The 144179-nt window shown below is 44.4% G+C and overlaps 2 protein-coding genes and 2 long non-coding RNA genes across 8 annotated transcripts in view; 3 read left to right on the forward strand and 1 right to left on the reverse strand.

Annotated features, from left to right (window-relative positions):
• Positions 1 to 12724: 12724 nt before the first annotated feature.
• On the reverse strand, positions 12725 to 56615 carry SMPD4 (sphingomyelin phosphodiesterase 4). 4 transcript variants are annotated; one of them, XM_068238273.1, is made up of 20 exons: positions 56342 to 56615; positions 55933 to 56036; positions 54972 to 55058; positions 50285 to 50424; positions 43588 to 43663; positions 43374 to 43482; positions 40711 to 40763; positions 38639 to 38787; positions 38039 to 38168; positions 35132 to 35203; positions 31473 to 31556; positions 28594 to 28739; positions 27636 to 27726; positions 27447 to 27553; positions 24698 to 24861; positions 24412 to 24617; positions 22291 to 22524; positions 19398 to 19529; positions 16426 to 16554; positions 12725 to 13156 (listed from the first exon to the last, which is right to left on the reverse strand). In XM_068238273.1, the coding sequence occupies exons 2-20, from the start codon at positions 55975 to 55977 to the stop codon at positions 12836 to 12838; spliced, it is 2475 nt and encodes an 824-aa protein (XP_068094374.1). In that variant the 5' UTR covers positions 55978 to 56036; positions 56342 to 56615; the 3' UTR covers positions 12725 to 12835. The 4 variants fall into 4 exon arrangements, with proteins under 4 accessions (XP_068094374.1, XP_068094376.1, XP_068094378.1 ...); XM_068238275.1 differs by lacking the exon at positions 55933 to 56036; XM_068238277.1 differs by lacking the exon at positions 31473 to 31556.
• LOC137519337 (uncharacterized) lies at positions 36587 to 50420 on the forward strand. Its single transcript, XR_011020994.1, has 3 exons — positions 36587 to 36714; positions 40345 to 40550; positions 50196 to 50420. It is a non-coding gene; the product is annotated as an uncharacterized lncRNA (long non-coding RNA).
• Positions 56434 to 67653, forward strand: LOC137519342 (uncharacterized). Its single transcript, XR_011020995.1, has 3 exons — positions 56434 to 56700; positions 67355 to 67524; positions 67616 to 67653. It is a non-coding gene; the product is annotated as an uncharacterized lncRNA (long non-coding RNA).
• A 34480-nt stretch (positions 67654 to 102133) lies between these two features.
• The window catches only part of GGT5 (gamma-glutamyltransferase 5), a 96799-nt gene continuing 54753 nt past the window's right edge, over positions 102134 to 144179 (forward strand). Inside the window, exon 1 of one of the 2 annotated variants that reach the window (XM_068238246.1) lies at positions 102134 to 102555. In XM_068238246.1, the coding sequence (XP_068094347.1) occupies positions 102398 to 102555 (158 nt within the window). In that variant the 5' untranslated portion in view covers positions 102134 to 102397. The remainder of the gene's footprint in view (positions 102556 to 144179) is intronic. The other variant, XM_068238242.1, reaches the window with a different exon arrangement.

Raw genomic sequence — 144179 nt, forward strand, 5'->3', positions numbered from 1 at the left:
CTCGAAAGATTATTAGGAACACCATACTAATACCGCGTTTGACCCCCTTTCGCCTTCAGAACTGTCTTAATTCTACGTGGCATTGATTCAACAAGGTGCTGAAAGCATTCTTTACAAATGTTGGCCCATATTGATAGGATAGCATATTGCAGTTGATGGAGATTTGTGGGATGCACATCCAGGGCACGAAGCTCCTGTTCCATCTCATCCCAAAGATGCTCTATTGGGTTGAGATCTGGTGACTATGGGGGTTATTTTAGTACAGTGAACTCATTGTCATGTTTAAGAAACCAATTTGAAATGATTCGAGCTTTGTGACATGGGGCATTATTCTGCTGGAAGTAGCTATCAGAGAATGGTTACATGGTGGTCATGAAGGGATTGACATGGTCAGAAACAATGCTCAAGTAGCCCCTGGCATTTAAATGATGCCCAATTGGCACTAAGGGGCCTAAAGTGTGCCAAGAAAACATCCCCCACACCATTACACCACCAACCTGCACAGTGGTAACAAGGCATGATGGATCCATGTTCTCATTCTGTTTATGCCAAAGTCTGACTATCGAGACTCATCAGACCAGGCAACATTTTTCCAGTCTTTTGGTGAGCTCGTGCAAATTGTAGCCTCTTTTTCCTATTTGTGGTGGAGAGGAGTGGTACCCGGTGGGGTCTTCTGCTGTTGTAGCCCATCCGACTCAAGGTTGTGCATATTGTGGCTTCACTAATGCTTTGAAATAGCCACTTGTTACAACCGAGGTATGCAGCAGTCAGTTGCTCTTTTATCAGCTTGAATCAGTCGGTCTATTCTCTGACCTCTAGCATCAACAAGGCATTTTCACCCACAGGACTGCCACATACTGGATGTTTTTCCTTTTTCACACCATTCTTTGAAAACCCTACAAATGGTTGTGCGTGAAAATCCCAGTAACTGAGCAGATTGTGAAATACTCAGACCGGCCCCCTGGCACCAACAACCATGTCACGCTCAAAATTGCTTAAAGGGAAGGTTCAAGCAAAATAAAAAAAGAGTTTCACTTACCTGGGGCTTCTACCAGCCCCATGCAGCCATCCTGTGCCCTCGTCACTCACTGCTGCTCCAGTCCCCCGCTGGCAGCTTCCCGACCTCGGAGGTCGGCGGGCCGCATTGCATATGTTTTTACGCATTCACGCTAGTGCAGGAACATTAACACATTTTTACGAGTTACTGGTTCAATGCGTAAATTTGTACGCATTGAAGCAGTAATGCGTAAAAATGTATGTGTTAATGTTCCTGCACTAGTGGGAATGCGTAAAAACGTACGCAATGCGGCCCGCCGACCTGCGAGGTCGGAAAGCTGCCAGTGGGGGACTGGAGCAGTAGTGAGTGACTACGAGGGCACAGGATGGCTGCATGGGGCTGGTAGAAGCCCCAGGTAAGTGAAACTCATTTTTTTATTTTGCTTGGACCTTCCCTTTAAATCGCCTAGGCTCTTTTTTGCTCAGCTGGGCAGTGCAGTTTTTTCAGCCTCCTGCACAGCCCAGCTATGGAGCCAAGTGATCGGAGTCTTTTTTTTTTTGGTCCCTAAAGGCACATGCCGCCTGAGGTGTCCGATCGCTGTGGCAGGGTTTTTTTTTTTTTTTTTTTTTCAGCCTGTATCAGGCTGTTTCTCCCTCCCTCCCCTCAGTGTACTGCATTAAACAGGAGGGCAATCAGTCCTGTTCCGCCTCTCATAGGCATCATTCTGTGAGAGGACATTGATCGATCCCTAGCCAAACAGGCCGGGGATTGCTGATCTTGTACAGTGCTGCCGGAGACTGCATCACTGTACGGATGTAAACAAAGGGGATTTCTTTCCCCTTTCGTTTACAAACAGCCTGTTAGCCGTGTGTGCGCTCCACTACACCAAGCGTCACGTTAATCATGTGACGCTTGGTGTAGTGGAGAGCACACACAGCCTAGAGGAGACAGAGGGATCAGCGTGCTTCTGAGCCGCTCGTTATGCTCCAGCCAAAAGTGAAGAGGGGAGGACATACTGCGCACACAGGGCGCAGTATGTCCGGGTGGGGGGTCAATCAAGTCGCCGGTCCCGGCATCACTATTACACTAACGGCGGCAGACGAAGGGGGCAGGAGGAGCCAATGGTATGTACTTTTAACCCCCCCCCTCCCCCCCACACACTGCAGCAATATTTTTCAGTTGTTGTATCCTTTAATAAAGAGGGGAATTTTTTTTGATATTGACACTACGGTCAGTGAGTCTCTATAAATTAGCATTGGTTCTATTTAAAAAGACATCCGAGGTGAAAAAGTGATGAGATAAACAATTGTACCAATCCTCATCCTAAAAATGACTTTAAATATGTTATTTTATATTAACTTTTTTTTTTATGGTTTAATTGTCTCTACTCAATGTCACATTCATTAAAGTATCCCTGAACATAAATCTATGAATTACCCCTTTATCTCTTTCCTGATTTCAGAAGCCATTTACTGACAACGTATTTTAGGACTGTAGTTACTTATCAGTGAGGATTATGCGACAGTCTGACCCAGGTAGAAACTGTCACTTGCATACCTAATGTTTAACTTTTTCAGGCAGAGAAAGTAAAAAGGAACACAGCCTAGCAATTTGTGTGCTTGGCACTGTACATACACATGTCTACCTCATGTCACCTTGAGTGTCCTTTACCACTTTGACAACCTGACTTATAAAATCGTCCTGCTAGAGCATCTTAATGGCTCCAGGACGTTTTTATAAGTCAGTGCTGCTGTGTGCATGCGCATGCTCCCGTGTGTGCTTGTGCATGTGAAAATAGTGGAAAAAAAAAAATACACCTATATTTCCACATATATTGTCACCATACTTCACTAGGGACATAATTAAAATTGTGATAACCAGAACAAATAGGCAGATAAAATATGTGGGTTTTATGCACGGTAGCAGTGTTGATATTAAAACTATAGGGGATGAAAATGCATAGAAAATAAAGTAATTACTGAAAACAAATATCAACCCCAATTAGTGCTGAAAAAACAAGATAGGCCTAGTGCACACCAGAGCGGTTCGGCTGCGGTTTGCGATTCGCTTGCGGGTGCGGATCCGCTAGGGTAATGTATTTCAATAGGCTGGTGCATACTCCCAGGCTGCTGCAGATTTTGGATTGCGTTTCTGCCTCAATGTTAAGTATAGGAAAAACGCTCTGAAAAACGGCAGTTCAGAGCGGTTTGCCAGGTGGTTTTTGTTACAGAAGCTGTTCAGTAACAGCTTTACTGTAACAATACATGAAATCTACCACACCAAAAATGCTTCACAAAACCGTAAAATGCTAGCTGAAACGCTACAGAAAAAGAAAAAGCGTTTCAAAATCTGCTAGCATTTTGCAGATCTGCTAGCGGTTTTTGGTGTGCACCAGGCCATACAGATCATTTAATTGTGATAAGTAGTGATTAAGCTATTGGCAAAATGAAAGGGATGTGCATGGAAAGGGGAAAATCACTCTTGTCCGTTAGGGTAAAAACGTCTTTGGGGTGAAGTGGCTAAATTAGTAATTCTGAGGTTTGGGTATGTAGGGAAAACAATGCTATCTGCCATTGCTTGACCAAAGTGATCTACCAGAATGAATAGCTGGCCTAGCAGTCGGGGCTGCTATACACATGCTGGATTGTGCATGCATGAATCATTAGCTCACTGCTAAGTTGTATCTTAACATACAATGGCTATCATTCATAAAGCATTTCCGCATGCGGAAATGCTAAAAACAGCTGACTTTACCGACCACTCGGCAAAGTCAGCATTCATAAAGGCTCTTTCCGCATGAAAAAATGACACTAACGAGCAGAGTGATAAATCACCGCCTTGTGCGGTGATTATCGGAACAAATGTAGCAAAATGTTCATTCATGAAGAACACCGCAAGCGGTGTCAGGTCGGGAAGTCCCGCTCCCTCTGATGTGGCGATACCAATGCAAGTGAATGGAGACACACAGACCTCCCAGGCAGCTGCAGCAGAGCGGAACACGGAGAAATGTATCAACTCTGCAGCTTCCGTGTCTCCACCTGCCTACCGCCTGCCTATCGCCAGCCTAGTTCGGGGAATCTCCGCAGTGCTACCGCACATGGATACTTTTCTGTGAATGCCCACCCAGAAGTCTAAAATACCGCCAGCGGTGTTTTCCCGCACTGATTCCCCTTACCGACAGCCTCTTTATGAATGATAGCCATTGTAGCTGTGTGCACTATTGTATATTCACTTACCCTACCCCCCCCCCCCCCCCCCCCCCATAGAACAGAACACATCACTTGCTTGCAGGCAATTGATGCATCTGCAAAGCCCTGGCCCCACCCCTCCAGAATAAAAGATATCACTTGCTTGCAAGCAATTGACACGTCTGCACAGCCTCTGCCCTGCATTCTCACCTGTAGCATTATACATTGATTGATGCTTTTACTACTACAGGGTCTAGCCAATGGTTTTTCCTCTGTAATAATCCTTTATAAGGACAGTCTTCACTTATCAGTTTTTCTGCCTAAGTTGTCTGACAGTTTTGCAGTGCTGTAATTTTTTCTGCATGTGAAAAACGCATTTAGGTGTTTACTACCACATTGATTAACATTGGTTCTCAGTTTTCTTGTGCAGAAAATGCAAAGGAAAAACTGACGAGTGGAGATGAGCCCTAAAACTTTTGTGGCTTACTGTTATCACCACCCATGCAATCTACTTTATATTGGTATGCATACGATGGATAACCAACGTATGTTGTAGGTTCTAAGTATGAGGGGCGGGCTGTTCTGCAAACTCAGCCACCAATATAGTCATGCGCAGTTGCAAGTGATAAATGCACTGCCTGTCAGCTGCTCATGTGTGCCCCCCCCGGTGCTGGAAGTGCTCAGTATGGGCAGTTGGAAGCATCTAATTCATGGACACAATTCTGAGCACAGCCACATGCAAATGTGACGAGTCAGTTCTTTGCTGCCATGCAACTGCACCATGTGTTATATGCTGATATGTTTGCCATTATAAACAAGGATGGTTGACAAGATGTGAATTCTGGGTTTATGGAAGATTATGCAAATTCATACAGTATGAAAATGGACCAATTGAATTCTACCTTGGACAGGTTTGATTAGTCTATTTTCAAGCTGCATACATTTGCATTATCCTACATTAACTCAGAATTAGGGCTGGTGCACACAGTGTGCTTCTGAGCGCTTTTAAAAATGCTAGTGTTTTGAAAAGCATTTGGATAATGTATTTGAATGGGATGGATCATACCAAAGCGATTTTTCTTCCTAAATGTAAATGGCATTGAGGCAATTCAGCCTCAATTTTAAGTATAGGAAAGTGGAAAATGGCTCTAAAAAGCGCTTTAACAGCGATTTTAAGTGTTTTTGTTTTTACAAACTGTTCAATTCCAGCTCTACTGTACGAAACCCTAAGCTAGCTAACGGGTAGATATATTTTAGGTAACCCTCCAGGACAGGTGAACTACGAGATTTGACCCCTCCCAGGAAACAGGAAACATCCACTTGGTCTCTCTATAAGTTTAGACCCACCGCAGGTGTCCGGCAGTATGTATACAAGAAACCCTGAACATGGTCTATACTCCAGACTACCCTTAACATACATTGCATCTATACATATATACAGTATATAATAATTTTTAGAAATGGGTGGGTTCCCAACCTGCCCTGGAGGGTTACCTAAAATATATCTACCCGTTAGCTAGCTTAGGGTTTTTCCAGTAACCCTCCAGGACAGGTGAACTACGAGATGATGAGCAAGAAATAACATCACCAACCTTAGGGCGGGCTGACCGCTTGCAGGACTTTCCTTCCAAATTCCTGATCTTTTGCAGTCATCTGATCCAACTTGTAGTGGCGAATTAAAGTGTTGATGTTCTTCCATGTCGCCGCTTTGCATATTTCCCAGGCAGACACTCCAGCTCTAAAAGCCCAAGTCGTAGCCGTTGCCCTAGTAGAATGAGCTTTGAGTTCATCTGGTAATTGTAAGTTCATGTTTTTGTAAGCCTCCACTATACATAGATTAATCCATCTAGCAATAGACTTCTTTGAAGCTTTCTGACCTATCATTTTGCCTGAAAAATTAACAAACAAACTTTCTGATTTCCTGATATCTTTTACTTTCTTCAGATATTGAATCAGATTTTTCCTGACATCCAATGTGCTCCATTTCTCTTCTTTTTCATTCCCAGGATTCATATAAAAGGAGTAGGCCTATGCAGGTCAGACTATGTATTTACACACATGTGATGGGACAATAAATTGATGGAAATTGCTCCGTGAAGTCTGTGTGCGGACTCCTTCATGACTACTGTGACTTATGGCCTTGGGGCCCGGCACCAGCATACCCTCTGACGTGAGTGCGGTCCTTTGATTGAATCATATAAAAGGAGGGTAATATAATTTCTTCACATCTATGAAACCGATCACTCACTTTTGGCAGAAATTCCTCACTTGTTCTGAGTACTACTCTATCATCATGTATTGTACAGAAAGGTTCTCTACATGATAAAGCCTCTAGTTCGCTTATCCTTCTTGCAGACGTTATGGCTATCAAGAATACTGTTCTGATTGTAATCAGTCTTAAGTCTAAGTCTTCTAATGGCACAAACGGAACAACTGTTAATGCTTTCAGCACCGTTGATAAATCCCATTTGGGAAAGGATCTCACCCGGACCGGTCTTTTCCGCTCGACCGACTTCAAAAATCTTATCACCAACGGATGATTCGCCTACCGTTTAAAAAAACCGATAATGCCGACACCTGAACCCTAATCGTACTTATGGCTAGGCCATTGTCCACACCATTTTGTAAAAATTCTAATACCGTACCAATTTCAGAAGAGTTAAACTTAGACTGTTGCAACCACTGATTATACGTCTTCCAATATTTTTCATAAATTTTCCGTGTATTTAATTTCCGACTGTCCAACAGAGTTTCTATCACTCTATTTGACAGTCCTTTTGACCTGAGAATTGCCCTCTCACTAACCAAGCCGAGAGATTCCAGGTTATTCCCTGTGGAACATTCTCGCCTTGAACTGTAATTAGATTGTCCATCATCGGTAACTGTATCGGTCCTGCCGTTTTTATCTTCAACAGCAGAGGAAACCAGGACCGTTTTTCCCAATGTGGTGCTATTAGTATAATTGAAACTTTTGAATTCATTATCTTCCTGAGAACCAGAGGCAGAATGTTCAGGGGAGGAAAGGCGTACGCAAGTCTGAACTCCCATGTCTGCGCCAGAGCATCCACCGCTGCTGGATGATCCAACGCATTCAGTGAGAAGAACACTTCGCACTTCGCATTTCCTCTGTTTGCAAACAGGTCTACCTCTGGGACTCCCCAGATCTGTGTCAGCCATCTGAATACCTCTATATTCAATGTCCACTCCACATTTGACATTTGATTTCGACTGAGAAAATCCGCAAGATTGTTCAATGAGCCCTTCAAGTGAAGTGCTGTGAATGATTTCAAATTGCTCTCCGCCAATTCCAGAATCTCTATTGACAGATGCAGTAACTTTAACGATTTCGTTCCTCCTTGTCGATTCATATAAGCTACCACTGTAGCATTGTCCGTTCTCAGCTGTACATGCTGATTCTTTATTAGATGCATTGCTGCAATCATTGCCAGTTTTACTGCCAGCATTTCTCTGTAATTTGAAGATTGAGTTTTTGTATGCTGATTCCAGAGACCCTGCACTTTGAACTCTTCTACGTGGGCCCCCCAACCCAACATGCTTGCATCCGTTGTCAGCGTTATTTCTTTCGGGAACTGCCACGGTCTTCCCTGTGCTAGTCTCTGTCTGCTCAACCACCATTGTAGTGACACTTTTACTTCGTCTGTTATCTCTACCACTCGATCTAGTGTCTGTACAGTTCTGCCCCATCTTTTTAACATCCACATTTGTAAGTGTCTCGTGTGTAAAATGGCCCACTGTACTGCTGGTGCAGAGGACGTCAGCAGTCCCAGCAGCCTCATCACATCTCTGATCGAAATTAATACTAGAGATCTGAATTTTTCTACTTCCTGAACTATCTTTTCTATCTTTTGTTCTGGTAGAAATATCTTTTGCTCTACTGAATTTATTACAAATCCCAAGAATTGAATTATCTGAGCCGGATTCATCTGGGATTTTTCTACGCTGATTATCCATCCCGCTTTTCTTAATTCTGTAATCACTATTTGTTTGTGTAGTAATAATTCCTGTATTGAATCTGCTTGCACCAATAAATCGTCCAAATACGGAATCAGAATGACACCTTTTCTGTGAAGTTCGGCCACAACTTCCGCCATGACTTTTGTAAAAATTCTCGGGGCCGATTTTATTCCAAAGGGGAGGCAGCGGAATTGATAATGCTGCATTCCGCTTGAACTTCTTACCGCGAATCTCAGAAACGCCTGAGATTTGGTTTCGATTGGTACATGCCAATAAGCATCTTTGAGGTCTATGCTTATCATGTACCCCCCAGGAATCAGAAGATTCCGAACCGAATATATTGACTCCATTCTGAACTTCACATGCTTTATGAACGGATTTATTGGTTTCAGATTCAATATTAGTCGGAACTTTCCCGTTGGTTTCTTGACCAGGAAAATTTTCGAGTAAAACCCCTTTTTTTCTTTGCGTACGGGTACCACAGTTATTACCTGCCTCTCTAGCATATCCTGCAGAATCACCTGCAAATCCTGCATATTTTCTGCAATCTTTAATGGATTCGTCATCACATAGCGTTTTGGAGGTCTTTCCTGAAATACTATGTGATACCCGTTTTCGATGAGATCTATTATAAATGGGCTTTTTGCAAATAGTTTCCAGTGTGGGAGAAAATGCCCAAGCCTTCCCCCCACCTGGTTCTCGTCGTCACTTCTGTTTTGGCTGAGTGTCTGTGCTTTTGAACAAAGCGTTTGGTCTATTTTGCTCTTTATTAAAGGACCACTGTCTCCGCTTAACCTGCGGGTTTGGTTTAATATTTTGCTTGTCTTTACGAAAAAATTTCTTCGCCTGCTGAAAAACTTTTCTTTGGAAATGACTTCTTTTTATCCGACGTGCGCTCAAGAATCTGCTCCAATTCCGGCCCAAATAATAGATCTCCTGAAAACGGGATTGTACAAATTTTGTTTTTGGATAAAGCACTTCCCTCCCAGGTTTTTATCCAGAGATTTCTCCTGGCTACATTAGCCAGTGCTGCAGCTCTTGCGGTCAATCTAATTGACTCAGAAGCTGCATCTATGATGAAATGAACAGCCTTAAACATTACCATAAAGGAATTTAATATAATCTCCTTACTGGACCCAATTTTTATGTGCCTTTCAACCTGCCGCATCCACAAATTAAGCGTACGAGCAACCACAGTAGTTGCTGCAGCAGGCCGAAAATTTGCACCAATTGCAGTCCAAGTCTTTTTTAAAGCAAACTCTGTTTTTTTATCGGAAGGCTCCTTTAAATTTCCAATATCCTCAAATGCTAGCTCATTCTCACGATTAACCTGCGAAAAAGCTGCATCCAGCTTAGGACATTTGTCCCAATGTTTGCTATCCTCCTCAGAGAAAGGGAACCTGTGTTTAAACCCCCTAGAAAGAAATAATTTCCTATCAGGATTCTTCCATTGATTATTAATCATATTTTTGGTTGATGTATGTACAGGAAATACAAGCGGTTGCTCTCCCTCCATTCCCGCATACAGTTCATCATGTATAGAATTCGTTTGAGGCTTATTAACTTCTAAGTCTAAAGCATCATATATTGCTTTCAGCAACTCTTCGGTTTCATTAGATGCAAATTTAAATCTCGTCAGCTTATCTGAGTCCAAATCTGCATCCCCATCTTCCTCCTCCTCTGAAACTGACATATCGTCCATTTCAATCTCTTCAGGTTCTGAATCAGACAACACCTGCCTATTAGTCTTAGTAGAAGCTTTCTTATGCACCATAATAGGCTCCTCTAACACCTTAGCGCCTGCTTCCTCCCTAAACTCAGGCACCTCATTAGACCCTGCGGCATTTGTAAGAACCACTGCTGGTGCTGAAATATTGGTTTCCACATTAACTGGTACAGGTGTATTATCTTGAACCACATTCACAACAGGTGCTTGCGTAACAGATACAGCCATTGCCTCTCTAAAAGCCTTAATAGATTCAGCCATTTCAGTCCTCATTGTACTCATTAAATATTTGTATGAAGTGGCAGACTCTTGATTCAATACAGTAATTATGCATGCCTGACATAAGGTTTTTGTCCATGTCTGGGACAATTTAACATTACATGTAGGGCAACGTTTAGACCTGGGCCTGTCAGATTTATCAGTAGCATTACTCTGAAATAAAGCAGACAACAGAAAAAAACCCAGTCAAACAAAAACAGACACTTTTTTGCAACAGCAATACATTGTCACAACAGCTAATACAAGCTGTAACAGTTCCACCAAACCAGCATGAATCTCACCGCTCCTGCGTCAGTTTTGGCCTGGTCTGCCTCAGGTTTGTCAGCCTTAGCGTCCCTCTTGGCCTCCTGCCTTGGTTCGCTGGCCTCCTGAGCGGCGTCCATCTCTCACAGTATCCCCGCGTTTGTGAGAGTGAGACGCCGAGACGCTGTAGCTCTTCCTTCCTGGCGGGCGGAAGTGACGTCGCGGCGGCGGAAGTACCCGCGCCGCCATCTTGGTTGAGGGAAGCATGCGCACAGCCTCTGCCTACCGCTCCGCCTCCCTCTACGTCCAGCAACCGTGCCAGTAGCCTCTGCCAAAGAGCGTCTTCGCTACAGCCTTCCCCCTGACGCCATTAAGCACGCATCCTGAGCGTGTGAGGGAGGTAAGCCGCTGGACTCCATTCGCTGTTTAGTATACAGCAGCAGCATCTCAGCAGCATGCCCAAAAGCCCTTAGCCACCCAGGCTCTCCAGGACTCGGACACCTACAGAGAGACCTGTTCCAGGGAACAGGAAACATCCATACTGCCGGACACCTGCGGTGGGTCTAAACTTATAGAGAGACCAAGTGGATGTTTCCTGTTTCCTGGGAGGGGTCAAATCTCGTAGTTCACCTGTCCTGGAGGGTTACTGGAAAAAAATAAATATCGCTAGGCATAACTAGAAAATCATTAGGAACATGCCTAGAAAAAAATACTTCTAAACGCTTAGCAGTTGCAATTACGCTAGTGCATTTAGGTGTGCACTGGCTCTTACTTGCAGTCTCATTGACCATCCCTAAATACTGAACACTGCCATTTGGCTACCTGAAATTGCAGTTGGGAAGTGATCAGTAATATGGATGGTCAATAAAAAGATGAAAATAATTCTGAGTTGATGCAATAATTGTCAGAAGGTCTTATGCTAGGTACACACCATACAATTTTCTGTTAGATTTTCTCTTAGATTTACCTGCCAGATAGATTTACCTGCAACATGGAAAAAAGCTAACAGAAGAATCTAACAGAAATTGTATGGTGTGTACCTAGCATAACAGTTATTCACAGCATGCTGCAACAGAATGAAGTAAAGCATATTCAATTAATGGGCCTATAGGAAAGAGCATTAGCATCCGACATGTTGGGAAGAATTTGAATGCGTTTGTAAAGCATTACCGACTAAATGTATTGTCAACAGGAGAAAGACTTTCATGAGAGAAGAAAAGACTTTCAGAAGAAGAAAAAAAAAAAAATAATAATTCTTCAGGCTGTTGTCTTTCCTAAAGATTGGTGATTTCTTATTGTCACTAACAGCAATTTAAATAGTTGGATACACAGCCCTATTCAGCTACACTGAAAGGGGCTGTAGAAAAGTGCTCAGCATAAAGGCAGGTGCGTGTTGGGGTGGTGCCAAGCATTGCTTCCTGTGTAAACAGGGCTCAAGCCCTACTCTACACTGTAGTGTTATCTGTACAATACAGCAGTTAAACAAACTTGCTTATAAAATGTGCTATTAGCTTAATATAATTGCGATACGTTTTCTCAAGGAAAAATATCTATGCAAATATTTTTAGGGGCCATACATCTATCAATTTTGAGGCAGATCGAGTATTTGATTCAATAATTTTATCAGATAAAAATTGGTGCTGCAACATGCATGTCCAATCGAAGATACGGAAGATTGAGATGAAATCAGTCAAATGAATTGATCGAGCATGCTGGGAAATCTCTGGCTGATGTGGTGGTGGATCAGGTGCACGGCAGTATCAGCATGTGATGTCACAAACACCAATGAATGCGACGGAATCCTGGCCACTGTCTTCCCAAATGTAAATGTGTTCCTACGCTGCCCGTGCATTCACATCTCAGCTGCTGTGACGGTCCAGCTTTTAGTTTTGTTCACTGACAGGCGTGTGTGTGTGTTGTAGTACTCATGACATGCTATATGCAGCAACCACGTGCCGCTCATGGAGAAGCAGTTAGGGAAACCTGGAGTAAGTGATATTTAAATGGGGAAACCTGGAGTAAGTGATATTTAAATGCACAAAGCTGTTACTTATGCAATGTTATGGAACATTTTCATAAAATCACACTGCTCAAGTGAGACCATGCACATAGCATTACATTAGCAAGAGCTTTTAAAATCACACCGCTTAGAAAAAGCTCTTGCAGTGTGAACCAGCCCTAAGAGGGAGAGCTCTGGGTCTTAGTCAATCTACCCATACGTTGCTAGATGTATGGAAAACTTAATAGTAATAACACAAAATGACGATACAATCCCCCAAATTCAATAATTACATAATAGAGCATTCCAAGCAAGTATAAAGCACTGTACAGAAGATATTTTAATTCTGACCATTACATAGAAAACTAGGAATTTTTTGCTTTAAAATAAACAGTATCCACAGAATAAAAACTAAAAATAAGTCTGTATCAGTTCTGGTGCGGTTTCCACTTGTCAGTCAGTACAGTCTTGGTAGCAGCATAGAGCAGGTAGCCAATCAGAAGTAAGAACGTTGCAGCTACTGCTCCCACAGACATTCGGTCAAACAAAAAGTAGTAGATGAACAAATAGAACAAGATGCGGTAGCTGGCAAGAAAGCGAAGCCGGATCCGGGGCTCTGTCAGCTGCACGGCACTGCGGGAGGGGGCCGGGCTCATTCTACGTGAAGAAGGGTTGCTGATCAAATGGTAACAACAAAACTTCCCCAGAAAGTCCTCTCTTCTGCACAGTGAATCCATTGTGTCTGCAAACTGGAAAGAACACACAACTCAAAATGTAGCAGGAGTAAAAATAAAAAGTATATTTTCTGATATATACACAGCTGCTGCCACACTGGCACTGAAATCAACACAGGCACAGAGGAGTAGCTTTACTAAGGCTGAAGAACTAGAGTTCTCCGACAAATTGCATCTTTTAAAAATGTAAACCTGTAGTCTTCAGCTGGACCATATCAGCGCTGTGAATAGAGTTTAACCTATTACAGTCATACATACATAGGAATTGAAAAACTCTGCTCAAGACGGTAGCCACACAAGTACTAACAAGCTTTCACTGTGTTCTGATATGGCTCAGACAGGCATTATACTCATCTAATAGCCCCCATTTTCTAAAAACTGCAGCCATGGTTTGCTGGAAGAATATATACTGTATAAAATGGGTATGATCAGAAATGGCTTGCGCCATGACATACAGTAACTTTATAGACGTTGCAGTGTACAAAGTCCAGCCCACTTGGCAAAACCCGGCCGGCTGAGCCTTCTCCATACTATTAAAGTACTTGTGGCCCGCTGGCCATTGCTGTAGAAAGCACAGAGGGGTACAGAAATGGCACAAGGTGAGAGGTAGCACCAGATAGAGAGTAGAAAGGCTGGAGAGGAGACAGAAGGCATAGGACACGATGTGGCATAGGGGGCAGGAGGTTGCAAAGAAGATAGGAGAATAAAGAGGGACAAAGGGGACATGGCAAGACAGGAGCACAGAGTGACAAGAGAGGGCACAGGAAACGGCACATGGGGCATAGATGGACAGGGGGAAACAGGATGAGGCACAGTGAGACTGGGGAAGGCACAGAGAGCACAGATAGAGAGTATGGGACACTAAGACGGGAGAGGGGATACTGGTGGCAAAGAGGAGGGGGGGGGGGGGGGGGGGGGCAGTGAAGAGTAAATAAAGCACGGGAGTCCCGTAAAAAAAAATAAAAAAAAAAATATCAGCTCTAGAACAAACCCGAAGTCCCTATCCTGTTCCATAATCAGGGACTACCTGTACAAGATGCATGGTGTACCTGCGGCAATCGGCAAACATTGCGTTTTTACCAGTTCAAAAATGGTGATATGGTCCTTTAAAGAGGAACTGTCGCCAAAATCTTAAAATTCAAAACACATACAAATAAGTACATTTCTTCCAGAGTAAAATGAGCTATAAATTCCTTTTCTCTTAAAGGGAACCAGAGATGAATGTTTCACACAAAATAAACATATCAGTTGATAGCTTGTAAAGAATAAATGCTCTACCTGATAATTTTGCCGCTCTGGTGTGCCTTTAGTGTTTTTTATTCATTATTGCTCCAGGAAAAATCAAATATGGCCGCCAGCTCATATCCCTTCTGCTTATGTGTTGTTCTGGATGTGCTGTCTAGGCTATATGAGACTAGGCTGCTATCTAGGCTATATGAGAACGGCTGCTGCAGCCTTTCATCTGTGTGCTTTCATTTTGGTATGATGTGCAGCTGCCTGTAGGAAGTGTCTCGCATAGGAATGAAACTGCAGTCATCATTATTTATGCAGAGGCACACAGAGCACACAGATCATATTGCAATTTGCAGACACACTTGTCTGTTTCAGAGCTTCTCTCTCAGCAGGAGCAGCCCCTCCCATGTCATCACAGCTCTCAGTATGCAAAGCAGGAAATTTGATTCAGGAGGTGGCAGGCTTGGGCTTGAAAAGACTGCACAGAAGAGTGACTCAGCTATAATGATTCCAGGTCAAACCTAGACTGAGCCAGTCGGGGATTCTTATCACAGCTGACTGAGCCAGTCGGGGATTCTTATCACAGCTGCTAATAGACTAATTAAGCAGATAAGAATGAAACTAAAAGCAGAGTAGGTGTTTACTGTCATGTTCCCACTGCTAAATGTAATAAAATACATGAGGGTGCTTAGTCTCTGGTTCTCTTTAAGTTGCTGTCACTTAGTAGGTAGTAGAAACCTGACACTACTGACAGGTTTTGGGTTAGTCCATCGCTTCATGGGGGATTCTCAGCATGGCCTTTATTCTATATAAAGACATTCCCTGATAAAGATTTATAAAATGTCGCTGGCCAGCCTCCCTGCTCACCGTACTCTTCTTTGGCAGTTGGATGCAGCAACTGCCATTCACTAATTGCTTTTAAAAATAAAGAAAACCCTGAGAACCCCCCCCCCCCCCCCCCCCCCCCCCCCCCCATGTGAAGATGGGCTAGTTCAAAATCTGTCAGTAATGTTAGATTTTTACTACTTACTGTAAATGACAGCAACATAGAAGAAAAGTAATTTATGGCTCATTCCACTCTGGAAGAAACGTACTTCTTATTTGTATAGGTTTACATGCATTTTAAAGTGTGTGTGTGTGTGTGTGTGTGTGTGTGTGTGTGTGTGTGTGTGTGTGTGTGTGTGTGTGTGTGTGTGTGTGTGTGTGTGTGTGTGTGTGTGTGTGTGTGTGTGTGTGTGTGTGTGTGTGTGTGTGTGTGTGTGTGTGTGTGTGTGTGTGTGTGTGTGTGTGTGTGTGTGTGTAAAAGGAGTTGAACCTACCCGGGGCTTCTAATGGTCCCCCGCAGACATCCTGTGCCCGTGCAGCCACTCACAGATGCTCCAGTCCCGCTTCAATTCTGGAATTTCAGACTTTAAGGTCTGAAAAACATTGCACTTGCGTTGCCGTGTCCTTGCTCCCCCTGATGTCACCAGGAGTGTACGGCGCAGGCACAGACCATACTGGGACGGTGCAGTATGCTCCTGGTGACATCAGCGGGAGGGAGGACACGGCAATGCAGGCGCAGTGGTTTTCAGACTTTAAAGTCTGAAATTCCAGAAGTGAACCAGAGGCGGGGCCGGAGCATTGGGGAGTGGCTGCGCGGGCACAGTGTGGGGGACCATTAGAAGCCCCGGGTAAGTTCAACTCATTTTCCCCCGACCCCTCTACAGTATCCCTTTAAAATTTTACGACATGGCCTTTAAACCCCTGCTTTAAAGCATATAATTAGTGTCAGCACATTTTCAGTACTCTACCACTACAACAAGCGAATGGTATTTCCAGGGCATGGACAAAAGGAACAAACCGCTAGTAAACTTTGCTTATACAAAAAAAAAAAAAAAAACCTGTTTATACATTGCATTTTTACACTAATGTTACAAAACAAATTTGTCGTAAGGTCAGGATTAAACTGGGAAACAAAACAAATTTGTCGTAAGGTCAGGATTAAACTGGGAAACAGGATAAACCATTAAGTTCTTCTGGCCACACTTTGCAGTGGAAGCGTAGCTTACCCTAGCGTTTAAAGCTTGTGACACTTGATACAGTAAACGCACAAGGGTAGCGTTCTCATAACTGCGGATTGGTTGCAGTTCCGGGTCTCCTTGGTACTGAACGTCAAACTTGCGCAATCCATTTATTATCTGAAATAAAAATGGCATAATATCAGAGAGAAATAAGACAGTAAGTGCTAGCAGTTTTTAATTTTATCCTCTAACATTCACAGGCGTTCTGATAAATCAGATACACGTGGGAATTCAGCTATAACAGACCAGACCAGCCTACCAAAATTGAAACATCCATGATGAGAGGAATTTGACAGACAGACTGAATCTAAAGCCTGGTACACACTTTCAATTATGATTGGCCAATCACTGACCAATTTGACCACCTCCATGTAGTACGAGAGCTTAGCTACACTGCTCATAGTCAATATCTGTTGACCCTCATACTACATGAAGATGGTACAACTGGCCAGTGATTGGCCAATCATAATTAAAAGTGTGTACCAGGCTTACAGGTGCATACACATCAGATTTTGATTGTGCAATGATTGGCCAATTGTACCTCTTCCATGTAGTATGAAGGACAACAGATATTGAACACACATTCTGCTCATATTATTAAAAATCTGGTGGCCCTTACACTACATGAAGTGGTAAAATTGGCCTAATTATTGGCCAAACAAAATTGGATGTGTGTATTCACCATTAGGCTTCTTATCTCTCAATGACTTCATGACTTGAGATCCCCCCCCCCCCAAACCATGATTTCAGCTCTGTCGTATCATGGAACCTTACAGCTGCTACAATGGAGAGATGTTCCTATTCACAATGTTGCATCTTCCATGTATTGAGAATGAGACTGACTTCCACTTGCTGTGCCAGGTGGGCAAAACTAAAAAGGTAATCGACAAATACACAGAGTCAAATGTTTATGCGATTTTGTTCCATGGTATATAACAAAAACTGAAATATCACCTTCTAAAGAGAATCTGCAGGTTACACTTTTTTACTTGTCATACTAGACAATTGACACAAGCAACTGAGCAATTATACACCTCGTTAGTTCCTATAGAGGGCAAAATAAATTCAAATCACAAAAAAAGAAAGGTAATTTTCCTTTTCGTGTACATATCTTTATATATTTATTTTTATGGCACTCAGCACTTTTTTTCTGCTACCTTGTATCCATGTTTGATATAATATCTAGATTGGTGAAATTTTTCATATGCAATTAGTGTTTTTGGGAATCTGATTAAAATCACAGTGTTCTCCCCAGAATCAAATAGCCGGGCGGCCCGCCCACCTGGAATTAAACACCGCCCAGCTGCCGACATGAGCCGACTCTCTTGCACATTACAGAAGCCAGCGCTGTTCTAAGGTCCTCTCTGTACAAGTTTTCGCACTTCCCGTCAGGCGTGTAATGTCATTAGCTGGCATGATAGGCGTCCCGCCCATCTACAGCACACTGAAGTTCAGAGTGCTCCTCCAGGAACTAGGTGTGTGCAATCTACCTGTCCGATCCCAGAGCAGGGATGCTGGAGCCTGTGCAGCTAGGTGCGGACTGGCAAGGGGGAGATTTCCCTCAGCCACATTCCCCTGGTACGAAATGTAAATGCCATCTGCAGCCCCGCCCCACGATTCTTAACCCCACCTCCAGCACAGTATTCAACTGCGTGATCATCAGCTGCTGCCGAAGGAGATTCTTCCCCTGCAGATTTGCAGGGCAGTGGGTGGAGAAGCAGCCAGCAGGAAAGCACAGGTGGTACTCGGTGAGTCCGTTCTCAATGACCTGTGCGCTTCCTGCTGGTTTATGGCCAGCCACAGTCCTCCCTAAAGTTTCAGTCTCCTGTATGATGTGTCAGATCGTCTGGACTGGAGACCTGACAAAAGTCACTTTTGCTGTGCAATAAAGTTGGCTGAGAAGAGTGAGGCTGACAAGCTGCAGTTTGATTGCCATCAGGGTAGTACAGACTCAGGAGGAGATCAGGTTACATGTCTTTCACACATACAGCTTTTGCAGTCTTGCAAAGCAGGGCTACCAGGATGGGTTCCAGATTGGTTTAGAACTATGCATTGGTGGTGTGAAATGCCACCACACATGTGACACGGCTGTCCCCTCCTGTGTCTCGGCAGTGATCGGCTGTCATAGGCTGAAGCCTATGACAGCTGATCACATGGATTGGCTGGCAGGGGGAGCGGGTGGATTGGCTGGTGGGGGGAGGGAGTAATGTATAAAAATTAAAAAATAGCAACATTTATTTAAAAACAAACAAAAACATCGGGGGGCAATCTGACCCCACCAACAGAGAGCTCTGTCGGTGGGGAGAAAAGGAGGGAGGAATCGCTTGTTTGCTGTGCAGCCCCGCAGCTTGGCCTTAAAGCTGCAGTGGCCATTTTCACAAAAAATAGTCTGGTCTTTAGGGGGGGGGGTGGGGGGTTCCACTGTGGTCCTCAAGTAGTTAATGTAAATAATGATTTTATGTTCAAGCCATCCTGAAAGCAGTGTTTGAACTAACATGGTCAGCTACTCAAGCACCATTTCTGATATACACATACTGGGTCCTGAAGGCTGGCCAAAGTCAGATTCTTTCTCTTGTCCTGTTCAACATAAGGCTGGAGTGTTCATAAAAGATGCAGGTAATGCTGAACCAAGAGAACTTCAGATACTGCACCTCTCCTTACCAAACCTATTGAGTTCTACCTAAGAAAAACAGCATACAGAGATAGCTGGGAGACCAATGTACCTACCAAACACTGGTACTTTTTTTACCGTCTGAGTAAAGCTTTTGCAGCAGGCTAGCACACCCAGTTAACAATTTCTATTTGGAGCACTTTGAAGCTGTCTGCGCATATAAACACAAGGTACAAAAGGTGTGATAAGGTTTTAAAGAACGGTGTAGCTTACACAGCTGACTTAGACAGGTACTCTTTATTTTCTAAAACAAAGTGGAGTTTAAAGCTTGCACTGTGGATATGCTTACCTGCTTCCTGCCCAAGTTAGTCAGGAAGACCCCGTTCTCATTCTGTATAAAGTCTGGCAATTGATTCCTCCCGTTCTCATCCTGCATGGTCCCCTGGCTCACTGAAAGCTGGCCGAGCTGTGCCGTATGCAGCTGAAATCAAGCAAATCCCCATTATTTATGGCAGTGAAAAGCAGTCTTGTAGTCAATATATTTTGTACATTTTATGCTTGATGTTTATACCATACACAGGTAACTACACATAAAGCATATTTCAAAAATCTAGAATGATTGAAAGATGCTTTATAGATAATAAATGCAATAAAGGTGCGAACACATGCAAGATTTTTTGTTATGTTTTCAACAATTTTTTTAATGTCAAAATGAAAAAGTGAACAATAATGCAGTAAATGCAAGGAGTTAGATCAACTGCATTGAATCGGCTTCTCCTGATCTAGATATCAATCCTAACATTCTGGACTTTCTGTAGTCACTCTATAATTTTGTGGGATTAGACCCCTGTTGGGATGGTTTTTAATACTGCGCCATTCATACCTATCATTTCATAGTCTCTCAGACCATGTATCTGTTATTGAAGAATTTAACCTGGAAATTTGTCTCCAAATGTATTATTCTTATATTAGTCCTGTTATATGGATGATTGCACTCTATCTAACAATGCTGGATTTTATACTAACGTTACTGATTTCTAGTAATTGATATTACTTGACATTGTCATGTGTCTATGTTATTGTTTGTATTCTTTCTTTGTTTAAATAATAATAAAAAGAATTTGAAAAAAAAATGCAAGGAGTTAGACAATAGCAGGCTAATGTATGATTAAAAAAACAAAAAAAACACAAAAAAAAACGGAACCGACATGAATGACTCCTTGTCATCACACTTATCTGGCCGACATCCTTCCCATCTTTGTAATCATTGTCATAGGACCAGGCAGCCATTAGGCCTCCAACAACAAAAAGGTCACAAAGCAAGGGACTTAAAGATCACTGAATACTTAGCCAGATCTATAGCATTGTTGCATCTTTATTGAGAGAAATCAACACAGGACCAATGGGTCCTCAGAGCGATATCTTTAGGGCTCCTGGGAAGGAACTAAGCAAAACAAGTTTATCCTAGATTACAGGCCTAATAGGATAACCGTATCCAAATATGAGAAGGGACTGGTCTAAAGGATATTTTAATTCACACTAAGACAATATGAGCCACGAATATGGACTACAAACTTCCATGAGAAATATTAATGTACCTTAGCCAGGGGGATGTGGCAGGAACACCAGGGGAGATACAAGGAGAAGAGCTCACCATTGGAGGGGGGGAATTAGGCTACTAATTGCTAGACGCTGGCTATCCTCTCGTGTGCCCAAGTTGCAGGAATGGCTAGAGCTGGTGGAAAAAGAACTCCCATAAAAAAATCTAATCTATGTGCTCAGAGTTAGACCTGGGAGCTTCCGAAAGGTTTGGGATTGTTCGGTTAAGAGGGACTGCTAAGCTGGTTGGTGACTCACCAACCAGCTTAGCAGTCCCTCTTAACCGAACAATCCCAAACCTTTCGGAAGCTCCCAGGTCTAACTCTGAGCACATAGATTTTTTTATGGGAGTTCTTTTTCCACCAGCTCTAGCCATTCCTGCAACTTGGGCACACGAGAGGATAGCCAGCGTCTAGCAATTAGTAGCCTAGCAAAGTACAAAGTTTCAGAGATGAAAGTCTTGCCAGCAGAGGGCATATCCTTATCTGTCAAGATACACATGCAAGATTAATGTCACCCGGTAGGGATCAGTACTCAATCCCTTGGGGGGACATTGCAGTGATGAGGCTGACAGACACCTCACTAGCCTTCAGGCTAGTGATGTTTACTATTGCTATGTGGTGGTTCAACAGAGCAGCCAGGGTGTGGCATCGCACAGGAGCCTGGTGAGTAGGGAGAACAATGCTCATGGCCATAGCATGACTGAAGCAATCTTCCACGACGGATTGCTGGCTGAGCTGTCGAGAGGGGTCAGGGGCTGCAGTTATCGGCCACCTCAGCAGAGTTTCATCTGGCATGTATATGGAACTTAATAATTTTAGCCATTTGGACATATCTACTACGACCAAAAGGCTGCTGCAGCGCGCTCCCGTGCTGCAGCTTGTTAGCCCGGAGATCAATGAATGGGAATGCAGACTTTATAGCTCACTCTATAACTGCTGTTTAACAACATGCTCGGCCAGTGTTGGCTTTAGTCCTGGAGTTTCTATAGACTAATCACTGAACCTCTGTATTGCCATTTGCTCCTTACGTGATCCCTCTGAGCAATTTATGTTTACATGTAACATGCTGCTATTCCCTTCTGCAAGTCTCTTCTAATATGAACTGTGTCTCAGCTAATCAGCATGTGAGTTCTCTTTATTTTTATGCCCAATACTAGTAAACCATACTTTACTCTTTCCTTCAGACTACCCCCACTGACTATGAAACAAGCTGATTAAAGGGAGTCTTAAAGGGAATCAGAAATGAGAGGGCTATGGAGAATACCGTATTTATTTCCTTTTAAACAATGCAAATTGCCTGGTCGTCCTGCTAATCCTCTGCCTCTAATACTTTTAGCCATAGACCCCAAAACAAGCATGCAGATCATATTTCCTGACCCGATTAGCCACATGCTCATTTCAGGTGTGTGATTCAGACACTACCACAGCCGAGTAGACCTGCAGTATTGCCAGGCAACTGGTATAGTTTCAAATGAAATAAATATGTCAGCATCAATATCCCTCTCATTTCAGGTTCCCTTGAAATGGAAGCTTCCATAGTGAAGGAGCAGAAAACATACAGTCCCATAGGAAGACACGGACTAAAGTATGCAGAAGCCATTTCATAAATATGTTTTGCTGCCTTTCTAGCATATAACTTACCCTAAAGATTTGACAAAGATATTCCAGAGATTTTTCCAAATGTTCATCAGTCTTCTTAATGCTGTCATACCCAACATCATCAATGTCATTCCCTGGGTAAGAGTTGTTCAGATCCATGGAGCTCAACCCAAACCAGGATAGGAAAGACTGGTTCCCTGTGGGGTCCGGGGATTGGTCTGACAACGACCTGGCAGTCTGCTTGGCATGCATGATCATCTGTGAGAGCCGTAAAACCTGTCCATAGAAATATTGCTTGTGGTAAGTTATACAGATTGAGACAAAAGGCTTCTCAGAGAGGCATACAAGGCTACTTACCATAATATCAACACATTGTTTAATATTTAAAGGGAATCGGAAGTAAAAATAAAAACTTATGATAAGGAAGAGTTAAGAAACTTCAGTTATCTATGCAAAATAGCTTCTCTGAGCCATTTGACTAATTTAGTCAGAGAGCAATGCTATTTTCTGAAGCGATTATCTCAAACGGTCTCTTGCTGTTTAAGTTTTTTTTCTGCCAGGAAGTTCAAAGGGTGATTAGCTCTGCTCGGTTTCATCATTTAAAATAAAAACGTGTAATCTGTAAACTGCAAATATTAGAGAATGATGCAATGTTATATAAATACAGCTACATAACTGAAAATCAAAATATGAGACTTTTCTTTGCTACTGATGTTCTAATAATTATCTGTACTACACATACAATTCATTATATTATAAGTTGTTGGTTTTTTTTGCTTCAGTGTCAATTTAATGATCACATTTGCAAGCATTTCATGGTCTTACCAGGAAGGAACACACTTTAAATGGGATGTGCTTTAGTGTCTATGTGTTAACTACCAGGGATGAGAAAAACTAGTTAACCATATTCATTAGTGTAAGAATCAGTTTAAAGATGTAGCCCTAAAATAGTAAATATTAAAGGGATACTGTAGGGGGGTCGGGGGAAAATGAGCTGAACTTACCCGGGGCTTCTAATGATCCCCCGCAGACATCCTGTGTTGGTGCAGCCACTCCCCGATGCTCCGGCCCCGCCTCCGGTTCACTTCTAGAATTTCTGACTTTAAAGTCAGAAAACCACTCCGCCTGCGTTGCCGTATCCTCGATCCCGCTGATGGCACCAGGAGCGTACTGCGCAGGCCCAGTATGGTCTGTGTCTGCGCAGTACACTCCTGGTGACATCAGCGGGAGCGAGGACACGGCAATGTAGGCGCAGTGGTTTTCTGACTTTAAAATCAGAAATTCCAGAAGTTAACTGGAGGCGGGGCCGGAGCATCGGTGAGTGGCTGCACCAACACAGGATGTCTGCGGGGGACCATTAGAAGCCCCGGGTAAGTTCAGCTCATTTTCCCCCGACCCCCCTACAGTATCCCTTTAAAGAAAAAAAAAAGGATCCGTTTTTATGGCTGGTCTGCAAGTGCAAAATTGCAAATGCAAAAATTCCTGCCCTCCACTCTCCTCTTCAGACTAAATGTAAAGCACTGGGAAATCCTACCCACCTCATGGCAGCAGAAAAAGGTGAAACATTACAAACTCCACACAACTACTAACAGAGAAGTGCCACTAACTACTGAATTTCTGCATCAGTCAAAAATGTACATTTTTATATGAAGGGGCCTCGAGAAAAAAAAGAAACCCCTGTGCTGTTTATGGTGGAGCTAATGATATTCCAGAGTGTTCAATCTAACAGTATTGCTAGCAATCTCAGCAACTGAGCTACTTCTAAGTGCAGCTTTTCCTTACAAGAGAGCGCACTTACTCTTATGCCATCTACCAGCAGCAGAAGTAACAAGTAGCACAGCAAAACTGTTTGGCAAGGTTGTTTGGAATTCACTGTTCAGTGGCACAGATGGCACTTGGGAACAAAGACTGATGTTGGCAAATAACTGAGAAAGGTTTCGGAAATGCCAAGATATTGTACAAGAACTTGTGTCCATCAATTCATACTAAGATGTATGGTATGTGAAATTTTAACATACGCTGCAAAATGTGGCTCATCTCTGGTATCTAGTATTCTAGCGCTGGAGGGAACATGCAGGAACTCGCAGCAGACATGGCTGTTAGAAGCATTTTGTGGATGATCCTTAGGGCTACTGTTTCTAGGGGACTGTGAAATAATCTTACCAGACTTCGTGCCTCAGTGCCAAACATTTGTGTGTACTGGAAATCCTGTCCTTCTAGGCTGTACACATGACTCTTCACCTTCAAAGCAGCATCTGTGATTGATGGTTGCCAGGTTGAAAGATAGCTGCCACCGAGACTTGGTGACATGAGGAGTCTGTGCTGGCGATGAGGAAGAACATGTTCTGGTTCCAGAAACAACTGTTCACCTGCATGAAGACAAGAAGCCTACTGGGGTACACATTCAAAACACCCAGACTTGTTAAGAAATGGTAAACGAGGCACTTACCTTTCTGGATCATCTCTGCTAGATTAGGTTGGGAGAAAACTTTAGCTACCCTGAAGAGCATAAAAGCATTCTTCTGATTGGCCAGGTCGCTGCGAATGGCGCGGTTTACAAAGCGAAGGAACAGCTTTGTGTAAATAAGCAGATTGTCCTGAACAAATAGAGCCCTTTGAAGGAAGAGACATTTTTGATTATGTTAAAAAAAAGTCTAGTAATAGCTAGGAAAAAGAGTAATCTATTATTGAATGATTAACCACTTCAGATTCAAGGACGTCAGTCTCATGTCCTAATTAGCTATCCTTAATATCCCTGGGCATAAGACTTATGTATAGCACTAAAAGCAGCCGCTCCTGAGCGTGTGCCCCCACCACTTGTGCACCCATTCAGTAGTGAGTGATTGTTGTCATAACAGCAATCATGCATGAAGTAAAAAAAAATAAAAAAAAAATAATATCTTAAAAAGGGGTTTGTGAATTAAAGTGAGTATCACATTAAAAAAGTGTTTTTTTTCTTGTAGTGGAGTGTTAAAGTGGTCTGAAAGCCAGCATTTCTACTTAGCTCTAAGAGATTCCTCACAGCTTGAAAGCTACTATCCCAGAATAAAATTCTAGAAGAACATCACTGAAATGGTTAAACAATGTATTTTCTCCTGCCAGTATCTGTTTTTACTTGTTAACCTATTGGGGACCGCCGCAGGTTGAATCAACGTCCGGCAGGTGGTGGTACCCTTCTGACCGGACGTTCATTCAACGTCCGCACTAAACCACCGCTCCCGACGCGATCGTGCACACCCGGAGGGGGAGATTAAGCTGTCATATGACAGCTGGCATCTCCCCCTAGTGATCAGCAGCCATCGCGTATGGCTGCTGATCACTACGATCGTCGTCGGATCGTAGTGATCACTGACAGTGGCGGTGGCAGGGGAGAAAAGAAGAGGATCCACTCACCTCCCTGCCGTTCCAGCGACGATCGGCGCCCCCTCTGCTCTGGCCAGCATCTCTGCTCCGTCTGACGTCAGCGCCGGGTCCCGGTTTGATGACGTCATCAAGCCGCAACCCGACCTGAGCGTCATTTGGAGCGGAGATGCCGGCCAGAGAAGAGGTGGCTTCTGCGGCTCATCGCTGGAGCCTGGAAGGTAAGTGATGGCTGCCAGCTACAGGGAAGACACTTGCCACCATTGGGAGGGACACTGCCCAGCCAGCCACAGAGGGGATCCGGCCACCCGACCCCCCCCCCCCCAAACGCGCGCACCCCCCTCCACCGCAAAATGCCCTGGTCCTTAAGGGGGGTTAGGTGGCCGGTCCCGAAGTGGTTAAACACAAATGTATCAACACTGGAATGTAAACAAACACTTTCTGAGAAACTGTCTCTGCTTCAGTCACACACAGTGTTCAGAATAGCTTATTAGAAGATTGTTTTTCTGGAAAGTGTATGGGTTAAAGGCACCACCTTTGACATGGGAGACCAGGGTTCGAATTCTGGTTAGGGTCAGTACCTATTCAGTAAGGAGTTCAAGGCTAGACTCCCTAACACTGCAGGGTGGCCTCTTGAGCGCGTCCCAGTGGCTGCAGCTCTTGAGCGCTTTGAGTCCAACTGGAGAAAAGCGCTATACAAATGTTCGGGTTATTATTATTATTTTTTGAATATACATTAAACAGTTATAATAGAAAAAGAACAAAATGCAACGCCAGCTTTCAGGGTAAGAAAAAAGTACACTTTGGAAGCTTGTCATTTGTAAACTGACAATATTACGTGTGCACAAAAGCAAATATGATAACTGTATGAGTAATAAAAAGTGGGTAAACACATTTTTATTGAAGGTTATGTCAGAGTTTCAGACCACTTTAACCCCTAATATCACGTATACTTGGCTTTAAGATTCGTGGACACCTGTAATGGCTGCCGTCGGTGGTTGGATGCGATTGCTCAGGGACCCAATGCTGTATAGGTGCATTGCCATGTTGTTGCCAAGCAACGCACCTTTACAGCACTGGGGTCCACAATATTTGCACCCTAGCATTAGCAAGCAATCGCTAGACGCACATGCTGGTGATAATGGCACACGCCCAACTAGTGTTGAAATATGGCATGTATGGAATAATTTTAACTGGGATGAGCCAAATATATTTTGAGGTGTTTTACAACTGTGGATTTGTCATGTGAAAAGTAGGAAGGGTGAAACATGAAAAAAATGCATAGTTTTTGCATTTATGCCAATTTTTCCCCCAATAACATGCCTATAAAATTACTGGAAAAAGAATTATTATGTTTATGTTTAATTTTCGTGGCATAAGTAATAAAAGTTATTGCTATTAAGTGACAGTTGAAATGCCAAAAGTGTCCATTGGTGTAAATCAAGCAAACTTAGTGTTATTTTCATTTTTGTAAACTGCTGCCCCAGACATACATTCATCTATGGAAATACATGTACTTATGCTTATTAGGAAGATTTCTGCTGATGGCCACAACTCACTTAGCTTGAAATACACATCCACCACTGCTCTCCAAGCCTATCATATTTTATTGAGTGGAGTTCTTCTTTAAACATACCCAGTCCCCTCAATTATAATACCATTGTAGCAGGTAGTACAGCACATTTAAAAATATTGGTCTCAGTTTATTCTTGTATTGTGTACAGTGAATAATATTTAGCGCGTCCACATAACAAGTATATCTTGATCATTTCCCACATAATTGTTTCCTCAGGACAAGCTGTAATGTGTGGGAATGTACTCTTTATTGTTCTGCTTACCACTTGTCCGCAATGCTGCGAAGCTGCGGCTCACTGCTGATTGGCGAGCCTGCTCTCTCCAGAACATATCTCCACGGCTGCAAATAACTCAGCCACAGCTCCAGTACCTGAAAGAGTAAAGCGCATGTCAGTCTCCATGCTCAGTAGATGCACCAGAAATTTTATAAAGAGAGTGTGGCAAACACATACCACTCTGAAAGATGCATCAAGAGGCCAGTGTGCAAAGCAGTTCTGCAAGAAGACGTACAACTTCTGCTGGATGAATCGTGGGATAACAACCCTGGCAATGACATAAGCACCACACACGAGTTACAGTCTTACTGCATAAAATTAATATTGTAAACAATTAATGGAAAATCCATTAAAAAGGATAATACACATTACGGACTGGGAGTCAATCAGTGACATGTAAAGGTTTAAAAGGCTTTACTTATGCAGTTGGTAGTAGCAGTAGGGTATTGTACCGTGTTAGCCATCAGTATAAGCAAGAAGTTTTAAATCAAGATGATACCATTTATTGGCTAACTAAAAAGAATAAGAATAAGCAAGCTTGTGGCTTTGCAAAGCCGAAAGCTTGCTTATTCTTATTCTTTTTAGTTAGCCAAAAAATGGCATCATCCAGATTTAAAACGTCTTGCTTATGCAGTTGGTGCCATCTTAGATTTTTATTATAATGTATTGTTTTTATAAAGCGCCAACATATTACGCAGCGCTGCACAATACATAGGGATTCATACAATGTAAACAAGGGGTGACAGACAGAGAGGTAGCAAAGGGTTATACAACATAGCACAAGGTTGTCCATGAAAATAGGCTATAAGATGCATGGTCATGAGATTATGACATTTGGGTTCTACGGCGATTAAAACAAGAACATAAATGTCTTATGTACAATATACAGAATTTATAATTACTGTATATAGAATTATCCATAATTACCCATTTAGGCCAATGTCTGCTTGGCAACAAAGTTGCTGGTAAAGACCTGCCCACCTGAACCAAATTATGCAGTCTACATTAGTTGTGGAAAGTACTGCCCCATTTGGGACCTGTATACTGTGGGCTATGTACAAAAATCAAATACATTTTATTTAAGGACACATGTGAGATCTGAACTATGCCAATGGAAAATGAATGGATATATCACCTTTTCAGCTCCTCCAGTGGACTTGGTGTGTGAGAATGAGCAGATGGAGACATCTGCTCAGGCCTCAGACTGTTAGCAAAGGTGTGCAAATGCTTCACTAGGACTCTGACCACCAACACATGCTCATCAGTAGGCTGGAATGACTCCTAGAAGAAGGAAAAATAGTGTATACCATGATTTCATTCTGTGAGCAAAGTACAAGAGCAATACTGTACAGTGCTGCTTTAAAGTCTGAATTTCTGAAAAGCTGTCACCTAAAGCATGGTCTGTCTTTTATGCATGTGCTAAAAACTACACAATGAGAACAGATGTAAATAACATGACCACAAAACACTATGCTTGTTTATTTACATTTCTGTGTGTGGCAAGTTACCTGTATGTGAAACTTGGATTTCAGTAACCGCTGGGCGCGGCAATAGCTAACACTCACCTGCCCACCTCAGGTCAGTTAAAAACAATAAAATACCTGAAATTACAAATCTCTGCCTTCACTTTCCCTGGAGCCTTATCACATGATTAGGTGTGCTAGCACAACTCATATATACCGTATATTCCGGCGTATAAGATAACCCCCCAACTTTTCCAGTTAAAATATAGAGTTTGGGATAGTGTGAGTGAGTGAGTGAGTGAGTGTATACACATAAAAAGAGAAAGATTACTTGTACGATTTATTGTAATAACTACTGTACAATCCCTCTGCTTTGGGTGAAAGACAGGTGAGATATAGTAACTATAGTAACAATACAGTCATGACTAACCTCACTCCAATTCCCTTTTTCAAATAAAGCAATACTAGGAGGTACATTTGCCGCAGAGATTTGTACATTTCGGATAGTATTACTAAAAGAAATAATGCATAAATGGTTTGAAATCATTGGTTTGCAGTATTTGGGTTCTTATGCTCTAGTTTTAGTGACAAACAGACCATGTTTTAGATCATATTTCTACAGCTCACATACTCTAAAGCACCACTATTGTAGGTTAATAAAGCAATGGTCACAGCATATGAAAGCGGCAGATTGCAAAGACGCTGCAGTGTACTTAAGACTGCATTCACCCTTTATGAATAGGTCAAAGAATAACTGTTCCAGCAATTTTCAGGCTTGTTAAATATTACTTTTCTAAGCTTAAATTTGTATTTCCATTTCATCATATATGTCTGCTGCAAATTTACATTTATGCCCAGACAATGATCTAAGCATTTAAAAAGCACTTTTGTGTAAAAATATTAGTATTGCTACCCAGGGGCGTAGCAACAGGGGTTGCAGAGGTTGCGACCGCATCGGGGCCCTTGGGCCAGTGCACATAATCACTTCTATAGATACTTTGATTAGTGGTAATCATTAACTGTTCTCCATCCCCTTCTTGCACCTCTGACACTGTAGTTACCATTGGCAGGTTTTGGTGCACCGTATCAATTGTTATGTATAAAGTGCTAGGGTGGCCCCATTGTAAAACTTGCATCTGGGCCCACAGCTCCTTAGCTACACCACTGTTGCTACCACAGGTTACTCCCTGGAGTTATTCTCATTTTCCAGCCCAAAGCATCTAACTGGTGACCTGTGGTGTTGCTCCAAACTCTGTTACAGCTGCTCCTAAAGCAGGCATGGGCAAACTTGGCCCTCCAGCTGTTTAGGAACTACAAGTCCCACAATGCATTGCAGGAGTCTGACAGCCACAGTCATGACTCATAAAGGCAAATGCATTGTGGGATTTGTAGTTCCTTAACAGCTGGAGGGCCAAGTTTGCCCATGCCTGTCCTAAAGGAACCCTAAATGCAGAGGAAAACGTACTATTAACATTGGTAACTTCTTTTTTACATGCTTCTTCCCTGGCTGCTGTGCTTATTTACCATTCTTTACCCTTCAGAAACAGTACATGTCATTTTATCAGATCTGCCGAGTGCATGGCTGTTCTGAGTATGTGACTCCAAGTACTGAACTAAAGACTATTATAATTAGCCAGGGTTCGAATCTCAGTCTTCCTGTTCAGTAAGCCAGCACCTATTTAGTGAGGAGACCTTGAGCAAGACTCCCTAACACTGCTACTGCCTATAGAGAGCGCATCCTATTGGCTGCAGCTCTGGAGTTTGGAGTCCGGCAGGAGAAAAGTGCAATATAAGTGTTCTGTGTCTTGTCTAGTATATTGCATCTCCCATAGAGAAGAAGATGGAGATGGTAATTTATGGTTAAATGAGATCTGACTGGCTCCACAAACTGCAAGTATGCCAACACGACAAGTATAATGCACTGTGTATTGCAGAGTTTTCCTCCTATCTGTTCCTAAAGCTAATCAGGTCTATTTCTGACTATTAGCACTACAGCAATGATTGTATTGTCATCTGTTGATTGTTTTGTAGCTTTACAAATTTTGCTTGTTAAAATATATGAAACAAAACAGTGGAAAATCCCTTAAAAAGGTGGCTGGAATGCCAGTCTGCTGCGACCGCTTGGTAAGTATCTTGAAGATAACCTTCCATGCGATTTCCAGGTAGTGCAGAAAATGCTGAGGAAGTCATGAAAAGGGTGAATGCTGCTTTGCACCAATATAAATGAACACAAATTATAGTCACAGTTACAGGCTGTCAAGCCAAAGCAGTTTAGTAATTGTCATACAGAGTATCAGCCAGCTCAAACAGCAGAGGCCTGTAGAGCTTTAATAAAAGGAAAGCCTACAACGATCTGAGATGCAAAAGATCTGAAAAGTTTAGCACTGAAGCCAAAGATCTCATAGCAAAAAATAATTGTCAACAATTGTTAAAGTGCCCTTTTATGCCGCTTATGATTGCCAGTGCCCAGAGCATCCCCAAAGTGCATTAGATAGGGTGATAGGCAGGAAATGCCGCCATCTGACATTCCACATGACAAAGCTTAAAGTACTTGGTATGAATGGAGAGAGCCCGGCAAACCAGGATAAATGTACGGAGTGCTGGACACATTGAGCCTGTGGTGTAGGATTTCCAGCTGAGAGACGTGCACAGGAGCCAACAGGTGAGAAGGAACAGGGAATGGGGAGAGGTGGGGACAAAGAGAAACAAAACACAAATTATGGAATGACAGAAATACCAGAGTGGACAAAAGACTGGGCAACATGAATAAAACGTACAGACATTTCTCCTTTAAGACCGCCCAACATGCTTAACTTTTGTAGTAAATGTATTGATGTTGTTGAGCTGCTCAGTACAGCAACTGATTCAGTTCCTTCAGATTTCTGTACATGTCTGGTCACTGAAGGAGCAGCAAATAAGCAGCAGGTGGAACAGAGGACTCTAGCTCAGACCTGCTCTTCCTCTATGTGATCCCAGCCAGAAAAATGCATGTACACTGTAACCCTTCCCAATTTCTTATGGTTTTGCATGCTTGTCACACACAAAGGTTTCATCAAATTGAAATATTAGGTAAATCATTAACTATAGTGTAATTTCACTAGCCACACCCAGTGCTGATTACTGTTGAATAAAGAGACCATTCAAGGTGGCCATACATGTAGCGATTTTGGTGGCTGATCGACCAAGAGACAGATCTCTCACAGACTGGAACTGATCAGAGAGAGATCTGTGGCTGCCCTAAACCACAGGCCGATTCCCGACTGATTTCAGAAACACATTTTTCAGGAATCGGCCCAGTGACGCAGCCTCGCCGCTGTCCGCCAAGATGAAGAGGTTTCCTTCTCCCGGTGCCCGTGCATGAATACTTTACTTGTTGGGGTCTGCTGCTATCTCTGTCTCCACAACTCTTCCTCACACACACCCCACGTGGTTGCCGGCATATTGCACGTGGGCACGTGTGTGCTGGGGGCCACATTTTACACTAGGAGGGGGAGGGGGCAGTGCCGTGGCTTCGTCCCATTTGTTGCTCCTCCAAATATCGCACACCATTAGCTGTGAACCCGATCGAGCACATAGGCCATCAGCACCGTTAGTCTATAGAAGCCGCCTGGCCTGTACCCATGTACACAGTTGAGGGCACTCTTGTGGTAGATGCTGCATGCACCATTTGGGGACCAGAACATGTCCCCAACTGCTATTACATAAAGCACCTTGCTGGTGAGTAGCTGCATCGCCACTGTCTGCTAAAGATGGTCAATGAGATGCTAACAATTGAGAAGATGCAAACTTACCTTTATGCAAAGTCATGCTATTAAGGAACTGGATTTATCAAATGCTAACGATTGTTATGGGTCCAATTCCAAGCTGCATACAGTTGCATAAAACTAACAAAATTTGCATCAACTTGAAATTATTAGTAGCGCTAGCAGTAGAGTATTGTCCCATGTTAGTTACCAGTGAAAGCAGGAAGTTTCGAATCAGAATGAAAATGTATTTGTATTTGCAAAATAATCGATTTACCTCATTCTGATGTTATATGTATATAAGCTGAGCCCTCCAACATCATGTTAGCATACAGGAATAGAGTCTGAAGAAGGCCGATCAGCCGAAAGCTTAAGGTGGTCATACATCTAGCCATGTATAGGCAGATAGATCAAGAGACAGACCTCTCTTTGATCAAATCTGATAAGAGGGAGATCCGTTGGCTGCCCATACAACGCAGGCTGATTCCCGATCAATTGCAGTATGAAGTGTTTTGGGAATCCACCTTGTGATGCGTTGCCACCCCTGACCACGTCCCCCCCCAATATCGCTCGTAATATTGCACGCAGTTACCACCATGCACCCAATCGGCCAAGTCGGCTCGAGATTTCCCAGCATGTTTAACCGACACATTCGACCAATTTTAGCCCAAAATCAGTAGAATCATCAATCGGGCATGCTATTTGCAGCACAGATTTTTATCCGATTCGATAACGCTAGATCAGGGATGCCCACACTCTTTCGGCTCGCAAGCTACTTTAACCTCTTGACGACCAGCTAACGCCGATTGGCGTAAACTGGTCGTCTGCGGGTTACCATGGAAACGGCCGCTCAATCGAGCGGCCTTTCCATGTCAGTTCACGGAGGGTGTCTCCGTGAACAGCCGGAGAGCCGCCGATCGCGGCTCGCCGGCAAAATGTAAACACGCGGGGAAGAAATCCCAGCTGTTTACATCATACGGCGCTGCTGCGCAGCAGCGGCGTAGAGCAGATCGGCGATCCCCGGCCTCTGATTGGCCGGGGATCGCCGGCATCTGATAGGCGGAAGCCTATCCTTCAATGCGCAGGACGGAACTCCGTCCTGCAATGCGCAGGACGGAACTCCGTCCTGCGCATTACGGAGAGAGGGAGGGAGGAAGGTAAGGAGGCAGAGGGCGGAAATGGCTGCGGAGGGGGGCTTTGAGGAGCCCCCCCCGCAAAACGCAGATGGCCGGCGGCGATCAGACCCCCCCCCAGCAGGACATCCCCCTAGTGGGGGAAAAAAGGGGGGGGGGGGGGGGGGGGAGTCTGATTGCCCTGGCATAATACTGATCTGTGCTGCGGGCTGGAGAGCCCACGCAGCACAGATCAGGCAAATCACCCCTGGTCGGCAAGTGGTTAAAAAATCACAGAGTCCACGAGATCTACCAACCCTACTCCCCCACAGTGTCACAACCCCCCACCCCACCGTATCTTAGCCCACAAAGCATTATATGCTCAGCTCACAATAAATCAAAAGTTTTAGGTACAACACCATAGTAAACTACATTAGTTTGCACAGCATTACTTTGAAATTTACTTTTCATGTTCACCTCGGCCGCCAGCACGGTTTGTGACATGCAGCCCTGCCTGGCTGTCTGGGCTCTGTATTATGTCACACGTACTGTGTCATCCGATCCTGGTTGAAGGAAGAGGTCATCATCCAGAGCAGATGTCACAGAGTGACATCCCTTTGACCTTGCAGTGGAGGAGGAAGACAAGCATCCCGGACTGACCACAAGTGCTTCTCTCCTGCAGCTACAGCCTGGCGTGCACAGATGCCTGATAGTGAGAGAGCTGGATGAAAGTGGGGAAAAGCACAGTAAGCACTTCCTTTTCATGCTGCCTTCGGGGCTTTCTTTACAGGAGCTGTGGAGGCATGAGAGGACAGCTGCTGCTGTTCGATCCAGCGCCCCCCTAGGATGCTCCGCCTGGGGAAACACCTATGGGAGGGGAGACGCTGTGCACGTCTCACAGGCAGCCTAGAGGGGAGGAGACGCTGTCTGAGTCACACAGCCTGGAGGGGAGGAGACCAATCTCATTTGCTCCTCTCCTTTAGCCACGCCTCCCCTTCAGCCGCACCTCTCCCCTCTGATGCTGCTATGGCAGCAAATTCTGACAGCCGTGGCTGCGCGGCAGAAGAATGTGACAGGATGCGGCCAAGATCTACTCAGCAGGTGGTCGCGATCTACCAGTAGATCGCGATCGACCTATTGAGCCGCCCTGCGCTAGATGTATGGTCACCTTTACCCTTCTTAAGTTAGCCAATAAATGGTATCATACTGATTCAAAACTTCATGCTTGAAATGATTAGCATCTCAATGATCATCTCTACCACTAAACAGCAGGGTGAAATATGGCGCACGCTCGCAGTCAATGGCCTCTAAAAACGTCTGCGTAGATCTAGCTAGCACTTTAAACAAATGTGTACCTTTGCATGTGGAGACTGCATCTTAAGATACATTTCATGGGAGTAATGGTGAAGCCACATCTCTACAAAGATCTAGAAAATAAAAAGGATAAGAACAGTAACATGTTAAGCAATTCATCCTTTGAGGGTAGGTAACACACTAGGAAACACACACATTGCGGAAAACGCAGCAATAATGCAAGTCAATGGGCCGCATGGAAAAATGCATATGTTTGCTTTCTGCAATGTGCGGTTTTAAAAACGTTGGTCTTGCTGCATATTTTTCCAAACGCATCTACAATGCACATAATGAAAGTCAATAGTGACGCAGAGGTACTGCATTTTAGTGCATTTTGTATGCTTCAAACAAACAAAAAACAAGTTTGATGATTTCTGCCATTTCTGCTTCCTGTTGACTTCTTAGTGATTTGCATAAAAAGTATAATAAAAAAACAAAAACAACACGCATAAAACACATATGCGATTTAGATTTGCAAACCGCAAATGCATTAAAACGCAGGCAAAATGGAAAAAAAAAAAAAAAAAAACATACATGTGCGGAACAAAAATGCAAATGCACTTAACACACACGCTAACTTTCACGCACTGCCTAGTGTGTTCCTACCCTCAGTCATTTTTAAAGCTTTCAAAAACAAAAAATGTGGAGATTTCCAATGATACCCAAACGCAGCACACTTCCCAATGATTGTATGCGCTACACCTGGCATCAAATATTCTGGTAAATGTATTCATAAACACACTGCCAGTACAAAGAGACACTGAAGCGAAGAAAACATTATGATATAATGAATTGGTTGTGTAGTACGGATAATTACTGGAACATTAGTAGCAAAGAAAATATTCTCATTTTTATTTTCCGTTAAATAGTTTTTTTTATAACATTGCGTCATTCTCTAATATTTGCAGTTTACACACTACTCAGCTTGCTAAATGATTTACAGAGCAGACCACTGAACTATTGACCTGTCCTCTGCAAGAAAAAGAAAATACAATGACTGACAGTTGAGATAACAAGCTTCAGAAGACAGAGCTCTCTGCAAATTTGAAAGTTGTGGAGCTCAATGGCTCTTTTGCATAGATAACTGGAGTTTCTTAACTCTTCCTATATTCAAAACAATAGTAGACTTCTGTCTCTGCTGCTAATGTTTTATTTCTTGGCTGTACTACACATATAAATCATCATAATTTTTTTTCGCTTCAGTGTGTCTTTAAACACATGGGCAAATCAAATAGGTACTGTCACATACAATTAGCAGTCCTCAAAATAATGAAACTCTCCACTCTGCTTAATTGGGTAAATATTCTGACTGTGGATTGTTCTACTAGCAGGGCAAGTGTTGTGCTTATGCCCCTCCAACATGGGTGAAATTAAAAGATTCATTACTAATGGCAATATCTTTAAACTATGTAATACTAAATAAGCAAGGCTATGATAAACTGTAATTACAGGGACCAGAATTTAGTTTGGCCTGACATGTTTTGCTTTAAAGCGTGAAGTGAAAGTGAGCCACGGTGTGGGAACGAAAGATCGGTATGACCCGTTGCGGGCACAGGTTGCTGCAGGAGGCTGGCAGAAGCCCCAGGTAAGTGAAACTTTTTAAATTATTTTTTTAAAGACCTTTCAGTTCTGCTTTAAAGCACCCCTGAATTGAATATGGAGGATGACATTTATGCAAATTGCTTGACTGTCCTGTTGTTCATCCAAAATACGTTTAAATTAAGACAGGAAAATAAATTAGGTTTTGAGATAAACAGGAGAAATAGCCAAACAAAATGTATAATTTGTATCCACAGTAGCACTTTTTATTTTAAAACTGTAATGGGTGAAAACTAAAAAATTACCATATATACTAGAGTATAAGCCGACCCCCCAAACTTTTACCTAAAAAAAACAACAAAAAACACTGACTGGAGTCTAAGCCAAGGGTAGTAAAGGCAGCAGCTACTTCCAGCTCATGAAGGATCCCTTGTGTGTACAGTTCATCATTGAACAGTGTGTGGTACATAATTGCCGGTAGATGGCAACACCTACCAAACAAATGGAGGATAAAAATTGACAGTACAGTAGATTCCTTCCCATGTTTACTGTAAAAAACAAAATCATCAATCATGCACATGAAGCCAGTGTGCTACCGGTATTTACATGTATTGTCTATGACAATTCCCTCCTCTTGTGTGGGGGTGAATGTACCTTGTATTCCTATAGCTCATATGTTCTCTTGTACTATTTTAATAACAATTTTTTGAAAAGAAAAACATCAAACATGGCAGTAACAAAGAGAAGAGTGCTCAGGGCTTATTTTGATGGCCATGTGCCACCAACCGTAGGAGGAATGGAGCTGAGTAGTGACAGCTGTCATTAGAACAATGAAACAGCGACCAACAAGCTACGGAGGAATCGAAAGAAGCATATGCCAGGGGCAATTTTTTTTTTGGGGGGGGGGGGGGGGGGGTTACTTTGACAGGGAGGATGGGGAGTCAGCATAGCAATGAGTGTGCAACTAACAAGCTACAGTGAAATCCTGGCAGCGCAGTCCAGTGAGAGTGAAGCATGCATATACTAGATAATGTTGAATGTGTGCATTGTTCAGTTGCATCAATGTACAAGTGAGTGCAAGGATCCATCAGACAAATTATTTTCCCAAATGAAAGAGAGGGAATTACATAGTCATCTCTGGGCAAGGTATTGACGTATTCTGCATATAGTTATACTGCAGTAGGGAATACGCTTAAGGCCTAGTTTCTATCTGTCCGCTTTTCAGCAACATGTAACAATCTGTAACATTGATGTGCTGATAAATAACGTCCAGAAGCACACTTAGTGGAAATGAGGCTAAACTCTTTCATTTACACAAGAAAAACTGTATAATTTCAACTTATTAAACTCTGATCCAAGTTGGAACTTACTTGCAGTAAAGTCTCTGACCTCCATATCTCCTGAGCTGCTGGGTCAGCATTCACCAAGTGCTGATGAGAAATATGCCTCTTTAGGAGGCTAGGGTGAGTGCCATACGAGGTTAATGAAATTGAAGGAGATCTGAGAAAAGAGAGCACTGATTAAAGCTCGGAAACAGGTATACAATTACCGGTAACCATATCTAGCTGAAAATTATTCCATGTTTAAATGCAACTTTAGCTCCAGAAATGTGAGTCAGCAAGTGGATTCTCCCCCACAAAGCTTAATTAAATTGCGTGATTACATCCATTTGTTAGCCTGCAGGCAGAATACCATGAGGACAGCTGGATCCTGTATGCACGTCCAGCCACCCTCAGATAGCCATAGAAGGAATTGTTTGGGCAGTCAGTATAAAGAAAATACCATCTTTTAGGACAGCTTTCTCTACATATGCTCGATCCTGCCAGACAGCTGCCTACATTACTTGAGTATATCAAGCCAGCAAAAACATATTCACAGATGCCAACTGTAATGTTTTACATACATATATACTAAACATAAAGCAGTATAATTGATGGTATACAGCTGAAGATATACAGGAAGTGTGTTACCTAGGAGCTGGTGATGGTACAGCTCCGCCCGGATTGGTAAAATGGGGAGGAGGCACATTTCCCTCAATAGGAAGGAACCATTTCAGATATGTTTCCACCAGGATGAAGTAGGCATTCTGTGAAATGCTAACATGATGCTCAGACTCATTCTGTAGGGAGAGAAATTGATGTAAGCCATGTTTTCTCATCACAGAAATCACCAATATATTAAAAAACAGATTTAAGATTACTGTAACTAGCTGTTCATCTGTCATGTTCATACCCTTAAAGTGAAACCGTAACCAAGAATTGAACTTCAGCCCAATCAGTAGATGATACCCACTTTCCCATGAGAAATCTTTTCCTTTTCACAAACTGATCATCAGGGGGCTCTGTATGGCTGATATTGTGGCAAAAAACTCACACAGTGTGATGGCAAGACCATGGTTCGGACATCACACTGTGGGAGCCTTGTTGCATTGTAATAAATAACAGCCGTTTCCAACTGCCAAAAAAGCAAGCAGCATCTCCGTCCACTGACATCACCTGCCAGCAGTAAAAATGTCACCATGTGAAAAATGTCAGAATGTAAATCAGGGAGAGGAAAGATTTTACATTGGGCAAACATTAACTAAACCATTTTTACATAATTATTGTAAAAATGAAGCACTTCTATTACATTATTTTTCACTGAAGTTCCTCTAAGTGAGCCAAAAAAAAAAGAAAAAAGTTTCACTTACCTGGGGCTTTTACCAGCCCCTGCAGCTGCCCTGTGCAGTCACTCCTTAATGCTCCTGTCGCCCACAGTGCCCAAGTTTTGATTTCGGTGACAGAGCCAGTCGCCGGCCACTGCGCGGCTCTGGCTGCACGGGTCTTCAATCACGCACCCGCTTCAAGTTTCACTTTAAAGGAACCCTGGACTTTATTCATATATTGCAAATATAAATCTTATATTAAAAAAGGGCCCTGATTAGATCATTATATTTGCAGTATATAAATAATGCAACTTCTACACAAGTTTACACATATGGGAGGGCAGCAGCTGAGGATCTGTCGCATTAGTCGGACATCACAAGAATGCACGTCATTACTGCTGCGCTCCTGTTCGACCACGTCAGACCACAATTTTTCAGCTTTCGTGATCAATACATAGGTCTGATTTCGACCAGAAATCACCAACCACTTACTAGTATGCACATAAAGGCACATTAAGAATGTTTGAACCACAGATGTTATTAAAGTGGACTTCCAAGATTTTACAAAATACAACGATTAAAAAAAAAGCAGCTCAAATCACCACAACATCAGCTTGCAGCACATGTACTACAGAGCCATGTCATTCCAGTTTACAACTTGAATTACATGACTATAGATGTGCTATAAACCAGTGGTTCTGGATGCATGTCCAGCTTTTCATTGACAGCCTGATTTACATATTCAATCACTAACCTGAACAGATGCATTATGGGAGGTAATTTCTCATTCAACTGAAGCTGAATACGTGCAAATACTGTTTTAAAGTGATCCTGAGATGATAATAAATGAGATAAACAATTGTATTTATCCTCCAACTCCTAAAAATGACTTCAGATATCCCCCAGTTTTATGTTCAAAAACTTAAGTAGGTTTAGTCTTTTGTCTCTGCTCAATGACACAGTCTTTAAAAGTGTTCCAGAGCTAAAATTTATGAACTATTAACTATTTTTTTATCTACCCCCTACACACAGGAGCTGTTCTCTTCTAGGAAGGAGTTTTATGGCTGTAATGCCTTATTAGTGAGGATTACACTATGGTCCGACTAGGTACAGATTGAAAAGAAACTGTATGGCAGAAAAAGAAGAAAAGGAACACAACCTAGTTATTTTGTATATTTGCCAACATACTGTACATACACATGTATCTCATCAGGTCACCCCACGTACACTTTAAGAAGGTAAAATTGTAATTATAATGCATGAAAGCACATATTTACGGGAGCAGAAATGTTACTGTTTCCAATTCAAGAAACGCATGTTTAACAGGTTACAATGGCCTAAAAAATCTCCCAATATTAAACGTTTTCTGAATATATGAATAAGAATCACTTGACTTACCCTACGTCTGATAAGGCAAATAGCAAAGTGGAACATAAAATACTCATATGGATCTGAACAACATGCTAAGGAACTTTCCACTTGTAATTTAAAATGCACATTGTATGCTTTCCTATAGGCTGCCATGTATCATCACAAATATAGCGTTGTTGCGCACAAAACTGTTTAACTTCATTTATTAATTCAACATAAATGAGCAAGTCAGGGATCAACTGTACAAAACTATGACCATTTCCAACTAGTTCAAGAAATGTGTACTTTTACAGATTTAAAGAACCCCTGAACTGAGACCAAAATTACTGCGTGAAGCCCATGGTGGGCCAGATTACCTTCCCACAAGTGTGCTGCTGCTGATTGTCCAAGGGATCTCTCCCCCATCCATCCAAACGTAGTTGCCTTAATTTTTAACATATTCAATTGGGGGGGTTCTCCACTCCAATACTAAAACCAGGAATTTTCCACTAGCGGCAGCATGCTATTGAGAACTGTGCAAGTTGCAAATTGCGTGATCACAGCGGAAGCAATCGCTTCACAAGCACTCTTTCACAAGCACCCACAGGAGGAGGTAATATAGCGTACCATTGGCTTCAATCAATAGGTACTTTAAGGGTTAAAAGCTTAAAGGTGACCATTAACCATACAATCTGCTGAACGAACAACTGTCCGATCGTTTGGGCAGCATTAATGGTGCTGATAAACAAGATATCTTTCCATCGATATGGTTTTTGGATCAATCCCAGTGATTGGATCAGATTGAATCACATTTTTGCTTCCCGTCTGTGGACCTGAACGAACATTTCCACGCGCGATCACTGATTGGATTAGCTGGTCAATCGATTGGTAGACTGTACTGTTAATGGGCACCTTGTGTTTGACAATTAAACAGTATCACAAGCACTTTATGTTAACTCCACTCCCATAATTAGTATTAAACTTTTATCTTCCCCGGGAAGTTTTATGACCACTTACAGTCATGCCAAAAAATGTGGACACCCTATTATATATTCAGTTCTCTATTAAGAATTGTTTACATTTCCCAATCTAATCTTGTTTTTATTTATCTCTGGAAAAAAAAAAAAGTGTGATTTAATTACAGGTAAACAACAAAAATGAACCTTGGTTTACTTTATTAAACCAAAGATAACAAAAAAATGTGAATTCTGAGGAAAAAGTGAGGACAACTGAAGTGAGACACATATATGGAGGCTTCCATATGTATTTCCTTTTACAAATACTAGTTGTTTAGGCTGTGAGATGGGCCCCATTCTAACTTTTCACTCTTGTTTTTCTTTCGTTCCCTTAGTGTTTCCTTTTCTCTCCTTTCTTCCTTTCCTGTTCCTATTGCCTTATCTTTTAGCAGAGGACCTGTACACCTTTTATTGGCTGACCTCCATAGCTTTTTTTACCTACCTGCCCCTTTTTTTGGAGATGATATTTTACCTCCCCTTTGCAGCATATTCCAGATAGCTGGAAATAATCCTCTGGGGTACATTGGCCTTTCCATGGGCTATCGCCCTGTTTATCCCATTATGGTTCTCGGTTTAAATGTGCTTTACCTACGGTTTATGGATATGCATAGAACTACCTAGTCAGACCTCTTTGGGTTCTCTACGGATCCCCTATGATTAATGACCTAAACTCCAACTGCTCTAGCCACGTTAGAGCCCGCTTTTCACAAAAACAATGTGTGTATGGTTTGTTTTATTACTGTTCGCATTTATCATTTGACTTTTTACTGATACTATGCAACAATTTTATACTTATTCATTGTATCGTTTAAACAAAAAAACAAACTTTTTGAAACATAAAATACCAGTTGCCTGGCAGACCTGCTCATCTATTTGGCTGCAGTAGTGTATAAATATCACCAGTAACAAGCATGTAGCAAATCTTGTCATATCTGACAATAATTTCAGAAACACCTGATCTGCTGCATGCTTGTTTAGGGTCTATATCTAAAGTTTTAGAGGCAGAGGATCAGCAGGGCAGCCAGGCAACTGGTATTGTTTAAAAGGGCATACATGTGGTAGCCTCCATATACCTCTTGCTTCAGTTGTCCTTTAAAGAGGAACTGTAACGACAAAACGGCCCCTGGGGGGTACTCACCTCGGGTGGGGGAAGCCTCAGGATCCTAATGAGGCTTCCCACGCCGTCCTGCGTCCCTTGGGGGTCTAGCTGTAGCCCTCCGTGCAGCGGTGACGCAATATTTACCTTCCTGGCTCCTGCGCAGGCGCTCTGATGCCTCTCGGCGCCGAAGTAGGCGGAAATACCCGATCGCCGTCGGGTCTGCTCTACTGCGCAGGCGCAAGTTTCCGGCGCCTGCGCAGTAGAGCGGACCCGACGGAGATCGGGTATTTCCGTCTATTTCCGTACCGAAAGTCGCCACAGCGCCCCCCCCCCTGGAGCCAGCAAAGGTAAATATTGAACTGACAGTCGGCACAGTCGCCGGCTGTTCGGAGGGCTGCGGCGAGACCCCCGTGGGACAGAGGACGGCGTGGGAAGCCTCATTAGGATCCAGGGGCTTCCCCCACCCGAGGTGAGTACTCCCCAGGGGAGGTTTTTGTTGTTACAGAGTCTCTTTAAGACACCCTCCCACTACCACTGAATAGAACTGAGAGTTGGAAACTTGGAAAAATCCATACAACAAGAAATATAAAGGATACTCAGTGCCAGATTGAGTCCAAGCCCTCCAGAGGATGGGAACTGGATCTTATTATGATAAAGTGGACATTCAGGCAAAACTCGCTCCTGTATGGACGCACGCACTGGGCTCTGGTGGGGGGAAAAGAACAAACAAATGAGGACAATAAAAGTATGTAGTCAGTTGTATAAATATATTTTAAAGCAGACTTGGGTGCCACAAAAATAATTACTTACTGGCAGGTATGACACAGGAAAATCATATCTGTATTCTTCCGCTTGCAGCTTATAAACAAGTTTCATCATAGCACCACTGAGTTAAAAAACAAATAAAAACACACTGAACATTAATTATATTGTATAGCTTCAGTTAAAGTCAATTTATTTTTTTTCTACTGAGCAGTCTTACATGAAGCAGTGTTATCCTTTTTAAAGGGAACCTGAAGTGAGAGGCATGGTGGCTGCCATACTGATTTCCTTTAAATAAATACCAGTTGTCCGCCAATCTCTTGGGCTGCAGTATTGTCTGAATAACATACCTAAAACAAACATGAAGCTACTTTGGTCAAACTTTAGTCAGAAACACCAGATTTGCATGCTTGTTCGGAGTGTATGGATAAAAGAGGAAGAGGAGCAGCAGGACAGCCAGACTATTTGCATTGTTTTAAAGGAAATAATCACCGACAGCAGCAGAATAAATACATTTATCTAGGAGTGAAAACTGCAGTACAGTGGCAGAGGCATCTGACACAGCCTGTTATCAAAGCTGAACTTTTTACTAAGACTCTGAACTTATTTTCTAATAGAAGGAGATTATCTAGTTTTAATAAATGAACAATACTGTTTGGAGATGTTGGCAAGATTGCTTATGTGTGTTTCTGTATAGAGAACTGGGGGATTCTGCAAGGATAATAAAATCCTACCTGACCACAAATATACACTGTGTGAAATCTTAACCTTCCACTAATTCTTTATTATTCAAGAATGCAGCTGGACTACATTTCATGGATCTCTACAGCATCAGTGTCATCTCACCAAGAGAGTAAAATGAGCCTCTCTATGCTAAATTTTACAACAAACTTATTGGGCCTGATGCGGTAAACTGCAGTAAAGATGGCATGTGCAGGGGGAGCACCGGTACCATGGCAATGTGCATATTAACCCAAAACATGCTAGCAAGCTTGGTGCTAATGGGAAGTGCTCCCCCTGTGCTACTAATGGTAAAATTGCTGAGCATGGCAACTTTATCGCAGTTTACTGCATCAGGCCCACTGACCCTGGGTACATCATATTACAGCTCATACCTTTTATAGGTTTCCTTTTCATCACATTAAAATTCAACTTTTCAAAGTTGTATCAGGACTACTCCACAGCAAAAAAAAAAAAAAAAAAAAAAAAAAAGTTAACTTGAAAAGCTCCTGACTGCATGGTATAAAGAATTAACCACATTATAAATCTCCAAAGCATTGCATTTCCCTGGTCTATTTCTATAACACTGCATTCATGTCTTCATATATCAGGAGGAAAACACACTGCAGCAACAGAGCTTTGCTCAGAGGCATCTGACCGACTGATCTGTTCCCTAAGGAAATGTCTGTACTGTGTGCTTCGGTTTGTGATGCTATACTCTATCACAGTAATCTGAAGAACAGTGGCGTAGCAATATGGGGTGCAGAAGTAGCGACCGCATCGGGGCCCTCTCAAGCACAATATTGGCTTTCTTTTGGTCCTGTGCTGGTAATCACTTCTATATATGCTTTGAATAATAGGTGAAGGAGATCCGCACAATGTCTCAACAATCCATAAGTTTATTCAGGACGTATCCCATGCACATAAAAAAGAGGTACTCCGACTGACATGTTTCGAACCTACATGGTTCTTAATCATAGCCATTTTTTATGGTTCCCATTCACAAGGTTTTATAGAGGATGGTGGGCAAAACCAGGGGGAATGTCAGACTGGCCACACCCAAAATGGGTGTGACCCAAGCCTGCATCCTCTAGACTGGCTACCACATCAGCCTTTACACTATTTGCATGCAAATTTAAAACAATTATTAAAAATACCAAATAATGAATAAAAAAAACCCAAAACAACACACCACACTCAGGGTTAAAGGCAAAAGACACAGCTAGAAATAGTTGGATACTAAACCAACCTACATCCTGATGACTCCAGAGGTCAGCCGGATAACAAAACTTAAGTACAATGATAGCTATCCGGTCACCAAGGCTAAATCCCACCTGGCATTCAAACCAAGGGGAGCCCTGGTCCCCAATCGGAAAATCCACAAGGCTTCTCTCTTCCGAATCAAGGCCAGTAAATCTCCCCCCCTTTTAGGCAGGAATACCCTCTCAATGCCCTGAAAACGAAAACCGGACATGTTGCCCCCATGTGCCAGACGAAAACGTTTCGCCACATTTGAAATACTATTTGTGAGCCAACCGGCCCCCAAATAATGTTCAGCAATGCGAGCTTTAAGAGACCTGGTAGTACAGCCTACATACTGAACAGAACAGATATCACAAGTAATCAAGTATATGACATTTTTAGTATCACAATTTATGAAATGTTTGATGGGGGAAACATGTCCATTAGAGAGGGAAACTATAGTGCGGGTTTTGGTGTGCGCAAAACAATAGTGACAAGATGCCCCCCCACATCTAAAGGATCCTTTAACAGTCAGCCAAGTTGGAGGTCTCAAGGGGGATTTAAATAAGCTAGGTGACAGAAGGCTTCCCAAAGTGGGCGCCCTTCTACTTGCAAAGCTAACTCCCTCTCGGAGAAAAGGCTGTAGGTCCCCATCCCCCTCCAAAATGGGCAAGTACTTCTTCACAATATTCGTCACCTGATGAAATTCAACACTATAAGTTGTGACGAAAACGGGTTTTTCATTACCCCTCCTCCTATTGGATCCGCCCTGTCTAATGAACTGTTCCCTAGGGGTAGTATTAGCTCTAGCTCTTGCTTTATTTATATTCCATTTTGGATACCCCCTCGCCAGTAAACGCTGCTCTACTGTATCAAATTCTTGGCTCAAACTGTCTACATCCGAGCAATTCCGCCTGGCCCGAATAAATTCACCGACAGGAATTGCTCGGACCGTATGGGAGGGGTGACAACTATTGGCCCGCAAGATGGAATTGCCAGCACAAGACTTTCTGAAGGTCCTGGTGTGGCGAAACATTTTCGTCTGGCACATGGGGGCAACATGTCCGGTTTTCGTTTTCAGGGCATTGAGAGGGTATTCCTGCCTAAAAGGGGGGGGAGATTTACTGGCCTTGATTCGGAAGAGAGAAGCCTTGTGGATTTTCCGATTGGGGACCAGGGCTCCCCTTGGTTTGAATGCCAGGTGGGATTTAGCCTTGGTGACCGGATAGCTATCATTGTACTTAAGTTTTGTTATCCGGCTGACCTCTGGAGTCATCAGGATGTAGGTTGGTTTAGTATCCAACTATTTCTAGCTGTGTCTTTTGCCTTTAACCCTGAGTGTGGTGTGTTGTTTTGGGTTTTTTTATTCATTATTTGGTATTTTTAATAATTGTTTTAAATTTGCATGCAAATAGTGTAAAGGCTGATGTGGTAGCCAGTCTAGAGGATGCAGGCTTGGGTCACACCCATTTTGGGTGTGGCCAGTCTGACATTCCCCCTGGTTTTGCCCACCATCCTCTATAAAACCTTGTGAATGGGAACCATAAAAAATGGCTATGATTAAGAACCATGTAGGTTCGAAACATGTCAGTCGGAGTACCTCTTTTTTATGTGCATGGGATACGTCCTGAATAAACTTATGGATTGTTGAGACATTGTGCGGATCTCCTTCACCTATCATTGAGTCCGGGCTGGGCAGCCCTAGTTCCAGCACTGTCTCCGTTTTGTGAGTCGAGCGGTATATATTTTCTTGGTTCTCTTTAACTATTTTCCCAAGTTAAATTTTCCATGCTGGCTAGCATAGTTCCAGTGTTCCACCATCTTCCTAAGATCCATAAGCCGGGCGCTCGCCCGGAGGGCAGGCCCATTGTTGCTGGGATCGGCTCTCTGGGTGAGCGCCTGAGCGATTGGGTAGATTCTCTATTGCAGCCCCTAGTCAAGAGGTTGCCTGGATATCTTAGGGATTCTAAGCATCTGCTAGCCAGCATGGAAAATTTAACTTGGGAAAATAGTTACAGCTGGCTGACAATAGATGTCAAATCCCTCTACTCTTGTATCCCCCATCATTTGGCTCTCACGTCACTTCAATATCATCTAGAGAGATACTCGGACTATCCTTCGGATCTCCGTTTATTTCTCTGTACTGCTGTGGAATATCTCCTGGCCCACAATTACTTTATGTTTGACGGCGCCTTCTATCTCCAGAGGTGTGGGGCCTCCATGGGGGCGAAGTTCTCCCCATCCCTGGCAAATCTCTACATGGGGTGGTGGGAGGAGTTCCACATTTTTGGAGATGGGGGGCGTCCGAAGACGGGGGTTGCGTGGTACGGGAGATTTATAGACGATATTTTGATTGTCTGGGAAACTGATCGAACTGAGGCTGATGCTTTTGTTGCCCAGCTGAATAACAATAAGTGTAATCTTAAGTTTACCCATGAGTGGCAGCAGGTTAGTATAAATTATCTGGACCTGACCTTATGGGGAGATGGAAACAGTGGGGTTGTCCACACCAGGACCTTCAGAAAGTCTTGTGCTGGCAATTCCATCTTGCGGGCCAATAGTTGTCACCCCTCCCATACGGTCCGAGCAATTCCTGTCGGTGAATTTATTCGGGCCAGGCGGAATTGCTCGGATGTAGACAGTTTGAGCCAAGAATTTGATACAGTAGAGCAGCGTTTACTGGCGAGGGGGTATCCAAAATGGAATATAAATAAAGCAAGAGCTAGAGCTAATACTACCCCTAGGGAACAGTTCATTAGACAGGGCGGATCCAATAGGAGGAGGGGTAATGAAAAACCCGTTTTCGTCACAACTTATAGTGTTGAATTTCATCAGGTGACGAATATTGTGAAGAAGTACTTGCCCATTTTGGAGGGGGATGGGGACCTACAGCCTTTTCTCCGAGAGGGAGTTAGCTTTGCAAGTAGAAGGGCGCCCACTTTGGGAAGCCTTCTGTCACCTAGCTTATTTAAATCCCCCTTGAGACCTCCCAACTTGGCTGACTGTTAAAGGATCCTTTAGATGTGAGGGGGGCATCTTGTCACTATTGTTTTGCGCACACCAAAACCCGCACTATAGTTTCCCTCTCTAATGGACATGTTTCCCCCATCAAACATTTCATAAATTGTGATACTAAAAATGTCATATACTTGATTACTTGTGATATCTGTTCTGTTCAGTATGTAGGCTGTACTACCAGGTCTCTTAAAGCTCGCATTGCTGAACATTATTTGGGGGCCGGTTGGCTCACAAATAGTATTTCAAATGTGGCGAAACATTTTCGTCTGGCACATGGGGGCAACATGTCCGGTTTTCGTTTTCAGGGCATTGAGAGGGTATTCCTGCCTAAAAGGGGGGGAGATTTACTGGCCTTGATTCGGAAGAGAGAAGCCTTGTGGATTTTCCGATTGGGGACCAGGGCTCCCCTTGGTTTGAATGCCAGGTGGGATTTAGCCTTGGTGACCGGATAGCTATCATTGTACTTAAGTTTTGTTATCCGGCTGACCTCTGGAGTCATCAGGATGTAGGTTGGTTTAGTATCCAACTATTTCTAGCTGTGTCTTTTGCCTTTAACCCTGAGTGTGGTGTGTTGTTTTGGGTTTTTTTATTCATTATTTGGTATTTTTAATAATTGTTTTAAATTTGCATGCAAATAGTGTAAAGGCTGATGTGGTAGCCAGTCTAGAGGATGCAGGCTTGGGTCACACCCATTTTGGGTGTGGCCAGTCTGACATTCCCCCTGGTTTTGCCCACCATCCTCTATAAAACCTTGTGAATGGGAACCATAAAAAATGGCTATGATTAAGAACCATGTAGGTTCGAAACATGTCAGTCGGAGTACCTCTTTTTTATGTGCATGGGATACGTCCTGAATAAACTTATGGATTGTTGAGACATTGTGCGGATCTCCTTCACCTATCATTGAGTCCGGGCTGGGCAGCCCTAGTTCCAGCACTGTCTCCGTTTTGTGAGTCGAGCGGTATATATTTTCTTGGTCATATGCTTTGAATAGTAGTAATCCTTAACACATTGTTTCCCATCCCCTACTTACACCTCTGACACTGTGGTTGTCTTTGGCAGGTTTTTGTGCACCATATTGTTATATAAATAGTGCTTTGGGGGCCCCCATGTAAATTTTGCACTGGGGCCCATAGCTCTTTAGCTACACCACTACTGAAGAGTGAGTTTCTAACAGCCCAAATAGCAGAAATTCCCTAAAAAGTCCAACAGAGACAAAGCAGCAATCAGAGAGACCAGCTCTTCAGAAAGCCCTGTTCCCACTCCCAAAACGTACGGTACTCCCCCACCTCAGATCTTCATGGACTGATCTGACAACAGTGAAGATAAAAAAAAAATGTTTACAAGTGAGATCCAATATGAGAATGGGGGAAAGCTAAAGCCTTATACACATGCGCGTCATTGCTAGTTGCTTTATTAAGGAATTCTAGTCATAAATATCCCTGCTATTCCTCCAGATTTGCTAAACCATTATTAAGAGTAAAAAAAAAAAAAAAAAAGCCTGCTAAAGTGCCAGAAATAGTTAAACTCCTTTGCTTTCACTTTTCCTAGAGCCTTATCAAGTGAATACACAACAGCTCTTACTTATACACACACTTGCTGTAATAACTGACAGGCTTATGTCTCAGTCTATAAATGGTTGGCCCACTTATGTAGAGATTTTGTTTTTGCCACAGATCAACCTGGGAAATGAACGAGAGGGGAAGTCATTCAGAACATGTTAGTACCCATTCAAGAAGATAGCCATTTTGGTATATGCACTTACCTAGGATGCAGGAAATCCAACGCAGTATGAAACTCTATGGGCATCCGTTCATGCAGGTATCTCAGATTCCAGCCAACAATGCTCCCATCCAGACTGCCAAACACGAGTTCCACAAGCCATGGGAAGATTGCATGTAACTCCTATCAGTAAAAAAAAAAGCAATTAATGGAACCATGTACTTCAGCTGTTGTGTTCTTCTGAGACTATTAATCATATCATGTAAATGCAACTTGAAATTGAGAAAAAAAAAAACACCTTTTGAATCTTGACTGGAAAAATGTGTAAATACCCAAAAATATACATTACTTTTTGGCAAAGTGTATGTGCTTTACAGAGTCACACTGTCTATTTATGACCCTTTACCACCTACCATTGTTTATATGAAGCAGTCTGAACAGTAGACCAAATTCTGTACAGCAGTCACTTACCTAGAACTCTGAGCAGATGGATGCCTGCCCTCACACCCAGTGAGTACTGCTAGTATTTATTAATAATACAGTTAAATGTGGGATTATGCAAACTACGTAAAAATGTGCAGAATAGACCAATTTTCAAGATGCATAAATCTGCATATCCTGCATCAAATTATTTGCATCTCATTGCCAATCCCTATTGCTGACTACTCTTGAAAATGCAAATTAATGCTCCAACAGATCTCTTGCAATAGCGGTGCTACAGAATTCTAACTTCATGGGAAGAAGACAGAGGAGTTAAAAAGTGGTGAAACATATGCAGTGACCAGCTTAGCGAGAATGGACACTGTCTGTTCTATATGCAGTGACCAGCTTAGCGAGAATGGACACTGTCTGTTCTATATGCAGTGACCAGCTTAGCGAGAATGGACACTGTCTGTTCTCATAGGTTTCTATTGATTCCATCGGCATCTGAATTGGAATCTATACCCGTATCTGGAAAAATTGCGTACCGCACGGTCTTCAGTTCCACTCATCAAACCTGAACATATGGAGCCATACCAAACAGACAGATGTCTTTTTTTTTTTAAATCATCTTTATTTCATGATTTTTTTAATACATAAAATAAAATATTCCCATACATCAGTTTTATAACAAAAATATATCTAAAACTTGGAGACTCTCTCACGAGAAGGTGCATAAGTATATTAATGTTAAAAAGAGATACATGTTAATTAACATTTTGAGAGGGTTGACAAAAATGTCCATAATTCCCCTAAATACCCCTCCCCTCTTAAAATTTGTTGTTAGGCAATTGTCGCCTTAGGGGCTCATCGTTACCCTTCTTCCCTTATTCCTCTTCCACTCTCCCTTCCTCTTTAAACCTTTGAATAAATCCTTTGTACTTCTAATCTCTCCCCAATATCCCACCACCAACATCCCCTCATCCAACCATCCAGTCACTCTGAGGCCAGAAACCCACTAGGAACAATTTCTAATCGCTAGTGATTTTAAAAAAATCTGCTGCTAATGCGGTGTCTCAGTGTCTCCTCCAAATTGATATGTTCCGCAGCTGTATTTCCTCTCCTTACTTTGGGTTTTAGATGTGACCTGATCTTACTAACTGTCATAGGCGACATTGCATGCCTGCTGCTCCATTCCATGGTGTGGGCTTTTCATGATCCGAGTCTGGCCCGAAACGCCTGTGCATCATCTTACACATACCCACATGTGGATTCTTAAGATGTAACTGTTTTTAAGATACCTAATAAAGAATCTTTTTAGGTGGTGCGAATCGTATGGAGTGATCTACAGTGACTTGACTCCAAAGGTGATTCCGGCACATCTACCAACCATTGGTGCAGTGGCAATTGCGCTATTTAAGCTGCTCCATTCCATGGAACATTTTTTAGTCCAGTGTGAATCCAGCAATATTCTGGTTAAAAATCTCTCTCTTTTGCCTTGATTATAAAATAGTTCCTATGTATGAGCTATAGCCCAAGTAAAAAGAGATCACGATTTTTAGTTTCCAGTAGCATTGTGCATGTTTTACTTAGTTAAAGGTTGCAGACAATACAGTATTCCCATACACAATTCTGTATTTGGTCCTAGAACAGGAAAAGCCAGACACGATCTAACAAATAGATGGCGCATAATTACAAACGCACAGTAAACTTACTGGGGGAGATTTATCAACGCATTACCGACAGTTTTTTCTTCTTAATCTGTTCTAACCAGCAGGGAGAACAGTTCTGCATGATAATAAGAACATTCTTAAATCCTAGGTAATAGTGGCAATTTAGCGTGAATTTCTAGAGCTGCACAACAGTTAAGAAGAGTGCAAATCCATCCCTAAACTGGCACTGATTGAGAAGTGCTTGATAGCAGTTCTACAGATGAAGAACCGCAGGCTAGACATGATTGCAGAGTGCAGACTAGACATGATTTGTGATGTGCTCCTCCCACCTGCTGAATTCCTCCTCAGAGCCTGCTGCTATCAATACAGCAAGTGTGTTGGTTACCTCAGCAACAGTAATTCCCCTCATACACTGCACTGTCTGAGAGACCTTCCTAGCTCCTCCTATTTTACAACAGTTTTAGAAGGAATCTGCACTAATCTAATGATTTCTTAAGATGCCCGAGACAGTTCTGCATGGCCCTTAGCCTCTTGATAAATCTGGCCCACTGTTACTTACAGTAACAAGATAGCACACATTGTGCAATCAGCGTGACCTGTGTTACCTAGGTAATGCAAGCATTGCTAGGGTGATGAGCATTACGCTACTTACCTAGTAGGTGTTACTCTAATAACACTCATGTTACCTTTTTATCGGGAGTACCATATTTTTCAGAATAGAAGACGCTCCGGACCATAAGATGCACCTAGGTTTAGAGGACAAATATTGAGGGGAAAAAAAAATATACTAAACCTGGGTGCATCCATGGTGCAGGGGCACCTTGCGGAGCTTCCCCCTCCCTCCAAGCTGTCTATCAGCTACACTGCCCTACACTACACTCTAACGCCTGCTGCCCCCCCCCCCCCACCCCCCCTCCCCCACTGTTTAAACTTTCTACCGGGACAGGAAGTTCTGTGTAGGTGTAGGTGTAGGTGCAGTGGTCCGGAACCCAGCGCGGAAAGAAGACAGCGGGGACCAGGGGAGTCGCGCCGGCGGAATAGGTAATGTATACCCGCTGTATTGCGTCTGTCGTCGGGCATTCGAACGCCGCTATCGACGCACTCCTGATCCGCCGGCGATCGAGAAAAATCTTCCGCACGGACAGATTGGCTCCCCCTAAAAATTGGCCCTAGTCTACAGTACTTACACTACATAATATAGACATATGGCAATGGTAGGGATTAGATTGCGAGCTCCTTTGAGGGACAGTTAGTGACTAGAGAATATATATATATATATATATATATATATATATATATATATATATATATATATATATATATATATATATATATATATATATATATGTATATATATATATATATATATCTAGTCACTAACTGTCCCTCAAAGGAGCTTGCAATCTAATCCCTACCATTGCCATATGTCTATATTATGTAGCGTAAGTACTGTAGTCTAGGGCCAATTTTTAGGGGGAGCCAACTAACTTATCAGTATGTTTTTGGAATGTGGGAGGAAACCGGAGTGCCCGGAGGAAACCCACGCAGACACGGAGAGAACATACAAGCTCTTTGCAGATAGTGCCCTGGCTGGGATTCGAACCAGGGACCCAGCGCTGCAAGGCGAGAGAGCTAACCACTACGCCACTGTGCTGCCCCACAATCGATTGTTCTGTCAGCGGTGTGCGCAGCGATTTCACAGCCGATTCGATCACTGTGATCGGATCGGCTGTATATCGGCGGGAAAATAGTTAGGTGTATGGGCCCCTCAAAGGAATCTGCAGCACTTCAAGAGGTAAACAAACGGTTAAACAAACAGATCTCACCACATCTGCCCAGGCTGCTGTGCTCTCATAAATCATGCTCACAAGCCTGAAAGTTTCTAGCTAGTAAATCAAAGGAGGGAGCTTTTATTGTAAGCAGCTAACACTAATTGTTCAGTGCTGCTTCTTTGACACGCAGTGAAGAGTGAAGGGGGAGGAGCGCCAGGCACAGGATGGACCATTGCTGACTTAAGAGTGTCACAGAGACTTGCATCAAGAGACTCTACTTTGCCTCCTGCTCTAATGCCCCCACATAAGAGCATCTCTCAGAGCGATCTGATTATAATGCCAGTGACGATGTGGCTGCCAGGCACGTGTCCTGTCTCCATGGCAAAGCTCTGCTCTTCCACATTGGAAGATCGTTCTCTGATGGGAGTGGCTCAGAAGTCTGTTTTTAATCACACCCACTGCTGTTGTGATCGACTGGCTGCTGTACCCATTGCAGTCCACATGCCCGGCCCCCCGTGATGCACTGGCACACTGATTGGACTGCTGTGTGGGCACAGGGACTTAGCTAATCTCAGCTGAGGGTTCTGCAGTGCGTCTCATCCCTCATAATGGGGAAAGACACTCGTTTGTCTGAAGCCTTGACTGACGTAGGGGTACACCTGGCACAGGTCTGAAATGTAGCATTAGGACTATAAGACGCAGTGACTCCCCCCCTCCACACTTTTGGTGAGGAAGAGTGCGTCTTATAGTCCGAAAAACACGGTAAGTAAGAAACATCAAGTAAGAGAAAAGCACTAATGGACCACAGCATGAAAAATAAACACATTATCACACAAAGTGCAGTCAAACCTTCTATTCATTTTACCTTAGCAGGGAAATCTTCAATCACTCTAACCAGATCTTGGCACCTCTGGACAAAGGGCTTATTCACACAGTCTGCTTTCAGTGTGGCCTATTTAGTAAAAACATAAAAAACATACATACTATAACTATGTGTGGCATGACTGCAGTAATTTACTTACATCTACATCATGCCATTAACTTCTAAACATTTAAAGAGTGTCATGATCTGATACAATGAGCCAATCTATGGCTATGTAACTATGAAGAGCATGGGGTGCCCCCTGTAATGCTAGGTACACACTATGGAAAATCGATCAGAAATCAAATCGGACATGTTGGAAATAGTCGATCTGACAGTAAATCTGTCAGGAAATAGCACAGTGTGTACCTAACAGTTTATTGCGCTTAGAAGCTCAGTATGCTTTAAAGTGCACTGAGGTGGGAGTGATATGGAGGGTGCCATATTTATTTTCTTTTAAGTAATACCAGTTGCCTGCCAGACCTGCTGTTCCTCTGCATCTAATACTTTTAGCCATACACCCTAAACAGGCATGCACCAGATCTGATGTTTCTGATAATATTGTCAGAACTGACAAGATTACCTCCATGCATGTTTCTGGTGTAATTCAGACTCTACTGCCATCAAACAGACCAGCAGAGCTGCCAGGCAACTGGTAACAAATACCTCTGGAAAGTAAACCTTGATTTGGGTGAAACACGTGGACAGCTCCTAAAGGCAGCAGCTCCTAATTTTAAAGTATAGGCCGCCAATTACAATACTCAAATTTCATTTTGGTAGCCTTCATCTGTACTGTGCAGATCCAACCCAGTAAACAAACCATTTCATTACCAGTTGGAAACCATGACCTAATATTCCACAAGCCATTTTATTTTCTCTACCATAACCAGAATTACCAGAGCCTGAAACAGAACTTTGCAAAAGTATAATCAGTTTAGCAAAGGTAATGGTAATGTTCAGTTACCTGACAGCAAAGCATTAGGTTTTCGAATGTGCTTAGCTGTGGCATGCGCTCATGTATCTACGCTCCCATTTGTTTTGTACTATGCGCTATGGAAGATGTTGGAGCTATATAAATATACAAAAATAAAGCATTAATTCAGACCCACTGGGTCCAGCTCCTGTGGAACAAAGCAAAATTGTCACAGTCGAATGCTAAGCTCATCTTTCCTAGTGGCTGAATATGTAAACAAATAAGAAACTGAAAGTGCAAACTTGAGCCTTGTGCCTCTGATAGTGTCATTCCAATGCAGCACTACAGTGACAGGCATCAGCATACCGCAGATGATGGAAGGCCTGTCTAGACAGCAGTGTCAGTGCCGCAGGCATATCGCCCCCCTCCCCCAGCACACGCAGCCAGTCGGTGCTCTTACCAGCAGGTAGCTGGGCTGCGCGCTGCCCCCGGGGAGGCTCATCGTCTTCTAACTTTCCCTCCAGTTACCGATTCAACAATCGCGCCAGCGTCCAAAGGTTAGAAGAGGCGACTCAATTACGTCATCTCAGTGCGACTAGAAGCCATTCATGTACTACGAAGTATCTCCTGTTGAGGGAGAACTAGAACGCAAGGGGTAAAGGCGTGCTAACAGATGGTCTCCTTCGTGTGTCGCCATTTTCTTGAAGTCCTGCCTCTCATCCGCACCAAGGGACAGGCGAGCGTCCCCGCCCACTGCCCTCTTCATTTAGCTACCGTAGTATCATATGTTTGAAATACAGTAAAAGGAAACCTAGGGTGGTACGTATATACTAAGGTAGATATACTCGATGTGTTTAAAAAATAGTTCCTTCTCAGATCAGAATTTGGTTACAGAGGGATCTGTCTGATAAAATCCTCCCACACATTATATATTATTTTGAATGAATTTCACATACACACATGTATATATATATTTCTTATTTAAAATGTTAATATGAAGGAAAATGAACAAGGATGGAAAGGATAATTGTGGTTTGAATTATAAAACAACATATTTTTCTTATGAAATCTGTATGGTATGTCTGGCTAGAGGTGTGCTGGGGGCATGATGAGGGGTGTGGCATTGGCATGGTTTAAGTGTCCCAGACAAGTTGGCAACCTCTGTGCATGCGTGGCTGCACTCCCGTTAATGGGAGTGTTCTGTGCAGGGGTAGTACTTCTGCTCCTGCTCATAACGCTTCTGGCAACGGGAGTGTGGTCGGCACGGCTGCACATACGCAGAGGCTGCCGACCTGTCCGGGTCAGCGACTGCTGCAGAGGGGACCCATGGAGTGTACCTGAGAGCGAAGCTGTGGCAAGGGACACATGGGTTTCCAGGGGCTGGAGGAAGCCAGAAGTAAATATGATTTTTGTTAAATTGTCAGATGTATCCTTTAGGCTGGTTTCACAGTGAGACTTTAAAGTCCCACGTTACAGCAGCCAGTAACGCAGCCTAACTCACAGCACTGTAAAATCAGTTGTGCTGTTCACAGTAGTGATGGGTCGTTCGCGAACGAGCCGGCTCTAAGAGCCGGCTCTTTGCTGTGAACGACAAGAGCCGGCTCTCAGTTTTAAAAGAGCCGATGCCTCAGCCGCCCCACACAGCTCTGCTTGCTGTGTAATAAAGGGCGCTGAGGCATGCTGGGAGATGTAGTCCTGTAGTTGCAGCTTGTAGGAGTGTATTGGGCGGAGCAGAGCAGTAGCAAGAGGGATTGCCCCAATCAGCGAAGCAGTCTGGAGTTGTCATGGAGACAGGGGCGGGGCTTTTACTCCGATTCTGAGTGGTGTCCAGTGATATTTAATGAAGAGCCGATTGAGAGCCGTAAGAGCCGGCTCTTTAATGGGAGCCGATTCTGTGAGAAGAGCCGGAATTCCCATCACTAGTTCACAGTGCACACATTGTTATATAGTAACACAGCAAATTTAAACAAAGTGCTGCATGCTGTACGTTATACTGGGCTAAGCCACGTTAGACTGTTTGCACATGCTCAGTAATGTTGGAGGAGGAGGTCTCCCCTCCTCCTTCTCTGCAGCCAGCCACATGGCTAATTAATATTCACTGCACTGTGGAGACTCCTGGTGGGACTGCAGTGTTGTCCGGATCATGAATGAATCGTTCATTTGAGTCGGATCATCACAATGAAATATTCGATTCACAGTGGATGTCTGTCCGGAAGAAACAGGGATATACAGAATGTACAGTGCAGGGAAAGTCCTGTCCTGCTAGTCATTTCACCCCCAGTCTGCTTCCCTAGTAAAATGATTCAAATGATTCGGTTCAAAGATCCGGATCTTTTCAATGATCCGATTCAAATGATCCGAATCCTTAAAAAGATCTGGACTTCCTATCACTAACCTGGAGTGGCTGCTTTGAGAGCTGCATAACGCAGCTCAATCTGACGTCCAACTTCAACACCACCATGCGTTGCGTTAGGGGCATGTTATGCGACCATAACGTCCCCTAAAACGCAACGGCTTAGTGGGAAAGTAGCCTTAAAGGTTTCCGAGGCGAAGAACTAAAGCTACTGTATCTTTACTTACCTGGGGCTTCTTCCGGCCCGTAGAAGTCATTTGAGTCCCTCACCACAACTCCGGTCCTCCCCGGTGTCGCACTGGCTGCTTGTAACGATTACCGACCTATCTGCCTTTTTTTTTTATTTATTTTTTATTACGGTAATTACATCTAGCAGAGAAAAAATCCAGTATATAGCAATGTATATAGCTGATCGCTGTGACAGCCAAGCTTCTGCCTATTGGTAAGGAGCTAGTTTCATTGGCTCCTTACCAGGTGGTTAGTGTGAGCCAATTACAGTCATTAAAAACAGCAGAATAAAAAAAGGCTCTGGTTCTTAAATGACCCTGAGCACTCACTAAAAATGAAATAGTGACTTACCTGGGGGTTCCTCCAGCCCACCTTAGGCCGCAAGGTCCCCCGGTGCCGGCTGGCGGCTCCATTACGGGACTTCTGCCTGAAGTCGTCAGGGCTGCTTCCCACTTCCTCAATCTGCGACATCACGCTAGCTGACTACGCGTCACCACGCTGGCCGGCGTGAGAGTCCTGCAAATGCGCGGTTCTCTAATATTGAACCGCGCATGCGCAGGACTCTCACGCCGTCCGGCATTATTATGCATATTGGCAAAGCGTGAATCAGGCCTGACAACTTCAGGCCGAAGTCGTCCCATAACGGAGCCGGGACTGGGAGAGGGGCCAGGAGAATGCGAGGGGACCTGGCGGCCTATGGTGGGCTGGAGAAAGCCCCAAGTAAGTCACTATTTCATTTTTAGTGAGTGCTCAGGGTCCCTTTAAGGGGCGAGAACCGTGCAGTCTGAAATGGGTTAAAAAACGCAAAGGCATGAAAACCGCACATGGTGTACAACTGATGGTTTTCCGCACAGACAAGTATGCTGCCAGCCAAGGTGAAACTGAGAAAGACTGTCAGAGCCCAGCTGGAGGAATTATTATCATTATAGAATCAAAGCATTTCTGTATTTGAGAGGGAAAGTTTAATATTACACAATACATTGTAATCAGTCCACTATTAGTAACAATTTGGACAAAAAAAAACTTTAGCTTGCCAAAATTGTTTCTCAGTTTGTCTTATTTCTTGGGATCTGTATTATTCCAGACTTGGGGTATAAAAATGTAATGCAATTGATAAGACTTGAAGTATTTTCTCCCAGACAAGACCAGCTTGATTATTACATGAAGGACTTGCTGAAGCTGCACCACACCTCTCACAACCTCAGATCAGCAAGTTCTATAAACTTGGTCACTCCCAGAGTGCACCTCAAAAAATCCGGACACAGAGCCTTCTGTCATGCTGCCCCTACTCTTTGGAACTCCCTGCCACACCCAGTAAAGACAGCACCATCCCTTGAGCTATTCAAATCCAGACTGAAAAACCACCTGTTTAGCCTGGCATTTCCGGACTTATAAAATTCTTCCTCTGTACCACGATGGTCTGAGCCATGCTTATGCGCTTTGAGTCCTACGGGAGAAAAGCGCTTTACAAATGTTATTTGTTGTTGTTTGTTGTTGATTAAATATTGTAGTGGGATTAGCTCTCCCTTTGAGGACCTCATAAAGAAGAAGTTTATACTTGGTGCAAGATTCAAAACCAACATGCATGTATTGTGGTCAGTGTTTGCAATAAACCTTCTGGTAAACTAAGCAATTTAGTTACGAAGTTCTATTTCTAGATAATGAGCATAGCTAGAGCTCACCAGTTCAATGGATTATGTAGAATTTTCTTCTAGCTGAGTCAACACCCTATATATTATGAGCAGGGAGGTTTTTAGGCAAAGACATTCCAGGCCATAGCCTTGAGTGCCATTGGTCCTGGGGAGCACCATTGCCCAGGATTAAGCCATGCTGCTAAATGGAGCCCCATCTCCAAACGAAGCACCACCTCCCACGGGTGCTCAATTACCTGCTTCTGCTGCATGATTGCAGCAGCAGGAAGTTCGGTGTCTTTAAAAGCAGCAGCATTGCAGGTCCCTGGAGCAACATCGCTGGTCCCTAGTGTAAGTTGCAGGCAGCCTCCACTGTGTCCTTCTGCCACATCCCCCCCCCCCCCCCACTGTGCATCCTTCCATCCCCCAGGGCCACCTCTGCCACCCTTTGTGCCTCTCTGTCCCCATGTCTCCTTCTTTCCCCCTTTGTGTCTCTGTCTGTCTCCTTGTGCCTCCTTCAGTCCCCTTATGCCTCCTTCTTTCGCCCTTTGTGACCCCTTCTGTCCTCTTGTGCTACCTCTGTCCTCTGTGCCTCCTTCTGTTCCCCTCTGTGCCTCTTTCTGTCCCCGTTTGTGTCTCCTTCTGCCCCCTTTGTGCTGCTTTCTGTCCCCCTTTATGCCTCCTTGTGTCTTCTTCATTACCCCTGTGCTTCCTTCTGTCCCCATTTGTAACTCCTTTTGGCCCTCCTTCTGTCCCCTTTTGCCTCCCTCTATCCCCTTGTGCTACCTGTTCCCCCTGTGCATCTTTCTGTCCCCCTTTGTGCCTCTTTCTGTCCCCCTTTGTGCCCCCTTCTGTCCCCTTTTGTGTTCTGTCCCGCTCCTGCACTCCCCCATCTTAGTGTGTAAATAGCAGAAGCTGTGCTCTCACCTCCCTGCTGTAGTCCAGCGCTGTGCCTGTGCGATCATCCAAGCAGCCTACTGCTCCCTCTAGTGCTGGCACCACACTCTCCTCTTGTCATGTGTAATCACGCTATACGCGGTAGGAGATGCTGAGCACTGGACCGAACGGTGAGTGGATAGGTGGAAGCACAGCACTGGACTCTGGCAGAGAGGTGAGAGCACAGCTTCTGCTGCAGTATAAGCTTCATTTATACACTGGGCTGGGGGAGTGCAGGAAAAGGCACATGATTTTTAAATATCTAGTGTGTGCCTTTTTGTTTGTGTGTTTGTTTGTTTTTTTTGGGGGGTGACACAGGACTTCTTGTCTGGGGTGACAAAAAGGCTAGAAACGACCCTGCATATGACATCAAAACTGAGTTACTCTTTTGGAAGACTTCATGAGATTGGCTCATAGTGATCACGGGATCAGGATCCAACGAAATCGACTCCTGACCGACTCACAGAGCTCTGCCGTCATAGCAACAGCAGAGCAAGGAGCCGGCAGCGAGGGAGAGATCGGTGGTAGCGGGTCGTGTGAGGACAGTAATTAAAATCTATACCCTGGCACAGGGCTGTGGAGTCGGAGTCGTGGAGTCGGAGTCGTGGAGTCGGGCAATTTTGGGTGCCTGGAGTCGGGAAAAAAAGCACCGACTCCGACTCCGACTCCTAATGAATTTGTAACTGTAATTAAAAAAGAAAATATGATAAAATGTTCTATTTCTCAGATAATAGTCATTAAAAATAATGTATATATACAGTATATATACAGTAATAGCTGTGCTTAGTCCACAAAAATGAAATAAACCAATCAAAATTAGTTACTTGTGCTGCTTCAATAAAGCAGTCCCCGTATTTTTAAGGTCAGATATACATATCTGATTGTGACTGTATATATGATGTGTACACAGGAATCTCTTATATATACTAAATAACATCTATGCTGTAAGAATAAAGCCTGATGTGTAGCTGTGTCACTAATAGAGATGGTCAATGAGATGGAAATAATTCTGCATTGATGCTGATTTATGCAAATGTATGCACTCCCTTTGCTGATGAAATCAAATAATTTGATATGTTGTTAAAATTTGGTTTGGTGACTACAAATTAAAGGGTACCTGAGACGGATGAAAAGTAAAGTTTTATACATACCTGGGGCTTCCTCCAGCCCCCTTCAGGCTAATCAGTCCCTCGCTGTCCTCCACCACCCGGATCTTCTGCTATGAGTCCTGGTAATTCAGCCAGTCAGTGCTGTCCGGCCGCATGCCGCTCCCACAGCCAGGAACATTCTGCACCTGCGCAATAGTGCTGCACAGGTGTAGTATGCTCCTGGCGGTGGAGTGTGTGCATGCGCACTACGCCCGACTGGCTCAAGTACCTGGACTCATAGCAGAAGATCCAGGTGGTGGAGGAGGACAACGAGGGACTGATTATCCTGAAGGCGGCTGGAGGAAGCCCCAGGTATGTATAAAACTTTAATTTCATCTGTCTCAGGTTTACTTTGTTACACAGTACTATACTCTACATATGCACTCCCAACAGAGCTGCAGGGAATCCACTGAGAATGCTGTGCACATTGAACACAGAGGTGTTGTCTGTTTACAACCTCCTCATTCCCCTGCAGAGTACCTGCACATCATTCTTACATGTACCCACACTTACATTGCCTAGGGCCTGATAGATGTTCTTTGTTCCGGTTTGTACCTTTTACAAGTACTCTTACCAAGGACTAGTTTTAGTCTAAAGGGAATAAATGTAGTAGTCTACATATCCTTCTCACTTCAGTTGTCTTGTAAAATTCCTAAGCTTTGGCAGTTAAGAGATGAATTTCATGTTACATACTTTTAATCAACAAAATTGTAATATGCAAATTAGAGGAGTCGGAGTCGAGGAGTCGGAGTCGGTGGAATCCTAAACTGAGGAGTCGGAGTCGGTGGATTTTTGGACCGACTCCACAGCCCTGCCCTGGCAGGAATAAGCAGCTCCATATAAGATCTGTCCATAACATATAACTGTCAATAAGATAAAATAACTGTCCGCTCCACTCTGTGCAGTACAGATCTGACGCAAATGGTAATTGAGCCTTAAGCCTCATCTACACGCGTAGATGAGGCGGCGTTCTGGCGGCTTGATTAGCCGCCGGATCGCCTCTTCCGTGTCCCCGCTCGCTGCGCATGTGCCGGAATCAATACCCGCTCGATTCCCGCTCGTCCCTGCGCCGCTTCGCTTATCCTCCGCTCGATTCCCTGCCATTGTCCCCTCGCGGGGAACGAGCAGGGAATCGGCGGTAGCAAGATCCGACCTGTCCGATCTTATTAATCGAGTCGCATCAGCGGCTCGATTGATAAGGAACATCGCCGCCGCATCTACACGTGTAGATGCGGCTTTAGGCTACCTTTGCAGTGAAGCAATGCGGTGCAGTGTTCAATTCTACAAAGTGTGCTCCCAGCTTCAGGGTAGATATAGTGGAAGTGATGCATACCTCCCAACTTTTTGAGATAAGAAAGAGGGACACTTTAAGACATGCCTCAGCCACACCTCTAACCACACCCCCATGCATATCACAAATAATTCAGAGTCAAAATATGTAGTTTTATCATTCAGACCACACTGGTCCTTTCTATGGTCAGTAGTTTTTCTTCATTTTAACATATGAAAATAAGAAATATATCGATTTAAATAATGAGCATAAAATTTAGAGTCAGCTAAACACATTTTTCAGTAGAAAAATACATATATTAACACAGATCTGTACAGCAGTCCTGAAAGAGAGACAAATGAGGGAGAAAGAGGGACAGGGTTCCCAAAGAGAGACTGTCCCTCCAAAAGAGGGACAGTTGGGAGCTATGGTGATGTCCCATGTGTTACTGGGGAGCACTGGGCAGGCCAAGGTAACCATGTCATTCACAAAATGCCAGACCTTGCTTCAATTCACAAATAACACTTTTTATTAAACATCATTGCAAAAAAATATAGTAAATAAAACCCATTAAATAAAAACATAAGTGCATACTTGTTGATGATAACTGCACACCCAGCAGTGGAGGCACACCACACAGCTGTAACAACCTCAGTTTGACCGCATTAGATCAGACAATTTTCCCAATACTGCAATGTTGGTTTGGAGCATACTCAATAATTCATATAAGTTAATTAATCCTCCAGGCAATCTGCATAATCAAAATGTTTTAGAATCACAGTAGAATACATACATACATATAGCTATGCATGCAGACATGTGTAACGCACAGATTGCTCTCACCCTCCGCTGTGTAATCAGAACCTGTCAAGTCACTGGCCTTAAGGTGCCCATACACCTAACGATTTTCCCGCCAATATACAGCCGATTCGATCACAGTGATCGAATCGGCTGTGAAATCGCCGCATACACCGCTGACAAAACGATCGATTTCCGTCCGAAATCGATCGTTCCAGTCGATTCCCGTCGATCCGTCCGTGCGGAAGATTTTTCACGATCGCCAGCGGGTCGGGAGTGCGTCGATAGCGGCGTTCGAATGCCCGACGCAATATAGCAGGTATACATTACCTGTTCCGCCGGCGTGACTCCCCTGGTCCTCTCTGTCTTCTTTCCGCGCTGGGTTCCGGACCGCTGCAGCTACACAGAACTCCCTGTCCCGGCAGGAAGTTTAAACAGTAGAGCGCCCTCTACTGTTTAAACTTCCCCTGGACAGGAAGTTCAGTAGCTGCAGGAACGGTCCGGAGCCCAGAGCGGAGAAGAAGACAGCGGGGACCAGGGGAGTCGCGCCGGCGGAACAGGTAATGTATGAGGGGGGGGGGGGGGGTTGGGCTGCAGCGGCAGCTCCACAGATTGTGATCGGTTTCAGGCTGAAATCGATTCACAATCTGTTTGCAGTAAAGGTGGCCATGCGATCTCTCTCTGATCAGATTCGATCAGAGAGGGATCTATCTGTTGGTCGAATCTGATGGCAAATCGACCAGTGTATGGCCACCTTTAGTGTGATAATTATCCAAGATCTGTCTCTTGCGAGTAGGGGCAGTCTACATGTTTTTCAACCTACTTTTCCTGTGACTTTGTACATGCAGTCATTAGAACATTGCTGCAGACTGAGACAGTTTTTTTTTAGGAACCCTGGGGAGCTTAGGTAAGGGGGGAGGGAATGGACTGAGTAGGCCAGGGGTGTCCAAACTTTTTTAAGTGAAGGGCCATTTTTGCTGATTGCCATTAGGTACACTATGCCTGTGACATTTTCTCAAATAAAACATTTCCGCAGGAAATAACCAATGTATCGTGTGCAGTTAGCACAATGGCAGCTGCTATTCAGTGACTGTTACTGCTGCTGGCACCTACATGTGGCACCGCAGCTACTAGCTTTGGGGGCCACCAGAAATGTCTCGCTTTTGGCCCCTGGGCCAGATTTTGAACATGCCTGTAGTCGGGAGCGTTTACAAATTCTAAAGTTTGTATAATTCCTTATCTGTGTGGTGGGCACATGCAGTCATTAGAACAATGATACTGAGAGCAGACAGGTTTTTCTTACGGACCCTTAGTTTTTTATGGACCCTTATCAGTTTGCAGCCTCTTCAAAACTCTCCTGAAATATGGCTTCAGGTTGCTGTATGGTAGATCCAGCTCTGGGGATGAAACATCACAAACTTTGTCAACATCACGCTTGTTCACAATTTATCAATAATCATAATGCAAGCTTTTAGGGCACGTGTTCCTTTATTCAGCTAGCTATTAAAAGGTATATTTTTTGTGTTATTTTTTTTTTTAGTGGGAGCTAGTCTTTTCTTGAATGTTTTGCTTTGCTCTTTTACGTTCCAAAGAATCTAGACCCTTGACTTAAAAACACTCACTTGTGTGGGTGCCTTGCAGGCAAACAACAAAGTGCAGATGTGCAATAGACAAGAGGCCCAACAGGAAATGCAGTGGAATCAAGAAAATAGATGATGCCTTCTTTATTGTCTTTGGCAAAGGCAGCAGAGGAAATTTAGCTCTGTGTAAAAGAAACAATAACATGAACCCAGTAAAAAAAATATCCAGATTGTCAGAGGTAGGTAGATAGAGCTTTTAACTACATTTCTTACACTCAGAACAAGAAAGAGGGCCTGTCACATCTCAAAGCAACGTCTTGTCAATAATGACTGTTTCAAGTGTTTCTGAGTGTTTTGGAAAGTCATCTCTGACTTGATCCCTCAATACCATGATGAAAACAGAGGAAACATTTACATCTGGCACAGACAGGAAAAAGTCTTTATGGAAGGAGGTGGAAGTGGATTCTGTTGAGACGTCTGATGAGTTCAACCAAAGCCTGTTTACCACTGGCAATTATTTCCCTGCTTGTTTACAATTATTATTTTTTCTCTCTTAATGGCAGAGAGATAATATCCACCTCCACCACCTTAGGCTTGATTTACTAAGGCATCTCCAATGGGGAGTCTGGGGACAGCATACCTAATCCAGCAAAGCTGTTTGTTTTGTAAGACTGTAGACTGATAATGCTAGGTACACACAATACAATTTTCTGACAGATTTATTGTCAGATAAACTATTTCCACCAGGACCTACCAGGTCCTATCTGATTTGATTGGAAATCAGATTGAACCTGTTGGAAATAGCCGATCTGACAAGAAATCTGTCAGAAAATTGTATTGTGTGTACCTACTGTATGTACTGGAGTATAAGTTTAGAAATTTAGGTCTGATTCACTTCACAAAAGTATAGGGGTCGACTTATACACGAGTCACGGGCAACACTGAGCACACTGAGTTATGTGTGTACTAATAGGGACATTCCCATTTGCAGCAATTTAAAGAGTGGTAAGTGACACTTTGAAGAAAGGAATTGCCAAGAAAACACAGGTCTGAAAGTCCTGGCCACAATAATTAACAAGGGAAGGGGCGGGGATACTGGGCTGCAAAAAAGGGAGTGAATAATTGCAGCACTTGGGGGCCTGGAGGATGTATTGGTTGCACTTAAGGGACAGGAGGGGTTAACGGCTGCAATACTGTATGCAGAGCAGTCATTAACCCCTCCAGAGCCCCAAGTGCAGCCATTAACTTTGCTGGGTAGACTTATACTTGATTCAGTAAAAAATTACAGCTTTAGAGGGTTGAATATTGGAGTCGGCTTATACATGAGGTCGACTTGTATTCGAGTATATACGGTAGCTTAAGACACTGCAGCCCTTATTCAGTCTGGGAAAGGTCAGTAAATGAATTGTGCGCAAATAAACTGACTAAATGAGGAATTCTATCTGTAGTCCTAATCATAAATCGGATTCTCCTAGAATCTCATAGTCTTGGTTTGAAAGGTTAAAAATGTAGTTTTGACTATCTTACAGGAATAACAGCAGGGAGTGGTTATTCAGCTACCATACAGAAAAATCTTGGACTACTGTAGTGGTAGTACTCTTCACTCTTTCTAAGGTCCATACACACACTGGATTGATGTCACCCAATGGGGGAAATTGCTGGGCCGAAGCTGTACAGATTCTCAGTCAGCTGTAAACTGGTGAGACATTGGCCTCAATTCTGTTAGCTATGTGAGGTCAATATTTTTTTGTAGGTAAAATACCTCATGTGCTATTTTCCTCTTTTTTTAGAGATTCTGAAAGATTTTTCTCCATTTCCGGACATGAGGTAAATGCATAAAGTGAGGTAAAACATGAGGTATTTCAGCGGTAAGCGTGCAGTAAATAAATAATAGTAGTCTTTAATTGTCTTCCTTAAGTTAGGATAGTCTTTGGAAGATTTTATTTTTGAGGGGGAAGGTGTATTTTATTATGTAGCAACCTATGAAAAGTGTATGTATAGGCATCCCTAATAAAAAAAATCCAGTAAATATTCGGAGTTTTATTTCTACTATTCTTTTCTATTACACAGCCTGAATAGGTTCCCACTAAAAACTGCTAAATGCATACAAATTGAATTTACCTTCAGGTACAGGCAAGTCTTAAACTGATCGGTAAATTATGTGCTGACATGCCCTCTAATTTCCATGAGAATAGCTATTTTCGGCAAATTACCTCATGAATTACCCCATCATTTACCGATGATGCAAATGGAGTGGCGCAGATGTGACATCATGTGGCGGGAGGGGGCGAGCGATGAGGAGTATGCTGGTCATGGTGATTTTCAAGGAAGGACAAGCATAAGAAGTAAGGTGGAGGGGGCTATATGTGATTTTTACACTGGCAGATTCAGCGCAAGATAAGCAGACTAATTATGATGAGCATAGTAATAATATTAAATCAGTAAGCACAGTAGAATGTGGCACAGCTTTTGTTATATATCTTCCTTTTTCTTCTATATCTTCCTTAACTCTACTTACCCATTTTCATACTCCAAGAACTAAAGCTAACCTATCCCTTAATACTAGCCCTTCTAATCTATGCCTAACTCAAACTACCAACCCTGACAGCAAAATCATGCCCTGCTACCAAAAAACGTGTTCAGCTGTATAGTAGCCAAGCACCTGTGCCAAAACCACCATGTGCTGAAATGAAGCCGCGACCCAGGAAGTACACATATCAAAAAGGGGAACTAGCCACAGGCACACTAGCTGCTCTTCCTTCGGGTTAAGGTGGAAATAGCTGAACCTGATCGATCCGCTCTACTGCACAGGCAGGAGTCCTTTTGTGCCTGCTCAGTAGAGCGGATGCGATCGGGCTCAGCTATTTCCTCCTAGCGAGAATGAAGAGCCACTAGTACGCCTGTGCAGGATCGTGGAGAGCTAAATAAATTAAGCCTTGTCGGGGGAGGATTCGAGGGAGCCAGTGCTGGATTCCCTGCAGTTACAGGGATGGGGGAAGCCTCATTAGGACCCTGAGGCTTCCCCCTCCCGAGGTAAGTACCCCCCAGGGGACTTTTTTTTTTTAATACAGGGTCTCTTTAACAGTCAAGTCTGTGGAGAACAGATACTGATATCATGGTATCATGGCATATGGATTAAATGATACAGGGAGTGCAGAATTATTAGGCAAATGAGTATTTTGACCACATCGTCCTCTTTATGCATGTTGTCTTACTACCAATTAAGCATATTAGGTGATGTGCATCTCTGTAATGATAAGGGGTGTGGTCTAATGACATCAACACCCTATATCAGGTGTGCATAATTATTAGGCAACTTCCTTTCCTTTGGCAAAATGGGTCAAAAGAAGGACTTGACAGGCTCAGAAAAGTCAGAAATAGTGAGATATCTTGCAGAGGGATGCAGCACTCTTAAAATTGCAAAGCTTCTGAAGCGTGATCATCGAACAATCAAGCGTTTCATTCAAAATAGTCAACAGGGTCGCAAGAAGCGTGTGGAAAAACCAAGGCACAAAATAACTGCCCATGAACTGAGAAAAGTCAAGCGTGCAGCTGCCAAGATGCCACTTGCCACCAGTTTGGCCATTTTTCAGAGCTGCAACATCACTGGAGTGCCCAAAAGCACAAGGTGTGCAATACACAGAGACATGGCCAAGGTAAGAAAGGCTGAAAGACGACCACCACTGAACAAGACACACAAGCTGAAACGTCAAGACTGGGCCAAGAAATATCTCAAAACTGATTTTTCTAAGGTTTTATGGACTGATGAAATGAGAGTGAGTCTTGATGGGCCAGATGGATGGGCCCGTGGCTGGATTGGTAAAGGGCAGAGAGCTCCAGTCCGACTCAGACGCCAGCAAGGTGGAGAAGGAGTACTGGTTTGGGCTGGTATCATCAAAGATGAGCTTGTGGGGCCTTTTCGGGTTGAGGATGGAGTCAAGCTCAACTCCCAGTCCTACTGCCAGTTTCTGGAAGACACCCTCTTCAAGCAGTGGTACAGGAAGAAGTCTGCATCCTTCAAGAAAAACATGATTTTCATGCAGGACAATGCCCCATCACACGCGTCCAAGTACTCCAGAGCGGGGCTGGCAAGAAACGGTATAAAAGAAGAAAAACTAATGACATGGCCTCCTTGTTCACCAGATCTGAACCCCATTGAGAACCTGTGGTCCATCATAAAATGTGAGATTTACAAGGAGGGAAAACAGTACACCCCTCAGAACAGTGTCTGGGAGGCTGTGGTTGCTGCTGCACGCAATGTTGATGGTGAACAGATCAAAACACTGACAGAATCCATGGACGGCAGGCTTTCGAGTGTCCTTGCAAAGAAAGGTGGCTATATTTGTCACTGATTTGTTTTTGTTTTGTTTTTGAATGTCAGAAATGTATATTTGTGAATGTTGAGATGTTATATTGGTTTCACTGGTAAAAATAAATAATTGAAATGGGTATATATTTGTTTTTTGTTAAGTTGCCTAATAATTATGCACAGTAATAGTCACCTGCACACACAGATATCCCCCTAAAATAGCTAAAACTAAAAGCAAACTAAAAACTACTTTCAAAAATATTCAGCTTTGATATTAATGAGTTTTTTGGGTTCATTGAGAACATGGTTGTTGTTCAATAATAAAATTATTCCTCAAAAATACAACTTGCCTAATAATTCTGCACTCCCTGTAATGTAATCTTATGTCTACAATAGCTATTTATGAAAAAAACGAATGAGCTGGAACATTATGAAACATTAGAGCATAGCTTCTTGTCAGGACACATATACTATTGGGATGTTATTCAAGAACATGTTTGAAAAGTGTGAATGTGCTGTAACCTAAAATAGCAAAACAGAAAAGACCGGCACCGCTGGCTGTATTTAAAGCTCTTTTATAAAGGCCTTTTTCCACTAGCCTGCGATTTGCGATTTGCTTCTGATCGCAAATCGCAAGGTACATTAAACTAATGGAAACTGCAGCAGAATTTTCCACTAGTGCGATCCGATTGCGATGCGATTTTGGTCAAAGCGCAATCGTCATCCTGCCGCGTTTTGTATGCGATTGAGCTGGACTATAATGAATATAGTAGCTCAATCGCAATTGCATGGTGGAAATTGAAACGCGCTCGCAATCGCGATCGCAATCGCATTTCACAGTGGAAAAGAGCCCTGATGAGGGCCTTTTTCCACTAGCCTGCGATTTGCGATTTGCTTCTGATCGCAAATCGCAAGGTACATTAAACTAATGGAAACTGCAGCAGCAATTTCCATTTGTGCGATCCGATTGCGATGCGATTTTGGTCAAAGCACAATCGTCGTTCTGCCGCGTTTTGTATGCGATTGAGCTGGACTATAATGAGTATAGTAGCTCAATCGCAATGTGGAAATTGAAACGCGATTGCGATCACGATTGGAATCGCGATCGCGTTTCATAGTGGAAAAGGGCCACAATAGCACCCAGTGGCAGCAGTGACAGACTGCCGTTTTGGTTTATAAAACCTTTATCAAACTACTGATAGCTATCAGCAGTTTGATAAAGGTTTTGTGAACCGAAACAGCAGTCTGTCACTGCTGCCACTGGGTGCTATTAAAGAGCTTTAGGGAACCAGAGACGAAGGCTAGTTGAAAAATGAAAAAAGAGGTTATACATACCTGGGGCTTCCTCCAGCCCCATAAGCCTGTATCGCTCCCACGCCGCCATCCTCCGCTGCCTCTATCGCCGGTATCGGGTCCCGTACCACCGCGACCAGTTGTACGCATGCACAGGGGCTCCCTCCGGCTTTGTACACATGTGCCTGTGCAGTACAGAGGGAGCGCTTGCGTTGACTGGCCGAAATTACGGGACCCGGTACCGGTGGACAGAGGCAGCGGAGGACGACGGCGTGGGAGCGATCCAGGCTTATGGGGCTGGAGGAAGCCCCAGGTATGTATAAATTTAGTATCATCTCGTCTCTGGGTCTCTTTAAAGAGGAGCTGTCAGCCGTACTATCTCAGGAAAAAAAAAACAAATATATAAGTAGATAAATACTTGCTCTACTTACATAACATATGTATTGCACTGTCCACGTTATGATTTCTGTGAATTTTATAAAGGAAAAGTAGAGAATCCTATTCTATTATTATTATTATCAGTCGTGATGTAATATCTAGTGTTGTCCGGATCATGAACGATTCGGATCTTTGATCCGAATCTATTTTATGAGTCGATCATCCGAATCATCAAAATGAACGATTCGGATCGCAAAAGGGGCGGGGCCATGAGCGACACGCCCCCTCTCAGCGGGCAGCGGGGTCCTGGAAGCAGGGATCGCTCTGTTGGATGGGAGGCAGCCTTGCAGGGAGACAGGTAGATGAGAGAGAGGGGACATGGGTGCCACTGCCAGATATGTGTAGAGCACACATACTGGCTGCAATGTGCTGCCCATTACAGGCTGTCTGTTCCGTAGTGCTGCACAGTGAACACATTGGAAGCTTTTGGCTCAGCACAGCTCAGTAACTTTGCAGACAGTGTGATTGAAAGGCAATATAATCCTCCTGCACTCGGCACTAAACAGCTGCACTTCACTTCTGGGAATGCTTTCTTTCACTGTGCGACCTTTTCTTTCAAAGTGTACAGATGAACATATAGGTGAAATATATGTAAAGCATATGACTTCAGCATGTGGGTATTACGTGCAAACATTTCTGCTCTCTGCTCGTCCCTCCTCCCTTCTCTGTCCACTCCCTGCCCTCTGTCCATCTTCTCCCCTTCTCTGTGTGTCCACTCCCTCCCCTTCTCCTGTCCACAGACCTGTCCTGCTGTTCATTTCACCCCGAATGCTTCCGGTAGTAAAATGATCCGAGATTCGGATCAAAGATCCGGATCTCTTCAATGATCCGATTCGAATCATCCGGATCATTGAAAAGATCCGAACTTCCCATCTCTAGTAATATCCGCCCTTAGTCTCCTCTGCCTGATTTGCCCACCCTTCACTATAGAAAGTGCATTGTTTCAGCCTGAGAAGTTATGGCCAATCAGAGAGGAACAGAGGTGTGGGAGGGGAAAACAGGAGGGAAAGAGGCTTCAGCCAATCAAGCTGCATTAGTTAAGTCTGAGGGAAAGTAGGGAAACAAAAAAAGACAACCCAGCATGCCTTGCAACTTCTCTTTTGTGTAACAAATGTTCTGTGTACCAAATAAGAGTCATGTAAACTAGGGAATGATCATTTATCAACAAGAAAAGTACGATTTATTATCCGTACTAGACTCATTAATTATCTCATATGTTTATTTTTGCTTTAGATTTGCTTTAAACTAAAGTGATAATTTTGATTCCATAAATGATAGTAAAATAGAATACAGTAATGTGCCTTATAGAAGCAATGTGTGCACTGTATACATATTGTATACATATAGTTGCATAAACACAGGAAAAATTGATATATGTGCACTGCAATTTTACCATCAACCCCATAGTTATTATGGACAGCATGGTGGCCTAGTGGTTAGCACTCTTGCCGTGCAGCACTGGGTCCTCGGTTCTAATACCAGCTAGGGCACTATGCACAGACAGGGTCGGATTTACCATAAGGCACTGTAGGCACGTGCCTACAGGCGCCTGATGATGGAAAGGTGGCTAACCCCTCTTCCCAAGTGCCTCCCTCCTGCCTTATCTTTGCAGAGTCCCAAGCGAAGAGTAAGTGTACTCACCCAGGTCTCAGCATTCCATTGATCAGATCTTCCTTCAGTCGAGGGGCAGCTCCAGCTACTTAATAATGAGGATAGCTCTTGCTACCTAATACCAAGGGACACCTGTAGCTACCTGTGATGGGCAAAGGAGCTAAGAGAGAAGTGACAGCCGTGCCAGCCAGCCCACTTGCAGTGCAGTTCAGCAGGTGTTTGTAGATTCATGGAGGATGAAGGCATCTGTGCCTATAGGCTCCTGTGAGGTAAATCCGGGCCTGTCACAGAGTTTGTATGTTCTCCCTGTGTCTGCGTGGGTTTCCTCCCACATCCCAAAAACATACTTATAAAGTTAATTGGCTTCCCTCTAAATTGGCCCTAGACTACGATACATACATATGACTATTAGATTGTAAACTCCTCTGAGGGACAGTCAAGGGACAAGACAATATACTCTGTACAGTGTTTTGGGTTTTTTTTTAAATACGGTACAGTGACCAGATTTTTCTGGGTCCAACCTGGGACGGGGGAGGGGGCGCCGAAAAATGGGCGTTCACGGTGCACTACCGTGGGGGGGATTGGGGGGCGTTCGCTGCGCCAAAAATGGGTTTGGCCATGACATTGTATGGGCGGAGCATAACTGTAACCCCAAAGCAGCAAATATAGCCAACTATGACCATTAAATAATAAATGCAGCAACAGTTACCCCAGACACGAGAAAATAAATGCAATGTGGGCAACATTTGACCAGAAAAAAAACGCAATTTGGGCAACATTTCAGCAGACAACAAACGCAATTTGGACAACATTTCAGCAGAAAACAAACACAATTTGGGCAACATTTCACCAGAAAATAAACGCAATGTGGGCAGCATTTCAGCAGAAAATAAACGCAATTTGTGCATCATTTCAGCAGACAACAAACGCAATTTGAGCAACATTTCACCAGAAAATAAACTGCATTTCAGCAGAAAACAAACACAGTGGGCAACCTTTCACCTGCAAAAAAAGGAATTTACTCTCCCAGACGGCCTTTGGCGCACAGCTCCCCGGATGATCCTCCTGCAGTCTCCTGCACTGAATAGAATAGCAGGGCTACGGGAAGATGGCGCCCGAAGCCCTGTACTGGAGACACAAATAGTCTCCAATACAGGGCTTCGGACGCCATCTTCCCGTAGCCCTGCTCTGCCTGCCAGAAGACTATGCAGGCTGGAGTGGGGCTACGGCTATGAACTGGCGCGGCGTCTATTAGACACCGCGGCCAGTTCATGCAATGGACGGTGGCCAGAGTCCCGAGGCCGGGACGTCCCACGGCTAAAAGCGGGACGTTTCCCGGGACCTCATGCAGCCTGGGACAGGGGACCCCGAATTCGGGACCTGTCCCAGGTAAAGCAGGACGTATGGTCAGCGTAAATAAAGTGTTTTTTTAACCACTTCACCCCCCAGTGCTAAATTTCTCCATCCCTCTGCGCACCGCTTAACCCCCAGGGACGGAGAAAGGCGCACTTGTTTGTTTACTGGCTGGGAGTGGGCGGGGAACTCTCGCTCACACTCCAGCCAGCCCGCACAGCAGGTGACTAATTGGATGTTAGGAACAAGCGTTCCTAAATCCAATTAGCCTCGCCGATTGCGAGTAGAATGAAGACGGCTTCAAACAAAAGCCGTCTTCATTCAAAACAATGTAGGTAAACAAACGTGCAGCGCGCGATCGCGCGCCCCCGCGACCCGCGCGCGGGCACACCCCGGCTCTGCGGTACTATGATTGGTTATGGGGACTCTCCAGTCCCCAATAACCAATCATAGTACATAAATTCTAGAATGCAAGCAGGGTGCCCCCTGCTGGTCATATAGCCATTGTCTATATGCAACTGAAGCCCTCTCCAACGACCGGCTGACTTGCTCAGCTTCTGTTTGATTAATCACTGCAAGCTAAGTGTAACATATGTGTGCACTTCTCATTGGCTTATAAGCAGCCTGCAGGCTTTATAAAGCAGCAGAGAACTGTTTGGGAGTGAGTTTCTCCATTTGTGTGTTTGGTTATGGGGACTCTCCAGTCCCCAATAACCAATCATAGTACATAAATTCTAGAATGCAAGCAGCGCTGAAAGGTAAACAAATCACGCTGGTGTTTCAGGGGTAAAACCCCTCAGTTGTGAAATGGTTAAAATAAGGTCTTTTTTATATTAATAAAAAATAAATAAAAAAAACACAGCAGCAATCAAATAGCTCCAAAAGAAAGCCCTATTTGTGAGAAGGGATAAAATGTATTTGGATGCTAAGTTGTATGACCGAGCAATAAACCATTGAAGTGCTGAATTGTAAACAATGGCCTGTTCACTATGGGATATAAGCATCTGGTCCTCAAGTGGTTATGGTGCATTTAACAATTTACAGTGATTTGGGGATTTGATATGTTATGGTTTTCTGGTGTTTCTTTGGGCCAAATCCTTTCCAGAGGCTTTGGAGGTGTCATTCTCTATTGCATTCCTTTGCAACTAAATATTAATATTGCCTTGTTGGCACTTCTATGTATTCAGATGCTATAACCTATAACATAGTACTGGAGGAGCAATTGTTAATTTTACCTTAATTACTAGGTCTCCCAGTGAAATAAAGTTGCTTAACTACTTTTGGACCGAGCGAGTGCGAATCTACGTCGGGCAGGGGGCGCTGCGGTCCTGACAGGACGTAAACTCTACGTCCCATTGACCGCGCGCCCTGCCCGTCTCCGCCGCTCGGTCCGCTCTGCCCCCGCCGCTCGTTGCTGCCCTGCCGCCTCTATGACGGCAGAGCACTGTGAGCCGGGCAGGAGCCATTTTCATTGGCTCCTGGCCCTGTCATTCATGTAAGCCGCTCTCATTGGCTTACATGGAGTGACAGGGTCAGGAGCCAATGAAAGCGGCTCCTGACCGGCGCACAGCGCTCTGCCATCATAGCGACGGCAGAGAGAGCAGCCTGCAGCGGGGACAGAGCGGCGTGTTCGTCGGGAGCGGCGGATCATTGCGGCGATTCGTCTGGAAGCGGCGATTTATGGGACCAGCACCCTCTGGTCCTCTGGTCCAAATCCATGCAATTTGACAGAGGTTCCTCCAAAATACAGATAATATGGCAGTCGTTCCCCCAAAATAGACGTTATCTGGCAGCAGCGGTTCCCCCAAATACACATAATTTGGCAGCGGCTCCCCAAAATATGCGTAATCTGGCAGCGGATCACCAAAAATACATGTAGCAGCAGTGGTTCCCCAAAATACACAGAATCTAAAAGCAGCGGTTCCCCCATTATACACAATCTGGTAGCGGTTCCCCAAAATTACACATAATCTAGCAGCCGTTTCCCAAAATACACTTAATCTGGCAGCAGCAGTTTCCCAAAAATAGTTAATCTGGCAGCAGTTTCCCCGAAATAGGTGCCCCCAGTATAGGTAACCAGGTCAAAAGGTATCCCCAGTGGAAGTAACCAGGTCTATAGGTTTTCCCAGTGCAGGTATCCAGGTCTATAGGTGTCCCCAGTATAAGTAGCCAGGTCTATAGGTGTCCCCAGAATAGGTAGCCAGGACTATACGTGTCCCCAGAATAGGTATCCAGGTCTATGGGTGTCCCCAGAATAGGTAGCCAGGTCTACAGGTGTCTCCAGAATAGGTAGCTAGGCCTATAGGTGTCCCCAGTACAGATAGCCAGATCTTTAGGTGTCCCCAGTATATGTAGCCAGGTGTATAGGTGTTCCCAGTATAGCCAGGTCTATAGGTGTCCCCAGTATATGTAGCCAGGTGGATAGATGTCCCCAATATATGTAGCCAGGTCTATAGGTGTCCTCAGTATATGTATCCAAAGATAAAAATAATCCACTGCGCGCTTCCAGCCTAAAAGCAAATAGCATACATAGTGTAATCCTGTTTCAACTGTAATTACAGATATCACACATCCACTGTGTAAGTGACCACTCGTGATCCCACCACCTCTATTATAAGAGCGGCTCACCAGATTGTAGCCACCAGATCAGGGTGGGGTACTCGCTCAATATATGGTACATTGGGAACATCAATGATCCATAGCCAATTTCCCATAGGGTTAATTTCTTTTAATCCTCAATAAAACACATAAAAACTCTCATTGCGCAATATATAAAGACAAGATAAAATCATACTGCGCTTCTCGCGCCCTCCATACACTTACAAGCTCCCCTTAGGGATTGGTAGCATATCACAGCGGCAAGTCTCCTGGGCCTGGTGTGCCTCTCTGAGTCCGTACGCGGCGTCCCGCTTGGTCCCCTCACGGCGTTCACCTCACCCGAACTTCCGCATACAGCGTCAGACGTACTGGCTCCGCCCTACGCGTTTCGTCACAATGACTCATCAGGGGCTAGCGTTGCCAGTACGCCAGCCGCATAAGTAGTGTCTCGCACGTGACGTCAGCGCCTCCCTCCGTATAACGTTGCCCTGAGGCTCACCACTGTCACCTGCCATTACAGATTCACATGTATACAATACACAACAATTCCTCCCTAATCTAATACAGGACCAACTCCTAATCTACCTAAGTGTATTCCCCCACCCCAATGTATACATATATATACTTTTGAACGTCGCTAGGCCGCGCATGCTCCGTAGTGACCCGTATATATCCATAGTGCCATCTTGTGGTCATTTTACTAAGTGCTTTACCTACAACTCCCCATAATAAATGCGATAACTCTACATATATTGCCCTCAGTCATTACTAATAAAGCAATTCAAGTCAAACTCAATATTTAAACCTGTGGGAGCAAATGAGCTCAAATTAAATATCCACCTACCCTCTGCTTTAGATAAATCCCTTACCTTACTGGACCCTCTCCATTTTGGTATCCATTTTTCTATCCCCATGAATTTTAAACCAGAAGGGTCACAACTATGGAACTTTTTAAAATGACTGGACACACTATGCGTGTCCAGCCCTTTCCTAATGTTATAAATATGCTCATTAATTCTCTTGTGCAGTGCTCTAGTGGTGCGGCCCACATACTCTAGGCCACATGGGCACCAGAGGACATATACCACACCAATAGTTTTGCACGTAATGCACTGTCTGAGGGTGTAGTTGTAGCCAGTATTCCTGGCCGTGAAATTTCCCCCCCTCACAGGGCAGGTCTCACGGCATCCCCTGCAAGTTCTGCATGGAAAAAAGCCCTTTTGTCCCAATAAATCAGTGCCCTCCGTTATCGGTGGATCAATGCAACTAGTTACCATTTTGGATCTAAGATTGGGTGCCTTTCTATATACAAACTGTGGTTTTTCAGGCAAATACTTACCCAGTACATCATCCATCTTAATGATGTTCCAATGTTTTCTAACTACCCTTTCCATTTGTCTATATTGGTTACTGTATCCCAACTGTAATGCATATTCATGATTTCCTGATGAGTTACGTACTGGGTTACTGATGAGTGTTGATCTTTCCATCATCCCTACTTCCCCAGCTATCCTTTCCACCTCCCTTCTATCATATTCCTTCTCCACAAACCTTTCGACAAGGGCCTGGCTCTGTACCCTGTAATCCTCCTGGTATGTGCAATTCCTTTTGATACGCATTAATTGTCCCTTTGGGATGTTAGACAGCCATCTATCATGATGGCAACTTGATCTAGGGATGTACCCATTCCTGTCAGTGGGTTTAAAGTATGTCTTAGTGACCAGCCTTCCATTACCCTTCCATAACTCCAAATCCAGAAACTGTATTTTTTCTTGGCTGATTGTAAATGTCAAGTCCACCTCTTCCCATAGTCGGTTAATTTTATCACAAAATAGATCCAGTTCATCCCTTGGTCCCCTCCATATAAACATCAGGTCATCTATAAACCGAGTCCAAAGTATCACCCTCTGACTAGCCTCATTATCAATAACCAATTCTTCCCATCTACCCATGTATAGGTTGGCTACGCTGGGGGCATACTTCGCCCCCATAGCGCAGCCCTGTTTCTGTAGATAGTATTCACCATTATACCAAAAATAATTATGCTCTAAAGAAAACTGTAAGACCTGCCCTGTGAGGGGGGGAAATTTCACGGCCAGGAATACTGGCTACAACTACACCCTCAGACAGTGCATTACGTGCAAAACTATTGGTGTGGTATATGTCCTCTGGTGCCCATGTGGCCTAGAGTATGTGGGCCGCACCACTAGAGCACTGCACAAGAGAATTAATGAGCATATTTATAACATTAGGAAAGGGCTGGACACGCATAGTGTGTCCAGTCATTTTAAAAAGTTCCATAGTTGTGACCCTTCTGGTTTAAAATTCATGGGGATAGAAAAATGGATACCAAAATGGAGAGGGTCCAGTAAGGTAAGGGATTTATCTAAAGCAGAGGGTAGGTGGATATTTAATTTGAGCTCATTTGCTCCCACAGGTTTAAATATTGAGTTTGACTTGAATTGCTTTATTAGTAATGACTGAGGGCAATATATGTAGAGTTATCGCATTTATTATGGGGAGTTGTAGGTAAAGCACTTAGTAAAATGACCACAAGATGGCACTATGGATATATACGGGTCACTACGGAGCATGCGCGGCCTAGCGACGTTCAAAAGTATATATATGTATACATTGGGGTGGGGGAATACACTTAGGTAGATTAGGAGTTGGTCCTGTATTAGATTAGGGAGGAATTGTTGTGTATTGTATACATGTGAATCTGTAATGGCAGGTGACAGTGGTGAGCCTCAGGGCAACGTTATACGGAGGGAGGCGCTGACGTCACGTGCGAGACACTACTTATGCGGCTGGCGTACTGGCAACGCTAGCCCCTGATGAGTCATTGTGACGAAACGCGTAGGGCGGAGCCAGTACGTCTGACGCTGTATGCGGAAGTTCGGGTGAGGTGAACGCCGTGAGGGGACCAAGCGGGACGCCGCGTACGGACTCAGAGAGGCACACCAGGCCCAGGAGACTTGCCGCTGTGATATGCTACCAATCCCTAAGGGGAGCTTGTAAGTGTATGGAGGGCGCGAGAAGCGCAGTATGATTTTATCTTGTCTTTATATATTGCGCAATGAGAGTTTTTATGTGTTTTATTGAGGATTAAAAGAAATTAACCCTATGGGAAATTGGCTATGGATCATTGATGTTCCCAATGTACCATATATTGAGCGAGTACCCCACCCTGATCTGGTGGCTACAATCTGGTGAGCCGCTCTTATAATAGAGGTGGTGGGATCACGAGTGGTCACTTACACAGTGGATGTGTGATATCTGTAATTACAGTTGAAACAGGATTACACTATGTATGCTATTTGCTTTTAGGCTGGAAGCGCGCAGTGGATTATTTTTATCTTTGTTCCAATCCAGAGGATTCTCTTGCACAACGCACTGACTGTTACTCATTAAGAAACAAGGAAAAGCAAGCACCTGTTGGATTTGTGTTTATATTGTGGACTTGTGTCTTTTCCATCTATTTAGTCATATTGAATAGGGGGCGCAGCAATTTTTATATCTTATTAAGTATATGTATCCAGCTGTATAGGTGTTCTCAGTATATGTAGCCAGGTCTATAGGTGTCCCCAGTATATGTAGCCAGGTCTATAGGTGTCCCCAATATATGTAGCCAGGTCTATAGGTGTCCTCAGTATATGTATCCAGTTGTATAGGTGTTCCCAGTATATGCAGCCAGGTGTATAGGTGTCCCCAGTATATGCAGCCAGGTGTATAGGTGTCCCCAGTATATGCAGCCAGGTATATAGGTGTCCCCAGTATAGCCAGGTCTTTAGGTGCCCTCAGTATATGTATCCAGCTGTATAGGTGTCCCCAGTATATGTAGCCAAGTGGATAGGTGTCCCCAGTATATGTAGCCAGGTGGATAGGTGTCCCCAGTATATGTAGCCAGGTCTATAGGTGTCCCCAGTATATGTAGCCAGCTGTATAGGTGTTCCCAGTATATGTAGCTAGGTCTATAGGTGTCCCCAGGAGGGGAGGCAGCCAGTGAAAGAGGGAAATGGGCATAGCAGCGGAGAAGGAGGGGGGGGAAGTCTCCCCCCCCCTTCCCTCACCTTGGGCCCCCCTTCCTGGCTCTCCCCTCCGGAATGTGTAAGTGTCGCACAGCGGCTGACAGCGAGCGGGAACTTACAGTTGTTACAGCCACCGGAGGGAGCTCTGATCTGTGCGCCACTAGTCTGGTCTACTCAAGACCAGACTAGCGGCACACAGATCAGCGCCTCCTCCAGTGGCTGTAACAGTGGTAAGTCCCCGCCCACTGTCAGTCGCTGTGCGACACTTACACATTCCGGAGGGGAGAGCCAGGAAGGGGGGCCCCAAGGTGAGGAAAGGGGGGGGGGAGACTTCCCCCCTTCTCCTCTGCTATGCCCATCACCCTCTTTCACTGGCTGCCTCCCCTCCTGCTCAGGGTTCTCTGGCGGCCCCCCCCCCCCTGACCACGGGCCCTCGGTCTGTGCCCGAGTGCCCAAATGGTCAGTCCGCCCCTGCCTGGAAGCTCAAAGTTCGGGTGATTAGCAAGAGTAGGAGGCGGTTATTAAATAGTCAATGTGATAGCAAACACAGGATGCAGCTGGTGGAGAGAGTTCCATTAGAGGCCTCTGCAGGCCAGACAAAGAACTGCAAGTCCTTACAATAGCATTAACAGGCCCTCTGCTAGTGGATGGTGGAATTTCAGGACAATGCTTTTTCAAGGGATGTCTTATACATCTATCAGGCAAGGCTGGATTTATACTTTGTGTGCCCCTAGGCCAAGTATGCTTTGGCTCCCCTTTCTTGTGCAGCAGCGCCCCTCCCATTCCATGTGCAGCCCCCTCTTCCTTGTGTATTATCTATGTACAGTGTCCCTTTCTTCCATGGACAGCTCCCTTGAGCATTAGTTTCCCTTTTTCATGTATTGCTCCCCATTTTCAGACTTCTCTTTCATACGTAGCAACCAGAGTTTCATGTCCAGGTGCCCCCTTGGGGCCGGCCTTTGTGGCCTTTCCAGACATCCAGCCCTGCTATCAGGAAGTGCCTCTCAGCAGAACATTTCCTGTTCCTTTGTACTGTGCTATTCCTGTGTGTCTTCCTGCCTTCCTTACTGTGTTCCTCTGCTGGGTCCGAAGGTATGCTACTGTACTAACCAGGCTCCTGTCTTCTCATCCCTGCATCTAGCTGATAACCTTGCTGTGTGCTGGGATGACAGGACCGGTGCCCGATCGGCACTGCACTGGCTCTTCCTCCTCTTTAACTGCTGCAAGGGCTTATTTTCAGGGTAGGGCTTATTTTCGGGGAAACAGGGTATCAAAAGCATGGAACAATTGGTGACTACTCTCCCCATTGCAGTTTCAAGATCCCTGCATTCAGAACACTTCCTCTCCTGCCAGTCACGTGTTGATGTATGCCCCTACCTACACATTTCTTCAGTAAGTGCAAGAACAGATGTTCAAATATAGCAGAGTGAATTTAGCGCACCATGCAAATGAATGAGAGCATCCACATAAATAGCCACGTACAACAGTTGAATCTCATTCACTAACCATGCTGCTACTGTCTGGTTCAAATCTGTCACATGTGGCGGCTGAAGACTGGGATCAGTTGGTACAGCATTAAGAAAGCACACTGCTGTGCCAGGTAGATAACATGGGTGTTCAGAAAACTGGAATCTCTTCTAGTGAAGAGTCCCAGCAAAAAAAAAGACTGATGCTTGGATATATTGCACAAGCATTTTTCTTATAGAACATGTTTTGCCACTCAAGTATCATCCTGTACCAAACATAAATCACATACATCCTACCTAGGGATTCTAAAACAGCATGCACCTATCAAGACAAGAGATTATCCCATTAGATTAGCGGTACCAGCCTTGGCCTTGGCAGTATTTTAAACACACTATAAGCTAATACATTTAAATGTTGTAAAAACAAAACAAAATGTACGCATGCTAGCTAACCATTTAGTCAGAGTGGCTGGTAGAACCACAGGCAGCCCCATGTAACTGTCATAACACAATCATGCATAGTGAATGTTGTCAAAAGTCAGCAAAAATAACTACCACCCCCTCCCCCCCCCCCCCCACACCCAATTTTTAATACTCAACCAAAGTGTAATTTAATTCCATATCCCACCAATCCTTCCCCACTCCTTTCACCCGATATAAACGCCACATCATAAAATACTGCTTCTCTGCTGTGTCCTTACAACCCTCCCTCTCCTTATGTAACCACTCAGCATGGTAAAATACGATCTCCTCTCCAGTATCCAGACTGAAAACCCACCTGTTCAGTCTGGCATTTGCAGAAATATAACTTTTGTTGTGTGAATACTTCATCCTACTAACTACTGAATCTGAGAGAGCCTAAGCGCTTTGAGTCCTATGGGAGAAAAGCGCTATAGAAATGTTATTGTATTGTATTATTTTTCCTTCCCTACCCCACCCACACTGTAATTCCCTTAATTTTAAATACTACTCGCCCTTTTTCTCCTAGCAAACTACCATCCCATCACTGGCGAACTGAGAGGGGCTATTCCGGGTGTCTGGAACCTCCCCCCTGCACTGAGCTGTGTATTCAGCCAGGGAAGCCCGCATAATATAAACAGCCTCATTCTCCCTCCCTTCTAACTTCTGGTGCCTCCCTCCAGCTAATAGAATGAGAGAGGCAGCCCAGCTTCCCTCACAAGAAGATGCAGCCTGCAGTGAGAGAATGTTGATTATGGAGTCCTGGACTCTCCACAGCACAGAAGTGTCAGACATGATGAAATTAGAGTGCAGGCAAGCTGGTAAATATGCACAGCATGATGCAGAGCTTGCCTGGACTCAGGGTCTGTGGGCAAACATCTGTCTGGTCTCTCCCCATTGTTATAATGACTGCATGTGTGGGTAAGGTGTTTAACAAGCTGAAAAGTTTTTGACAGTCCCTTGACTCCAGGAGGGCTTCTTTCTGACTTGTGTGAGAGACTGACAGGGACAGGAGTCCGATTACAGGCAAGTAGCCTGTGTGATGTGGGACTGCAATACAGATAAGTTCTCTGCTCCATCTCAGGCTATTCTCAATTTCTCCACTCCTCTCTCTGGGCTAGTGCACGCCAAAATGACAATAGCAGTCGCTAGCAATTTGTGAGTGTGATTTTGTAAAGTGATTTTCAGAGCAATTTTTGAATGAATTGCTCAAAAACATGCTACATGCAGTATACCTGCGATTTTGAAAAAATCACAACGCTGCTGTGGGAACACCCACATAGGGTAACATTAGCCAAGCGCTTTTCAAATCACTGTTGATTTGAAAAACGCTCAGAAGCCCTCTTGGTGTGCACCAGCCTCCTTCATTCACCTTTGTTTCCCTCTTTCCCTAGAGCTGGCTGTGTGTTCTTGTCATACAGGAAAGCTAAATAAAAGTGCAATCCTGGTGAGGCAAAATATTATTATTTAGTATTTATATAGCGCCGCCATCTTCCGCAGATGCATATATCCCTGCATCATATGGGTATCGCTTGCGCTATGTGACACTATGTAGCATATTCCACTGAATTGTCCAAACTAAGTCTATCTCCTGTTCCTCTCTTGGGGAGTTGTTCCAGCGCTGTACCCCGTTCACATTTGCTGCTACCAGAAGCCCTCAGAAACACTCGTGTCCTTGAGTACTTCTAAAGATAGGCAGCTCCGTAATACGCCAGCACACTTTTGTGCATGGGCAGTATGGAGCCACCTGTATTCAGAAGCACTCGGGGACATACGTGCTTCTGGACCTTTCAGGAACCCCCCCCTTAAAAATCCTGCGTTTGCCCCTGCCCATAATGTAATCCATTACATTATAAAACATGGATTCCACCTCCATGTCCTAGGGGAAACAAGAGGCAGCTAATTTTTTGGTGACCTACTTGAATCCAAGAAACCTGGGGCACTCAATCTGGCTTCTCTTACTTTGTGCCACTTGGTGCATGTGCGATGCCAGTCCATGAATTGTAGCCTAAGCGGGGGTCATGGCAACAGAAATGTAAATCTGGTCCTGAGAAGAGATCCTACTGCAGGAATTTCAAATGACTTCACCACAAAAAGAAAGGTGGTTGAGAGAGTAAACATTTGTAAATAAATTCAGGGTGTACTAAATGTATTGAAAGTTCTTACTAACCTGGGGTCTTACGCTGGATAGTGTACTGGTAAGGCTGTTGCCTTTGATGTGGGATTTGAGCCTTTGACCAGTGTTCGATTCGTGGCTCAAGCCAGTACATAAAACAGTAAGGAGTCTTTGGGCAAGGCTCCATAATAATCTTGTTTGTTTGTGGAGGGCACCTTGAGTGGCTGCAGCTCTAGCGCTTTGAGTCCACCAGGAGAAAAATGTGTTACAAATGTTCTGTCTTGTCATAGCTCGTGCTTCCATAAGAGCAAACTGGGTACTACTGTGTGGGGCCCCCAAGCTATAGGTGGATTTCCTGAATGTGGTGCACAGTTCAGACAGCGGAGCATACTCACCTGTCCAGCTGGATCGCTCCTCCTTCTTCCTTTTTAGTGTCCTTTCTGTCTACATCGCTCCACACAACATCTCGGTCCCCCTGACCCGCCTGTATGTTTCCTAAGCTGGGGACACTCTGTTATGTACATTTTACTATCTGTGGGGAAAGAGGATAGTACAGCACCTATATTGGTATATTTTGTGGTGAGGTTGCATGGAACCTACTGGTATATTGAATGGGGTCATGGGGATGCCATGAAAAGTGCACCTCTGTGTTCAATGTGCACAGCATTCTTAGTGGATTGACAACAGCTCTGTGAGGAGTGCATATATATGTACTGTATATACAGTGGTGTGAATAACTATTTGCCCCCTTCCTGATTTCTTATTCTTTTGCATGTTTGTCACACTTAAATGTTTCTGCTCATTAAAAACCGTTAACTATTAGTCAAAGATAACATAATTGAACACAAAATGCAGTTTTAAATGATGGTTTTTATTATTTAGTGAGAAAAAAAACCTCAAAACCTACATGGCCTTGTGTGAAAAATAAATTGCCCCCTGAACCTAATAACTGGTTGGGCCACCCTTAGCAGCAATAACTGCAATCAAGCGTTTGCGATAACTTGCAACGAGTCTTTTACAGCGCTCTGGAGGAATTTTGGCCCACTCATCTTTGCAGAATTGTTGTAATTCAGCTTTATTTGAGGGTTTTCTAGCATGAACCACCTTTTTAAGGTCATGCCACAACATCTCAATAGGATTCAGGTCGGGACTTTAACTAGGCCACTCCAAAGTCTTCATTTTGTTTTTCTTCAGCCATTCAGAGGTGGATTTGCTGGTGTGTTTTGGGTCATTGTCCTGCTGCAGCACACAAGATCGCTTCAGCTTGAGTTGATGAACAGATGGCTGGACATTCTCCTTCAGGATTTTTTGGTAGGCAGTAGAATTCATGGTTCCATCTATCACAGCAAGCCTTCCAGGTCCTAATCCTAAAGCAGCAAAACAACCCCAGACCATCACACTACCACCACCATATTTTACTGTTGGTATGATGTTCTTTTGCTGAAATGCTGTGGTACTTCTACGCCAAATGTAATGGGACACGCACCTTCCAGAAAATTCAACTTTTGTCTTGTCGGTCCACAAGGTATTTTCCCAAAAGTCTTGGCAATCATTGAGATGTTTTTTTAGCAAAATTGAGACGAGTCTTAATGTTCTTTTTGCTTAAAAGTGGTTTGCTCCTTGGATATCTGCCATGCAGGCCATTTTTTCCCAGTCTCTTTCTTATGGTGGAGTCGTGAACACTGACCTTAATTGAGGCAAGTGAGGCCTACAGTTCTTTAGATGTTGTCCTGGGGTCTTTTGTGGCCTCTCGGATGAGTTTTCTCCGCGTTCTTGGGGTAATTTTGGTCGGCCGGCCACTCCTGGGAAGGTTCATCACTGTTCCATGTTTTTGCCATTTGTGGATAATGGCTCTCACTGTGGTTCGCTGGAGTCCCAAAGCTTTAGAAATGGCTTTATAGCCTTTACCAGACTGATAGATCTCAATTACAGTACTTTTGTTCGTATTTGTTCCTGAATTTCTTTAGATCTTGGCATGATGTCTAGCTTTTGAGGTGCCTTTGGTCTACTTCTCTGTGTTAGATAGCTCCTATTTAACCTCCTGAGCGGTATGGACGAGCTCAGCTCGTCCATCACTGCCGGAGGCTGCCGCTCAGGCCCTGCTGGGCCGATTTTCTTCAAATAAAAAGCAGCACACGCAGCCGGCACTTTGCCAGCCGCGTGTGCTGCCTGATCGCCGCCGCTCTGCGGCGATCCGCCGCGAGCAGCGGCGAAAGAGGGTCCCCCCAGCCGCCTGAGCCCAGCGTAGCCGGAACAAAAAGTTCCGGCAAGCGCTAAGGGCTGGATCGGAGGCGGCTGACGTCAGGACGTCGGCTGCCGTCCATGACGTCACTCCGCTCGTCGCTATGGCGACGATCTAAGCAAAACAAGGAAGGCCGCTCATTGCGGCCTTCCTTGTTTATTCTGGGCGCCGGAGGCGATCGGAAGAACGCCTCCGGAGCGCCCTCTAGTGGGCTTTCATGCAGCCAACTTTCAGTTGGCTGCATGAAATAGTTTTTTTTTAATTAAAAAAAAACCCTCCCGCAGCCTCCCTGGCGATCTCAATAGAACGCCGGGGAGGTTAAGTGATTTCTTGATTGAAACAGGTGTGGCAGTAATCAGGCCTGGGGGTGACTACAGAATTTGAACTCAGGTGTGACAAACCACAGTTAAGTTATTTTTTAACAAGGGGGGCAATCACTTTTTCACACAGGGCCATGTAGATTTGGAGTTTTTTTTCTCACTAAATAATAAAAACCATCATTTAAAACTGCATTTTGTTCAATTATGTTATCTTTGACTAATAGTTGACGGTTTTTGATGAGCAGAAACATTTAAGTGTGACAAACATGCAAAAGAATAAGAAATCAGGAAGGGGGCAAATAGTTTTTCACATCACTCTATATACATATATAGTACTAATGTGTAACTTAATTTGTAGTCACCAACCCCAAATTTATCAACATACCAAATTAATCGATTTCATGAGCAAAGGGAGTGCACACTTTTGCATACAAACATTTGCATAAACCTGCATCAACGCAGAATTATTTGCATCTCAATGACCATTCCTACTAGTGACACAACTAGACATCAGGCTTTATTCTTATAACAGAGATGTTGTTTATTATATATAAAATATTCTGTGTACACATCAGATACAGTCACAATCATATGTATATCTGATTTTAAAAATGTGGGGACTGCTTTAAAGTGGACCTCATCCCAGAACTTCCTCTGTGCTCTAAAAGATCAACAACAGCATAATAACCTTTAAAGAAAAAAAGCATTACTTTGTTACAGCTTACAGAACTCCTGCAATAAATCTGCAGTGTCTACTTCCTGGTTTAATGGGAGCACAGAAAGGGTTAACCTCCTGCATTTACATATTGGCACACAACATGGCACAGATCAGACAGATCTGACTACTCAAATTACACTGGCTCATTGCTAAGGGATAGATAAGGGAGAATTAGAAAGGCTTTTCTCTCTAAACACACACAGGGTTGATTTCTCTGTGCTTTACTTGTCTCTTATGAAAGAGTTTAGGTCAGCTTTAACCACTTAACGACCGCCTAACGCCCATAAGCGTCGGCAGGTCGTTAGTGGTATAGCATTTCCATGCTAGTTCACGGAGACTGTCTCCGTGAACAGCGTGCGAGCCGCCGATCGCGGCTCGCACGCATAATGTAAACATCTGGGGAAGAAATCCCCGCTGTTTACATCAGACGGCGCTGCTGCGCAGCAGCGTCGTGACGTAGATCGGCGATCCCCGGCCTCTGATTGGCTGGGGATCGCCGGCATCTGATAGGCAGAAGCCTGTCCTATCCGGCGCAGGACGGAACTCCGTCCTGCGCCACTCACAGGTACAGGGAGAGGGAGGGAAAGCCGGGGAGGGCGGAAAGCGCTGCGGAGGGGGGCTTTGAAGAGCCCCCCCCCCCCCCGGAAAGTGCAGGCAGCCGGCGGCGATCAGACCCCCCCAGCAGGACATCCCCCTAGTGGGGAAAAAAGGGGGGGAAGTCTGATCGCCCTGGCTATTTCCTGATCGGTGCTGCGGGCTGGAGAGTCCACGCAGCACCGATCAGAAGAAAACCCCGTGGTCCTTAAGTGCTTAATGCAACAGCACAAATAACTTGTTTTTTGGTTGGTTCACAGTATTTTATTTTTGTGGACAAAGTGAGACATATGCGAGGTCACCCTCCAGTTCCTGTTCCCTTTGCCACAGTTTACCATTCAGCCACAGACCCTGAGGGAACCCTGAAGGTATTCAGCACTGCATGCAAAGTAACCTTTTGGATTGGTTGGTGAGTCCACACACAGTCCAATTTCGATTGTATGTACAATTGATGCAATCTGTGATCTCATATAGAGACCAGGTCGCTGCCACCAATTCGCAATTTAGCATGTGAATATGCAAAGTCTAACTCTAGCTAAATCCTGTAGGAAAAAGGATAAATTCAACAACCTTTCTAGAAATAGCAAAAATAACAATATTAACCATTTCAGCCTGCGAGTTGTTTTCACCTTATGGACAAGTGGAATTTTCCCATTTCAGCGCTCTTCCCATTCATTCCCAATAACTTTATCACTACCAGGGGGGCCGCGAGGCACCAAGCAAACCAAGCGGCCCCTTGGGGCCTCAAGGTCTTAGGGGCCTCGGCGGCTCCGTGACTTCGGCGTGATGTTACTGTTTTTCCACAGCCCCGACACGGCGCTGGCAGAGCAGAGCAGGGCTACGGGAAGATGGCCGCCGCCGAAGCCCTGCTCTGGAGACTATTTATGTCTCCAGTACAGGGCTTCGGGTGGCCATCTTCCCGTAGCCCTGCATTCAATCAGCGCGGGAGATTGGAGGAGGGAGGGAGCTCCGTGGGAACTGCGCGCCTGAGGAGCCGGCCGGGAGACGGGGAGACAAGACTTCTGCCAGTGCCAGGTGAGTAAATTATTTTCTTTTTGCAGCCCTAATTGCGTTTGATATCTGCTGAAAATGTGCCCTAATTTAGAGTGACCAGAGTTTTGTGGGTCCAACCTGGGATCGGGTGGGGGGGGGGGGGTGGGCGAAAAGTGGGAAGGACTGAGGAGCGTGCAGCAACAAAGACTGGGGGGGAGGGCTGCAAAAAATAGGCGTGGCCATGAGATTGTATGGGCGGAGCTAACGTAATGATGTAACAGCGAGGCATAAGACAAACGAGACTTTGCATCATGGGTGTGCAGAAACTGTGTGATGCTAATAGTATACCGTAACCACAAAGCAGCAAACATAGCCATCTATGACCATTAAATAATAAATGCAGTAACAGTTACCCCGGACACCAGAAAATAAATGCAATGGGCAACATGTCAGTATAAAATAAATGCAATGCGGGCACCATGTCAGTACAAAATAAACGCAATGCGGGCAAACATGTCAGTACAAAATAAACGCAATGCGGGAAAACATGTCAGTACAAAATAAACGCAATGCGGGCAAACATGTCAGTACAAAATAAACGCAATGCGGGCAACATGTCAGTACAAAATAAACGCAATGCGGTCAAACATTTCACCAGAAAATAAACGCAATGCGGGCAACATGTCAGTACAAAATAAACGCAATGCGGGCAACATGTCAGTACAAAATAAACGCAATGCGGGCAAACATTTCACCAGAAAATTAACGCAATGCGGGCAAACATTTCACCAGAAAATTGATGCAATGCGGGCAAACATTTCACCATAAAAATAACGCAATGCGGGCAAACATTTCACCAGAAAAGAAACGCAATGCGGGCAAACATTTCACCAGAAAATTAACGCAATGCGGGCAAACATTTCACCAGAAAAGAAACGCAATGCGGGCAAACATTTCACCAGAAAAGAAACGCAATGCGGGCAAACATTTCACCAGAAAAGAAACGCAATGTGGGCAAACATTTCACCAGAAAAGAAACGCAATGCGGGCAAACATTTCACCAGAAAAGAAACGCAATGCGGGCAAACATTTCACCTGGAAAAGAAACGCAATGCGGGCAAACATTTCACCAGAAAAAAAAACGCAATGCGGGCAAACATTTCACCTGAAAAAGAAACGCAATGCGGGCAAACATTTCACCAGAAAAGAAACGCAATGCGGGCAAACATTTCACCTGGAAAAAAAAACGCAATGCGGGCAAACATTTCACCTGGAAAAGAAACGCAATGTGGGCAAACATATCACCAGAAAAGAAACGCAATGCGGGCAAACATTTCACCTGGAAAAAAAAACGCAATGCGGGCAAACATTTCACCTGGAAAAGAAACGCAATGCGGGCAAACATTTCACCAGAAAAGAAACGCAATGCGGGCAAACATTTCACCTGGAAAAGAAACGCAATGCGGGCAAACATTTCACCTGGAAAAGAAATGCAATGCAGGCAAACATTTCATCTGGAAAAGAAAGCATTTACTCACCTGGCAGAAGTCTCCGGCCTCTGGCGCGCTGCTCCCGGGACCATCTTGCTCCTGATCTTCTCTCCCGCGCTGACAGGGCTACGGCAAGATGGCGCCCGTAGCCCTGTACTGGAGACACAAATAGTCTCCAGCACAGGGCTCCGGCAGCCATCTTGCCGTAGCCCTGCTCGCCTGCCGGTGTCGGAACAGACACCGGAAGAAGGAGGCTGGAGCGGGGCTGCCGGCAATGAACTGGCACGGCGTCTATAGACGCCGCTGCCAGTTCATGAGTATAGAGTGGCCAGAGTCCCGAGGCCGGGACGTCCCGCTGCTGAAAGCGGGACGTTTCCCGGGACCTCATGCTGCCTGGGACAGCGGACCCTGAATCTGGGACGCGTCCCGGGCAATCCGGGACGTCTGGTCACTCTACCTAATTACACTGAACACTGAACTGTGCCCAAATTGCGTTTGATATCTGCTGAACTGTGGCACAGTTACTGTGCCCAAATTGCGTTTGATATCTGCTGAAAATGTGCCCAAATTGCGTTTGATTTCTGATGAACTGTGCCCAAATTGCGTTTGATTTCTGCTGAACTGTGCCCTAATTGCGTTTTATTTCTGCTGAAAATGTGCCCTAATTGCGTTTGATTTCTGCTGAACTGTGCCCAAATTGCGTTTGATTTCTGCTGAAAATGTGCCCTAATTGCGTTTGATATCTGCTGAAAATGTGGCCCTAATTGCATTTGATTTCTGCTGAAAATGTGCCCAAATTGCGTTTGATTTCTGCTGAAAATGTGCCCTAATTGCGTTTGATTTCTGCTGAAAATGTGCCCTAATTGCGTTTGATTTCTGCTAAACTGTGCCCTAATTGCATTTGATTTCTGCTGAAAATGTGCCCTAACTGCATTTGATATCTGCTGAACTGTGCCCTAATTACGTTTGATATCTGCTGAAAATGTGCCCTAATTGCGTTTGATATCTGCTGAACTGTGCCCAAATTGCGTTTGATTTCTGCTGAAAATGTGCCCTAATTGCGTTTGATTTCTGCGGAACTGTGCCTAAATTGCGTTTGATATCTGCTGAAAATGTGCCCTAATTGCGTTTGATTTCTGCTGAAAATGTGCCCTAATTGCGTTTGATATCTGCTGAAAATGTGGCCCTAATTGCATTTGATTTCTGCTGAAAATGTGCCCAAATTGCGTTTGATTTCTGCTGAAAATGTGCCCTAATTGCGTTTGATTTCTGCTGAAAATGTGCCCTAATTGCGTTTGATTTCTGCTAAACTGTGCCCTAATTGCATTTGATTTCTGCTGAAAATGTGCCCTAACTGCATTTGATATCTGCTGAACTGTGCCCTAATTACGTTTGATATCTGCTGAAAATGTGCCCTAATTGCGTTTGATATCTGCTGAACTGTGCCCAAATTGCGTTTGATTTCTGCTGAAAATGTGCCCTAATTGCGTTTGATTTCTGCGGAACTGTGCCTAAATTGCGTTTGATATCTGCTGAAAATGTGCCCTAATTGCGTTTGATATCTGCTGAAAATGTGCCCAAATTGTGTTTGATTTCTGCTGAAATGTTGCACAAATTGCGTTTTTATTTTCTGGTGTCTGGGGTAACTGTTGCTGCATTTATTATTTAATGGTCATAGTTGGCTATATTTGCTGTGCTATGGTTAAGCTCCGCCTATACAATGTCATGGCCACGCCCAATCACTCCCACATCAATTTTTCCCCGCAAACAGCCCCGCCTCAATCCGCCCTCCCGCTCCACACACATGTCATGGCCACGCCCACTTACGCGGGATAGCCACACCCATTTTTTGCCGGATAGGGCCTCTTCCTACAGTCCGCTTGGGGCCACAAAAACCTTAGCTGCACCCCTGATCACTACTTATCACAACAAAATGATCTATACCTTGTTTTTTTCCGTCACCAATTAGGCTTTCTTCGGGTGGTACATTATGCTAAGAATAATTGTATTCTATATGCAATTTAATGGGAATAATAAGAAAAAATGGAAACAATTCATTATTTCCCAGTTTTTGTCCATTCTACGCTGGCGGGTGGGGGACGGTAACAAGATATGGTTCCCCCACCCTTATCAATCTTACCTCAGGCTGCGGTCCAGCCCCTTTTGTCTTAGGGACCGAATTGGGTATTTTCTCCAATTATGCCATAACTCAATGGATATCCAATATATGATATAAAAACCAACATTTTACATTTAGTCATCATGCGCTGAACCCATAGATATCAAACACGATTGTTTTATCAGCCTCCTTGTCTAGGGCATTGATATCTCAGGCTGGGGAGGCTAGAGGCATCATACACCCCTTCAAAGATGTATGGCTTTTGACGTATTTCCCTCTGTGAATTAGGAATGGCTGTGCAAAAGCGGATCAAGAATATTCATCAAATTATGACACCATGTGGAAATATATCAAAGTCTAAGAGAATCTGTATTGTTAAAATCGCACAAAAGTAAACATACCAGTGCGTTAGGGGACATCTCCTATTACCCTCTGTCACAATTTCGCCGCTCCCCGCCGCATTAAAAGTGGTTAAAAACAGTTTTAAAAAGTTTGTTTATAAACGAACAAAATGGCCACCAAAACAGGAAGTAGGTTGATGTACAGTATGTCCACACATAGAAAATACATCTATACACAAGCAGGCTGTATACAGCATTCCTTTTGAATCTCAAGAGATCATTTGTGTGTTTCTTTCCCCCCTGAGGGGGGAGTGCATAGCAGAACCACAACACTGAAGAACTTGGCAGCCTTCCAGACACAGGCTGACAAGTCTGACAAGGGAAAGATACATTGATTTATTACAGAGACTGTGATAGTACAAAGTGCTGCAGTAAGCCAGAACACATTAGAATAGCTTTTGGAACTTGTAGGATGATAAAAAACAGGATGCAATTTTTGTTACGGAGTCTCTTTAATTAAGGGACATTGTCTAGGGGTTTCTGAAGGACAGGCATGGCGAATGTCTCGTTGACTTTTATAGCTTTATGTTTTTCTGACTAAGCTGTTTGTGGCTATACTAAGTGGGGGATAAATAATGTGGAGTTGGCCTGTTTTTAGCGTTTATTGCTTCTCTCAGGAAGCCCACATTATACAATGCAGGCGTTGCCAGTACATAGAATCTTACGTAATTTGCATACCATCAATTCTACTATGTAGTCGGAATAAGTAAAGCGTATGTTGTTGTGTGCTCCTTGTGCATGCCAACTTTATCAGTATTTAGTGCGGTGTTCTCCCCAAGCCTTATCAGTCGGGCACTTAGCAGGGCTGTGGAGTCGGAGTTGAGGAGTCAGAATCTGGGCAATTTTGGGTACCTGGAGTCGGAGTTGGAGCCGGTGGTTTTATAAACTGAGGAGTAGGAGTCGGGAGTCGGATTATTTTTGTACCAAATCCATCGCCCTGGAGACTAAGGAGTCGGAGTCGAGGAGTCGGACTCCCCTCCCTGGGGGAAGCTGCCTATCTAATCTATACCGGGGACAGCTGCCTATCCAATCTATACTGGAGATTGCTGCCTATCTAATCTATACTGGGGGAAGCTGCCTATCTAATCTATACTGGGGTAAGCTGCCTATCTAATCTATACTGGGGACAGCTGCCTATCTAATCTATACTGGGGACAGCTGCCTATCTAATCTATACTGGGTACAGTAGAGGGTAAAGAGGCGCCCAATGTATATAAAACACTTTAAAATCAATAAAATGAAAAAGGGTTGAGGTGGCTTACCTCACAGACGACATCACTCACTTTAGGTAAGGAAGTTTAATTGAATATTAAGCACAGGCAACTTCCTCAGGCCAAATAAAAGTGCCCTAGCAGTCTGTACTATACTGGGGGAAGCTGCCTATCTAATCTATACTGGAGACAGCTGCCTATCTAATCTATACTGGGGGAAGCTGCCTATCTAATCTATACTGGGGACAGCTGCCTATCTAATCTATACTGGGGGAAGCTGCCTATCTAATCTATACTGGGGGAAGCTGCCTATCTAACCTATACTGGGGGAAGCTGCCAATCTAACCTAAACTGGGGGAAGCTATCTATCTAACCTAAACTGGGGGAAGCTACCTATCTAATCTACACTGGGGGAAGCTACCAATTTAACCTACACTGGGGCAGCTACCTATCTAACCTACGCTGGGGACAGCTACCTATCTAACCTACGCTGGGGGCAGCTACCTATCTAATCTACGCTGGGGGAAGCTACCTATCTAACCTAAACTGGGGGAAGCTACCTATCTAACCTACACTGGGGACAGCTACCTATCTAACCTATGCTGGGGACAGCTACCTATCTAACCTACGCTGGGGGCAGCTACCTATCTAATCTACGCTGGGGGAAGCTACCTATCTAACCTAAACTGGGGGCAGCTACCTATCTAACCTACACTGGGGGCAGCTACCTATCTAACCTACGCTGGGGGAAGCTACCTAGCTACCCTAAACTGGGGGCAGCTACCTATCTAACTTACGCTGGGGGAAGCTACCTATCTAACCTACGCTGTGGGAAGCTACCTATCTAACCTATACCAGCCAGCTAAAGACAAGACAGAAGCCAAGTGAGGGGCTTATATATGTGAAATGCTGCCTATTGAATATGTTTAAGTTACACCACTGCTATGTTCATGCACATTTGGCCCCACCTTTGACCATGCCCACTTTATGCGGCATAACCACGCCCATTTTTCACCACGGCGTGGCCTTTGATCCGGGGCACCTCCCAGAACCTGTTGCCACGGTGCCCCGGATCGAATGATCGGTGAGCACTATCCAGAACATGGCGGCCGCTGTCTCGAGTGAACGGCGGAAGCACTGAGCCGCAGGAGCACCGCAAAGAAATATTTGGGCCCAGAATATATATGACGCTAGAGACGCACCAGCTGGTATCCTTTAAGAAATAATTAAGCAGCGTGTGCCTCCCGCTCCCCTGAAAAGCATTTTTAGGCAGCCTGTCCCCTCACACTTTAGAGGGAATCTTCAAGCACAATAAGTTCCCCCCCCCCCCCCTCAATTTTTTTTTTAAATACACAAACATAACTAAGCAGATTGCCTCCTTTCAATCTCAAAAAATAATTTGGCATGGCCACCCAAAATATACCTAAATAGAGTTCCATCCTCCAAATTCCCCAAGCGTAATTGAGCAGAGTCATTTTCTCCCTCACCCCCAACGGACAGTCAAACATAATTATACGCTCCCCAACCCTCCGAATGTGATTAGGGATTGTTTGCCCTAAAATATCTAAATAATTATGCAAAGTCTAAAAACTTTAGGGAAGTGTCTGCCCTAAAATTAGTGTGCCCATCAAATCCCTGGTGTCTGTGGTGGGCACCTGTAATAAAAATAAAGATCGGATACTCACCTTTCAGCCTTGCTCCTTGTGACAGGGTACATTAGTGCAGCCAGTGAATCACTCTCGCCAGTCATCAGGACTTAATATCATGAAAACCCAGGATTCAGTTGAAGCACAAATCCTTCCACATTACCTAAGACTGTCATTAGAAAGTACTGTAGATAGCCTTGGGTAGCTATGTGCGGATCATCACTCTGCTGTACTGCCAGTCTGCATTAAGAGATCCAGAGCGGGACTAGGATCAAGTGACCACTACCTGGATTTTGGGCCCCTGTCCTGAATCTCTGCCACTAGCAATGCACCTGGTCCTGACACCACCAAAGGGTGGCAAAATATAATTAACGAAACAGCTTTTTTTAAATATATATTTATTACAATATTAATTTATCAATTAGTTGAGGAGTCAGAGTCTGGGCAATTTTGGGTACCTGGAGTCGGAGTTGGAGCCAGTGGTTTTATAAACTGAGGAGTAGGAGTCGGGAGTCGGATTATTTTTGTACCAAATCCATCGCCCTGGAGACTAAGGAGTCGGAGTCGAGGAGTCGGAGCAATTTTGGGTACCTGGAGTCTGAGTTTTCATAAACTGAGGTGTCGGCGTTGGAGTTGGATGATTTTTGTACCGACTCCACAGCCCTGGTGCTCAGCCTGGCTACTTTTGCTGAGCGCCTGGCTGTCTTTCTCGCTCTTCTCCTCATTCCCCTCCTGGCCTGACAATGCTGCAAACCTGAATCTTGTAATTTAGAGGGCATCCTCTAGGTGGCAGCAGGATGTACAGAGGTACAGCAGAGCTCTTCCTCACACTCTATGCTGCTGACAAGCTGTGAGAGAGCTGCTAGCATGCCTCTCATCATCATTAATATTCACTGCAGTAGGATCTGGCCCCACCTCCTCCACGTGCTTCTGAAGTACCAGTGTAAGGTTTTACTATGCCTTTTAAAAGCCTACTGTGGTGTGTGTGTGTGTGTGTGTGTGTGTGCGTGCGTGCGTACGTGTGTGTGTGTGTGTGTGTGTGTGTGTGTGTGTGTGTCTGCTGCTGGGTGTGTGTATAGTGTGTGGTGTGTGTGTGTCTGCTGTGGGGTGTGCATAGTGTGTGGTGTGTGTGTGTCTGCTGTGGGGTGTGTGTATAGTGTGTGGTGTGTGTGCGTGTCTGCTGTGGGGTGTGTGTATAGTGTGTGGTGTGTGTCAGTGGGACTAGGATCAAGTGACCACTACCTGGATTTTGGGCCCCTGTCCTGAATCTCTGCTACTAGCAATGCACCTGGTCCTGACACCACCAAAGGGTGGCAAAATATAATTAACAAAACAGCTTTTTTTTTTTTAATTACAATATTAATTTATAAATTACAGTGGGTTGCAAAAGTATTCGGCCCCCTTGAAATTTTCCACATTTTGTCATATTACTGCCAAAAACATGAATCAATTTTATTGGAATTCCACTTGAAAGACCAACACAAAGTGGTGTACACATGAGAAGTGGAACGAAAATCATACATGATTCCAAACATTTTTTTTTTACAAATAATTAACTGCAAAGTGGTGTGTGCATAATTATTCGGCCCCCTTTGATCTGAGTGCAGTCAGTTGCCTATAGACATTGTCTGATGAGTGCTAATGACTAAATAGCATGCACCTGTATGTAATCTAATGTCAGTACAAATACAGCTGCTCTGTGAGGGCCTCAGAGGTTGTCTAAGAGAATATTGGGAGCAACAACACCATGAAGTCCAAAGAACATACAAGACAGGTCAGGGATAAAGTTATTGAGAAATGTAAAGCAGGCTTAGGCTACAAAAAGATTTCCAAAGCCTTGAACATCCCACGGAGCACTGTTCAAGCGATCATTCAAAAATGGAAGGAGTATGGCACAACTGTAAACCTACCAAGACAAGGCCGTCCACCTAAACTCACAGGCCGAACACGGAGAACGCTGATCAGAAATGCAGTCAAGAGGCCCATGGTGACTCTGGACGAGCTGCAGAGATCTAACACTGCACATCACTCTGAACACACCATCCCCACTGTCAAATATGGTGGTGGCAGCATCATGCTCGGGGGGTGCATCTCTTCAGCAGGGACAGGGAAGCTGGTCAGAAGTGATGGAAAGATGGATGGAGCCAAATACAGGGCAGACTTGGAAGAAAACTTCTTGGAGACTGCAAAAGACTTGAGACTGGGGCGGAGGTTCACCTTCCAGCAGGACAATGACCCTAAACATAAAGCCAGGGCAACACTGGAATGGTTTAAAACAAAACATATATATGTGTTAGAATGGCCCAGTCAAAGTCCAGATCTAAATCCAATCGAGAATCTGTGGCAAGATCTGAAAACTGCTGTTCACAAACGCTGTCCATCTAATCTGACTGAGCTGGAGCTGTTTTGCAAAGAAGAATGGGCAAGGATTTCAGTCTCTAGATGTGCAAAGCTGGTAGAGACATACCCTAAAAGACTGGCAGCTGTAATTGCAGCAAAAGGTGGTTCTACAAAGTATTGACTCAGGGGGCCGTATAATTACGCACACCCCACTTTGCAGTTATTTATTTGTAAAAAATGTTTGGAATCATGTATGAGTTTCGTTCCACTTCTCACGTGTACACCACTTTGTATTTGTCTTTCACGTGGAATTCCAATAAAATTGATGCATGTTTGTGGCAGTAATGTGACAAAATGTGGAAAACTTCAAGGGGGCTGAATACTTTTGCAACCCACTGTATTTAGACTGCGTTTGCACGTTGTAAAATCTTTCCTTTGCATGATTTACTTTCTGAAATGTATCACAGGCAGGTGATCTTTGCGAAATGTTCGTTTACTGAAACTTCTAAAATCAGTAGAAAAGATCTGTGGGATCCATTAATGCACTGGGGAGTGGGATCCACATTTAGCCTAGGCTAAGCCTCACTGGTAGGTCTACATACCAATACACATCAATATATAGTTATAAGAAGTGTTTCTGATGCTGGAACCAGGCTATTTAACACGTAAAATTGAGTATCCTGAATAATTTTTTTTTTTTCACAATAAAGTGGATCCTGAATAATTTAGCGCTTTCTACTTATGTCGTTACGGTTTCTCTTTAATGGTTGCTGCTATTTTATTGGAGTCTAAAAGACCACTATCATGAGACTTGCTATGACATGTAAGACAATGTTTCCTATGCAATTACACATTTTGCCAGTGCTAATTGCTGGTGAGTGTTAAAAACAGTCTTGTTCTCCATATAAATAGATATAGTAGATAGATAGATAGATAAATAGATATAGCACAAAAGTTACATATTAATATAGTTTTTTTTTATGTAATTAGATTTTTATTTTCACTTTCAAAAAAAAGAAAAAGATACAGCTTACATTTTCCACGCAGTGCGAAAAGTATACAATAGGTACCGTACATATAATTACTTGAGACTGTTCTGGTTTACAATTGCTGTCACTGCACAGATCTAGCAGAATATTTTGTCCATGAGATCCGGTGTATCTGAATGGCATAGTTTGAACCATTCCAGAGTCCCTGAGCAATATGCAGGTTATCTATTCATCTCAAGTGTATCTATTGCAAGGCCATTGAACCTCTTCCAAGTGGGCATACATTTTAATATAGGTTTAGTCTTGTGTGACCCAGGTCTTGCTGTACTGGCTGCCAAGCTGCAGTGGGCCCATTCAATTGTGAACGAGACCATTGATAAACATAAGTTCTCAGCTTAAATGCATTTGTCTGTGCAGAAAACCGTAGTCCGGAATACATGATCTGCATACATGTTCCGGGTCCATGGATAAAAATATTATGCTAAGTACACACAATGCAATTTTCTGACAGATTTACTGTTAGATCGATTATTTCCACCCTCCTGTCCCCACCACTCCTATCCCCGAGGTGGTGAGGTAAATATTTACCTACTGTGATCCTGCGCAGGCGCAGTAGCGGATTTCTGATTGGGATCAGGCAGAAAAAGCTGAGCCCAATTGGGTCCACTCTACTGTGCAGGCGCAGTAGAGTGGACCCAATCAGGCTCGGCCATTTCCACATGAGCCTATTTGAAAAGCCGATAATGTGCAGGATCACAGTAGGTAAGTAATGCAGGCACTTCAGCTGAAATCCTTGTCGGCTGTAGTTTTGGGAGAGACCGCGCTGGATCCCTGAGTCTTGGGAGGATGGGGGGAGCCTCATTAAGATCCAGAGCCTACACCCTCCCAAGGTAAATATCCCCAAAGGGTTTTTTTTTTTTTTGTTACAGAGTCTCTTTACAAATAAGTTAAAATGGCAGCCTCCATATCACTCTCGCTTTAGGCGTACTTTAAAGCATACCTTAGTCCTTAGTTTAATCTAAAAAATTACGCCCGCATTGCCTCCCATTGTCCTCTTCCTGGTCGGAGTGGTCGGCAACCTTTGCCCCTGTGCTGCGCATGCGCCTGGTGTCTCCGACCAGGAAGAGAATAACGGGAGGCAATGCAGGCAAACGAAGGCAGACGCGGGGCCACGGGAGGTGCATTAAGGCTATGCGCACCTCCCCACACACAATCATCAGCTCGTCATTTTTAGATTTTAATCTATGGTATCCTTTCAAGAATTGAATTACTAATTTAAAATTGTTTGGGGTAATGTAAGACTTTTTTGTTAAATTAAGGACAGTGGTGAATTTAATATAGCTTCCACTGTCAGTAAAATAAGAATAGACAGCTTAGTGAATACAAGACATATGCACATGAGGAAATATGCCAAGAAATGATAGAACTAGGAAAGAGGCTTTGTGTAATGACTCCATAGTATCATATTTTGCTTTGCTGCTCTGTTGATTGATGATTTTAGAACATTTTGAGGCGAGCAGCGTGCAGAGGGCGGAGAGGAACAGGGGAGGAGACTTTTCATGGAAAGAATACTGTCACTAACATCATCAGTGCAGGGGTACTCTGACTGCAAGACAGAGCAAGAAAGTCTTTCTGCTGCCAGCTGCAGGGGAGAAGGAAGACGTTTGGAAGTACAGAAGAGATGGTAACAGATACCTAGATAGATCATTAAAGCATAAAGGAAGACAGCTGACCAAGCAAACATTGAGCTAAGCTATCAAAATATAGCCCTAAGGAGTGCATAGTTGTAGCAAAATAAAAGCAATTTAGGGACAAGGTCTGTGGAACCTGGCACAATGACAACCCGTGGTGTACTGTGTTTAATCCTGCTTGCACTTTCTGTGGTGGTTGGAGTCATCACCCTTCTGGCACTCTGGAGAGAGAAGCCTTGTGATCATGGCTTCTTGCATGGAGCAGTGGCTGCTGACTCTGAGGTCTGCTCAAACATCGGCAGGTAGGTTACATTTATCTTTTTTTCCTGTAGTGCAATACTTCAGCCGCACATTAGACTTGCGGGGAATCCGCTAAAAGCAAACTGCTTGGAAGATTTTCAGAAAAAAAGAAATGACTTAAAGGGAACCTAAAGTAATTGGGAAATAAAGAGTTTCACTTACCCGGGGCTTCTACCAGCCCTCTGCAGCCGCCCTGTCCCCGCACAATTCTGGAACGATCCTCCGTTCCCCCGCAGTGGCTGAGTTTCAATTTCGGAGACAAAGGTAGTCGCCGGCCACTGCGCCTGCGTGGCCCTGGCCGTGCGCGTCCTCGATCATGCTCCCGCCATCGGGAGCGTCCTGGTGACATGGACACGCAGGTGCAGTGACCATCAACTGGCCAGTGGATTTGAATCGGACTTAGCTGCTGCGGGGGGCCGGAGGCATGATGGCGAAGGCACAGGGCGGCTGCAGGAGTCCAGTAGAAGGTAGTGAAATTTCCCCCCCCCCCATTTACATTAGGTTCCCTTTAAACGATTTGATGTGCTGATAGGCATAATCACCCAAAACATATTGTCACTAGCAATTTTTTTCCTGTGTTTTTTAAATGCACTTTTGTGCACATTTTAGTGTGCGTTTGTATGAAAATTTTCATTTTGCTATATTTTTTTTCATGCATACCCACAAAGTAAATTTACATGAAAAAGTAACTGATTCACCTAAAAATCGCATGCGATTTGTCACACAAAAATAGCATGTTTCTGTGTTGCGACTGACTTGCATTAAAGAACAAAGCACACCATATCAAATGCAACGCACTTTAATGTGCAATGTTCCACTTCAAAAGACCAGTCTTTTGATTGGTCTTTGGTTCGTTTACTGTTACCTTTGTTCTTTTACTGTTGTTTAAGTGACCCTAGCCTGGGTCAATGCATCAAGCACCCAGCACTGGATGGTGTGCCTGCGCTACTACTTTCTATTGATTGACTTGCATTAAAATGCAAATAGCACATGCAGTGCGAATTTAAAATGAAGAAGAATTGCAAAACGCAAACTGCATATAAATTCAGAAAAAAAAGCATTTCCATTGAAATACATTAGATGTGTGACAAACATGATTTCGGAAAAGCGCAAAACACAGGGGAATTCAAATAAGTGTGACCACTGGCTAAATTAATTGATTGAAACTACTATTCTGTATATACTACAAACATTATTTTACTTTGTACAATAGATAAAATAAGTTTGTGTTTATTTTATTTGGTATTTGTGTAGCTCTGTCATTTTTCACAGCTGTATTTCATTGCATAGTTTTGTCACTAGCTGTCCCTGAGGCTAGCTTCACAGTGATCAGTTGCATAACGCACGCGTTATGAGTTATAATGACTGTGAACTGCAATGGAGATTGGGTGTAGGCATCAATTCATTACCGACTTGTGCGGTAAACACCTCCAACTCATGTTAGCAAATGTCAATTCATGAAGATCAGAGCACACAGTAAAGCCCCCTAATTACCGGCAGCTCTTATCTGTCAAAAAACAGCTTCTAATTCCTTTTGTGTGGATATCCCCATGAGGATCAGAGAGCCAATAGGGACAGCCTCTCTCTCCTGCTACTCACTTTGATCTCAGGCGGAACAAGCTTTTCTACCCCAGGTAGCTGAGCAGAGAGAATGAAACAAAAGAGGTTTCCCCCGCCTCCCTTCAGATGTTTAACCTGTTAGGTTCCTGTTTGAAGATGCGGAGAAGCAAGTGGGGAAATCACATAAGCATGGCATGTGTAATGTCTTTAAGTGTTCATCTAAGCTGTGGCAATTAATAGACAGATTCAGAGCGAACATAGGTAATATAAAAAACATGTACATGTAAAGGGATGTCAGGGATGCCTTTTACTATTGCATTGTCGTCACAGCATGTAACACCACAGAGACACCTCCACACTCTTCAGCTGTTACCGAACAGGTTTTTGTAAATTGAAGCAACTTATTTTGGTAAATTACTGAACTTTTACTGCACCTGTGAAAATATTGAGGAATTAGCAAAAAAAAAGGTCTAAAATACCGAATGTGGTATTTACCGACTTTTTTTTTTTTAATCAACAAACAAACAAACAAATAACATTTTAACAATAACAATATAACAGAGGTAATATAATAACAATAAGAATAACAACTGACCCCAGGGCCTTAGAGGGACTCACTATCAAATCCCGATCAATCGTAAAGCCTTTGATGAATTGACGCCATAGACTAAACCTGAGACGCTATTCTAACTCGCTGCATGCAGGTTTTGTATTAAAGGTGCACATGAGACTAAAGTCGTCTCAGGTTTTATACTCACCTGGGGCTACCTTCAGATGCCTTGATGCCGCTGTGTCCCTAGCCTCTCCTGTCTCCCCGCTGTATGGCCCAGTATTCTTTCCTCCGTCGCGCTCCCACGGCCAGGAAGCGCTCTGCGCCTGCGCAGTAGATACTGCAGAGGTGGGAGTGTGGTGAAGGAGCACAGGGGCTGGGCCGTGCATGCGTGACAAAGTGCGACTCAGACAGAATAACGGGATGTCCAGTGGGGGACAGGAGTGGCCCAGGTAGATGGCATGGGGCCGAGCGGTCTCATGGGGGCTGGAGGAACCCCCAAGTTAGTATAACACCTGAGACGACTTTCGTATCAGGTGCAGCTTTAATACAAAGCCTGCATGCAGCAAGTTAGAATAGCGTGATCAGTTACAACGCAGTTCTGTGATCAGACCCATTAGAATGTATGGGCAGTGAGCTGACCTGCAGAATTACTCTGCAACACAACTGACCTAAGGGCCTTAGAGGGACTCACTATCAAATCCCGATTATAAGCATATATCCCTATAATAATCTAAGGCCAATTTTTGGATAAGCCAGTTAACCACATGGTAGTGTAGTGGATGGCACTCTTGCCTCTGCAGCACTGGGCCCGTGGTTTACATTTGGGCCCAGACACTATTTACAGGTTGTCCCCGACTTACGAACGCTCAACTTACAAGTGACCCACCAATACGAACGGCATGGATTCAGTGTTTCCATGGGAACAAGCCCCAAAAAATTTTCAAATTGGACTTTGTGGTTTTGAGAAAATCGATTTTAAAAATTCAAAGAAAAAATGGCTTTGAAACTTGTATAAACAGGTACAAAGGGCAGAGGTGACACAGAGGGGGCCACTGGAAGCACAGGGGGGCACAGAGGAGGTACAGGGGACAGAGATAGCACATTTTTCCGACTTAAGAACAGATTCAGGTTAAGAATGAATCTACAGTCCCTATCTCGTTCGTTAACCGAGGACTACCTGTACATGGAGTTTGCATGTTCTCTCTGTGTTTGCGGGCACTCTGGTTTTCTCCCGCATTCCTCTCACATTCCAAAAGCCTACAGACATGTAGTGGAGCCAAGTAACATATTTTTGGGGTATGTGGGAGATAACCGAAGTACCCAGAGGAGACCCACACAAACATGATGGAGTAAACTCCGGTAGTTGCCGTTTGCAGGCAGGGCTCCTGCTGTGAACCCATTAGCGTCATTGCATCACCCGGTTAATGTGCACATTGCTATGGTAACATGCAGTCTAATGTGCATTACAATAGCAGCGCACACATTACCACAGTAACACACGTGAAACTAATGTGTTAATAGCTAGTGCTCCCCCTGTGCTAGTAAATGTAAGGGCTGGTGCACACCAGAGCGGTTCTGAAGCATTTTTTAAAACGCTTGCAGGGGGAAAACCGCTTGGCTAATGAAAGAGAATGGGCTGGTGCACACCAGAGCGTCTCTGGATCGCTCAGAAACAGCCGTATCAGTCCTCCGACAGCGCGTACACACGCCGGACTGTCGTTGGAACGCCCACCCAGCGGGAGGTGACGACGGACCCGTCGTTGCCTCCAGTCCGGCGTGTGTACGGGCCTTTAGTGTGAAGGAATTCTACAGTGTCTGTTTAAAACAGTTTTTCTATTATAAAATAGCTGTGAGACAGAGAACTAAATGCCTGTACTGTGGAGTTTGGGGGCATTTCAGACGCCTTAATTACTGCTGCAAGGCAGGATTTATTTTAAGCGCTTGATCTGGTTCCAAGTTCCCAGGAGAATTCAGAATCACTTTGGAATGAGACGTCTGTTAGAAGGAAAAATGTAATTATTAGCGACTAGTAACTATGTGGGTTAATGGGAATGGGCTTCTGAAATCAGTTTGCATGGAATCTGCCACCAATTTGACATTCACACTGGGGCGATTTGCGGGTGATTTTTAAAGCACTAGTGCAATATTAACTAAATGGCAGTAATCAGTGCTGGTCGTAATGGAAAAATCTATGCTTACGGATCATTACGCGTAATTTTACGCTATTACGCATTATGCAATTACGGTTACGGTGTAGGAAATTATCTACGGTTCACGACTGTAATTACGCGTTAACTTCCGCGTAAGGATACCGTAATGTAGGCGCTTACGCTACGATGTTACGCGTAGTGCCGTAATACCCATTAATGCGTACTTTTTGACGCATGCGGACGATGTGTACGCAATAGCCGTCAAAACGTACGCTTATATACTGAAGGGCGGGAGAAGATACTATTGGTTACTTAGGATGTTGACTGATTGGCTACTCTTAGAAAATGGGAGATTTTACGTTAGTAATTACGCGTAAAATTACGCGTAAGTCTTCGTAAAATTACGCATACCTAGCAATTACGGTAGACAGCGTAATTACGATACCACTTAACTGCTTACGCGTAAATAATTACGCATAAGACCGTAAGTTACGCGTAGCGCTTACACGGAAATTTACATTGAATTACGATGCGTAACTACGCTCATGCGTAATTTCGGCCCAGCACTGGCAGTAATTTCACTGCCATGATCGCTGGCGATTCGTGATTAGAGGTGATCGCCAAAACTGATGCATGCAGCATTTTTTTTCCGTGATTCTACAGCGATTGCCATTACTCACAAATGTGTACTGTGATTTTACCGCATTAATTGGGCCTCTTGTTTCTTTCTCTTTCCACCACTGTGTGATTGTGGTGGGAGGAACAAATAAACAGGTGGGAAACATATTTGAATTGCCAGATAAAAAAAAATGCATAGCACCACTATTGCTTTGCGATTCTCCTGCACTCCTGTACCTTGTGAATAAATTGCAAGAGCAGCAGGACCGATGCCTGCGATTGCGAAAAATCATGTGACAAATGCAGTGTGCCAATGCAAACATCCCCGCTCGGCTTCCATTAGCTTCAAAGGTTTCACACTTGCTGGTTCATGGTGAAAAACAAAAATCACTTTATGAAAAGCAGAGAAATAAAAAATTGATCTCTCCTAGAAATGTGATCACAGTCACTTAACCAGTGTGGATGATATCAATCACATAAACTGATCAAGGAAACAATCCCAGATCTTGCAGGGCATTGGGAAGTTTTCAATGTGTGTGGCAACCTTAATGTCTGTCCAAACGTTCAAATCCGCTCTCTGCCCCCAACAGTAACATAGCCTAAAGCTAGAAAACACAAAAGGGTCATCAATACTATCAAAGTCATGATTAGTAGTGTGGTTACAAGACCCACACTGCTACTTGTTTTCCTCCTTTAAGGCTCGTTGACACCTAGGGCGTTTTGTGAATTTTTTCAGCACTAGTGATTTTAAAAATGGCCCTAAAAAGGCTTGTGCAATGAATCTCTATGGGATAGTTCATATCAGCGCGATTCAACGGCTTTCTGCTCAGCAAAACGCTGCATGTGCCATTTTTATGGGGTGATTTTGCTACAGTGGAAGGTATAGGAAAAACACAAAATGTTCACAAAATCGCTTTGTGAGGCAATTGCATTTGCACTTTTAAGAATTAATACTTGCGTCAGGAAGTAAAAAAAAACGAATCGCTCTGCAAAAAAGCGATTTGAAATGTGCTGTATACAAAATCGTAGCGCGCTGGTAAGCGCCGGGAGGGGGGGAAAATCACTCACAAAATCGCAATTTTGATTTTAGATGTGAACAAAGCCTTATTGGATGAGCAATGCACTCTTGCCATTTTATTAGCCAATGTTTCTTTTCTGAGAAAGGCTTTCCAACATTTAAAAACTGTTCTTCCTTTTGAGTGGAATGAGGGTTTCAGAAACACTCAGCATGTTTATAAAGTGACACATGTTACCTCAGCATACAGATTTGCCGGTTATCTTTCCATTAATCAGACCTCTTAGTTCATCTTTATTTCCTGTGATTCCCTATAAAGACTTGTTCTGATTCCCTTATTTCCATAAGATTCATATTCATATAGTATCTTCATTTGTAGTTTGATTGCAGGCAGAGTTCATCCTATTTTGACACACATGCACCAATATCACCCGGGGTGAACGACACTCACTGAGCTGGCCAGACTACTGTTACAGTAGTCTTCTGCCCACTTGGGGCATTACATAGACTCTCCACACCTCTCTGGGCTTCAGTTGTATCAAAACACTGTGTCCTTAGTTGCAGACATAATACTATACCAGGATCCAATATTAAAGCTATCACAGCAATCGGGCAGTCTTCAGCTTATCACCTCAATGTTATATAAAATACACTCATTTTGCAATATGCTGAATGAAAAATTAAACTTTATTCTAAAATGCACGTACAATCTCCTGCTGGTGTAAAGAAGCTTTTGGGTTGCTTTAGGGGACATCACACCAGACAGTCTCCAGGGCTGACCGTTGCTACCGGGGTGCTCCTGTCTCCCACACACCTACTCATCATCTCCCCTTCCCCACAACGTTCCGCTTGTTCCTGCTTCTGCAGTAGCCTCGCTGGCGTTCTATTTCCCCAGGATTTCCGTGCAAAAAGTGGTTCAATTAATTTCCAATAATTGTCAACCTTTTTTTTTTTTTTTTGCAATCATTTTTTTTTAAATATTGAATTCAATACAGGTTATTGTATTGAATTAAACTAAAAAAAAGTGTTTACTGTGAGATGTTGATGACACTGTGTGACCCTGGTGTCATCAACGCTGATCGCCGGGGGACATGAAGCAAAATCTGCCAAGGGACATGGAAGAAGGCACCGAGGAAGCTATCAGAGGTACGCAACGAGGGATCAGCACGCCAATGGTGAATATAAGACCCAGATGTGTAGCCAGGTGTATAGTTTTGCCAGATGTATAGGTAGGCAGATATTTTACCAAATGTATAGGTAGGCAGATATTTAGCCAGAAGTATAGGTAGCCAGATGTTTTACCAGATGTATAGGTAGCCAGTTATTTAGCCAGATGTATAGGTAGCCAGATGTTTTACCAGATGTATAGGTAGCCAGTTATTTAGCCAGATGTATAGGTAGCCAGATGTTTTACCAGATGTATAGGTAGCCAGTTATTTAGCCAGATGTATAGGTAGCCAGGTGTCCCCCCTCGCCCCCCCCCCCCCCCCGATCCCCCACCCCCCAGTCTCCTCCAGCCCCGATTTACTAACCCAAGGGCTGTCTCCTGCGGCGGCTTCTGTGCAGGGGAGGGGGGGGATCCCTCTTCCTTGTGGGCTGGTGGCTGGTCGGGGATTTCCCCTTCTGCGCAGGGGGGGGGGGGAGATCCCCCTTCTATGCGGGCTGGTGGCCGGGTGTCTCCTTTCTGCGCAGGGGGGAGGGGGAGATTCCCCTTCTATGTGGGCTGGTGGCCGGGTGTCTCCCTTCTGCGCAGGGGGGGGGAGATCCCCCTTCTATGTGGGCTGTTCGGGGACTCCCCCTTCTGTGTGTGGGGGGGTCCCCTTCTGTGCGGGCTGGCTCTTCCCTCTTCCTCCCTCCGGATCCCACGTGCGTCCCCCCGTACCCCCCCCCTCCTGATCTCCTACCCTCCCCGGTATCCAGCCCTACACTACTCACCCGAGGGCTGTCTCCTGCGCCGGCCGCGATTGGCACCCTCCTCCACCATCACTGAAGTCTCGGTTCTGTGTAACTACAGTACGAGGCTTGGTGACGTCACCAAGCCGCGTACTGTAATTACACAGACCGGGACTTCAGCGATGGAGGAGGAGGGTGCCAATCGCGGCCGGCACAGGAGACAGCCCTCGGGTGAGTAGTGTAGGGCTGGATACCGGGGAGGATAGGAGATCAGGAGGGGGGGGGGGTACGGGGGGACGCACGTGGGATCCGAAGAGAGGAAGAGGGAAGAGCCACCCCCAGCCAGCCCGCACAGAAGGGGACCCCCCCACACACAGAAGGTGGAGTCCCCGAACAGCCCGCATAGAAGGGGGATCTCCCCCCCCGCGCAGAAGGGAGACACCCGGCCACCAGCCCGCATAGAAGGGGGATCTCCCCCCCTGCACAGAAGGGAGACACCCGGCCACCAGCCCGCATAGAAGGGGGATCTCCCCCCCTGCACAGAAGGGAGACACCCGGCCACCCCCTCCGCACAGAAGGGGGAATCCCTGCCCGCACGCACTTTCTCTGCCCGCCGGCTGCACAGGGATTCCCCAGAGTGGCTGGATGCTAGTTCTGCACGCTGGGGGTAGCACAGATCGCTACCCACAGCGTGCTGACAGGCATCCAGCCACTCTGGGGAATCCCTCTGATGAGGGAAAAGTGGAACCGGCGGTGCAGAGAAACAGGAAATCTCCCTGGCAGTATTAACGAGCCCAGCTCGTCATTACCACTTTCAGCATGTTTCTGCTGGACGAGCCAGGCTCGTCATTACCTCCAGGGTGGTTAAAGGAGCACTGTCGCGAAAATCTTAACATTTTCAAATTGAAACATTCACATGTAAACACATACAAATAAGAAGCATGTTTCTTCCAGAGTAAAATGAGCTATAAATTACTTTTCTCCTATGTTGCTGTCACTTACAGTAAGTAGTGGAAATCTGACATTACCGACAGGTTTTGGGCTAGTCCATCTCTCCATAGGGGATTCTCAGCATGGCCTTTATTCATTATATAGACATGCTTTATAAAAAAGATGCTGGCCAGCCTCCATGCTCACTGCACACTTTTTTGGCATTTGAATGGAGCTACTGTCATTCACTAAGTGCTTTTGAAATAAAGAAAACCCTGGGAATCCCCCACGAGGAGATGGGCTATTCCAAAACCTGTCGCTTCTGTCATATTTCTACTACTTACTGTAAGTGACAGCAACATGGGAGAAAAGTAATTTATGGCTCATTTTACTCTGGAAGAAACATGCTTCTTATCTGTATAAGTTTACATATATTTTACATTTTAAGATTTTCGCTACAGTGGTCCTTTAAGCTCCTCCCTACTGGTTTAGTCACTTGCGATGATCCGGCATCTTCATTTGTATTTGCCCAAATTTACTCCTTGCAGCATTGCCTGGCTTGTTAATCAAATGCAGATGAAGTCAGGACGATGTGTGCCTGTGTGTTACCAATCTACTTAACTAAGCCCCCAAATAGTAGTATTCTCAGCCTTATAAGAATCCATTTTTTATCTATGCAAACAATCTTCTCTGAGACGGCGCTATTTTCTGAAGCACTTATACATCAAAGAAACAGTTAGAAGAAGCTTTCTGATAAGGTTTTACTGCACGGGAGTTCAAGGGGTCATTAGCTCTGCTCTGTTTCACAGAGGGCGATATGCAATTCACCTTTTCTCCTAATTTTTCTCCTAGGTGATATTTTCACAACTTGTGATAAAATGCTTTTTAAGCCATTAATTAGCAAGCAAGGAAATACTCAAAATAATTTTGATAGTACCTTTCCCCCAACTTTTAGGTACTTTTTCAATTGTAGGAGATAACTCAGGAGAAAAAGATAATGGCATATGGACCACAGTGTGGTTTGTAATTGCAAATATGACAGTATGATAAAATGTTATAAAAAAAAAACAGCTATAACAAAATAAAAATATGAGACTCTTTTCTTTGCTACTAATGCTCTATTAATTATATGTACTACACATACAATTCATTATATTATAAGTTTGTTTTCGCTTCAGTGTCACTTTAAGTCTACTCTTCCAAGCTATATAAGAAGAATGTTTTGAATAAGGGTGATCCCATATATTAACTAACTCAAAAAAAGGCAAGCTTTTGATATATTGGGGAAAAATTGAAATGCACTCAGAGCTTGGCAATATTTCCAGTGTTAACACACATAGCTCAACCTACGTTATGTACACAAGGCAAGTGTTGCTATCGTGTTAGTTACGCAAATAGCAGAACACACATGGCAGGAGCAAAGTGAGCATTGCATGCAAAATATGCAACATTTGATATGTACACAACACATGCTTCACAACTGATGTAAACAACAGTAAAATTGCTACACGCAGTCAAATGAATTTTTCGGCTGTTTAATGGATATACAGCATTAATACATATTTACCCATCTTTTATGAATAGGCTGAAGCTCATTTGGGTGAACACTTATTCTACTGTTTTTACTTATTAACCATGTAAAGAAGAGGAACAAAGATACGTTCAAACATCTTAGTGTTTTCTGAAGAAATGTGAAGTAACCATGTCAGTACAACTCTACAGTAGATAATTATTCCTTACCCTCTTCTGCTTTTGGCCTCAACCTAGGTTATCTGTACAAGCCAGCGTTTGTTACATGAGTGCTCTTTTAAGTGATAACGTGTTGTTGTACTTCTGTGTCCAAGATAGACACATGAATATGATAACCAAAATGTTCCATGCTTTTGGCAGTGTATCTTCTCTCCAGGAGCACATTATAGAAAAAGATGTCATTTTCTGTCAGCCTTTTTAATGCTCCACCCTATAATCTAGGTTCTCAGCATGTGGTACGTGTACCCCTGGGTGTATTTGTGTACTTGAACTTGTCATAGTCGATCTACTGCATTTAGGTTTTAGATTAAAACAATTAGAAATCATGTATAAATAAGCCAGAATAAGCATTTTTAGTTAAAGGTTAACTTTACTGAATGTAACTTATTGCTTAAAATTGCTTATATTTTACAATATTCATTTATAAATTAAGTCAATGTTTGCCCATTGGAAAATCTTTCCTCTCCCAAATGTAATTATTCATTTATTTATTTAGGTGAGCAGAAACAACATCTGGTCTCCCAGAGTGCTCTGGGGCAAAAGGCTGCATAACTAAATAGCCTAGGCTAAACATCACTGGGAAGGCAGGGCTACATACTAATTCATATAAAGCTATACATTACATATAGGAAGTGTTTCTGATGCTGAAACTAGGACAATTAACAAAAAACTTGGTATCCTGGATTTGGAATTACTTTCTACTATATGTCTTTGTGGTTCCACTTTAAGAATACAGCATTTATGCACAAATATTGAGTACTCCTAACAAATATATAAGTGTCTGCAGGCACTTATGATTGTACAGTTTACAATGGGGTAGTCAATAAATTCCCTCTTTCAGAACGGGGTATGTTGTAGTGATGAGAAGCACAGAGGTTGAGGAATATTTAAAATGCTTTACCACGTGCTTCAAAACTAGTTGTTAGCATAGCTTGTTTAGGACTTGTTCACCTATGAGCAATTTGGGATTTTTTTAAGCGCTGGCGATTTGAAAAAATCACTTTAAAAGTGCTTCTGCAATGTTGCTCTATGTGAGTGTTCTCACATGAGCGATGAGCTGTCTTTCTGAGCACAAACGCAGGTCCTGCACCATTTCCTGAGCGTTTGCGCTTCAATGCAAGGTATAGGAAAATTGCTAAGGGCTCTACAAAGCGCTTTGAAAAGCGATTGTGTGAGCACTTTTGCTCACAATGTATATTAGATGCATTCTGTTCCAGGTCAAAGAGTTCAAGAGAAAAACTAAAATCGCCGGACAAAAGCACTTAGAAAAGTGCTTAGAAAAGCGCTTAAAGTGCAAATTGCGCTAAAAGCGCAGTGAAAAGTGCTTTAAAAGCACTCAGCTCTTGCGATTGCGCTGGCGATTTACAATGTGAACAAGGCCTTATACAGACTTTTAAGTATGGTAAGTAGTTATAAGTAAACAAACGCAAGCTGGCTCCTCTGGCTTCTAGCCTCATATACATCTACAAGGACTATAGCATGCAGAGACTGGAACACAGTGCAGATGCCTTGCTAGCCTGGAGGCTAGCAACGCCATATGTTGCCGTGAAAAGAGGAGGAGGGATGCCAAACAGTGCATGAAGGAGTGGTTTCCTTGGGTCATTTGGGTGTCTGTGTCGAGACGTCAGGGTCTGCTGTGCACATGCTACATTCTCAGCTGAGATGGGCTGTAAAGGACACCTAAAATAAGAGAGCTATGGAGGCTGCCATATTTATTTCCTTTTAAAAAACACCTAATCTTCATGCTTGTTCAGGGTCTATGGCTAAATGTATTAGTGGCAGAGGATCAGTAGGACAGCCAGGTAATTTGTATTGTTTAAAAGGAAATACAAATGTCAGCCTCTGTATCCTTACTTCAGGTATGCTTTAACTGCCACGTTGGCCGAGTGTCATCTAACATGTGCACCTAGCTTTTTACCTCTGCAAGGAGCTCATTTCTGTCCTTCTACTGCTAAAATTGGAAGCTTTGTGGTGACCTCATGCTGCACAGTAACCTCTACTCAGTTTATGAAAAGTGGTCTAGAATGGTAGAGCATTACTAGTAATCTCTAGCCAACACCAGACTGAATCATCCCAAGAAATTGCTGACTCCTCGAAATGAGGGGAATTATGCAGCCAAATTCATGGTTTTCGTCACAAAATCTGTGCAGTATGCTACACCCTCTTGTATCAAGGACCAGACAAGCCCATTACTCATTTGCTAGTGTGTTCTGCATACTTCTGAGTCAGGGCTAGAGTTATTTAGACTGCAGACTACATTAGTTTGAGACTAAACTAGAGTTTCTATTATGTCCTTACTGTGCCCTGAGTATTTTATTCCTCTGAAAATCCATGTACAGAATGCAGTAATACCTTGTCAGTGTACATGGCTGCCATAAGATATCACCCAGTGCACAGTAGGCCTCTGGATATTGCTGCTGTGATCAGCAGCTACAGTAACTTTGCATGTGTTATGACAAGTCAGGCCAGTTGTTCAATATGAAGTCCAATGCCAATAGAAATGAACCCAGGAGCAACTCACCATACAGCCATAAACTTCACAGCTTTAATCCATCCTCGTAAGGTATAAATGCAAAAACCAAGTGATAAAAAAACATATGCTTATCCAGGGATCATGCAAGTGGAAGTGCGGAGGAGGGTCGATGATCATTTATGCCTGAAATGTTGGCTTTATCAAGTACTAAGTGGTGGCTGGTGGCAGTGGTTTCTGTAATATTAGATCAGATCTCGGCATAGATTTAATCTAATGTCAAATGGTAGAAGCTGGAAAATGATCGATGGTTTACTTTATCAAATAATGTGTGCCCAGCTGTAGGTAAATTGGAAGCTATGCAAGCTTTCAGGGAACTATTCCCCTTCTTCAGGCATATTTCTAGATGTTAGCTAAAGTAAAACATGTTGATGACCGTTGGACTGGTTACTATTTCGAAGTTAGGTGTCAATAGCTTGCTGGCTTCCAGCCTACTAGCCATCTGACACCTAGTAGGCTGGAGCCAGTAAGAGCTATTGACACCTAACTATCAAATAGTAACCAACCTGTAATCCACCGAATATCTAAAGAATTTGCTGCGCCTACCCCACATGTGTGAGTGCAACCTATTTGCACACACACATGCTCCTCTCTGTCACAGGCAGTAGTAATATGCGCGTGGAGCACTGCGTCCACGCCATGCATATTTCAACTGCCTTTTAGATATATGTAGAAACAAAATCTGTTGGTTGCTATGGGCAACAACACCACACCTTCTTCTTCGGCACCAGCCTGTTTAGCTGCAATTGTTTCGACAATCTTACAGCTGGCAGATATCTAATCTAAAATGGACTCCAGATGCCTCAAACTGTAAGGAATGTATTTGGCAAATAAAGTTATACAAGTGTGTGCGCTGCAATCTTATCTTCATTACCTCAGTGAAGCATGAATCTGAAGTCAAACTTGCGTTTTCTGGCTATTCCTTGTGAATAACTCAGGATCCTCTTAAAATCAGCTATACTACGTTGCACTAGTATAGGTACTACGGCATATAAGCCTATATACAGCATACAGATACAGGAAGTTATAGGAAGTTAGAAGTGACTAAAAGTGGACTGGAGCCCATGGGTGGCTTGTTATATACCAGCCCCAAAGAGTTAACTTTGACATCACCCGGCAGGGGCAGACCAGTCTCACATCGCATCCTAGGCCTGCATTTGGCTGATAAGAGCATGTGATATGAGACATGCCTCACGCCTGCTCAGATAGGAAGAGCCAAGTATGGCTTTTCCTTCCTTAGTACTGGGAAACAACTGTTTTCTGTTCCCTGGTCACTGTTTACCTTCAGGAAATATGAAACCACTTTATGTTTACCCCGCTTCCTCCCGGATGCTGGCAAATAGATCTGATAAATTGTTCTCTGGCTTTCTAGAATATACAGAAATTGTTCTACTGAAACCTGTGCTTCTAGAAATGTCTCTATTTCTCTCCAATGGTGCCCATACACGGTACAATAAAAACGTTCGATTTTCCCGTTTATTCAACCAAAATGATTAAATCAGGAATCAGAAATTCTTTATTTCGCCAAGCATGACTGGGTCATGCCCGGAATTGGGTTTGGCACAGTACAAATAGCTCAATAGGAGACAACGATAGGTAGCATAAAACAGCAGAACAGAGTTAACATTACACTTTTACAAGCAATTACGTTTACATTATTGCACTTAACATTTGCGTTACATGCTAGAGCAGCAATTTTACGTTACCCGTAACAGGGCTGAAATCTCATAGAATGGACTATCGTCAATTAGTTTTGCGACAATTAGTTCAATTCAATTAGTTCTTGTGTGCTGGTGGGAGTATGAGGAGGGAATTTAGAAGGCGGACGGCTGAGGGAAAGAGTTACTGTGTCTGGCAGCCCTTGTGGAGATGGCCCGAAGTCTCCATCCTAGTGGGAGCTGACAGAAGTAACGGTGGCCCGGGTGAGCCGGATCATTAGCGATCCTCAGCGGCCTCGATCTCAGCCTTCTCTTGTGTAGGAGGTCCAGTGAGGAGAGAGGTCTTCCAATGACCCTCTGCGCTGCTCTGATGACCCTCTGTAGTGTGAGCCTGTCGCTGGCGGTGGCGCCAGTGTACCAGACCAGGATGGAAGAGCAGACGATCGATTCAATGGTGGCGGAGTAGAAGCTGGTCAAAATCTCCAGGGCCATGCCAAACTTCCTTAACTGGCAGAGGAAGTAGAGTCTCTGCTGAGCTTTCCTTTGGATGGCAGTGATGTTAGGCCTCCAGCTGAGATCTTTGGAGATGGTGGTGCCTAGGAGACGGGCACAAGGCACTCTGGCCACTTCCATACCATCAATGTGAATTGGTGGTGGGGTGGGAGCATATTTCCTGAAGTCAACAATTGGCTCAACAGTTTTTGTAGCGTTGAGCACTAGTTTGTTCTCCTTGCACCATTGGGAGATTCTTTCCACCTGCTGACAATACTCCTGGATGTTGTCCTTGGTGACGAGACCGACAATGGTGGTGTCATCGGCGAACTTGATGACCTTGACTGAGTCTGCCTTGGATCTGCAATTGTTTGTGTAGAGGGAGAACAGCAGTGGAGACAAGACGCAGCCTTGAGGGGCACCTGTGTTCGGGGTCATGGTTTGTGAGTGGATGTCTTACAGCCTTACAGTTTGGGTCCTGTTGGTGAGAAAGTCTGTGATCCAGAGGCGTAGGCTTGGGTGCACACCCAGTGTGCCTAGTTCTTCTTGTAGGATGCGTGGGCAAAAAGTGTTAAATGCCAAGCAAAATTATCTAATCGAAAAAATTAAAAAATTGTACCATGTATGGGCACCATAAGAGAAATTCTCTTTAAAGAGAAACTCTGTATATAAAGTCTCCAACTAAACCATGGTTCACTAACACTAATAGGAGATTCTCTACTGCAAGAATCTGATCCATAAGATCGCTTCTTACAATATATAGATACAACTGCTATCTATGTGTTTACTATTTATACCATTTTTTTTAACTGGTATTTTTATAAAGGAACATTTCTGAAGAAATATAACACTACTGCAGTTTCAAAAAGACAAGATGATGAACACGATAATTATATCTTTCAACCAATGCTGTCCATTGTCTCTAGAGATGTCTGTGTTGCATTTAAAAATAAATAGCACATCAGAACAAACTGTAACTCACAATGGTATGTCATCACTCCATCATCAGCATAAATGCTTTCCTGTTAAGAGGGCGATATAAAACTTCCTGTTATCTGTGTTAATTCATTTAATGTCTATATGTAGTGAACATTTCCTGATTGTTCAGATACACTTATTGCCACTTATTGGCATACATATAATTTCCGTAATACTACTGCAAATGAGCCGAAGTGGCTTAATGCAAACTGCATTCAAAAACAGGCAAACTGAGGATGAGCAAAACATTATGGTCAATCATTTGTAAATCATTATTTTCAATTTTAAACACTATTTAAAAACTGCCATGGTACCGAAAGAATAGTATCAAGCTAATGTGTTACTATATTTTCCAGAAAATAAATCAAAAGAAAACAAAGGGGTAAAAAACAACAAAACACAAGACTTTGGCCTCAATTCACTAAGCTTATCTCCTGTCTTTAATAACGTTTGTAGAGTGATCACCATGGTGATGAGGCAAGTCGTATTCAGGAAACATTTTACCTCAGGCAAACCTAAAGTTAACTCTTCTGTCTTTTAAGTTAACTCCTCAATCCTTAAAATAACTCCAGAGTTAAAGACAGGCTGTTTATTAACTTTGTTTGAAAATAACTACAGAGGAGGTAAATTAACTACAGAGGAGGTAACTTAAGGAATGAAGAGATAAGATAACTCTCTCACTGTGTGGAGGTACGTTTTCTCTTGCCTTATTATCTCCAGCATGATCTTAGTGAATTGAGGCCTTTGTGATACATATAAGCGTTGCTGTTGCTTGTTCTACATATAGGCATTGCACGTACTATGCCTGGGCTTAACTTCACACTGCAGCCTATACCCCAACCAACCTCTCATAATCAACATTATCCTTAGTCAATTCTTACCTTAAACCCTTGATTAACACAATGCCCATATGCTTTCAAAGAATTCCCCACCAAGTGCCTAATGTTTACCTTTGTCCAATCCCTCATATTAACATTAACTCTAACATAAAAAGTGCTCAAGAGCATTGGGATCACTTATGAAAGTCATATATGTTTTGTGACTTCAGCACAACATACATTGCATATCACACTGGGCAGTGCCCTGGCATTCCCTCTCCTTTGCTAAACAACCTTTCCAAAATCCTAATCTAAAAAACTTGCCTAACCCCAACCTCACTCTAACAAACCCCAAAAGATACATGCTAAAATCCACTTACCCAAAGCTACCTTAGTTGCAATGTCAGAAGCTGCTCTGAAATCGATTTCAGAGAGTACAAGGAAGTGGGGGTGATGCTCACTTAGTCAGGCATGTGCTGGAGGAGGGTTCTTTTTTCAATCTGGGTCTACTGTACTAAATTATTGTTCATATTACAGTAGAGTCTCGGTTATCCAACACTGATGGGGATTGGCTGATGCTGTATAAGTGTGCTTTCTGGTTGCTTGAGTCTCAATGTTAAAAAGGGAACTTTTACCAAAAAAATAGTAGCGCTTGCTGTACTACTCTGATAAGGCATGTTAACTTTGATAAGGCGTGCTAACTTTGATAAGGCGTGTTATTTGTCTTAGTGATTCAACCCCATTACATGCAAAGCGAGATATTTCTGGCCTTTTTTGTTAATATGGCTTACAGCTTATGAGAACCTCAAAATCAAAATGTCAGACCATTAGAATATTGTGAAAATGTTCAATATTCTAGGCTCAAAGTGTCAGACTCTAATCAGCTAATTGATCCAAAACACCTGCAAAAGGTTCCTAGTTCATATATCAGTTTCACCTTTTGGCCGGTTCCCGCCCCCCTGCATCATTTTGCAATGCCAAAAAATCGATTCATATGACACTGAGGAGTGTGCTGACGGATCTTATGCATAGCGCCGCTCATCCACCCCCCTGGCACATCGTCCGCACCCCCTTTGCCGTCCCTCGCCCAGTGTTGTAACCCCTGTTGGACAGGAAATACATCACTGGGTTTCCCGTCTTGCCTGTTGTATTTGCGTTGTTCCATGCATGTGCGCCGCACAGTCGCAAACAACAAATTTAACATTTCTGCATCGCCCATTGACTTCCATGCATCCTGCCGCAGAAGTCACATGGTAACATGCTCTTGACTTTGCGTCGGGTCGGTGGAGAATCGGTAGCTTCCTGCACAATGCGACTTGGTTAGTGTACTAGGCCCCATACACTTTCTTTGCTGTTGCGTTAACCTGCGCGCAGAAGGGGAAACGCAACACAAAAAAGTGTTTAAGTGTAAAAGGAGACGTTAAGTTAAATTACTGAAATAAATGAACTTTTGCACGATATTCAAATTTTTCAAGTTTCACCTGTACACTGGTTGGTTTTCTTTGTGGGGTTTGATAGATGCTTGGATCAAGAATCTGTGTCTTTCAGTGAAATTACTGTCAGATCAAATTTGCATTGCATAACGTTTCAGACTATGCAGTCCTTAATTATGGCCATGATTAAGGACTCAATGATCAGAATCCTGCTGGATTTCCTGAGCCATGTTCTGATGTCTGTATGGTGGATTTGATCTTACAATTAAAGTTTATGCAGTCTACACAGCGAGTGCAGAGCCTCTGTTTTCTAGTGTCTGCATGCTTGAGAGTGGCAGCTCCTATCGCCTGACCATCATGGCCGGATTTCTGGCAAGGCCTCATAGGCCATGGCCTAGGGCACCAGATAAACAAGGGGCGGCCTGCAGACAGTGGGCATTATTTGCAGGGCATTATTTGCAAGTGTCCAAACAAATGAAAGTGGTCAGGATAACTGCACTATTAGTACCAGCTGGCACCTGCCTGTGCTGTGCTACAGGCAGCTGCAGTCCGTTAACCAAACGTTTGTGAACAGTGTGTGACTAGCAAAAAGCCAGACCTTGTCCAATGACATAGCAGCAGCTCCAGGCAGTTACGGAAGGCCGGGTCTCACACACTTGGTGTGGGGGATGAAAGGACCAGGGGCAGCACCAGCAAATAGTACAGAATACAGAAGGCAGCCTCTCACAGTACCCATTTCTTAATTATTGATTGGCCAGCGCTGTTAACCTGGAGACAGCAGTGGGTACAGGACTCACTTTTACGTGTTGCTGACCCCACCAAATGTCCAATTGTGAGCCACTTTTGACTATGTGTGTGTGGTGGACAGCTCCCACCACACCCATCACCTGTAGATCGCTTGATTGACCAGTTCCCCCATGTGACATGATTGGTTCACTTCACGTTGCCATGGAGACCTCGGCACTAGCCCCAATAGTGGACACCATCGGCTCAAAAACTTTTTGCATGGGTGTGTGTGGAGAGAAGTGGTAGGATACGGTTTCGGTTGGGGCGGCTGGTAATAGTTGGCCTTGGGCGGTAAGAAGTACAAATCCGGCCCTGCTGACCATTGCTGGCTTGTATTTTTGGGAGTAGAGCAGCAATTCTATCTTACCCTCCTTAAAGCATGCTTGAAGAGATTACTAAAGGAAAAAATTAAATACTTACCTCAGTAGTGGGAAGCCTTTGGATAGTCTTGGGCACATGATTCTCCTATATATGGGTACTTTTTCTGCTTTCTTCTAAAGTGTAGAAGCTCGAGTACAAAATGAAATACTTACCTAAAGAGAGGGAAGCCTCACCATCCTATTAAAGCTTCCCTCAATGCTCAGGGCAGTATAGGAACCCCACAAGTGATCCCATTTTAGAAAGAAGACACCCCAAGGTATTCCGTTAGGAGTATGGTGAGTTCATAGAAGATTTTTTTTTTTTGTCACAAGTTAGCGGAAATTGACACTTTGTGAAAAAAAACAATACAAATCAATTTCCGCTAACTTGTGACAAAAAATAAAATCTTTTATGAACTCACCATACTCCTAACGGAATACCTTGGGGTGTCTTCTTTCTAGAATGGGGTCATTTGTGGGGTTCCTATACTGCCCTGGCATTTTAGGGGCCCTAAACCGTGAGGAGTAGTCTTGAACCCAAATGTCTCAAAATGACCTGTGAAATCCTAAAGGTACTCATTGGACTTTGGGCCCCTTAGCGCAGTTAGGCTGCAAAAAAGTGCCACACATGTGGTACTGCCGTGCTCAGAAGAAGTAGTATAATGTGTTTTGTGGTGTATTTTTACACATACCCATGCTGGGTGGGAGAAATAGCTCTGTAAATGACAAATTTTTGATTTTTTTTTACACACAATTGTCCATTTACAGAGAGATTTCTCCCACCCAGCATGGGTATGTGTAAAAATACACCCCAAAACACATTATACTACTTCTCCTGAGTATGGTGATATGGCATGTGTGACACTTTTTTGCAGCCTAGGTGCGCTAAGGGGCCCAACGTCCTATTCACAGGTCATTTTGAGGCATTTGTTTTCTAGACTACTCCTCACGGTTTAGGGCCCCTAAAATGCCAGGGCAGTATAGGAACCCCACAAGTGACCTCATTTTAGAAAGCAGACACCCCAAGGTATTCCGTTAGGTGTATGGTGAGTTCATAGAAGATTTTATTTTTTGTCACAAGTTAGTGAAAAATGACACTTTGTGAAAAAACAATAAAAATCAATTTCCGCTAACTTTTGACCAAAAATAAAATCTTCTATGAACTCGTCATACACCTAACAGAATACCTTGGGGTGTCTTTTTTCTAAAAAGGGGTCACTTGTTGGGTTCCTATACTGCCCTGGCATTTTACGGGCCCAAAACCGTGAGTAGTCTGGAAACCAAATGTCTCAAAATGACTGTTCAGGGGTATAAGCATCTGCAAATTTTGATGACAGGTGGTCTATGAGGGGGCGAATTTTGTGGAACCGGTCATAAGCAGGGTGGCCTTTTAGATGACAGGTTGTATTGGGCCTGATCTGATGGATAGGAGTGCTAGGGGGGTGACAGGAGGTGATTGATGGGTGTCTCAGGAGGTGTTTAGAGGGGAAAATAGATGCAATCAATGCACTGGGGAGGTGATCGGAAGGGGGTCTGATGGGGATCTGAGGGTTTGGCTGAGTGATCAGGAGCTCACACGGGGCAAATTAGGGCCTGATCTGAGGGGTAGGTGTGCTATACGGTGACAGGTGGTGACAGGAGGTGATTGATGAGTGTCTCAAGGTGTGATTAGAGGGGGGAATAGATGCAAGCAATGCACTGGCGAGGTGATCAGGGCTGGGGTCTGAGGGCGTTCTGAGGGTTTGGGCGGGTGATTGGGTGCCCTAAGGGCAGATAGGGGTCTAATCTGATGGGTAGCGGTGACAGGGGGTGATTGATGGGTAATTAGTGGGTGTTTAGAGGAGAGAACAGATGTAAATAATGCACTTGAGAGGTGATCTGACGGCGGGTCTGCAGGCGATCTGATGGTGTGGGTGGGTGATCAGATTGCCCGCAAGGGGCAGGTTAGGGGCTGATTGATGGGTGGCAGTGACAGGGGGTGATTGATGGGTGATTGACAGGTGATTGACAGGTGATCAGGGGGATAGATGCATACAGTACACAGGGGGGGGGGGGGTCTGGGGAGAATCTGAGGGGTGGGGGGGGGGTGATCAGGAGTCCCCAGAGGGCAGTTTAGGGAATAAAAAAAAAATAGCATTGACAGATAGTGGCAGGGAGTGATTGATGGGTGATTAGGGGGTGATTGGGTGCAAACGGTCTGGGGGGTGGGCAGGAGGTGGGGTCTGAGGGGTGCTGTGGGCGATCCCGATCAGGGGGCAGGGGGGGGCAGATCAGTGTGTTTGGGTGCAGACTAGGGTGGCTGGAGCCTGCCCTGGTGGTCCCTCAGACACTGGGACCACCAGGGCAGGAGGCAGCCTGTATAATACACTTTGTATACATTACAAAGCGTATTATACTCTTCCTTTGCAGCGATCGTCGGGTTAATAACCCGCCGGCGCTTCCGATTGGCTGGCAGGTTGACGACGTTGGTGGGTGGAGCCTATTGCAGGAGGATGCGCGCTCATAACAACTCGCGCGATCCCTGGCCAGCAGCCGTTTGAGGACTCGCCGCCGATGGGCGTATTGCGGTCGTTAAGGCCCAGCCTTTGCTGCCGCCCATCATCTGTAGGCGGTCCTCAAGTGGTTAAAGTGGATCAGAGATAAACTTTTACTCATTGCATAATTGTGTTCCTTTCATATAGTTTATAGGGCATTCCTCAAGCCAAATACTTTTTTTGTTTTGTTGTAATACTCTAAATCCCTATAAACTAAAAAAGCCATGCCCACAGCTCCTTTTGTGCCTTGGCACTGTAGCAAGGTCTTATGGGAGCTCAGTCAGGCCTGGAGGTGGAGGAGGTTACTATCCAATCAGTAGAAGAAGGCACTCCACAGGCTCCAAACTTGCGTTTGACTTGTTTATTGAGCAACAGCACACACTACATGTTACGGGTACACTGACCCTTCATCAGGTGTCACCTGATGAAGGGTCAGTGTACCCGTAACATGTAGTGTGTGCTGTTGCTCAATAAACAAGTCAAACGCAAGTTTGGAGCCTGTGGAGTGCCTTCTTCTACTGATTGGATTGTACTGGTTTGCAGGAGTGGTGGACCTGCAGGAGAGGAGCACCGGCTGTTGCTACCTAGTTAAGGTTGGCAAGGTGAGACTCACAGGGGAAAAGATTGGAGGAGGTTACTAGCCTGACTTGATTTCAGAGGCAGAGGGGAGGAGGGAGGAGGAGAGGGGACTGAATTTACACACAGGCAAGCTGATAGCATCTCCAGCCCTCAGCCTGTAACAATGTGACAAACAGAACATGGCTGCCCTCATTGTATCACAGGAATAAATAATCATAAACTTTTGAAGCTGTTTGCAGCTAAATATGCTGTATAAACTATCTAAACTTTAGATAAGATATATAGACAAGTTACTTGTTATAGTTAGTTTTTCATCTCGATCCATTTTAACAAATGATTTTACAATTTATCTTTGTCTTTTATTATTACTAATACAATTTGTCCCTATCAGCAGAGCAGGATTGTCACAGAACAGCCGTGAGAAACGCAGGCGAATAGGGAAGATTCGCGCAGTCTATTTTCTGATTGCTTCCCGATTAGATTTGCGCAGTCATTTCAGCGATCAGAATGACATTTTTTCTTTTCCTGAAGTATGTTTGTTGACCAGTGAAGTTGATGTTTGTGTAATTAGCTGGTTCTAAAGAAACTTACAGCTGAGTGTGTTTCAAAACCATTTGGCCTAACCTACTTTAGAATGCAGAGAGCCCAGAAGACAGTTCACACGTACCTGTCACAACTCTGACCAGGTAATTAACCTCCTCACAGTTGCCTGTGAATGACAGCATACACAGGAATAGTCAGGAAAACCCACAGTAGGGGGCCTATTCATAACTGCAGTCCCATAGACAGAACAGCAGCAACACAGCATGACTTCGTCGTGTGGACAGCCCAAAGTGAAAATATAGGCAATCATTTTTTGGTAAGATTGTAGCAGAAGGCCACTGACTATCTCTACTAAAATAACAGATTTAGGCGCAGTTGAAATTGCACCCGTTTTAAGAGATCGTGGGAGTTCGTAGCCCATTCCTAAGCAGAGTTATTAATTTTGGTGCAACCATTTGGGCTAGACTCAGGATTCTTGGTCTCTGTATGGTTCCCCGAATCCACTGTGTATTAATCTGTTTACAGCACAAATGTGGCATTTATCAGTTTTGAATTACAGCGTTTTATAAGTTTTAAGGCCCATACACACGTCGGATTTTAGCGAACGACCCGTCGTTTGAACGTTCCGCCGTTCGGACGTTTTCGCGTCAAATCCGACGTGTGTACAGACTATCGTTCGGGTGATAAGACTGGTTACCAGCGATCCGCCCGGCGGATCGTTGGTAACCAGTCTTATCACCCGAACGATAGTCTGTACACACCTCGGATTTGACGCGAAAACGTCCGAACGACGGAACGTTCAAACGACGGGTCGTTCGCTAAAATCCGACGTGTGTATGGGCCTTAAGCCTAAATCTCTCTCCAAGGACTTGAACTGTGATTGGTTTGTCAACCAGAAGGGCGGGCTTGGTCCCACCCCAAAACTAGCTTCCATAAACCAGGATGCATACAAGGAGGGGCAGTCCTCCCCTGTGTACCTTCACCTAATCAAGCCAGCCAGAGGACCATGTGGCCGGTGGCCATTTGCCTGAACTGAAACAAAGAACTGCACGTGGTTTCCCAGAAAGGACATATTTCACCTGACCTTAAAGTGAACCAGAGAGGAATGCTTCGTTAAAATACAAAAAAGATTTTATACATACCTGGGGCTTCTTCCAGCCCCATAAGCCTGGATCGCTCCCACGCCGCCATCCTCTGCTTCCCGGATCCGCCGGTACCGGGCCCGTCACCTCCGGCGGACGCGGCCAATTGTCCGCATCACAGGGGCTCCCTCCATACCCGTACGCATGCGGCTGCGCAGTAAGCAGCCACACCCGTACCGGTATGGAGGGAGCCCCCTGTGATGTGGAGAATTGGCTGCGTCTGCCGTCCGACTGGCCGACTCGTGGCAATGACGGGACCCGGTGGCGGCGGATCTAGGCAGCGGAGGACGGCGGCGTGGCAGCGATCCAGGCGTATGGGGCTGGAGGAAGCCCCAGGTATGTATAGAAGCGTTTCTTCATCCTCTCTGGTTCCCTTTAAAGGGATACTTAAGTCTGACCAAAAAAATGAGTTTAACTCACCTGGGGCTTCCCTCAGCCCCCTGCAGCTGATTGGTGCCCTCGCAGCTCCGCTCCGATGCTCCTGGACCCGCCGGCGACGACTTCCGGTTTCGCCGTCACCGGCCGACAGGCATGGGAACGCGAGTGATTGTTCGCGTTCCCAGCCACAATAGCACCCCCTATACTACTATTGCGGCCTTCTTGCCGCAATAGTAGCCTAGAGGGTGCTATTGTGGCTGGGAACGCAAACAATCACTCGCGTTTCCATGCCTGTTGGCCGGTGACGGCAAAACCGGAAGTCGTCGCCGGCGGGTCCAGGAGCATCAGAGCGGAACTGCGAGGGCACCGATCAGCTGCAGGGGGCTGAGGGAAGCCCCAGGTGAGTTAAACTCATTTTTTTGGCCAGACTTAAGTATCCCTTTAACCATTTCAGCCCGCAGGGATTTTTCACCTTATGCATCAGAGCAATGTTCACCTCCCATTCATTAGCTAATAACTTTATCACTACTTATCACAATTTATTGATCTATATTTTGTTTTTTCCGCCACTAATTAGGCTTTCTTTTGGTGGTACATTTTGCTAAGAATTATTTTTTTATAAATGCATTTTAACAGGATTAATAAGAAAAAAATTGAAAAAATTCATTATTTCTCAGTTTTCGGCCATTATAGCTTTAAAATAATCCATGCTACCATAATTAAAACCTATGTATTTTATTTGTCCATTTGTCTCAGTTATGACACAATTTAAATTTTGTCCCTATCACAATGTATGGCGCCAATATTTTATTTGGAAATAAAGGTGCATATTTTCCGTTTTGCGTCCATCACTACTTACAAGTTTATAATTTAAAAAATGTTTGTAGTATACCCCCTTCAAATGCATATTTAAAAAGTTCAGACTCTTAGGTAACTATTTATGTCTTTTTTTGTAATTTTTTTTCCATTAAAAATTTTATTTGGGTAATATTTCGGTGTTGGAAATAAACAGTTAATTTTTAATGTTATTATATGTGTAAATTGTAATGTAAAAAATATGTAGATGTAGTTTTACTATTTGGCCACAAGATGGCCACCTTGAGTTTTTTTTCCCTCCTTCTGCTTCTCGCTAAGCGGAAGCACAAGCACAAAGGGGATGCGGAAATTTTTACGTGCAGAAAGACTGAAGCCTCTTGTAAGAGCGCTTCGGTTTTTTTGCAGGGGACACGGATCGGTGATTAGGAACCATGTTCCTGTTCACTGATCCCAGGGCTACCAGGGGACACCAAGGGGGCGCGCGCGCGGGGGCGCGCCGAAGCGCGACACCGCAGCAGAGCAGCCTCCCGGACGTGAGCTTCACGTCCGGGCGGCAGAAATGGTTAAGTATATGTATTTTCTTACTGCGCTACTAATGTCTCTATAATTGTTGATTTTAATGATTTTCTGTATATATTAAGTATTTATATTGCATTAATAATAAACGACTACAAAGTCATTTTATTTATTCAGCTACCCCTGCTAATCAGCCGCACAAACTGAACTCTAGCTTCTGAAGAGTCACTACTACTGTTGATAGCTAGATAACATAGAGTGTTTTTTACCGTTCTAAACACCTGTGGGTAAGTTCAGCAGAAGTATAGAAGGATCTTGTCTAAACAGCTGAGAGGAGATACACAACTGTACGTAGACGGGCAGCATGTAGCCACCTCTCTTCTCTGAGGGCTGTAGAATGACTGACTGTGGAATTCTGAATACAGCATGTTAGCTTCGGGCAGCACATCTGGGTTTATTTTGTCATTTTTACAAACATACCATGGCTGGTGTAACACTAAGCACAGTGTGTATGACAAGAAGCACAGACTGTGTGCAGCATGAATACAAAAAAAAAAGCCTTGTCTATGGCTGCTGCTTGTTGCATTTCTGCCGTCACAGTTCCCCGAAGTACAGCAATTTACAGGAAATGGAAATCACAGAATACATTATGCAGTTCCTTAACAGTTCCCATTGTATTCTGTTACATGTACAAATGTGTTATATGGACTTTGAAGAATCATCGTTGAAATAAGAAGAATGTTTTGATTTTTTTTGAGGACGCAACACCAAAAATGACAGAAAATGTAGTTAAGCTAATTGCATATTTACACATTTTTAGGTGAATTGTGATGCATTCTCATGTACTTTTAGTGGTAAATGAGAGCAGCCTTATTCAATTCACTAGTTGTATTTTTACAGCTTATCAATAAAATGCATTTAAGGCAGCCATACACTGGTCGATGTGCCATCAGATCGACCAGCTGACAGATCCCTATCTGATCGAATCTGATCAGATAGGGATCGTATGGCTGCCTTTACTGCAAACAGATTGTGAATCGATTTCAGCCTGAAACCGATCACAATCTGTTCAGCTGCTCCTGCCGCCTGTCCTCCCCCCGCACATACATTACCTGACGCTGGCTCCCGGGCATCTTCTCCACGCTGCACCGCTCTGTTCTTGCTCCATCTCGGCGCTTCCTGTGTCACTCCGTGACCAGGAAGTTCAAATAGAGCGCCCTCTATTTGAACTTCCTGGGTCACTGCAGTGAACCAGGAAGCGCCGGGATGGAGCGGGTGCAGCGCTGAGAAGATGCGGAGAAGACGCCCGGGAGCCCGCATCAGGTAATGTATTTTTCATCGGATCGGCCGCCGCTAGCGACGCGCACTTTACCCGCGGGCGATCGAGGGTAATTTCCCGCACGGCGCGATCGACGGACCGATCCGATTTCGGGAGGAAATCGGATCGTCGGCGGCGTTTACCGCGAACGATTGGCAGCAGATTCGATCCCAGGATCGAATCTGCTGTCGAAACGGCCGGGAATCGGGCCAGTGTATGGCCACCTTTAAGCCACCAGCAAGCAAAAAAAATACTCAGAATCCTTTTGACAGTACTTTATCACCTACTATTTGGTACTTTTGTCAATTGCAGAGTGCTGAAAAGTTATTTTAAACAGAACATGAAAGATTATCTTTTAGGAGAATACCTAGGAGAAAAAAGTAAATAGAATAAGGGCTGGGATGTATTCCTAAACTGAATGGGCAAAACCACACAGCATCAATATTATCATGTGTACTGTGAGTAAAACCTGCCATGTTGCAGTAACAGTGAAGTCTGCCCCCTTTAGATACAAAGGTAACTATTAATAATCTGACTGGCACCTACCTACTGACCCCCAGCTGGTGATGCTGTGGGCAGGGGTGTAACTACAAATCACTGGGCCTTCCTGCGAAATTTTGGATGCCCCCCCTCGATTTCTGCACAGCTAAACTGAGAATCAATGTTATTCAATTGGCTGGTGCACACTTGAATGTGTTTTCCCCATGCAGATAAAAACTGGCAGCAGTGAGGCACTGCATGCATTTCCTCTATCAAGTACATTCACTTCTGTGATAAAACGTGCATGTTTTCATACATACAGACACACATGGTGTGCAGAAAACGCATACAGAAAACCGACAGACGAGTGTGTTCCCAGCCTCGGCTTATTGCACTCACTCTGTCCATCTTTGATGGAGCAGAACTGTTGTGAGGAAACGCGGAAAAGCCGCCGCATGTGCCAAGAGCTAGGCGGCTGACTCCGCGTCCTACGCAGCGGTTGCACGCGTCTGGCGGTGTGGTGGAACACAGAAAAGCCGCCGCATGTCTTGACAGCAAAGCGGCTGTTTGCATGCAGCAGCGTGTGCTTGGTGTGGCTTGGTCTGTTAGTGCACCTGGACAGATGGAGAGCTATGCTCGCGCGGGCCTGAATGCAGGACCTTTATACCAGCAGGGGAGGTGTCAGCTGATCAGGAAGATCAGCTGACTCTTGCAGGACTCATGATTGGCTGAATGGTTCGGGCGGGGCAGCAGAGTCCAGCAACTATATATTCTGCTGCTTGTCAGTTGCTGGTTGTCTGCCATTGCTAACACTTGCGTGAAGGCACTCAGACCATAGTCAGATCCCAAAGTGTGCTAGAACCGGCCGGAGCCGGGGATCCACACTTAGCTAGATTCTGTTGATAGTTTAAAGTACTAGTTTGATTGTGATTATTGTCATGACCTGTTTTCCTGTCTGACCATTCTTCTGAAACTCTGATCTTGTACTTTGCTATTCTGATACTCTGTTGCCGAACCCCGGCTCGCCTCTAGACTCCGCATCTGCACTCCTGATTCTGTACCTCGATATTTCTGATACTCTGTTGCCGAACCCTGCCTGTACTTTAGACTCCGCCTCTGCCTTTTGAATCTGTACTTTGTCTGTCCGTGTGTTTTCGACCTGGCTTGCCCGACCGCGAGAACTGACCTGTTAGAGGCAGTTCCCAGATCCGTTAGTGACACTACCTTTGGTGTCACTCACGCTCTGTCCTTCCTGCGCTCAGCCTGACTCCTCCCTCGGGGAAGTCTAGGCCTTCGGAAGGAATCTGTACTTGCGCAGTACTCCTTGCTGCCCTGTACCTGCTCTTGAGGTGCAGCCCTCAAAACATTACTGTTGCACCAAACACTTACACTCTCCCTGGTGTCTAGAGATTAGACATATCTGATTATTGACGATTCCGCAGATCCTCAATAATCGGGTATATCTGTATTCTTGGGGATACTGCGGATCGCCAAGGATCGGATTCCCTCTGGTTACTGACACCGATCGTTACAGAACGCCAGACCTGTTAGTGACACCCTCTATCTGGTGTCACTCACGTTCGGTCCTTCCCTCTCCCTGTCTGACTCCTCCCCGTGGAGAGTCCAGACTACGGAAGGAACTTGTTGCTGAGACTGCAGTAAGGTCTGAATCACCTGCTCCACAGATGACCATTAGAGCCGTGTCATTTGTATCGCTGAGACTACAGTAAGGTCTGAATCACCTGCTCCACAGATGACCATTAGAGCCGCGTCATTTGTATCTCTGAGACTGCAGTAAGGTCTGAATCACCTGCTCCACAGGTGACCGTTAGAACCGTATTTATCTGTCTGTACCTTCCAGCCCCACTAAGGGGTCTTGTGTCTAGTCTGTTCTGTTGGTGTCCTGAGTGTTCCTTACCAACTCCTGTGGTAAGGTCCTGTAAAACCATTATTCCGCAGATCACCAACATTCAGTCATCTGAGTAGTGTCATAATCGTTACAACTGTCTATGCAGACTCCTCCAGCATCACTACAGTGCAGAGCGCTTGGGGAGGTGTAGAGAGGTTGGGGTGTGGGGGTTGTACACAAGACTTGGCTGCACACTGAATAGGGACTGTCTACAAATCTTTGTCTACAAAACTTTATATGATTCGTTATCAGTGTTTGAGCAGATGCAGTCATTAGAACAATTGTGCAGAGAGCAGAAAGTTTTTTCTCTCCGTGCCTTTAATTGTGTCTCAGGATAGGGAAAAGTAACTTCTCCCCCAACGGGGCCCCCTGTGGCTTCTGGGCCCCCCGCAGCTCTCTCCCTTGTAGGGTCTATTGTTACACGCCTGGCTGTGGGTGGTTTTGCTGTTATTTTCTACCCTGCTGTTTCAGTACTAAAGCATAATTTTTTCTGGAATATGTGATTAGCTTTATACCAGTTCTGATTCACTGTAAGCACAAACCAATCAGAAGTCAGCCATTAGTTTTGATTGTGCACCTGGAGCCCTATACAACCTTACATATCAAAGGGAAACACTGTAAATAACACATTAATCTCAATATCTGATGGTTATCAGAGAAAAAGCTCTGCATCAGATGGGGAAGAAGACATTTATAGATAGTTTTTTTTTGAGATCTCATGAGTGGTCTCTCTCAGAGATGTAGCAAGTACAGAGGAACTGTACTAAGTATTGCCAAAAACCTGAGCGGTTCTTGCCTTTTTCATGATTGCTAACTCAATAAAGAGCCAGCCTTTAAAGAGGAACTGTAACGACAAAACGGCCCCTGGGGGGTACTCACCTCGGGTGGGGGAAGCCTCAGGACCCTGATGAGGCTTCCCACGCCGTCCTGCGTCCCTCGGGGGTCTCGCTGTAGCCCTCCGTACAGCCGTGACGCAATATTTACCTTCCTGGCTCCTGCGCAGGCGCTCTGATGGCTGTCGGCGCCGAAGTAGGTGGAAATACCCGATCGCCGTCGGGTCTGCTCTACTGCGCAGGCGCAAGTTTCCGGCGCCTGCGCAGTAGAGCGGACCCGACGGAGATCGGGTATTTCCGTCTATTTCCGTGCCGAAAGTCGCCACAGCGCCCCCGCTGGAGCCAGCAAAGGTAAATATTGAACTGACAGTCGGCACAGTCGCCGGCTGTTCGGAGGGCTGCGGCGAGACCCCCGTGGGACAGAGGACGGCGTGGGAAGCCTCATTAGGATCCGGAGGCTTCCCCCACCCGAGGTGAGTACCCCCCAGGGGAGGTTTTTGTTGTTACAGAGTCTCTTTAAAGCGTTGCTATCATATAAATCCGGCATAGTGGGATCTGAACCCTCCTTAACAGTAATTATAGATTGACGGTATACCTTGAAATGAATCAGAGCACTCAGTATTTGATTGTATATAAAAAAAAATTATTTGCTTATCATACAGCATATATAGAAAATATGAACAGTTCCAAGTAGCGTTTCCTTCTAACAGTATTTCATCTCATCAAGGCTTTAGAGCCAAGCGATCATCAATCTTCTAAGTACATTAAAAAAAGTATATAACAGTTGTGTTATGAAGAATAAGATCAAAAGTAGTCTCATCTGTATAGCTATGTATGTATGTATAGCTGTGTATCTAGCAGCTGTGTAAAACTTGTAGTAATCTTCTTAAAGAAATAGCAGAAAAAATAGCTTTTAAAAAAAAACTTCTTGCTAACATCTTAACATAACTTAATGCTGAAAAATTAATAAAGTAAATCACCAGAATATTAAGCATATTACCCCTTCTCTGCCATCGCTTCAGCATCTAGAACCACGTGTGGGAAGGTAGCTTCTGCCTCATGTGTCTTCTCAGGAGATTGGTAGGCTAGTGCAAACTATGAGCTTTCAGCTCCTACTTTTATAGTGATTGGATGCAATATGGCTGCCTAATCTGGAATTTCCCTAAATCCCAGGTTCTGATTGGCTGAAACTTCCATGCATCAAACGCTATCTTTGTTTTGAATACTGTAAATAGTTGACATTTAAAATAACCATGACAGATTTGTTTATAAACTCCTTAATTACCTTATCTTGTGAGAATTAACGTCATTTGGAAGGCTTATACAGTCTGATTAGGTCATTTCTGACGCAGTTAATTAAAAATGGACGTCACCAGCCATCTTGTCTGCTGATTTGACTTATTTGACCCAGACATTGGGACATTCAAACATTAAACAATGTCATTTATGACACATTTCTGATAATGTGTCCTTATGCTAATTAGTTTGGAATGTGTCTGTACTTTCCCAGACATAAGATTGGTCAGGTTGACACTGTAACACTGTAAAAAGTCTTCAGCAATTTAAGGCTTATTGAAACATACAGGGCTTCTAATATACTTATTTAAATATAAAGCATATTATAATATTCTTCTTAAAACAAATAATCATAGAATATATAATTGTATATTAAAACTTAATAATGCTCTAAATCATGTAAATAACAAGCTGTATTAATAATATTAATTTTATAGTACTATTAAACCGCCAGGTGACATAATTGTCCTAAATACGGGACAATAGGAAAAACCTTGTAAAGTTATTATTATTATTATTTATTGTATTTATAAAGTGCCAACATATTGCGCAGCACTGGAGTTCTAATCAAGTTCTAATATTTACATTCCAGAATGTTTCATAGTCAAAACATGGCATTATATTCTTGCTGTCTGTAACAGCCTTGTAACAAGTACGTCAACAATCTTATAGCTTACAAGTTAAAATAATCTTATAAAAGTTTTACTTTCTCTAACTATCACTGACAGAATCCAGTATTAAATGTAATTCAAAGTACCGTACTTTTCGCCGTATAAGACGCACTTTTTCTCCCCAAAAAATGGGGTGAAAAAGTCCCTGCGTCTTATACGGCAAAGGCAGGGAATCCCCGACTTCCGAACGCCCGCCGATACGAATCGCCGCTATGTCGGGGATTCCATGCCTATTTCCCCCTGTGCCTGGCTCCCCGCTATGTGTCTATCCTCCATCCTCCCCCAGCTTACATGTCTAAGCCCCCGCTTACATCGCCGGGTCCCCCCTGTGTATGCAGCGGCAGCGGGCAGTAGCTTACCTCCTCCATCTTGCCCGCGGCGATTGAAGACATCCGGCTCCTGTGGGCGGCTTCCTCTAGTGCCGGCTTGTAATGACGCGATGACGCGTCATTACAAGCCGGCACTAGAGGAAGCCGCCCACAGCAGCCGGATGTCTTCAATCGCCGCGGGCAAGATGGAGGAGGTAAGCTACTGCCCGCTGCCGCTGCATACACAGGGGGGACCCGGCGATGTAAGCGGGGGCTTAGACATGTAAGCGCGTGGTAGGATAAACACATAGCGGGGAGTCAGGCACATGGGAAACATGGGGGGGGCGACAAGGCACAGAGGGGGCAGACCAGAGGACACAGAGGGGGCATACCATAGGACACGGGGAGCAGACCAGAGGGCACAGGGGGGACCAGAGGGGGCATACCAGAGGACACGGGGCAGACCAGAGGGCACAGAGGGGGCAGACCAGAGGGCACAGGGGGGACCAGAGGGGGCATACCAGAGGGCACAGGGGACCAGAGGACACAGAGGGTGCAGACCAGAGGGCACAGGGGGACCAGAGGGTGCAGACCAGAGGGCACAGACCAGAGGGCACAGGGGGGACCAGAGGGGGCAGACCAGAGGGCACAGGGGGGACCAGAGGACACAGAGGGGGCATACCAGAGGGCACAGGGGACCAGAGGGCACAGAGGGGGCAGACCAGAGAGCACAGGGGGGACCAGAGGACACAGAGGGGGCAGACCAGAGGGCACAGGGGGACCAGAGGACACAGAGGGTGTAGACCAGAGGGCACCGGGGGGCAGACCACAAGGAACAGAGGGGACCAGAGGACACAGAGGGGCAGACCAGAGGGCACAGGGGGGCAGACCAGAGGACACAGGGGGAACATCACAGGACAAAGGGGAGAGACCAGAGGGCACAGGGGGGAGTCCACAGGACACAGGGTAGGAGACCAGAGGACACTTGGGGTAGACAGGGGGAGATAAGGACACATGAGGTACACAGGAGGACACCATTTGGGGGAGGACATGTACAAGATGCTCCTGAAATATGGACGCACCAGGTTTAGTTTATACTTTTTTTCCCTGTTTCTTGCCCTCTAAACCTGGGTGCGTCTTATATTCCGGAGCGTCTTATACGGCGCAAAATACGGTAATATATTCTATAATATTTATAGAGTTTAACAATAATTATTTCTTTCTTTAGAAGGACTATATTGATTATTAATAATTATATGTAATAACTGAGCAAATATATATATATATATATATATGTATATGAAGGCTGCAGTAATGTGACTTTAAACTTGTTTCCTTTAAGTCTTCACACAGTACGCTTTTCTATAACCTTGACATTTGAAAGATGCTTCTAACATAAACAAGAATGTTTTAGTTTCTAAACTAAAATAATCTTATTATGAGTTTCACTGCCTGGAATATGCTGAGATGTCTCCGAACAATATTTAAAAAAAAAGTACTCTAACTTTACAGTTTACAATGAAATTTTGCATAGAACATTAAAACTTAAAACATACACATATGACAGCTTTTCCTGCATAAATAAACCGCTAGAATTCTGACAGTATAGCAGTCAGTTTGTCACTCAAACACTGATGTTGCTCACTGCAACACCATCTCCACTCTGTTCATCCCTTTTGCTGCTTGTGGCACATGCCTTTTTTCCTTCCTCACCCTGTCAGTGTCTGTACATTTTCATCTTCAGGGGAAAAGGCTGTATCCAGGGGCGTAACTAGAAATCACTGGGCCCCCCTGCGAATATTTGGATGGGGCCCCCCCCATAGGTGCCAAATAATCGTAATGGGGCAGCGTTTCACTGTAAATTAATTGTAAAGTGGGCAGCATTTTACCAGACAATCGTAATGTGGGCCAGAAAATCGTAATGTGGGCAGAGTTCACCAGAAAATCGTAATGTGGGCCTTTAGAAAATCATAATGTGGGCAGAGTTCACCAGAAAATCGTAATGTGGGCACCAGTCACCAGAAAATTGTAACGTGGACAGCATTCACCAGACAATCGTAATGTGGGCAGTGTTCACCAGAAAATCATAATGTGGGCAGAGTTCACCAGAAAATCATAATGTGGGCAGAGTTCACCAGAAAATCGTAACGTGAGCAGCAGTCACCAGAAAATTGTAACGTGGACAGCATTCACCAGACAATCGTAATGTGGGCAGCGTTCACCAGAATATCGTAATGTGGGACAGAAAATCGTAATGTGGGCAGAGTTCACCAGAAAATCGCAATGTGGGCAGCAGTCACCAGAAAATCGCCATGTGGGCAGCAGTCACCAGAAAATCGCAATGTGGGCATCAGTCACCAGAAAATCCTAATGTGGGCAGCAGTCACCAGAAAATCGCAATGTGGGCAGCAGTCACCAGAAAATCCTAATGTGGGCAGCATACACCAGAAAATCGTAATGTGGGCAGCAGACACCAGAAAATCGCAATGTGGGCAGCAGACACCTGAAAATCGTAATGTGGGCAGCAGACACCAGAAAATCGTAATGTGGGCAGCAGACACCTGAAAATCGTAATGTGGGCAGCAGACACCTGAAAATCGTAATGTGGGCAGCAGACACCTGAAAATCGTAATGTGGGCAGCAGGCACCTGAAAACCGTAATGTGGGCAGCAGACACCTGAAAATCGCAATGTGGGCAGCAGACACCTGAAAATCGTAATGTGGGCAGCAGACACCTGAAAATCGTAATGTGGGCAGCAGACACCTGAAAATCGCAATGTGGGCAGAAGTGACCAGAAAATCGCAATGTGGGCAGCAGTGACCAGAAAATCGTAATGTGGGCAGCAGACACCTGAAAATCGTAATGTGGGCAGCAGGCACCTGAAAATCGTAATGTGGGCAGCAGTCACCAGAAAATCGTAATGTGGGCAGCAGACACCTGAAAATCGCAATGTGGGCAGCAGACACCTGAAAATCGTAATGTGGGCAGCAGTGACCAGAAAATCGCAATGTGGGCAGCAGTGACCAGAAAATCGTAATGTGGGCAGCAGTCACCAGAAAATCGTAATGTGGGCAGCAGACACCTGAAAATCGTAATGTGGGCAGCAGACACCTGAAAATCGTAATGTGGGCAGCAGACACCTGAAAATCGTAATGTGGGCAGCAGGCACCTGAAAATCACAATGTGGGCAGCAGACACCTGAAAATCGTAATGTGGGCAGCAGACACCTGAAAATCGTAATGTGGGCAGCAGACACCTGAAAATCGTAATGTGGGCAGCAGACACCTGAAAATCGTAATGTGGGCAGCAGACACCTGAAAATCGTAATGTGGGCAGCAGACACCTGAAAATCCCCCTCCAGCTAGTCAATGTGTGTGGGCAGCGGGCAGCGGGCAGCAGCGGGATACATACCTTCTTCCTTGCGTTCCATCGCCGCCTTCTCGGCGAGAAGGCGGCGATGGAACGCAGGAAGAAGGTATGTATCCCGCCGCCGCTGCCCGCTGCCCACACACATTGACTAGCTGGAGGGGAGCACAGAGGGGAGAGCCCCGAGGTGAGGGAGAGGGGAGAACTTCCCCTCTCCCCGCCGACTGTGGGCAAGGCTTTCCCCTCATGCTGCCACCCCTCCAGCCCCCAAAAAACGGCCCCGAGCGGGCCCCAGGGGGGGGGGGGGGGCGGGCCCCCCCGCGGGCGCAGGCGCTGCAGGGCCTATTGCTACGCCCCTGGCTGTATCATTGGTTAGGGTTCTCTACCAAGTGTATCTTTGTATTGCTAATACTATGAGCAGACCTTTATTAACAGCTGCCTCTGTGAGTACTGATTGCTTTCCCCAATGTCCTCAGTATACTGGGGGGCATATTATTACGGCGCCGGGCAGTTCAGTGCAGGACAAGCCAAATGATGGCTCTCCCTGCTGCCACTAAACTCCCCGACGGCGTTGCATACTTTTCCCCCTCCGAGTTGTAGCAATTCGGAAGGAGATGTAATACGGGGTCACCCGCCGGAGCCTCGAATGACCATTACGTGGGATTCTGCATTGGTGCTATGATGGCGTCCAGCTTCAGTGCTCGACGCTGGGCACCGAAATGAACTGACCGAGTATACTGTACACTTTTCACACCTCCTTGAGAAAGAGGGCATAGAAGGGCGTTAACTGTATTGAAAAACTGTTTGTGGCTACAGAACTAGGAAGTCTCTGAAAATGTAGATGCCACCAGAGATAAGCAAAACATTTCCTTAACAAGCTCCACCCAGGAGGGGGAAGTAGGTGCTAGTAATTAGGTCAGCTGCTGGTTAAATGGATTAGGTGCTAGATGTTTATCTTTACTAATCCCATTTTTGCTTCTTGGGTTTAAAAATCAGCATGAAAAGAGGGTTTTTTTGTTGCTTATTCAGTTTGTTAAATTTTTCAGAAACTCTCTACAGTATCGTAATTGTACATCAACATTCTGGTAAATCAAAGAGATGTGAACAAATGTACTGCATTTCTAGCACACGCTGAGCTACCCAAGGTCACTTCCATAAAGTGATGGGAAATTAATGTCAGCTCTTAAGAGGGCCTCACTATAAGCTGTTACAGTACTTCCTGCTTTTGTTGTATTACAGAAATATTTCTCCCTCGAGTTTCTATGACTTCCAGGATAATGGACTTTCTGCGAAAGAGGCAGATATTATTTTTAGATAGTTTATGCTTCTGCATTTAGATTACAACAAATGAGTTATCGAGTTATACATTTTTTTCTTATTTTCTTTTTTACATCCTGACATATTACAAATACCCTCTCAGGACAGCTGTTAATCTTCAAAGTAAGAACCAAAATGAGAGATTCTAGAGGCTAGATGAATTCCACACTGATCATTGCACTCAGTGGACTGTTCTCACTAAACTGGTAAGCAGTATAACGTGCGAAGTGTTACCTCACGATGAGCAGAGCATTACCTGCAGGGCATTGGCCTCGATTCATAAAGGGCTGTGTGATAACAAAAGCAGGTTGTTAAAAAAAACGTATTCAGTATTTTAGACTTTTGTCTGCTAATTCAGAAAAATGTTCACAGGTGTGGTAGAAGTTCAGTAATTTACTGAAGCCCATTGACAAAAACCTGTTCAGTAACAGCAGAGCAGTGTGGAGCTGTCTCTGTGTTATTATATGCTGTACTTGTGCAGTGAGAGCAATACAATAGTAAGAGGCCTCCCCAACATCCCTTTAAAATGTACATGTTTGTTATACTGCCTGTGCTCCCTGTGAATCCACCCATTAGTCTTTCTTAACATTTTATTGTATTGCAACAGCATAGATGAACTCCAAGAAGAACCTTTAAATATGGCCTGCTTAGGTGATTTCCCCACTAGCTCCTCCGCATCCTCAAATAGGAACCTAAAGGGTTAAACAGCCTAGGGGCTGCAGAGAAAGTAAACTTCTTTTGTTTCATTCTCTCTGTTCGCTGCCTCGGGGGTAGAAAAGCTTGTTACTCCCGAGAAGCCTTCGCAACCTATCAACATTCGATCAGCAGGACTTGCAGGAAACATGGGCTGTTTCTATTGGCTCTCTGCTCCTGTCAGTCATAGCTCTCTCTGCTTCTGCTAGTCACGGCTCTGCACTGTTGTCGGTAATGTTTCTGGACTTTATTGCATGTTCTAGTCTTTATGAATTCCCATTTGCTGACATTTATTGAGGTATTTACCACACAAGTCGGTAATTTTACCTCACTGCTCGGTAATTTCAGCTTTCCATGCGGTAACAGCCTTTATGAATTGGCATTTTTCCTAAGTGCTTGGTAAAGTCAGCTGTTTTCTGCATTACCGAATGCGGTAATACTTTATGAATCGAGGCCATTATGCTTTACTCATCGTGCGGTAAGACTTCATGCATGTTATTCTGCTTACCTGTACAGGCGGTGGAAGAATTGACGGGAGAAGGGAAGGGAGGGACCAACTAGCCAATAGGGATGGATTAACAGGATCACAGCTTCCAAAACCCCTCCAGGCTTCCGTGCCCCTGATGAGTCACGAGGCAGTGATGAAACATGTCAGGTGGAGCCTAGGAGTGAGAACTGCTAGGACTGTGATGGAGGGATACGTTACATGATTGGATCATCGGCGGTGCCTGACATGGAGGCAGTGGGGGAGAGCCCGTAGAAAAAACTTAATGCACAATTCAAACTCAAGAGCATGTGAGTGGATTTTATAATGGGGGTACAGGGTGCTATGGGATTTTTTACTCTGCTGACAGTCAGCTGGGAACCTGGACCCTGATCTGCAGAGGAGTCAAGGTATTTGAGTACATTTGAATCCATCTAGCAGGGGTTACACCATATGTGGTGAGTTTGTTCCAGACATGTGTCCTGGTGGTGGCAAATGACCCTGAAGCAGTTAAGGACTGTTTTTTGAAGAATTGTGGCTGATTTGGGACACTATTGTAATTATGATTTGCACTTAAACCATTGTTGCATGTAACAATGCAAGTCGCGGCTGTGAACCCAGCTTTTGAGCACATCTGTGCTAGAACAAATGTTTCAGATAACATAGCAGACTGAATACAGAGGTATTTAGCCTGTCATTACTGAAAACCTTGTGCAGAAATGATTAGCTGATCGGGCTTTAATTAGAGGGTTTTAGTTTTACTATACTTATCTACAGTTATAAAACAATCCTTCATGTGCCTAATACAGGAATTTGTTTGTTTGTAAGTTTGAAGTGTAGTTTAGTCTTAATTTTCAATCCAAATTTGAATAATATAAAAAGAGATTTGAATGTTGTATTTATTAACTTTTTTAAGGGGGAAGGAGGTGTATTGCTTTTGCTTTTCCTATTGGATAGATTTTCTTTTTGAACCTCTTTTGTTTATTGATGCCTCCCACCAGCTGAGGACACACCTTTACACCTGTGTGTACCTGTGTTATGTAGAGCAAGCAAGGATCAAGGGGCATCCTCTGGCAATCACAATCCTAGTATCCCATAGCACTCAATGTGCAGCAGCTCCTGGTTTTAACCGTTTGTGGACTGTGCTGATCCTATTTTCTATTGTGCCTGTGCTACGTAGACCCACAGAAAGCTTAGGACAAATGTAAAGCCTTGTACACATGTTACCTGCTAATGGTTGGAACCCAATCCCTCGGTTGACATTGCAGGACCAAGGCTGTACAGACTGGTCTGTGTGTCCTGCTCCTATGCTGTGGTGGTGGTGGTGGTGGTGGGGGGGGGCAGGGGGGCCGAACGGTGCGGAAGTGATGTCACACGGGGGAGCACAATGCTCTCAGATGTCCAAGAGGGGTCAGGGGTTGCTGTACACATACTCTGTTCTCAGCAGAGGTGGTCGTTATCGCTATTTGCAATGTATATAGTGGCCCGGGAAATATCATCTGTTTACAGCAGAGGAGTTATTGTGAATATTATATTACAAATATCCATTTCAATTTCTTCTCACTAGTGTCTGTAATTGTCAGTGATGAGTAAGGGTTGGTTCACACGGACGTCTACGTGGTGCTAAACGATGGTCATGGTACTTATTATTTAAAGAGAACCAGAGACGAAGCACCCGCATGTATTTTACCTTATAAATCAGTGGGAACATGACAGTAAATACCTAATCTGCTCTGGATGGCTGGATGGTGTAATGGTTAAGGGCTCTGTCTCTGACACAGGCGACCAGGGTTCGAATCTCGGCTCTGTCTGCTCAGTAAGCCAGCACCTATTCAGTAGGAGACCTTAGGCAAGTTTCCCTAACACTGCTGCTGCCTATAGAGCGCGCCCTAGTAGCTGCAGCTCTGGCGCTTTGAGTCCGCCAGGAGAAAAGTGTGATATAAATGTTATATGTCTTGTCTTGTCTTGTCTTGTTTCATTGTTCTCTGTTTAATCTGACTGTTATCACCTCTGATAAGAATCCCCGACTGAGCATTCAGTCTGGCTTTGCTAGGAATGATTATAGCTGAGTCTGTCTTCTCTGGTGTCTTTTCAAGCCCAAGCCTGCCCCCTTGTGGCTCTGCTATAATGACTCAGCAATAATCATTCCCGGCAAAGCTAGACTGAATGCTCAGTCCGGGATTCTTATCACAGCTGATAGCAGACACTGATATATATGGTAAAATACATGAGGGTGCTTCGTCTCTGGTTCCCTTTAACCTCCCTGGCGGTAAGCTCGAGCTGAGCTCGGGCTATGCCCTCGGGAGGCACCGCTCAGGCCCCGCTGGGCCTATTTCCATAATTTTTTTTTTGTTACACGCAGCTAGCACTTTGCTAGCTGCGTGTAACCTCCGATCGCCGCCGCTACCCGCCGATCCGCCGCTATACCCGTCTCCACAGCCGCCCCCCCCAGACCCCGTGCGCTGCCTGGCCAATCAGTGCCAGGCAGCGCTGTGGGGTGGATCGGATTCCCCTTTGACGTCACGACGTCGATGACGTCGGTGACGTCATCCCGCCCCATCGCCATGGCAACGAGGGAAGCCCTCCAAGAGATTCTTTGAACGGGATCTCTTGATCTCCATTCGCCGAAGGCGATCAGAGGGGCTGGGGGGATGCCGCTCAGCAGCGGCTATCATGTAGCGAGACATTGTCTCGCTACATGAAATTTTTTTTTTAAAAAAAAGGTATTTGCTGCCCCCTGGCGGATTTTAACAAACCGCCAGGGAGGTTAAGTGCTGTCCATTCAAATGAATGGCTTGATTGTTCTCTGTTGTTTGTGCAAAGCCAAGCTCAATCCTGTCATTTCTCATCATCTTGTTACATCCTGGATGTCACATGTAGGTTATGGCTAACCGTGGAGCTTCCGTGTTCCTCTGCGGGG

The sequence above is a fragment of the Hyperolius riggenbachi genome, chromosome 1 (assembly GCF_040937935.1).
Source record: "Hyperolius riggenbachi isolate aHypRig1 chromosome 1, aHypRig1.pri, whole genome shotgun sequence".
Taxonomy (NCBI): domain Eukaryota; kingdom Metazoa; phylum Chordata; class Amphibia; order Anura; family Hyperoliidae; genus Hyperolius; species Hyperolius riggenbachi.

Bases quoted from the DNA above. Each gene is read 5' to 3' on its own strand.
- SMPD4 (XM_068238273.1), bottom strand. From the start codon at position 55,977: ATGCCACAGCTAAGCACATTCGAAAACCTAATGCTTTGCTGTCAG. The intron at 43,664-50,284 runs GTAAGTGCATAT...TTTTTAACTCAG, and splicing joins TTGGATTTCCTGCATCCTAG to TGGTGCTATGATGAAACTTG. The intron at 28,740-31,472 runs GTACTTTAAGCT...TCCTTCTTCTAG, and splicing joins GCTCTCTCCATTCATACCAA to GAGTCATTCCAGCCTACTGA.